At 40.7% G+C, this 144,179-nt stretch overlaps 3 protein-coding genes across 3 annotated transcripts; 2 read left to right on the forward strand and 1 right to left on the reverse strand.

Annotated features, from left to right (window-relative positions):
• Positions 1-1,547: 1,547 nt before the first annotated feature.
• On the forward strand, positions 1,548-7,365 carry dtd2 (D-tyrosyl-tRNA deacylase 2 (putative)). The gene is made up of 3 exons (XM_005814412.3): positions 1,548-1,700; positions 6,740-6,809; positions 6,907-7,365. The coding sequence occupies exons 1-3, from the start codon at positions 1,593-1,595 to the stop codon at positions 7,236-7,238; spliced, it is 510 nt and encodes a 169-aa protein (XP_005814469.1). The 5' UTR covers positions 1,548-1,592; the 3' UTR covers positions 7,239-7,365.
• A 2,252-nt stretch (positions 7,366-9,617) lies between these two features.
• Positions 9,618-41,458, reverse strand: atg14 (autophagy related 14). The gene is made up of 11 exons (XM_023352754.1): positions 40,963-41,458; positions 34,347-34,409; positions 34,207-34,249; positions 30,841-30,922; positions 30,528-30,765; positions 28,554-28,780; positions 19,462-19,579; positions 18,988-19,078; positions 16,349-16,434; positions 15,914-16,088; positions 9,618-10,131 (listed from the first exon to the last, which is right to left on the reverse strand). Exons 1-11 carry the CDS (start codon positions 41,235-41,237, stop codon positions 10,009-10,011), a joined length of 1,521 nt encoding a protein of 506 aa, XP_023208522.1. The 5' UTR covers positions 41,238-41,458; the 3' UTR covers positions 9,618-10,008.
• Positions 41,459-58,291: 16,833 nt separating this feature from the next.
• Positions 58,292-68,723, forward strand: LOC102235561 (TATA-box-binding protein-like). The gene is made up of 8 exons (XM_005800921.2): positions 58,292-58,339; positions 59,452-59,641; positions 63,348-63,591; positions 64,963-65,050; positions 65,129-65,220; positions 66,040-66,207; positions 67,004-67,098; positions 68,399-68,723. The coding sequence occupies exons 1-8, from the start codon at positions 58,292-58,294 to the stop codon at positions 68,473-68,475; spliced, it is 1,002 nt and encodes a 333-aa protein (XP_005800978.1). The 3' UTR covers positions 68,476-68,723.
• Positions 68,724-144,179: the final 75,456 nt, after the last annotated feature.

Raw genomic sequence — 144,179 nt, forward strand, 5'->3', positions numbered from 1 at the left:
TGTGTTTGAGTTGGGTTTGTTCACAAATACATCACAGCAAATAACCAATAATCAGTGATTGATTTTAAACTCTGCCAATAAACCTGGTCTCCCTCTCACAGACTTCACCTTATCTATATTTAAACATGTTATCGATTCTGAGGGTCTTAGTAGGACGGGTTCCGGAGGGGGGTTCTGTCTAAGGCCCCATATTACCTTGGGCCGGCCCTGGAGGAACAGCTGCTGCGATGCGCATCTCTGGAATCTACCTGGAATCTACCTTTAATCCCCCGGTGGCCCCTATGTCAGTCCCCCGATGCTTTGGGGACGTTTTGGTTCATTTCATTGTGGCATGTTTGGCTTTTTGCTGCGGTTCTAATTATTGCTACAATATTTTCTCTGATGTTTATTTTGTGAACTCTAAATGCTCTGGGACGAATCTTCCTTTAACACTTGAGGTTCTGCAATAACTTCTATTTACAGCCCAGAACCTCCAGCCCAGATCCCGTCAGCAGCGGCTTTAAACCGCCTGGTAGAAACGTTAAGGAGAAGCAGAGCGAACAGTCAGCAGGTGGTACAACCCGGTACCAGGTGGTACCACCTGGCTTTGAAAAAATAAACAACATTTTTGTTCTTTCTTTGTGGATAAATCTTGTGTTGGGAGAGTTTGGGGGGTGTCGATGAATGAATGAAGGGGGAAGCAGGAACGACAGCTGAGGCAGAAAGGTGAGCAAAGTAGTGGTGCAGATCAAAGCCAGGTGGCTTTGCAACGGCTTTGATCTGCGTTGCGACTCACGGTGACAGTCGGTACCATGTCTCATATCAGGATGTCTGATATAAAGACAGATATTCTTTATATCTGTCAGTGGACCGACTTAGACTGCCTGTAGTGAACCGGGCCTTTAGCAGAATGATGAAGTTAAAGTCAAAAGTTTTTTCTGCAGCCGAAACATTTCTGTGTTTAGTGGTGAGGCAAGTTTTTTCCCCACTATTGCAAGGATGATTATAAAAGTATATATAGAAACAGTTTTTCTAACGTCAGCATCAGACCTACGTTTTTATTCACAAATCAGTGTATGAAAAAATATTCTTGCCCATAATTGGATAGTTAAAGGACACAGATCCGTCCCCTCCTCCTCACCATGGACCCGGAGTCTGAACAACATGGAGGCTCTGAGAGTCATTATTAGACTGAGGGCAACCAGACTAGTTTATTTTTACTAAATTATTATATTTAGATAAATATTATTGCTGAGGGGCACAAACAGGCCTTCTGACATACAGATAAAAAAAGAAAAGAAAAAAAACTCCAAAAGGGCACTAGGGGCATCAAGGATGAAAAGGACAGGGGCTCAAGCCCCCTTCGCCCCCCCTCTGCACGTGCCTGTACACCTTTATATATATATATATATATATATATATATATATATATATATATATATATATATATATATATATATATATATATATATATAAACTATCACGAACCACACACTCCATACCAGTAAGTGGCAGTAATGCTACTAAATGTTTGTTGCCAACCGCCAGTAAATCCAAGAAGAAGAAGGAGGAGAAGAAGAAGAAGAAGAAGTAGTAGTAAAGGAAGGTGAAAAATGGCAGAAAAAGGCGGCGGACTGGCTCGGACGGTGCTGCAGCAGTGTTTACACGCCAGACTGCAGGTTCAAGAAGCGGATGAACAGCTGGAGGCTCAATACGCCCAGGTACAAATATCACGAAGCAATATTTAGATGTAAGGGAAATAAATCCTAATATTTACCTAAAGAAAACGTTTAGACGCATTTTCATTGAAATGGTAAATAATTACAGACTTTTTCCAATAGATAAAGAACTGATATCCAGTCAGGACTGTAGAAGCACTCTAAATAATGTTGAATAAATAATGTGACAGCAACAGTTATGTGAAAATATAAAAACATGATCAATAAATAGTATATATATATATATACTGCTCAAAAAAATAAAGGGAACACTTTATGTGTTAAACACCTGTTTAAGTGTTCCCTTTATTTTTTTGAGCAGTATATATATATATTTACATCATAGTATAGTACCAGTTGTAACAATCTGTGAGGATTTTACAGGAGGCAGTGCAAAATTCTTAAGCAAATATGTAAACATTAAGCCGTATTAAACCGTCTCAGCGTGTGCAATTCTATGGGTTATAGTTTCAATAATGGAAAATAAACACATTTCATTTCGTATTTATTTTAAAATAAAAACTGTTGAGCAAAATTAGACTAGCAAAATTTATGGTTCAACTTTTTATATTCAAGGTAAACAAAAAAAGTAGCCAATTGTCGTGAAACTGGATTTCTTAATCATTACCACTCCATCACCTTGGGCAAGACATTTCATCTGCCTTGCTTGCTGGTGGAGGTCAGCAAGTCAGTGGTCAGTCAGAGGCATCCCCAGCTCCAAAGAAGTTTAGCATTGGCTTATTTTGGTGGCAGGTAGACTAAACAAGCTTTTATTTTATAAACACATAAAGAAACCTTTATGTAACCTTTCAAATAAATAAACATCCTTACTGTTTACAATAAGGATGTAAACAATGACATGTATAAAATGTTCAGTAATTATGCTCAAATTTGCGTAAACATTAGCTCATACATCACAGAAATCCAATATTTCCAATCTCTGAAGAATGCAAAATTAATCCACTCAAGTAAGACTAATAATAATATTACTCAAGCGAAAGAAAAGCAGACAGGATGAGGATCAGCACCTCCAAATCTGAGGCCATTGTCTTGAGCCAGGTCAGGGGGATGTCCTGGCCCTAGTGGAAGAGTTTAAGTGTCTCGGGATCTTGTTCACTAATGAGGGAAAAATGGAGCAATATATCGACAGGCGTATCGGCGCAGTGTCTGCAGTGAAGCGGGCGCTGTACCGGTCTGTCATGGAGAAGAGAGAGCTGAGTCAAAAAACAAACCTCCTGATTTACCAGTCAATTTACGTTCTTACCGTCATCTATGGTCATGAACTTGGGTCATGACTGAATGAACGAGGTCATGGATACAAGAAGAAGAAGAAGAAGAATTACTTTATTCATCCCAGCAGGGAAATTATTTCGCAGTTACAGCAAGAATTTTTTATACACAGATTAACACACACACGACGGGAGCTGCATCTGCAGGCAGCCAGCTGAGCCGGCGCCATTTTTGAAGGAGGACATGCGGCAAAGGTCGTTGGGACCGGGAGTCGAACCCGCGACGTCCGCGGGTCTAAGGCCTCCAAATGTGGGGCGTGCTAACCCCCTGTGCCACCACAGCACGCCCCAAGCCATACAAGCAGCTGAAATAAATTTTGTCTGTAGGGTGTCTGGGCTCTCCCTTAGAGATAGGGTGAGAAGCTCAGTCATCCGGGGGAGACTCAGATTAGAGCCGCTGCTCCTCCACATCGAGAGGAGCCAGTTGAAGTGGCTCGGGCATCAGGTTAGGTGCTCATGTCCCATTGGAAGGAGACCCAGGAGACACCGGAGGGACTATGTTTCTCGGCTGGTCTGGGAATGCCTTGGGAGCTGGAACAAGTGACTGGGGAGAGGGAAGCCTGGGCCTCCCTTCTTAATCTGCTACCCCCGCAACCCAACCCTGGAAAAACAGAAGAAGGATGGATGGATGGATGGTAAAGAAAAAAGTACAGTGCAGTAAAACTGCTCTTTTTTCCAAAACGTTACTCAAGTAAATGTAACCAGTACTACCCACTTTTTAGATAACAAAATGAGTAACCTATTCTTAACAAGCTTAACGTAATATATTGACATTAGCTAGACATCATTTATCTAACATCCTGCATCCAACGGCATTAATTAACTCATTTGCTTGCTCAAAATTCCTACACTGTGTGGATTTTGTGTGGGTGATTAATCAAATTCATTTGTTAAATCAATTAAGCAATAATCCACAGACATTTCTATATGACCAGGAAAGGGCTTATAGTGCATTCACACCAAACGAGTCTCATCCACTTCATGATGTGCTGGTCGGATACAGGAGCACCTTCAGGCAGAGACTCATTTTGCCAAAGTGAACCACAGAAAATCATTTCTGCTTGTAGCCATTAGGTTTTACAATGCCCAAGTCTGAGTACGTTCAGAAGAAGAGTGTTGTTTGATCAAAAAATTCATGAAAGAGGGGAAAACATATAAAGAAGTGCAGAAAATGATAGGCTATTCAGCTGTTCAAATGCTCTAAAATGGCAGCCAAAACCAGAAAGTCGAGGAAGAAAAGAAAAAGAAAAACCTGATCCCCTCCCTCCGACAACTGGATCACAGGGCAATGTTCCAACATGATAATGACCCCAAACACAACTCTAAGACGACTGACCACTGCTTTATTGAAGAAGCTGAGGGTAAAGGTGATGGACTGAGCAAGCATGTCTCCAGACCTAAACCCTACAGAACATCTTTGGGGCGTCCTCAAGCGGAAGGTGGAGGAAGGCAAAGTCTTGAATATCTGCCAGCTCCATAATGTCATCATGGAGGAGTGGAAAAGCATTCCAATGGACCTTACCAAGCTCCGCCCACAACCGACCCACGTGACCACAAGTCTCACAAACACAGCCTCTCAGTACGTTGTTTCTATGTAAACATGACTCAATTAGTGCATCATTTCTACCGGATTTTCACAACATATCAGCTACTACAATGGACAGAGGAACTAACAAGTTCATGTCATCATCTGGGAGGAGGTTACTGGTTTCTCAGTCACAAGCTGGTTGCAAACCTGAGGCCAGCATGTGTCAGTCAGTTATGGTAGATCTGAAATTTGGTTTGATGACCTCAATATGAGAAGCTACAGACTGATAGGAGGAACCAAAGAGCTCTGTAAAGGTAAAGGCAAATCTTCTGAAGTTGGGATATAATTAATTTAATTTCACATAATTACAATAGTAGAAGCCATTTGTTTGTTAAAAGTTATTTTGAGGGAAGAATAAATTGACACTGTTATATAAGCTTCACACAGATTACTTTTCATTGTCAAAGTGTCATTTTGTCAGTGTTGTCCTATGAAAAGATATTCTTAAATATCTGCATAAATGTGAGGGGTGAGTCACTTTTGTGAGACACTATGTTATTACAACCCTCCCCCACAAGATCACTAAGGGTAAATTCTGGCACTGGGTGTAACAAAAATCAGTAACCTAAACAGTTGGTGTCAGTAGCAAAATATAGTTTATTTTACAGTTCAAGTAAAACCTCAATCACAGGAGACAAACACAGGGAAGCTTTAAGCTTCAGGGTCTCTGAGGCCAAAACAACAAACAAAACACCCCCCTTTTAATTATAAAATTTAAAAAACACCTTCTAGAAGAGAACTGAAAAAAAGTACAAAACCTGAACTCCCTGGCTAACCACAAAACAGGAGAAAACAGTTAAACAAAATGGCAGAGAACCCCTACCAGCTTCCACTGTGAATAGAAACAACTGAAGCTCTTTGTGGGGTGGCTGACGAGCTCCAACACATTGTACCTGTGGCAGCCAGGTAGAACTGAAACACAAAGAGAGAGCTCTCCCATTAAGAGAGCCCCTAGAGGTCAGTGACCATAATATATATATATATATATATATATATATATATATATATATATATATAGACACACATACAGTACAGACCAAATGTTTGGACACACCTTTTAATTAAATGAGTTTCCTTTATTTTCATGACTATTGACATTGTAGATTCACACTGAAGGCATCAAAACTATGAATAACACATGTGGAAATATGCACTAAACAAAAAAGTGTAAAACAACTGAAAATACCCCTTATATTCTAGTTTCTTCAAAGTAGCAACCTTTTGCTCTGATTACTGGTTTGCACACACTCTGCATTTTCTTGATGAGCTTCAAGAGGTCGTCACCTGAAATGGTTTTCACTTCATAGGTCAACCTGCCCTGTCAGGTTAATAAGTGGGATTTCTTGTCTTATAAATAGTCATGAAAATAAAGAAAACCCATTGAATTAGAAAGGTGTGTCCAAACGTTTGGTCTGTACTGTATATATACGTAAAAAAATAAGAATATATATTAAAAAAAAAAAAAAAAAAAATATATATATATATATATATATATATATATATATATATATATATATACATATACTGTATGTGTGTGTCTCTTATGGTTATATTTGTATCAGATGAAGCTTTAGACATATCAGTGTTATATATTCCAAACGTCGATCACAGCTTTTACAAATAAGGTTTTTTAAAGGAAAGTTGGAACACTGTCCCTGGCGTTATTCACTATGCTACCATCTTGAAGCTCAGTCACATGATCCCTCTTCCTCCATGTGCTGACTGGTGACTGGTGGTCACGGCTCGCTCGGAATAACTGAAGACCATTGATCTGGAAGGCTGAGTCTGGCATGTTGTTGTTTCTGTTAGGCAAAGAACGGCACAGTTCTTATCTCTGTGCTCATTTGTAACAAATCCGTTTCCATTTGACCACTGCTTTTCACACTCTGCTGTGCCAGTCCATTGTCCTCAGGAACCTGAAATCCTACCAAGTGTGGATTTCAGTCTCTGATATATTAACAGTGGGATTGTCTCCAATGGCAATCAGCTCGGCTGAGCTGCACTTCAGCTGAAAAATTGGCACTGAACTTGTGCCCAAAGCAGCCTCAAGTAAATTAAAGTATTGCTTAATCTTGGGAGCTCAAGATGCCGCTGCACCTTTGTGTGCCACCATAGCAACATCTGAATATTATCAAACATCTGAGATTACCCTTGCTAATTTTCAGATCAACAGAGGAATGGTGATCTACGTCTGCTTCTTTAAGGGAGCCACAGATGACATCCTGCCAAAGATGGGTTAGTTTTATTTTATCTTTTTTTTTTTAACCAAATTTGAACCATTAAGAAATGTAAGCTTCTCTATAAATCCCATGTTCTTCCTCCTCGTGTAAAGTGTCCACGCTGCTGAACCTGCGGTTGTGCGAGCTGCCTTCTGGAAAGAGGGTTTCAGTGTTGGAGCTTCCTGGTAGCCTGTTGATCGTCCCTCAGGCCACACTGGGTGGAAAAGCCAAAGGGAAAGGCATGCAGTACCACAATAACATCAGCAAAGAGGATGGACTGAAGCTTTACAGCTCCTTCATCTCGCTGTGTGAGAAAGAACTGATGACTGCTGCTGGAGAGACTGGGAGGGAAGCTGAGGTGACTGTGAGACATGGAACATATGGACAGAGACAGGTGCTTCAGCTGGACACTAACGGACCATACACACATCTCATGGACTTTTGATATGTTCTATTTTACAAGGCTGACGGAGATGGTGTTAGTCTGTGAGTTCATGGAAATGTAAATCTTGTGTGGTCATAAAAAAAATGTTAAGAATTGTTTGGCTTTTAAAATAAAAGTTTCACTTTTATTTCCCAATTAATGTTTAATATATAGATCTCTATATAGAGATATACTTGTAGTGCCAATAGCAACGATGAGAGACATCTGGTTCTGCGATGTAATGAAAATGAAGCGGACCTGTCCTGATCAGTCTGAACTGAGGATTGGGGTGAGTGTAGAGCATTTTTAGTAATGTCATAAATTTATCACCAAAGCCAAATTTTTGGAGAACCGAAAACAAATAGTCCGACTCAATTTGATCGAATGCCTGTTGAGTATCTAATGAAATAACCACAGAGGCAGGAAGGTTGGTCCGGTGCATAACATGTAGGAGTTGACGAGTGTTTGAAAAATAATACCTGTTAGGGATGAAGCCGGTCTGGTCAGAAAGAATCAGGTAAGCTATGTGTTTATTTAAACGAGTAGCTAATACTTTGGCAACTATTTTTTGGTGGCTGTTTAGTAAACTTTAAAGGACATTATGAGGCAACATAGAGCAATCCCTGCCTTTTTTCAGGAGAAGACAAATATTAGCACCATACAAACTCGGAGGATTTACTCCCTCCCTCACTGACAAGTTCATCATACGGAGAAGAAGAGGGGCAACCAGATCCAAATGACTTTTGTAGAATTCTCCTGCAAACCCATCTGGACCACAAGATTTACCAGAAGATAATGAACTTATCACAGATTTGATTTCTTAAATTGCAAAATCAGAATCCAAGTCTGCCCTGGCTGATTCATTCATTCATAAATTGTTTAGGAAGTCTTTCGTAACAGAACTGGTAGCACTAGATTTGGAAGTGTACAAATTACTGTAATAATTGAAAAAAACCCATCATTTATGAGTTTAGGGTCAGCTAACAGTTGGCCAGAGGGGGAAGAAATTTTATGAATAGCTCTCTCTGCCAGTGTGCCTTTTACTTGTCTGGAGAGCAATCTATCAAGCTTGTCCCCTAGTTAAATTTTATTTTGTTCAAGTTTGCGAATTTAATTGCCAGCTTGTTCCCCAAGCCTGTGATTGTATTCAGATTTTATCTTCAGGATCGTACTGAGTATATTTTCATTAGAATTCTGATAGCTGTTCTCCAAAACAGCCAATTTAGCCTGAATATCTGCAAGACGCTGCGATCCGGCCTTTTTGATTTTAGACTGATAAAAAATAATGTTACCCCTTAATACCACTTTAAATGACTCCCACAAAACTGAGTCAGATACTTCTCCATTGAGGGAAGGGGGGCCCCGATGATCCTCTCTGCTGTCCGCACCACTCTCCTCACTTTCTTCCAGTCGGAGGCGCTGCAGCCTCCACACCACACAGAGAGGCAGCTGGTCAGAATGCTCTCTATGGTGCTTCTGTAGAACGTCTTGAGGATGGCAGGGGCAGGTGTGCTCTTCTCATCCTCCGCAGGAAGTACAAGCTTTTCTGTGCCCTCTTGACCAGAGACGTGGTGTTCACAGTCCAGGTGAGGTCGTTAGTGATGTGCACCCCCAGGAATTTGGTACTGCTGACCACCTCCACAGCTGAGCTGTTGATGAGCAGTGGAGCGTGGCTGGGCCGGTTCTTCGTCTTGTCAACGTTCAGGATCAGACTGTTGTCTCTGCACCAGTCCACCAGCTGCTCCACCTCCTCTCTGTAGTCCAGGTCGTTGTCGTCTCTGATGAGGCCCACCACCGTTGTGTCGTCCGCGAACTTCACGATGTGGTTGGTGGCGAACCTGGGGACGCAGTCGTGTGTCATCAGAGTGAACAGCAGAGGGCTCAGGACGCAGCCCTGAGGGGAGCCTGTGCTGAGGGTGATGACATCGGAGGTGTGTTGTCCGATCCGGACTGACTGAGGTCTGTCGGTGAGGAAGTCTAGCAGCCAGTTGCGCAGGGGGGTGCTGAAGCCCAGGTGTCCCAGTTTTTCTGCCAGATGCTGTGGGATGATTGTGTTGAACGCTGAGCTGAAGTCCAGGAACAACATCCACACATGAGTGTTCTTCTCCTCCAGGTGAGCCAGGCTCAGGTGTAGGGTGGAGGAGATAGCGTCCTCAGTGGAGCGATTTCAGCGGTAGGCAAACTGGAACGGGTCGAATGTGGGGGGGAGTCTGGAGATGATGTGTTCTTTTACCGGCCTTTTGTGTTGGTAGTCTGAATGGTTAAAAAAGGATTGTTTTCATGTGCAGCTCCATGTCAAGCTTACGCAAACAAACATTAACATACAGTAATAAATAAACTTTAGATCCATTACTCTGAAGAGGTGCCATCCTGAGAGGTGCAATTCTAGAATTGCATAAAACAAAACAACCTGCATATGAACTCCGGGGAAAGTATTTTATTGAAGAAAAAAATGATGGTGATTGTTCACATGCCAAACAAATTGTTTTGAGAGTCCAGTCTGTGCATATAGCACATACACTAACAAAGAACAACCATCATACCTCACATTCATAACAAATAGAACTGAAGCATTTGAAAATATCAGTGTACAAGTTTCCGATAGCAGCTCCAACTGTCAACTCTGATCTTTCTAAAGTTGAAGTTTTTAAATTATGCAAGATCTTTCTGTTTTGTTAATGACCAACAACAAAGAAACTGAGATAAAAACAATCTAAAGTTGGTTTTTGCTGATGTTAGACCTCCTGGTCTGATTTGATCACAGCCCAGATTATCCCCTGGTGAGGTTGAATCAACGCTGGCCTGTGTAAGCACGAAACCAGGAAGTGACCGAGGCAGCAGCAGATGAAATCATTCCTCCAGAATTAGCCGGTGGCTGGGAAACCTGCAGAGTACTCTGGGAAAGATCCATTGACTGCAGAAGTAAAGGGAGAAAAGTTTGTCAACCAAAGTCCCACAGGGGTTCAAACATAACTCATTACTCTGCTTATTCTTTTTATACACTTCAAATCTTTTAAATCTTTAATTTTACTTGAGTTTTTTCTTTTTTTTCTTTCCCATATAACCACAAACAAAGTATTTTTTTGGGGAGGGGGGGTATAGGGTGTTCATGCCTTTTGAGCAACAAAAGGCAGTGCATATCTCCACTTGAGGATTATGGTGGAGGCACAATCCTGGAAGAAAACATGGTAGCTGCTGCTAAAGCTAGTTAAACCTTTATTTCACCAGGCAAAGAACAATTTATTATTTGCAGCGTTAGACATTCTATTCTAACACAAAGAGCTGTGATTCTCTGTCTTTGTGGGATGAACCAATATGCAGAAGACAGCAGGAACAGTCTCTGTCAGATCCTCAGAATGCAGCTTGAATCATGTTTCCAGATGTTGTCAAACAGTCATTTTTATAAGAATGTAAAATGCCATGTTAGAAGCTTCAACGCGCAGGGTGACACGATCAGTCGGATGGATGAAAAGTCTGACATCATGCTGCAATGAAACACATTATTAAGGTGTTTTTTTTTTCCCTTAAGAATTCTTTTATGCACTAGTTGTTTTTATGTGAAAGTACTTCAACAGGAAGGGGGTAGAGAGAATGGGGTAGGGGGCAGAGAAACATGGGGTAAAGGAACTGAAGGCAGGAGCCGAACTTAAAGACGGACTACAGCCTCTATCTGCAGGGCGGCTGCTCTAACCAGTGCACCATGTAATGCGCCTATTCCGGTAGCCTTTTTTGGACTTTGCAGTACCCATTTGGTAAATTACTGACCTTTTTATACAATTCGAACCGTCTGACTCACCTAGTTCATCTTTCATTTTGTAAGAAAAATTTGTTATGCGTGATTGCGACTAGTCCCCTTGTAAAAAGTCATTGCAGATAAAGAGTAATCTACTAGTTGACACAACCCCTAATATATATACAGTATATATATATATATATATATATAAATATATATATATATATATATCCTTTTACTATAGTAGACTTAAACCTGTGTTTTAGTGACATAGAACAACATGAGGCTAAATCCTTCTCTCAACACTGGCTTTTGACATTAGCATGTCAGTGTGGATAAATGGCAAATTCCAATCTCTTGCCGTTTGCATACAGATGACTCTAAATTACACATGCATCATCCAGTTTCCACCAAACTGGATATAAATTATCCGTATTAACCTCTAAAGAGGCAAATAGGATTATATCTAAATAAAATAATCTTTGCAATCTAGTGCACAATAAATATGCACCAGATTTGTTGTGCATCAAGTGAGCACTACGAGACACATTGATGTGGTAGTTTTATAACATCACTTAGGCCCATCCACTCAGAGAAGAAACTGAACATTATTGGTGACTTTTGCAGCTTCTCCCTGTATATGATATAGGATTGAAACCATATCCACTAAGTCTTAAAAGTCACACAGGATGTTAGAAAACCTACAGAAAGCACCCACCAGTACTTCACCAGAAAACAGTGACTCCTCTCTAGAAGGTTGGATTTCGGCTAAACCAGTGGTGCCCCAAGTCAGTCCTGGAGGTCCGGCATCCTGCATGCTTTAGTCTCTACCTGGTTTAACGCACCTGGATCCAATGATGGCTCATTAGAGGCCTAAGAAGAACACCGACCTGCTGAAAAGGTTGTTACTACCACCAAGGAGAGAACTAAAACATGCATGATGCCGGCCCTCCAGGACCAACTTTGGGCACCACTGGGCCAAACGTTTAATTTTTCCAGCTGGACTCGAACTGAGACGGACTGAAGGTGATTTGGAAGATTCTGCAAATGCGCCCCCTGGTGGACGCATGTGGGAATGCACGAGTTTTCAATGCTGCTTGCAACTTTAGCTATGTATTGTGTTTTTAACCACAATGCGTAGGAAAAAAAAACCTGAAAGTGTGCAATACTTCCACCATCTGGTCTGGAGTGTGAACTGGAGCTAATGCGTTCACTAACAGATCTTACATCATACATCTGAAAATGGATTGGGTAAAGACAGCTTCCGTGTTTTAGTTAAACAACTGAAAACAACAGATCATATTCTGAGAGATGTAAAACTGAAGATAGCTGCTGCATTTAGTGTTAAGGACAAGAGACATATTTTGAGTCATTTTTGTCTTATAAACCAACACTGAGGCAAAGACGGCAGGCAAGAAAATTATCTAACTAGTCCTATGTCAGGTCTATAAGGTTATTAGCGGGAAATAACGGAGAAATCAACGATAAAGCCCAAGAGGAAAAATGAGCGACACAAAGTCTGGATTTTGTGAGTGTGAACGCTGTGGGACGCACTTTGCATGTACAAAATGGGCGAGTAATGACTTAAATAATACCAGCTTGTGAAAATCTGCCTTCAGGAAAATGCTTAGAAATAAACAATAGTATAAAACGGTGTTTAGATTCCAATATAGCAGTTAGCCTAGACTGTTTTCATGCTGCCATAGAGCTACCGGTGGAATCTACACGCATAAAATCCAGCATAAGTAGCTTCACTTATTGATCTGGAAATGATTAGATGTTTAGCGTTGTTTTAATTTAACTGAGTTGTGTTTATTTGACACTTAGCTGTCAGCTGTGAGTCATTAGCATGGAGCTATCAGTAAGTATGTTATGACAAAAACTGGGATGTTTACTACCGGTTACCTTCCTGGTGACTAACGTGGTTCCCGTCCATCAGTTTCATTCAACGGGACGTGAGCTGGGCTGCAGTCCATGATCCATTTCTTGCGTTATTCCAGACTCCTTTTTGGTTTTGGAAATGTAATAAATTGTATTCCACCCTCTGTATGTTCTGGGTGACGGATTGCATATTACCCACTGACAACTGGGACCTTGATTATCTATTATTTTCCTCAAAATCTCTCTGACCCCAGCGTGTTTTCTATGATAGATACTGTCAATATTGTCGGAGAACTGTACTTGGAACGCTAATTGGTCAGTTGGTGACAAATGCCCTGAAATGATTGGGGGAGGATCACTCATCAATTAGTGGGGCCCTCTTGCTGCCAAGAACCTCAGCACCACTAACAGCATTTCAACTTGGATTTAGTCAATTCTGGGAGAGATGGCCTAATTTAATTGGCCAACATTTAAAGCAATCGGTGATAATTGCAGTTTACTGAGATGTATTTGTGAACAAGCAGAGCTCAAACTCAAAGATTAAACTCAACATCAGACTGTAGCCGTGGTAAAAAAAATTATATAACTATGAAGATTGTTTTTTGAACGTTTACAAAGTAAATTTGCCAGCTCCTTAAAATCTTAAATTTAAATGTTAAACAATTTAAAATCTTTTAATTGATCTATGCTGAAACTATTAAATCAACTTTAGCAGCATTGAAATTCTCAATAAACAAATGTTAAGCATTTGCATATGTGGTCTGTGTTGAAATGTTAGCATTTACAGGAGCCCTAAAGGCCTGGGGAGCCTGAAGCAGCTACTTAGTTTATTTGGATTTAACAGAAGTGCAAATACTTGATATTTATTTTAATTGTATTTTTTTTATTTGTTGTCTTTAAGACTCTATAATTGTGGGTTTATATAGCATTTCACTGACAATAGCTTCACGTAACATAATTACCCAGTAATATTTTTAAATTTACTGTCAACATCTTTTAATACAAAAACACGATGGGCCGCTGGTGGACCGCCTCAACCACCGGGCTTAGCAAGTTTTCTGGGAGAACACCCTTTATCATGTACAATTTTCTTTCTACTTCTCGATTGTATGCCACTTTGTGTTGGTCTGTCACATTAAGTTCCATTAGGGCTGAAATGATTCCTCGAGTGATTCGAGTACCTCGATTCTTAAAATTTCTCGAGGAAATTTTATCTGCCTCGAAGCTTCGTTAATTTATATTTTATTATTTAGCGTACCGTGTTCCGGCCGGGTTATCACTTGCGTTGCGCGGAGCTCTCACTTTCGCCTGAGTTGTTGACGAAACCTAAGTGTTAGCAGCATAACGTCCAGTTTTCAAGTTCAGCCTGGGAGGATTTTATTGTTTGATGATAATGTCTGGATCTTTGTCGTTTTTCGGGGGACCAATAAGCATCTTTAAAATGACTGGTGCGATGCCTGGAGTACGGCAGCTTTTCTCCTCCTGGAGCTGCTGCCTGGTGGCGGTTCAGAGCGAACAGCGGGGAAGAACGCTGCAGGTGTATTTATACAGGTGAGCGGATAAACTGTACACTGTGGGCGGCTGCGCATTAGAAGATTAACGTAAGTGTAGCTTTACGGACAAACCGGAAAATTTATTTCATATCATCCCAGTCGCCACTAATGGGTGGCGATGCACATCATGATGTTACATAGCTGGTAGATGTGTTTCTGTGTGTGACAAATGCAGGTGTCAAATCCCGTCTCTATTATTGCTGAACATGAGAGCTATAAATGTCTGGGCAAGGTGAGAGTTCATCTATTAAACTGACTTAAGATGAATACATAAACCAAAAGCTGGAGTATAGACATTTTTTATAAGCTTATTTGTAAGCCTGCCTCTTTATTATTAAATTGAATATAATTTCAGATTTTTGTATAACTTTTCTTCAGGTTAATTTAGAAAGTGAGCTATTTTTGTTACAAGTTAATTTTTTAAACTACAGAAAAGTTGTTTTTAGGGAAGCTTAAATGTGAAAAATTCAACTGAATTTTGAATTCAAACTGAATATGTGATAGTAATACTGCTGTTATGTTAGATTTACCACTGTTCTATTTGATCTTTTTTTATCTGATTACTCAATTAATCGTAAGAATAATCGACAGATTACTCGATTACTAAAATATTCATTTACAACAGCCCTAGATTCCATTGAAATATGTTTATGTTTGTCTTTATAATCTGATAAAATATGTAAACGTTCAAGGGATACTAATACTTTTGCAAGCCACTGTATGTGTTCTGTTTTACTTCCTGGTGTTAAGATATGTTCAGAAATTCAACATTTCTTTTTGTGCACAAGATGAGGACATTTTTTACGTCCTGTAACTCTACCAATTTCTATTAATGACATGATGGAAAATTCTACTTTTTGCACAACAATAAAAAAGTTGATGACAGTTTATGTTTTTGACAAAATGGGATACCAAAAAACAGGAAGACCTAGAAACACTAAAAGCTACAAGTGTTTAATAAAATGTGACATCAAACAGGTCAATCTTCACCACTTCCTCTATGAGCTACTATTGCCATCTGAAGAACTGCACCCTTCTTAACCAAAAGCAACCAATCACAGCCAGGAGGAGGTTCTTAGTACTGTCAATCAATGCTGCTTAACTTCCTAATAGCAGAAAACATCTTATCTTTACAGGAAAACTGTCACTGGTAGCTATGGTAACTAGTCTGAGCACTCATGACAGGAAGAAGCTGTCGTGGGAGGGGGAGTTGGTGATGAGCAGCGCCACATGAGATTGCGATTGAAAGCGCTAAGACCCTCCTCTTGGATCTGATTGGTTGATTCTAGGTAACACTGGGAGAAGTTTATCAACATATGATCTTTACCATACAATCATGACGTAATAACAGTTTCAACAAATGTGTAAAAAAATGTTTTATTAAAGTTGCATACTGCAGTTTTAATTTAAGTTTTTTTGTGTGTGTAAGAAATCCAAGTGGAGTAAAAATATTTCTGTGTTAACTGGAGTATTAGTCATAACAGACAGCTCTTTGCTGGCTTCAAGAGCAGTTAAACAAGTGTTCTAACCTGAGAGGGAATGTCACAGAATCGTGGACTGGGTACTGTCTCCCAGTCTGTGCCCAGGTCCGTCTCCTCATCTGTCACTGATTCATCTCCACTTTCCTCAGTCAACCCCGATGCTTCTGGCTCAACAAACTCTATGGACTCCTCCAGGTCAGAGCTCACTTCGAATGAACCAGTCCTGCAGCAAAACACATAAAACCTCAAACCTTACTGACCTTACCATGGCGCTGAACCATGTTGTCTGAATGGACAGTCTACAAATGTAAATCTCAGATAAAGACAGTGTGGCTTTGTTTCAGACAGGTGTTCCCACAGTGCACTGAATACAAAAAACAAAGAACTGGTCTTTCATTACCACAACCCTGAGAAAACCCAAAGACAAAGACGAACTTCAAACCTTTAAAGCAAACACTGACAGGCCGACTTTAGTGAACTCACCTGCCCAGGTTATTGTTGTCAAGGGAAACCAGAAACATGATGTTCCTGAGAGTGTGATGAGGATGAAGCTTTTCACTGTTGACATGCTAAACACAAAAGAAGGCCAGAAGTTATAATCAGCTGTAGAAAATTATAAGCTGCAGTCACAAGCCCTAGAAATATGATGCACCTTTTCTCATTCCCTTTCTACATATTTTTCAAATGTACATTTTACTAGACTCAACCCTAGACAAGACAAGCTTTTTATAAGCACTTTTAAAACAGCAAAATTGACCAAGATGCTGAAAAGACATTATATAAAAACATTTACATAAAAAAAGGAAAACACATAAAAGATGTTAACACAACTTGACAAATAAATTGACCTCTCATGCTGGGTCAAAAACCAATGAAAAAAGATGGGCTTTGAAAGCAGATTTAAAAATAGACATTGATGAGGCCTGCCTAATGTGAGCTAGCATTACATTCCAAATCCTTGGAGCTGCCACATATATTAGAAAAGTCTTATCAATCCTTGAGCAATTTACCAGCAGTACATAAAACTTAAAAGTGACTAACACATGGAAATTAAAGGAAAAATCAAGTACATATCCAAAACAAATCAAACATTATAAAAATAAATTGGCTATGCATTTTAGATATTTACATAAGTCAAATATTAAACTAAAGCCTGTTAGCAATGATGGATGGCTGGGTTGGTAAATAGCCTGTAGTTTATAGCGCTTAAAGTCCAGAGGGCCACAATTAATCACCCACACATTCACACACTGACAGTGACAAGCTACTGGACTGTAGCCACCATAGACATAATAAAGAATAGACTGATAGGTATGTTCTCAACCTACATAAAAAGAATCACAGACAACATTTATTAGTTTTCAACCAAGCTTTTGCAAAAGGAGAAATCACAGCGAGCTGCCCACCACGAGTTCTGAAAACCTCCTGCTGAAGCTTGCCTTTTATATTCACAGAAGGGAGAGATAAAGAGAAAACATAAGTTTTGTCTCTGCACACAGGTCATCCAGTACTTTCTCATGGGAGCGATTTCTCACAAGGGCAGGGGGAACATTCTGTTTGTTAGAGATAATCATGCTACACAGACATTCTGTAAATGTGGGTCAAAAAGCTTCAACATAGCGTTGATTCATACACAGTAAACCTAAAACCTAAAAATGAAAAGCAAGTTAGTAATGTAAACTACTAATATAAGAGTGATATATGTAAAACTACTAATGTAAGAGTGATAACAACACATAATAATTCTAACAGACTCCCTATTGGCTGTTCGGGCACAGGAAATATGGTGGCCATCTTGGAGCAATTGCCCCTCCTACTTGGCTAAACCAAAACAGCAGAAGAAGCCTAGGCACTGCCAGATATTTCTGTTCAAATCAACAAACTATTGATGTCAAGGATTGGGGCATAACTTTTTACAAGTAACATCAACATATTATTGTCTATATTTTGTGAATAGAATATTACTATGCTGTACTTATGTCCACCGGCGAAATGCTGTATGAGATACTATTTATGGAGTTGTTTTTGTGAAAGGATTCTTGGCACCTCTTTGGGTCAAACTGACCTGACACTCTCCCTTTCCTTGCGTGCGAAGCGCAAAGTTGGACCAAATATGACTTGGGAAGTTTGCTGTTTGGACAGATAAGAACAACAATTTGTGATGATTTGGGTTATTCGGCAATTCTGAAATGGAGCAGATGTTGAGGTCAAGACGTCCCAAATATTTTCAAGGAAGTCCAACACACACTCAGTCTAAGGGCTGCCAGAATCCTTACATAAACCAAGGACAGTATTGCTATTGGTCGAAACTTTCCAACTCACATCAGTAAAGATGGGAGTAAAAGAGGGTGATAAGAATACGGGGAGATTTTTGGTTTTTGTACCGATGAAGCTGTAAGACGAATCCGTGGAAGAGTGTAATAAATCTCCTAACCAGTCTTGACCAGCAGGAAGAACTGTGCGTTATGTCTTTACCTATATACTGTATTTATGAGTTAGCCACCTTTCAATTCTCCAACAATGCTACATAATATTAGCTATGATGTTTGGTATAATACCAGGGTTCAGCCCCCACTATGAAGCTAACCAAGAGTTCATAAATCTTAAAAGTTTTAATTATTCCCTAACACTCATTTAGATTATCTGACACAAGAGCCTACCTTAGAAAGAAAACATTATACATATTATTATAAATATATTATGATATACTGTATGTCTGCATTCTAATCAGGGCTTGTTAATCCTGCTTTCTGAACGGGGCCCTGGAAAAAGGACAGAAAACAAAGCAAACAGAACATGTATTATGCCATGTTGGTTATTTTGTTTTTTGGTTTATTTCATTTCTAAAACCAGTTTTAGTGATGTAATGAAGTGATGTGTGAATCACTTCAAAAATAGTGGCAGCATTGCTGCAGCTAAATGTAGGTCCTAAATAAACTAAACTAAACCAACAAACCATGACAACAAACAACATCTGCATAAATAATAATAACTGCAACAAAAGTTACACAGTACAAGTTAGCACAAGATGTATTTATTGGTGGCTACAGTCCAACAAAGAGGACATATGAAGAACTCCTATGGTGGTTATCAAATAACACTTCCAGTGTATTGGGGCTGACCTGTGAGAAACAGAGGTGGAGGATGTTGGTGTTGAGCTTGTTCAGGGATCTGGTGAAGCGATGCCGATTGAGATTCTCTCCGCAGAACTCGCTGAAGAAACAAGTTAATCACCAGTATTATGGAGAGCCATTTCAGCCAAAATTAAATAAATAGGTAAATAAATAAGTAATTGGCCACTTTATTCCGATTTATATTGATTTATTTATGCATTTATTTATTATTTCATCTAAATGAATAAGGAAAATGGAAAAAGTCTAAACAAATAAGGAAATGGAAAAATAAATAAATGCAGAAATACATAAAATAATAAATAAATAATTACATAAATAGGAATAAAGAAGCCAATTACTTACTTCTTTATTTACATATTTATTTAGTTAATTTTAGCTGAAATGGCTCTCCATACAGTACACCCTCAAGCCATCATATTAAACTGCATGGTGCAAGGCTGGAGCAACCACAAAATGTGCTACCTGTTGCAGAGCCTCTTGGGGAGGTTGACATCCAGGATGTGGGACAGAATGGTGACCAGCTGGGTGGCGTAGCACAGTGCAGCACTGATGGTGTGAGCTGGGTTAATGTGGTCGAGCTCTGCAGGAAGATACATGAATGTTCAATTGAAATATTCCGTCTCCTCAGAGATGTAAACCATTTCAAGGAAACACAATGACTTTCCATGTCCAATTTGGTGACTGTTTCAAATTTGAAGTTTAAATATTTGAGACTTCTTATGACTGTAAAATTTATTTAAGCTATAATTCATTTCATTTGAGAACAAAATACACAGGACTGTCTAAATTCTGACCTTTGACGGAGGTTTTATTTTTACAAGCCACTCCAAACATTTTCTATATCAACACCAAACATACCAGGAGCTGGGACATTTTTTTTTTTTTTTTGGAGGTTCAATTTTAAAGTACACAATTCTGAATAAAATACAAGTGCTTTTTTTCCATTCACCGAGTCTTCCAGTAATATGCTTGAATACTGCTTTCTTCTTTAATGTGTACCATCCTACAGTGTGGCATTAAGAATTGTTTGGCATTACACCTTTCTCTACATTTCTCCACGCAACATGTATATTAAACCTATGAGCGTGCTTGTTTATACAAGGTTTCTATTAGGGCTGCATCTAACAATTACACTATCAACATAGTGGGAAGTTTTCAAATACTAAATTAGTTGATGATTACTTGAATAATCAATTTAATTGTGTTAGCCCCAGTTTCTACATAAAAATGTTCAGCAGAAGGCGTTAGGAGCCACAGACCTACTCCCTGAACCTGAGGCAGTCACGGGAGAGATTGGAGCCATAGACATCCAAAAGTCCCCTGGAGTGCTGGGCCCCTGTGGGGGCCACAGTGGAAACATCTGCTGCCACTCCAAGAGATGATTTGTTATTTGTTTTGATGATGATGTCTTTTGATAACTAAAACATGACGAGATTTGTGAGTTTTCATAGACAAAAATGTTAGTGGATGGTGTGTCAGACAAGATGGCACCTGTGTGTGAGGCTTGCCATTTCTCGCTGCCAAGTGTGTGTGTGCCACTTTTGTTTATTATCATTAATGTCGGTTCACTACTTGTGTATGATTACTAAACACTGCAGGATCTTCGGCTCTCTGTCAAAGATTTGATGAAAACTGGTCAGGGTCATGGTGTGAACGTCTCAGCTGTTCCGCTTCTCTGGTTGGATACTTGCTCACCTTTGTAGCAGCCTTGCTCCACTTCCTCAGCGTAAACGCTGGCGCTGCCGGAGTAAACATAGCGGCCAACTGGTAAAATCTAGGGCTTTCTGCAAGATTTCCTGAAGCTTCTCTAAGAAATGGAGCGGTACCTGGTCTCTTTTCTGCACCCACCTTCACTGGACCCCACTAATAGTCGGCTGGTATATGTCGTTGGTTCGGATGATGCTATCCGCCTCCGTAGCCCCCGCTGCCCACCTGAGTGAAGTTGGCCCCCCAATCTTTTTCAAATCTAATGAAACTGGTGTCAAATGTTTGTGCTGGTTTTTGCTGCAAAAACCTGCACACATTTTAAAAAAATAATTTGGTGTCAATCAACTGGACTACATTTGTGCTGGTTTGTGCAGAAAAAATGTTTGTGCAGCTATCATTTTAAAGATAACAAAAACATTTCCAGGGGTCATTGTAGGTCAAACAGACCCCCACATTTACAAAATAAAAAAAGAAATTGGAGTCAATCAACTCTACTACGTTTGTGTTGCTTTTGCTTTGAACATATTACTGAAAATTTAAAGTCAAGAAGTTTCATTTATTCCACTATAACCAACTCATGACCAGAATTGTATATAAACCACTTATTTCTCTTGATTATGTCACATTATTATACATAGAACTGAATATTCAACAACATTTTATGATAAGATTGATTTGTTTAATGAACTCTACATTCAACCTTTAATTTTTGTTTCACCTACTGCTCAAAGTTGCCTTTCTGCGTGCATGAAATGTTATTCGTGGTGTCAACAGTGTTGAAAAACCTTAATCCTGCATCTTAGTAAGTTCAGAGCAACACATGGTTCATTTAGTTTACTGTGAAAGATTGTTAAACATAAACCCGAATTGAACAACATGAACTTTGTTGTTCAACAACAACAAAAAAACCAATGCTAACATTTAATATTTAAAATAAACTATGCGTTCAACTGGAGAAAAAGTTTAAAATGTTGGTTACCAAAATACAAAGCTACCAGAACATTGAAGGCAAGTTTCCTTTGAAAAAATATATTGAACTGCCTTAGCCTCTCAAATTTAATACAATAATTCAAACAGCTTCATCAACTAACTCACCAAATAAAAAACAACTTTCAGGAAATCTGGCCACATTCCTTTGTGTAGAACACAATGTGACAGCATATGCTGGTGTTTTCTGATGGTGTTGTCATTTCCTTTCTGAGGTCATTGTACATTTTCCAGGTCTGTGAATTTGGTAATAAATCCAGTCACATGCTTTCCCATTTATTGTAGAAATCAAGATAAGAGTCGTTTAATTAATATGACAAGAATGCAGAACAAGAACTTCACATGCAACCCAATAATTATTAACAGCACTTTCAGGGATTTTTATACATATCTATACACGGACGTGGCTGACCCGGAAGATATCTCCTCTTATCTGAGCAGTATATCTCTACCTTCTGTCACGAGAGAGGATCGCGCCTTCTTAGATTCTGCTATCACTCTGGAGGAAGTTTGGGCTGCAATTAAATCTATGCCAAACAAAAATGTCCCAGACCCCATGGGTTTCCATTGGAATTTTTTAAGTCATTTTGGCCAGAGATTCAACCAATATTCATGCCCGCTGTTAATGATATTTTGAGTAATGGCATCCCCCCTCGTGGAGACACGCCTCCATCAGTCTGCTTTTAAAAGAAGGCAAGTTCCCTGGATTGTTCCTCCTTTAGATGTATTAGTCTGCTTAACGCTGATTTTAGAATTGTGGCAAAAGTATTGGCCCAAAGATTGGAAAACATCTTCCCTAAAATAATAAACCCAGATCAGGTAGGATTTATAAAAATGAGATATGGCACAGACAATATATGACGTGTTTTAATGTTGTTCAATATCTTAATATTCACAAAGAGCCAGCACTAATTGTTTCCCTAGATGCAGAGATGGCTATTAACCAAGTTGAATGGTTGTTTCTTTTACAGGTGTTACATAAATTTGGTCTGGGACCAAATTTCATCCATTTCAAGCTTTTATTCAGACCCAACAGCCTAGGTTAACACAAATGGCTTGATGTCTGAGCTATTCGAGAGTCATGGGGTTTGTAGGCAGAGGTGCTCCCTTTCGCCCTTATCGTTTACGTCGTTTATTGAACCTCCGGCCAATATTATTAGGACTAATCTGGATGCATCTGGAATCAATATAGGCAGTAGAAACCATATAATTTCACTATTTGCAGATGCCGTACATTAGTATATGTGCAATCCTGAGAAATAAATTCCAGCAATCCTGGAATCTATGGCTACGTTCAGTGATTTGTCAGGATACAAAATCAACATAGGAAAGTCTGTCACACCCCTTTTACCACCCCCCCGCCCCCAGAAAGGTTCATGCAATCTCACCTTTCAAATGTCTGTGAGAGACTTCAAATATCTGGGTAGTTTTGTTACACCTGATTTGAATAACTTGAAACTAATTACTCACCTTTAATTCAGAAGATTAAAAATGATTTAATAAAATGGGCTCCCCTGCCAACCTCTTTATTAGGGAGAATTAACACCATAAAAATGAATATTCTTCTGTGACTGAACTATTTATATCAAAATCTTATCTGCTATCTATCCTCTGCAAACTTCAAATCAATAAATTCTTATTTATCTTGCTTTGTCTGGAACAACAAACACCCAAGAGTCAAGTTTTCCATATTAACTAAGCCAAAGCATGTTGTAGTTTATCTTTACCTTCTCGGCAGCTTTATTATTGGTCAGCACAACTTAAAATCATATCAAATTGATTTATGAATAGAAGGAACTCTTTATGGTTAGATCTGGAATTTCAGTCTTGTCTCCCAAGCTAACTTAATTCCCTTTTCTTTATAAGTGGCATAGACCAAATAGTTCTTCTCAGAAGTAACTTCATTGTTTGAAATACTTTGCTGGCTTGGTGAGATGTGAAGAAATACAGTGCCTTGCAAAAGTATTCGGCCTCCTTGAATTTTTCAACTTTTTGCCGCTTTTCAGGCTTCAAACATAAAACTGTAAAATTTTTATTATTTTGTGAAGAATCAACAACAAGTGGGACATAATTGTGAGATGTAACAAAATTTATTGGATATTTTAAACTTTTTTAACAAATAAAACCCTCCAAAGTGGGGCGTGCAATATTATTCAACTCCTTTGCATTAATATTTTGTTGCGCCACCTTTTGTCACGATTACAGCTGCAAGTCGCTTGGTTTTGTCTCTATTAGACAAAACCAAGAACTTTGAGAGACTGAAGTTCTTGCGCATTCTTCATTGCAAACCAGCTGGAGCTCAGTGAGGTTGGATGAAGAGCGCTTGTGAACAGCAGTTTTCAGCTCTTTCCACAGATTCTCTACTGGATTCTGGTCTGGACTTTGACTTGGCCATTCTAACACCTGAATACATTTATTTGTGAACCATTTCATTGTAGATTTTGTTTTATGTTGGAAGATAAATCTCCATCCCAGTCTCAGGTCTTTTGCAGACTCCAACAGGTTTTCTTCCAGAATGGTTCTGTATTCGGCTCCATTTATCTTCCCATCAATTTTAACCAGCTTCCCTGTCCCTGCTGAAGAAAAGCAGGCCCAAACCATGATGCTGCCACCACCATGTTTGACAGTGGGGATGGTGTGTTCAGGGTGGTGAGCTGTGTTGCTTTTACGCCAAACATATCGTTTTGCATTGTGGCCAAAATGTTTGATTTTGGTTTCATCTGACCAGAGCTCCTTCTTCCATGTTTGGTGCGTCTCCCAGGTGGCTTGTGGCAAACTTTAAATGAGACTTTTTATGGATATCTTTGAGAAATGTCTTTCTTCTTGCAGCTCTTCCATAAAGGCTAGATTTGTGCAGTGTACCACAGCTGTAGATCTCTGTAGATCCAGAGTGATCATGGGCTGCATCTCTGATCTTTCTTCTCCTTGTTCCAGATGAAAGTTTAGAGGGACGGCCAGGTCTTGGTGGATTTGCAGTGGTCTGATACTCCTTCCATTTCAATATGATCGCTTGCTCAGTGCTCCTTGTGATGTTTAAATCTTGGGAAATCTTTTTGTAATCCAATCTGACTTTAAACTTCTCCACAACAGTATCAGAGCTGCATGGTGTGTTCCTTGGTCTTCATGATGCTCTCTGCGCTTTAAACACAACCTGAGACGATCACAGAGCAGCTGCATTTATACAGGACTTGATTATACACAGGTGGGTTCTAATTATCCTCCTCAGTCATTTAGGACAACACTGGATCATTCAGAGATCCTCACTGAACTTCTGGAGTGAGTTTGCTGCACTGAAAGTAAAGGAGCTGAATAATATTGCACACCCCACTTCACAGGTTTTTATTTGTTAAAAAAAGTTTAAAATATCCAATAAATTTCATTCCACCTCAAAATTGTGTCCCACTTGTTGTTGATTCTTCACAAAATAATAAATTTTTTTAGATCTTTATGTTTGAAGCCTGAAAAGCGGCATAAGGTTGAAAAGTTCAAGGGGGCCGAATACTTTTGCAAGGCACAGTACCTAAATATCTCCTCCACCTTCTGTTCGTTGTCGCAGTTAACTTTGAACACAGATTTACCTTCACAGATTAGAAGCATTGGTTTGTCTGAGTGGTCATCTAAGGGACTGTCAATTATTATGAACATACTGGACTCTGACTCTGTTCAACCCTTTGAACAAGTTAGAGCTAATTTCAATATTTCTAACAGAGATTTCTATAAATTCCTACAGATCCGTAATTTTGTGAGTTCTCTCACAAAATGTCTAAGTTAGAAAATATAACTGTCATGGCAAAGTCTCCTATAGGACTTATCTTTAAAATACATACAGTACAGACCAAACGTTTGGACACACCTTCTAATTCAATGGATTTTATTTATTTTCATGACTATTTATAAGGCAAGAAATCCCACTTATTAACCTGACAGGGCAGGTTGACCTATGAAGTGAAAACCATTTCAGGTGACGACCTCTTGAAGCTCATCAAGAAAATGCAGAGTGTGTGCAAACCAGTAATCACAGCAAAAGGTTGCTACTTTGAAGAAACTAGAATATAAGGGGTATTTTCAGTTGTTTTACACTTTTTTGTTTAGTGCATATTTCCACATGTGTTATTCATAGTTTTGATGCCTTCAGTGTGAATCTACAATGTCAATAGTCATGAAAATAAAGGAAACTCATTTAATTAAAAGGTGTGTCCAAACTTTTGGTCTGTACTGTAGTTTGTTATCTGGTTCTGATTCCTTAAGTTATGATGCTATGAAACTGGTGTGGGAGCATGACCTAGGGCTGACGTTCAATCCAGCAAATTGGGGAGAGATCTCTTTCCCAACTGCACCTCGGTTTCTATACATGAGCAGAACTTTAAATTCTTCTACCAAACTTATTATACACCTGTTCACCTTCAGAAGATGTTCCCTGATGCTTCAGATCTTTGTCATAAATGCAAAATACATAGGGGCACATTTATTCATTTATTTTGGTCTTGCAATTGTATTCACATTTTCTAGAAAGTGGTTCATCTGATGATACAAGGGATCGTTTGTTAAACAGTCCCTACTAACCCCCTCCTTCTGTCTTTTTAATCATGCTCCAGACATTCTACTTAATCCAGATACAAAATCTTTACAGATACTAAATTTCTGCCCAAGAAATGTATACTACTGAGATGGTCAGCACCACAGGCCCTGCAGTTGATATGTGGATATCACAAATTTCTGCTGTTATCTCAGTTGAAAAACTGACTCACAATCTTCATCAAACATCAGACAAATTCTGGAGGATCTGGAACCCATTGCAATCTTTCTTACATAAACTGTGATATCAACTGGAGATGAGAACTGACCACTCCACCCTTTTTGTTACATTCAATGTGTCACTCACTCTGCTGCCCTTTGACAGTTTGGGGACTTTCTACTTTGAACCATACCCGGGAATGTCTGTATTTTGTGTATTAAGGCTGTATGTATGTTTTCATGTAGACACTGCAGTGCTCCTTGTTGATTTGGGTTGGGTTGTTTTTATTTGCTTTTGTTGATGTTTATATAAAGTTCTGAAAATCAATAAAAAAATGTTTCCAGGCATCATCAGCGATCAACCACCCCCCCACAATTACAAAATCAAATAAAATATTCCTGAGGAAGAAACTAGATGGACTGATGAAGAGGCAGCTGGTTCTAATGAAGGACTGCAATTCTATTTATTGAGCCACATTGTTCAGGAAGCAACAATGACTCCAACATTTCTGGGGAGTAAGAACATCTGTTGCCTCCAAATCACAAAATGGTAATAACAGACCTATGCATATAATAATTATTCCTCTTTAATTAAAAATAATCCAGTTACTTAAGTAACTTGTTCAAGTTCTGGTGTGTCCCAACATGTGAATGTTCTGGGCAGGTCATGAAACTAGAATAGTGTAAAATTTCACATATCGCTGTTTGGTTTCCACCAGGAAATTTTGTGAAGTTTCCACTGTCACGTCTCCCTAAAGCTTGCTGTGAAAAAAAAAAAAATTACCAATCACTTTTAGATGAAAACACTCGGGTTTATTTCTATATTGTGCACAATACACAGAGCTTAAAGATAATAATGTAGCAGCTCCGAACAAAAGCTCTGCCAGGCACAGTCAACACATGGGTTTTATTTCAAGGATATCTCTTACAATACACTACATCCGGCTGCGCGCCGCTCCGCTACAGTGCATCCTCTGCAGTAAATACCCACACCCTATTATCAATGACAGCACTTACACTGTGTCTGCACTGCTGAGAGTGGCATTGCAGTGTGCCGCCCTTCAGTAGGGTGGAGCAAAATTAGAACCAATTCTATTTTTACCAACGCCAGAGCAAGTGCCAAATCATTCTTGGAAGATAACACTGCTGTAACAGGAAGCTGCACGAGCTCAACATCCGTATTTTCTAAATAATTCATCAAGACAGACTACTTTTGCACTAAATAGTTCCTTTGTTTATGAAAATATGGGTATATTTATATATGGTGTCAGTGTGTATGAGTTATGGCTCATGCCATGCATATTTGGAGTTCATTCTGAAACAAATTAAGTTTCACTCTCAAGTCACAGCAGGAGTACCAGTCAAGGCGGAGAGAGCAGTGGGCGGCAAATATTAAATTTGGAAGTTGAGAATTTTTGTATTTTATATGACACCATTCATTATTTTTTATCACTGGCTTTATTGTGTGATCTCTCATTTCCTGCACATGCGTCTTGCAGAACCTCTCTGCGGTTCACAGCGGAGTGGAGCTCAGAAGGTCTGTAAGCAGGGAAAATTGCTCCAGAACAGCTGCAGTCTGCCTGCAAAGTGGGGATTGGTGCAGAGCAGTGTTGAGCTTATAGTTTTTTTCAGAAAAATGATTCATTCACTGTTATCTTGTAGCTTAAGTCCTATAGGAACATGAGTCTGTGTGTGTGTTTGACTACATATAAAAATGAATGAACAGTATGGCGCTAACTAGGAGTGGATGATATTTCAGAGCATTCTGACCAATGATAAAATTTGTAACAAAAACCCCCAGAAATCATAGTTACTCATTTGATAAAATTAACTCAACAGGTTTTTTGCAGTATTATATAAAACCTAAAAAAACACAAAAAACATAAGTTTATGTTCCTGCAGCCATATTTAGGAAAGAATACTTTCCTAAATATAGTAATATTTAGGAAAGTATTCAGTCTCAAAGTATTAAAAGAAAAAATTTCCTTCTGTTTCTGTTGTTTAGATTAAAAATGTCTGAACAAAATAGAACAAAAGCTATCATACTTTTTTATGGAAGTCAGCCAATAATGATCGATGGTTGATCAATCGGAACATCATCCTATTTTTTAAGCCAGCCTCCTTACCTGGGCCAGAGCTGGTGCTCTTCTCTTCCACCCAGCTGTAGTAGGCGGAGCAGTCTCCATTGCTCGGCAAAACAACTGGTGTCCCTGTGATGCTGATGCTGGTCTCTCCATTCTGGTCGTCCCAGATCCAGCGTCCAGACAGGTAGGTGGTTCTCCGGGCCTCTGCCAGCTCGGTCACTGTGCTAGAGGTTAGAGCGAGGCCGACCTCTGTGACATCAGACAGGTCTCTGCGACACAAATAAAATGAAATAATTTAATTTCAAATGTATGCAATTGTTATTTTTCCCTCTAGATGTCAGATTTGTGCTCCAATGCTTTTATCATATGCTGTATGTAGTGTTGCTATGTTAGGTATAGTTTTAAGTGCGGCAGCGTATACAGATGTATCACCACCAAAGTAAAAATAAACCTGCAAACCAGTGACCATAAAAAGAAAACATATCAACCCAAAGAAATATGAAGTGAAGCTTTGGATCAGGGGCGCAATTACATACTTTCTGAGGAGTATGTGAACACATCATCAACGCCCCCCCTCTCACAGTCCCACTACTACATGCAGCTCTCCCTTATTCATGCACTAATAAAATACTGTAATTCTTTCATGGACTTTTATTTTGTGTTACATATTACAGCAGGTGATCATCTCAATCACAAACAAAATAAAAGTTTAATAAGGTAAAAATATGTAACAGTAGTGGCCCTCGGTGTTCAACAAAATTTCTGTAGTGGAAATATGAAATCTGAACAACTTGCACAGTATGCACCCACTTGCATACAGGTTAGAAGGTACAAATATTTTAAAGACAAAAACCAGGAGAAAACTATACACGAAAAAAATTAAGTATAACCAAAAAGAACAAGGGCTGGAATAAAAGTTTCGAGAGCCAAGAACTGAAGAAGGGAAGAAAGAAATGATGGAAGAAACAAAGGACAGAATAAAACAGCAGTAACGGCGTCAGGACTGGTGCTTCTGAGTCCAGGTCCGAGGCTGAATGTTTACACTCAAGAAATATTTCAGGAACATTGCTCTTTGTACGTCACAAAAATGCAAAAATAATTAGGGCGTGCCGTGGTGGCGTAGGGGTTAGCGCAACCCATGTTTGGAGGCCTTGAGTCCTCGACGCGTCCGTCGCAGGTTCGACTCCTGGACCCAGCGATATTTGCCACAGGTCTTCCTCCTTTCCTGTCAGCCTACTTTCATATAAGGGACACTAGAGCCCACAAGAGACCCCCTGGAGGGGTAAAAAAAAAAAATTATTCAACCAAATCTACTTCTTGGTATTAAACTAATAAATGTCTTAATAAACAAAAACTTATTATATGCAGCCATACATTAGTTAGGTAGTGACTTGAATTAATCAGCTTATATTTCACAATAGTTGCAGGGTTTTCCACAGAAAACTTGCTAAGCCTGGTGGTAAGGGTGCTAGGGCAATCACCACCATGATTTTGTGTTAAAAATGTTAAGTTACAAAAATTCAGAGGTAGACGAGCTGACATAATTTGGAAAAACACCCTCACACAGTTCAGTGACTCAACAATAAACCTAGCTTAATCCATCTTTACTGTAACTGGTCAATAAAGAAACCTATTTAACATTAACAAACAATACTTAGCCTGGTGGGGAGGAAAGTAAAGCCTTATCAGGCTTATGATACACTGGGGGAAACCCTGAAGTGGGTGGATAGATAAAGACATGGACAAACACTCTTGGAATAGATAAAGTCTGAAAAGGTTTATCTGTACTTCATTTTTCTTTTGATGTACTTGTCCAGAGATGGAAAAAATCTAGAGGCACTTTAAAATACACTATATGCAAGAAATTGTGGTCTTTTTGTGTGTATACTTTAAAAAACAGGAAATAAAAGAGAAAAGTCCCTGTGAACTGTGTGAAACGATTGAATGGAATCTTACTGAAGCAGCAGAACATGCAAGATGATGCCAGTTGCTGTCTGCTGTGCTATATTTGCCAACCTGCTGCTTTGCTTCTCCTCTTGCATATGGAAAATGTGCGTGATGAGCTCCTGGATGTGGTCTCGTCTGAGAGCTGCCAGTTGACTTAGTTTGTTGTGTTGTTCTCGGCTGCGCCTTTCCAACAGCTCCACCAGACGGCGATTGTGGCGATCAATTTTGTCTCTCTTTTCCTGATGCCTTCCAGCACGCCGCTGCAGCCTCTGAGTTTCCTCTTGAGAGCGCAGAAGGAGCTCACGATCTGAAACAAAAGATGGAAAATAAGGAGATGCAAATAATTTAATCAGAATATTCAGACAAAGAACCCAACACTCACAGCTCTTCACCTCTTCATTACCCCAGGCAACCGCCTCCTTTAGTTGGTCTCTCTTTTTCTTAAAGAGCATGATCTTCCATTTCTGAAAGAAAAAAAAATCATATGCACACATATACATACAGTATATATACACTGCTCAAAAAAATAAAGGGAACACTTAAACAACACAATATAACTCCAAGTAAATCAAACTTCTGTGAAATCAAACTGTCCACTTAGGAAGCAACACTGATTGACAATCAATTTCACCTGCTGTTGTGCAAATGGAATAGACAACAGGTGGAAATTATTGGCAATTAGCAAGACACACTCAATAAAGGAGTGGTTCTGCAGTTGGGACCACAGACCTCTTCTCAGTACCTATGCTGTCTGGCTGATGTTTTGGTCAGTTTTGAATGTTGGAGGTGCTTTCACACTCGTGGTAGCATGAGACGGACTCCACAACCCACACAAGTGGCTCAGGTAGTGCAGCTCATCCAGGATGGCACATCAATGCGAGCTGTGGCAAGAAGGTTTGCTGTGTCTGTCAGCGTAGTGTCCAGAGGCTGGAGGCGCTACCAGGAGACAGGCCAGTAGACAGGAGACAGTAGACCAGGAGACAGGCGTCTCCTGGTGAGGAGACGTGGAGGAGGCCGTAGGAGGGCAACAACCCAGCAGCAGGACCGCTACCTCCGCCTTTGTGCAAGAAGGAACAGGAGGAGCACTGCCAGAGCCCTGCAAAATGACCTCCAGCAGGCCACAAATGTGCATGTGTCTGCACAAACGGTTAGAAACCGACTCCATGAGGATGGTATGAGGGCCCGACGTCCACAGATGGGGGTTGTGCTCACAGCCCAACACCGTGCAGGACGCTTGGCATTTGCCAGAGAACACCAGGATTGGCAAATTCGCCACTGGCGCCTTGTGCTCTTCACAGATGAAAGCAGGTTCACACTGAGCACATGTGACAGACGTGACAGAGTCTGGAGACGCTGTGGAGAGCGGTCTGCTGCCTGCAATGTCCTTCAGCATGACCGGTTTGGCAGGGGGTCAGTAATGGTGTGGGGTGGCATTTCTTTGGAGGGCCGCACAGCCCTCCATGTGCTCACCAGAGGTAGCCTGACTGCCATTAGGTACCGAGATGAGATCCTCAGACCCCTTGTGAGACCATATGCTGGTGCGGTTGGCCCTGGGTTCCTCCTAATGCAGGACAATGCTAGACCTCATGTGGCTGGAGTGTGTCAGCAGTTCCTGCAAGATGAAGGCATTGAAGCTATGGACTGGCCAGCCTGTTCCCCAGACCTGAATCCGATTGAGCACATCTGGGACATCATGTCTCGCTCCATCCACCAACGTCACGTTGCACCACAGACTGTCCAGGAGTTGGCGGATGCTTTAGTCCAGGTCTGGGAGGAGATCCCTCAGGAGACCATCCGCCACCTCATCAGGAGCATGCCCAGGCGTTGTAGGGAGGTCATACAGGCACGTAGAGGCCACACACAATACTGAGCCTCATTTTGACTTGTTTTAAGGACATTACATTAAAGTTGGATCAGCGTGTAGTGTTATTTCACTTTAATTTTGTGTGTGGCTCCAAATCCAGGCCTCCATTGGTTAATAAATTTGATTTCCATTGATGATTTTTGTGTGACTTTGTTGTCAGCACATTCAGCTTTGTACATAACAAAGTATTCAATGAGAATATTTCTTTCATTCAGATCTAGGATGTGTTATTTGAGTGTTCCCTTTATTTTTTTGAGCAGTGTATATACATATATACACACACACATACATATATATATATATATACATACACACGTGCGCACACGCCCACACACACATGTGTGCACCCCCATACACACACACGCCCACACATTCATATGGTTAGGGTTGTCCTAAATGACTGATGATCATAAATAGAATCCACCTGTGTGTAATCAAGTCCCTGTATAAATGCACCTGCTCTGTGATCGTCTCAGGGTTTAAAGCGCAGAGAGCATCATGAAGACCAAGGAACACACCAGGCAGGTCCCAGATACTGTTGTGGAGAAGTTTAAAGCTGGATTTGATACAAAGACAGTTCAGCTGTTAATCACCAAGGCTGAAATCGGCACTTGGGAGACAGCGGCTCCCCAGAACAACGGACTAGTGCAACAGGGTGTAAAAAGCAACAGTCAAAAGAAAACATTGTGCCCGAAAACAGAAGAGGGGAAAGCGGGCAGTGCGATGGCCCAGCTTAAGGCTAGGAAGTCACCTATTCTGACTCCGTTTCTGGCCAATGTTCGGTCACTGGATAACAAAGCGGATTTGTTACATCTGAGGCTGAGAGTTTCTGCAGAGATGAAGAATTGTGCTAATCTTTGCCTAAAGGAAACCTGGCTTAACAGCAACATGACAGACTCAGGCCTTCCAGATGAACGGTCTTCAGTTATTCAGAGCGGACCGCAACCAATGGTCAGGAAAAACACGGGGAGGAGGATTCTGTATGTACGTGAATGAAGGTTGGTGTACAAACTGTGGACTGGTTAAAAACTGCTGCTCTGAGGTGATAGAACTCATGAGAGCAAAATGTCGGCCATACTCTCTGCCTTGGCAGTTTACTGCCGTGTTCCTCACCATTGTTCACATCCCTCCGGGTGCTAACGGCAACGAAGCATCAAAGGAGCTACATGACACCATTGTCTCACTGCAAATGAAGCACCCAGAGTTGTTTAACGTGGTTGCGGGGGACTTTAACCACGTGAAACTGACGGACACTCTGCCCAGTTTTTACCACCATATCACCCTCCCCACACACGGAGACAATACTCTGGACTGTGTGTACACCAACATTCACGGTGCGTACAGAGCTCTTCCTCGCCCCCGTCTTGGCCTCTCTGACCACATCTCATTCTGGCACCAGCATATTGTCCACTGATGGGATGGATTAGATCAACGAAGAAGACAGTCACTGTGTGGCCCAGGGATGCAGCCTGTGTGCTCCAGGACTGTTTTCAGTGCACAGATTGGCAGGTCTTCAGCGAGGCAGCTACTTATGAGGGAGAGGTGGACCTGGGGGAATACACCTCCTCTGTCAGCCTCCAAGTGTGCTGATGATGTCACCACCACCAGGACTGCAACTTGTTACCCGAACCAGAAAACCTGGCTGAGTGCTGAGGTGAGAGCTTCTGACAGTCAGGGACGCTGCGTTCAGGGCAGGCAAGGCATCCACACTCCGAGAAGTGAAGAAAGAATTGGTTGAAGGGATTGTGAGGGCCAAAGCCGCATACGCCCAGAAAAATCTTAAGTTTTCTTTAATATCATCCTGTCTCATTCTTGCGTCCCCAATATCTCATTTCTTCTTGCTTTGCGCTGTTACACCCCTAATTGTAACAAATATGAACTCACCATCTCATCAGCCTGTAGCCGCTTGCCCATCACACGTAGGACACTGAGAAGTAAAATTTTCAAAATTCATTATTAATGGTTAATAGTGACATCAATCACAAACTGAACATGCATTTGTAACTTGTTCCATTATGTTTTACCTCTGCTGCAGTCTTTCCTTCTCTTCCTCAAGCTTCTGTAGCCTTCCCCATTTCTCAGAGTATCTATAGAGACAAGTATAATCATCAAGAGCTCCTGTCCAACACCAGTTTGACATATACATATATACACATGTATATACAGATACATATGTATATGTATTTATTTATTTATATATATATACATACAGTATATATATATAAAGTATATACAGTATGTACACTGCTCAAAAAAATAAAGGGAACACTTAAACAACACAATATAACTCCAAGTAAATCAAACTTCTGTGAAATCAAACTGTCCACTTAGGAAGCAACACTGATTGACAATCAATGTCACCTGCTGTTGTGCAAATGGAACTTTGTACAGAACAAAGTATTCAATGAGAATATTTCTTTCATTCAGATCTAGGATGTGTTATTTGAGTGTTCCCTTTATTTTTTTGAGAAGTGTATATGCTGTATATATATATATATATATATATATACATACACACACACACACACACAATCACGCCGGCACAAGCACCCACACATACTGTATATATACACACACAGAAACAGAAAGATAGACAGATTGATCTAGAGTTATTTGAAATCTCTGAAATGTATTGAAACGTATGAATACTTGACTGAAATATTAATGGAATTAATACTCCATTAATTCAACGCATGTTAATCCTAAAATATTAATCCCCATCTTGTAGTTTTTTTAACCCTTTCATGCATGAATTATGATCCTTTGTGTCAGAATTATTTTTCCATTTTTCAAAATTTTTTTCTTAAGGCATAAAAAAGGTAGGAAATTTTTTTTGTAAAGATTATTTTTTTATTTTTATGTGATCAATTGTAATTTTGTCCAAATACAAAGTTGTTATTTGAAAAATACATCAGTAGTATTGTTCCTTAGGGGTTATCTGATGTCACAATATTTTTTTTACTTGCAAGAGTCGTCTACAGTAGAAGGAGGGACCGGGTCGGTTCTTATGCTTTTTTGTCTGTCGGCCATATTGTATTTAACAAAAATAATTTCTTGCATTTGCAGCTGATGGCCAGTAGTTGATGGTATATTTTATGATGCCTTAGTGTCCACTTCAGTGGTCTGTGTGCATTTATAACAGAAAAATCCACAGGAAGCACAAGAAAATGGCTTTTAGATAGCTGTCCACTGTAGTGACCACTATGCATGAAAGGGTTAAAAATCAATTTAGCTTTTGTGTTGTTTTCTAAGCTTGCCTCTGCTATGCCTTCTATTGCTGGTTTGCAGACACGTGACCTGGATGACACACGAAATTCAGATGGGGGTCCAGAAGTGGATTTGTCTGGTTCAAAACAGAGAAAATTCGATCACAACAAGTAGCTAATGCCCTAAATACGCTGAAACAGACGAGGCATCTCAAAAAAATACGTGTTTATTTAGGATATGTATTATCTTGGTAAGAAAGACTTCTCATATAATCTTGAGGATTTACCCAGCATCAAGGTGATCAAAGTAACTAACTCTATGGAGCTGCAGACTGCATATTATATGATGAGCCAGAAGAAAATCTTCAAAAGCCTGGAGAATACAATCATTTAGTTTCAGGTTGGGTCAAACATTTGTGACTCGGCACTGTGTTAGCTGCTAATGTAACAACTTTAGAAAATGTGCTTTTATTTTTTATTATTATGATAATGTTTGAAATTTCACCAAATCCTGATTAATACTGAAGAATCCTATTTTTTGTTATATTTTAAGAATTTTATTATTTTACTTATTTTGATAAGCGCTAGTACCTGTACTGTCACTTTAAGAGAGCGTCTTATGACATCAGTACTGTACTACCTTCAGGTGGCGCTAGGCTGCCTGAGAATAGGTAGAAAATGTTCCTTGCTTTTGGTTAAGCTCGCGTTTTATGAAATATATAAAATAATTGTAAGAACATGCAGCTGTGAATGAAGCAACTTTATTGCTGTGAATTCCGACTCCTATGAATGGAAGAGCTGCATGTTAAAGGGCTTTTTTTTCTATTTGTGCAGCAATGTGTATTTGTTTCTTTTGTTCTACAATGTTTAAGCTGATTGTATTAAGGGCACAAAACATCTGGGATATGTGATTATTTCAGAGGGTTTTTTTTATTTTACAAGAAATCTACCCTTTTTGTTATTGTGGATTTATTTATGAGAACAATAGTACTGTACTACCTTCAGTTGGCACTAGGCTGCCTGAGAAGAGGGGACTCCAGTGATTGGAAGAGCTGCGTGTTAAAGGCAATTTTTATTTCTATCTGTACAGGCCTCTGCCAGCAACCTGCATTAAAGAACAACCAGAAACTCCTGTGGTCCGACTCCCTTCTTGAACTGAACACAACGCAGAACACATCAAGGTTAGCCGACTGTATAAGACTAGGTGATCAGTAAAGAGCACTAATAGTATACACCGGTTACACCACATATGTCAAAGTCATTAATTATCTATGGCCCCCTGGATGATATTTAATTACTATTAGAACCGGCCCACAGGCCACAGCCGCTCGCTGGCATTTTGCACGCACCAACACTACATTTCCCACAATGCAACGGTAGCCCGCGAAGTCACAGCAGCGCGCACAAGCGGCTTCATTGTTCATCAGCAATCAGAGCAGAGATCAACTTTCAGGTAACCTCCTCAAAAATGGCTAAACGTAAGGTGGATGCTGCGAACAGGGGGTTTCAAGCCAGGTGGGAGGCAGAGTACATGTTCACAGAGGTAAAAAGCAAACCTGTGTGTCTTCTGTGTGGAGAAAGGTTGGCTGTAATGAAAGAATATAATCTATGAAGGCACTATCAAACTTCTCAGAAATACACAGACAAAGACAAGAATATGGACAAGGAACAAGGGCTACAGAAGGTGAAAGAATTAAAACGAGGCCTTAAGTCCAGGCAGGCTATGTTCACATATGCCAAATCACAAAGCGAGGTTGCTGTCAAGGCTAGCTTTATTGTGGCAAAATCAGCCCAGCCCTTTATAGAAGGAGAGTTTATCAAAAACTGTATGCTTAAAGTTTGTGACGCAGTGTGCCCAGATAAAAGACAACTATTCTCAAACGTGAGCTTGAGCAGAAACACCGTTGCTGAACGTGTAGACCAGCTTTCCACCAATATAAAAGAACAACTTGTGAGAAAGGGAAAAGATTTCATCGCATATTCTCTTGCTGTGGATGAAAGCACGGACACATCTGACATTGCCCAGCTGTCAATTTTCGTTCATGGAGTAGACTCCAGCCTGAGCATAACAGAAGAGTTTTTGGCATTACGTCCTATAGATAGATAGATAGCATTTATTGTCATTGAACAGAATTCAACGAAATTTCCATTGCATGGCACATGCATGGCACAACTACAGGACAGGATCTGTATGAAGAGGTATCCAGATGTGTAAATGAGATGGGGCTGCCTTGGGAAAAACCTGTGGGATTAACCACAGACGGAGCACCCGCAATGTGTGGGCACAGGAGTGGATTGGTGGCAAGGATGCGTGAGAGGATGCGGGAGGAAAACGTCAAGGATGACCTGAAGCTTATCACTGCATCATACACCAAGTGTCGTTGTGTGGTAAAGCCTTGAAAATGGAACATGTAATGAGCACCATAACGCGAGCAGTTAACATCATCAGAGCCAAAGGTTTAAATCACTGCCAGTTCAAGGCATTTCTGGGTTAGTTAGATACAGAGTATGGTGACTTACTGTATCACACAGAGGTGCAATGGTTAAGCCAGGGAAAGGTGCTGCAAAGATGTTTCGAGCTGCGTGAGGAGATCTGTCCGTTCATGGAAAGCAAGGGGAAAGTCACAACAGAGCACAGAGATGAAACTTTCCTGTGCAAAATGGCGTTTTTCTGTGACGTCACAAGCCATATGAATGTGATGAATCTGCAGCTGCAGGGACGGGGACGTATCATCTCTGATATGTACAGTACAGTCAAGGCCTGAAAAAAAGCTGAGTCTGTGGGAGACGCAGATGAGGAAAAAAACTTAAGCCACTTTTCCACTGCCAGACCATGAAAAAGAAGCTCTTTACCGCTGTGTTCCTGAGTGCAGTTTGCTGATAAAGTCAACATACTTGCTGCCGACTTGCTGACTTTGAAGTCCAAAAAAGCAAGTTTGAACTGTTCAGCAATCCTTTTGCAGTTGGGGTAGAAAGCGCACCACCAAATATACAAATGGAGTTGATTGAGCTCCAGCACAATGACACACTGAAGGAAAAACATGAGAGTGGGTGCTGCTGAGTTCGCACGTTTCATCACCGACCCAGTTGCGCATCCAAGCTGTTCGGACGCTCTCTATATTTGGCAGCACATACCTGTGTGAACAACTTTTCTCTTTAATGAAGCTAATCTAAACATCACATCATTATCTTACTGATAATCACTTTCACTCAATCCTGAGCATTTCCTCAGCTCAGAGCCTAACCCCGAACATTGATGAACTTGTGCAAAAGATGAGACACACCAAGTATCAGGCTCAGTCTCAGACAAGTGAGCATCATAGAGCAGCAACGTATTTTTACATTTGTTTGTACAAGACGTGATTTTTCTTCTATTGTTTTGTCTGTGTGCCATAGATTTTTGTATTTTATTTTATTATATTTTATTTATTCATATTTATTTTTCAGTTGAATGGACTCAGGGAAAATTGCAGATAAGAGCCATGAGAAAGAATACAACTGATTTGATTTATTATTTTTTTTTATTTTACTATTTGAAAGCAGTGATCGGTAGGATCATAGAGCAGCACAATAATGCATTTTTAGTTTATAATGCATGCACTTTTACAGGTCCTTCTCAAAATATCAGCATATTGTGATCAAGTGCATTATTTTCCATAATGTAATGATAAAAATTGAACATTCATATATTTTAGATTCATTGTACACTAACTGAAATATTTCAGGTCTTTTATTGTCTTAATACGGATGATTTTGGCATACAGCTCATGAAAACCCAAAATTCCTATCTCACAAAATTAGCATATCATGAAAAGGGTCTCTAAACGTTTATGAACCTAATCATCTGAAACAACGAATTAACTCTAAACACCTGCAAAAGATTCCTGAGGCCTTTAAAACTCCCAGCCTGGTTCATCACTCAAAACCCCAATCATGGGTAAGACTGCCAACCTGACTGCTGTCCAGAAGGCCATCATTGACACCCTCAAGCAAGAGGGTAATGACACAGAAAGATATTTCTGAACAAATAGGCTGTTCCCAGAGTGCTGTATCAAGGCACCTCAGTGGCACCTCAGTGGGAAGTCTGTGGGAAGAAAAAAGTGTGGCAGAAAACGCTGCACAACATCATTATCATTACATTATGGAAAATAATGAACTTTATCACAATATCCTAATATTTTGAGAAGGACCTGTATTTATGTATTTATCTTGATATTAAGAAAAATATTTTGTTTTTAAAAACTATTTAATTTTTTGCTGTTTGCCTGTTGAAAATGTTTTCCCTTGAGGTTACTGACAGAGCCATAACAAAATATTGATTTATTTTTTTAACGTACAGAACATGCGATTTTTCTCTGAAGGAAGTTCGTTTTTGTCTGGTTGCCTGTTGAAAAATGGTTTCACTTGAAATTACTGAGAGATCCATAAGAAAATATGGCTTTATTCATTTAATTATTAAATAATATACACTGTGTTAGGTCTTGGTTCAATAGGCTATGTGCAATCATTTCAATGTGTTTTAATAAACATTGAAATACTTTGGGCCATCAGCTTGTAGCAAATTTGGTTTTTTGGCCCTCGGTGTATTTGACTTTGACGTCCCTGGGTTACACCAACAACATTAGCGCTCTGAGGACAACCAACCTGGGGCATAAAAATAATATAGCTTACCTTACATATGGATGCTTGTCTTTCTAAGTAACTGTCCAATAAAATATCTGAAAATACAATTTAAACGATGCAATCGTTACCTGTTAGAAAGTGGCGATGCAAACTCTGGCATTGTTAGTTTTCACACCGCCTGTTTTTACCTGTAGATTGTTGATCCACTTTTCTCCTCTTTTTTCGGTAAGTTTGTTAAAATTAACTCCCTTGTGACCAACTACCTTTGAAACACGAGAATAATGTTTATCTTTCTCTCTATTAAAACGGTTGGAACAACCATATGACTCAGACTTTAGACATTTTGATGCTGAATCAAAAGAAATAAATGGGATGCATTTACTTCTTGCTCTCCATCTGCATTGGGTGACGTCTTCTGAAACCCAGCAATTGAGTTACACTACTGTTACTTGCCTTACTTGTTTGTGTTTACTTTGACTAAATAAAGTTTCTTTTTAAATTGCTGATTGCCCCTAAGCTAACCATAATGTCTGTCACATACAAGAAGCAATTATCTTTGCAGTAAACCACTGTCCGAGTGTCGAATACCCAACTTAAAACTAACTTAACTGGGGACTGATAAATATTAAAATCATCATAGCTTTATAGTCATAGATTAATCAAAAAACAAATACTGAAATGGAAGTGGTTCTTCAAGTAACAGCCTATGGGCTCTTCTTCGCCTGCCAGTTTCTGCTCCTCGGGGAGGGATGGGGGAGTTACACAGAAAAACACAAGTATAGCAGATTTTAGTCCTCACTGATACCTTTACCTTTCACTGTTCCTCCCGTCGAAGAATACGAAGTCTCCGGCCTGAATGCACCGGGCACAAGTAAGCCTGCGGCGGGAGGTGGTGCACAGGGGACAGCGTTCCACCGCCACGTACAGACCCTCAGCTTCGTCAACCGACTCCACCATCACACTACCCGGGGAAGAGACAACAGAGTGGAGCTGCTGACGAAGAAAAGGCAGCTTTGTCTCCGCAGCTGAGAGTGAGGAAGAAGTCGGGCCGACCAGTGGGAGATCTATTGGGGACGCCATAGACATGTAAGCTAGGCTAAACTATAGTAAGCTGCTAAACTATCACAGCTACAGAATTCGTAGCTCGCCGTGGGTCACTCCCTTGTTCCTTTTACATTCTACCTCTCTACGATTATCTAGGTAACTTTTTCAAAAGACCTCGGGAACTCTGAAATGAACGTGGGGCCACAGAGCGAGTTTGGGGTTTTGTTTGTTTCTAAAGCATTTCCTGCTTCTTCTTCTTTAGTTTTTTTTTATTGGCGGATGGCAACCAACTTTACCGCCACCTACCAGACTGGAGTGTGGTCATCAATGATCTCAGAGGGAATTTAATAATACACACCTCAATGGTATGCACGAATGTGCAAATTCACATCCATACACACTCATATATATATATATATATATGTATGTGTGTATATGCAAATGAATACGCATACATACTGTACATATATACTATAAATACAATTAAATAACCCAGTGTTTTTTAAAGATCTAATTAATTGATTTCTAACAGAATTTGATTTATTTCCTAAAAGATTTATCATAGAAAATCCTATTTTCTCTCTATTTAGTATCGACTTTAAATGCTGATGTTCCTCTGAATACTTGTTACATTCTAATAAGACATGTTCCACTGTTTCCATCTGATTACAATAATTACAAGTCCCAGTTTCATGTTTCCCTATTCTGAAAAGAGAACTATTAAGTGCAGTATGACCAATTCTACATCAAGATATGACTACCTTTTCTTTCCACCTTCCATTCATGCAACCATTACCTCCCACAGTCTTTTGAAATTTATATAAATCTCTACCCGTGTCATGATTAGCCCATTGTTCCTGTCAAACCTTAAGGATTTTATTTTGAATAATAGATTTTCCCTCACTTTTGCTGAAAGAAATATTTAAGTTAATAATATCTGCTTTCGGGGCCTGTTTAGCTAATATATCTACTTCTTCATTTCCTTCTATACCTACATGAGCAGGAATCCAGACAAATCGAACAAAACATTTCTTATTATGTAGCTGAACTAATAGGTGACATACCTAATTGTTGTGGCCGTTTATGCTAAATTTTTGTAGTTTGTACTTTTTACCAATTTAGTTTTGTTCTTTGGGTAGTTGGAATATATTTAAGTTAATTTAGAATCAAAATTTGTAATTCATTTTTATATTTGGAAGTGTTTAGATTACGTTGTTAATTGTTAGACCCTCCCATTTGGAGTGACATTATTTGCAGATGACGGTTTTATTTGGAAAAGGGGGAAAAAACGTAAAATTTGTAAATAAGAAAATACAAGAGGCAATAAAAAGTGTAGAAGATTGGGCTTTAGAATGGGGATTTAGAATTTCAATATCTAAATCTAAATTCGTTACATTTACTAATAGGAAAATAAATATTAATGTAAATCTTAAATTATATGAGAATGTTATAGAAAGGATAGATCAGATAAAATATTTAGGAATTTGGTTTGATAAAAAACTTACATGGAAAATACATATTAAAAAAAATTATTGAGAAAAGTAAAAAAAAACAACTAAATATAATGAGATGTTTAAGAGGTAAAGATTGGGGAGCTGGTAGGAAAGCTTTAAAAATAATATACATCTGACTAATTAGATCAGTATTTGATTATGGATGTATTGTATATAATTCAGCTTCTAATAGTTTACTAAAAGAAATAGATAGAATACAATATCAGGCATTAAGAATTTGTTGCGGAGCAATGAAAACAACCCCAGTATCAGCTTTACAAGCTGAAATGGATGAGATGCCACTGGAGCTCAGGAGAAAACAACTAGCCATAAATTATTGGGCAAATATTGTCAAGAAAATCCGAGCTCATCCCACTTCCCCATGCTGGAGATTTTAGTTTAACAGTAATAATAAATAAAGTTATCTTTAAAATGAATCACTCAAGTGACATCAAGGCCCAACAGTAGACTTAAGTGTCAATAAAGTTAGTTTAACAGTAATAATAAATAAAGTTATCTTTAAAATGAATCACTCAAGTGATATCTAGGCCCAACAGTAGACTTAAGTGTCAATAAAATAAATCTGGTTGTGTGTGTTGTTTTTGTCTCATGCAAACTTTGCTTTAATTCTACTTTTCTCTATTTAATCATAAGAAATCATAGTCAGTCAGAGAGAGTCATTAAACAGGAAAAGCAGGTTTCCTGGAAAAAGAGGAAGTAAGTTTCCAGCCTGCAGATTTATAAAAAATAGCCGAGACTATTTCTTATTTTAAATCATGAAAGTTTTAAAGAATGAAATCTAAAACATTTTGAGTAATTTGATAAGATTCAAAGTAAAATACTTATATTAATATTGGTTTACTTGTAATAATATTTACACGAACATTTGTGGGAACACTTACAAGAAAAACAAGTAACTGTAACTTTAGTATTAAATAATTAGAATCATGGATTATTCTTGGTTTCTTTTCAGAAAAACATCTGTAATAACTCACATTAAGATTATAATAAGTATAATTAATAAGTTATGGTTATAAAATCATAAATGAATGATAAATCAGAGAAGCTGAAGAAAATAAATGTGATATAAGTTATGGTTATAAAATTATAAATGAATGCTAAATCAGAGAAGCTAAAGAAAATAAATGTGATATAAATGTGATTTTGACATTGAACTTGAAATGGTGTAAAAGGTGTAACTGCAATTAAACATCACTGATATGTTGGAGGTAGAGAGTAGGTGAAAGGTGAAAGGCAAGGAACTAACAGGAGAGCAGAGATGATCAACGCCTTATTTAGAGAGTAGGTGAAAGGTTGTGCAGGCAATGGACAGGAGGTTGAGCAACTCTGAGACATTAGCACAGACATCAGGACATAATGTCTGTAAGACAGTGATGGATATGAGATCATCTGTCTAAGCAGACAGCCAATGAAAACGCACCAAAAGGTGGATAAACCCTATAAAAGGTGGGTGCAAAAGAGGAACCGTTCGTTGGATCCTCCGGGCAGCTTCGAGCCAAGATCGAGATGGACAAAGAACTCTGCAGCTGAAGAAGAGCCGGGGCCACGGAGCCGAAGACTGTCCTGCCATGGGGACCAACCCGTCAGCCCTACAACCTGTGGCTTCAAATCGCACTTCTCTCATCGGCTGGGTTCAGACCCCAAAGACAAAGATGAAGACAAAGGCAAAGACAAAGACAAAGAAGAAGAACTGGTGCCTTTTTTCCTGCCAGCACCAAGTCCTGTGTGACCTCACCATCCACGCGGAGAGGAGGCTCATCAGACCTGCGGAGATCCTGGCCTTCATCGATCGGCGTCTTCCTCCTGCTGCAGCACCTTCTTCGTCGTCGTGCCAGGTCTGGGGTTCGAGGCGCCAGGCTCTGTCCGTCTCTCTCAAAGGTTCCCTTTTTTAGTTCTCAGTATCAGCAGTAGGGAAAGATAGACTAGATGATTGATTTTACTTATTTGATTATTTCTGCTACTGAATTAAGCTGTACTGACCCTTGCAAAACTGCCTTACTAATAAAATATTTAGCATAAAGAAAGTCTAAAAGATGTTGTGGACATTCAGTTAATGAGTCACCTTAAAGTTCTTTGATGGTTGTAAAATAGCTGTGATGTTTGATTCTGGAGAGGAAAAAGTTTAAAATGTTTTATAGGTTGCTGGTAGCCCATATTTAAAACGTCATCCTTGGGACTCGCCCGAGTCACTAAAACCTACCTGGTTCAATAACAAATGCAAGTTGTAAAATAGAGAACGAGCGACCGTTAACAGGTGTGCTCTGTGAAACTAGTTGGCTGTAGGCTGCTCAGTCTGGCTAATTCACAGGGGGAAGAAGGGTGGGACACCTGGATGTAGGCCGTCAGAAAACCAGGCGAATCGTTTCTCGAAACCAGCTTAAACAGAGTTTACTTCAGTTCTGGACAGGGTAAATCCCAGCAGATTTAGGAAACTCAATTAACCCGTTAGAAGGAGAGCTGGTAGCACATCTCCCCTCTCAGAAGAGGAAGTAGAGAGTGAGAGAGTAGAGACAGAAAGGAGGGGGGGGGTGTTGCGCAACAACAAGTTGCAGCAGGAGGAAGATGTTGATCGATGAAGGCCAGGATCTCCGCAGGTCTGATGATGAAGAAGGTGTTGCAGCAGGAGGAAGATGTTGATCGATGAAGGCAGGGATCTCCGCAGGTCTGATGAGCCTCCTCTCCGCGTGGATGGTGAGGTCACACAGGACTTGGTGCTGGCAGGAAAAAAGGCACCAGTTCTTCTTCTTTGTCTTTGTCTTTGCCTTTGTCTTCATCTTTGTCTTTGGGGTCTGAACCCAGCCGATGAGAGAAGTGCGATTTGAAGCCACAGGTTGTAGGGCTGACGGGTTGGTCCCCATGGCAGGACAGTCTTCGGCTCCGTGGCCCCGGCTCTTCTTCAGCTGCAGAGTTCTTTGTCCATCTCGATCTTGGCTCGAAGCTGCCCGGAGGATCCAACGAACGGTTCCTCTTTTGCACCCACCTTTTATAGGGTTTATCCACCTTTTGGTGCGTTTTCATTGGCTGTCTGCTTAGACAGATGATCTCATATCCATCACTGTCTTACAGACATTATGTCCTGATGTCTGTGCTAATGTCTCAGAGTTGCTCAACCTCCTGTCCATTGCCTGCACAACCTTTCACCTACTCTCTAAATAAGGCGTTGATCATCTCTGCTCTCCTGTTAGTTCCTTGCCTTTCACCTTTCACCTACTCTCTACCTCCAACATATCAGTGATGTTTAATTGCAGTTACACCTTTTACACCATTTCAAGTTCAATGTCAAAATCACATTTATATCACATTTATTTTCTTTAGCTTCTCTGATTTAGCATTCATTTATAATTTTATAACCATAACTTATATCACATTTATTTTCTTCAGCTTCTCTGATTTATCATTCATTTATGATTTTATAACCATAACTTATTAATTATACTTATTATAATCTTAATGTGAGTTATTACAGATGTTTTTCTGAAAAGAAACCAAGAATAATCCATGATTCTAATTATTTAATACTAAAGTTACAGTTACTTGTTTTTCTTGTAAGTGTTCCCACAAATGTTCGTGTAAATATTATTACAAGTAAACCAATATTAATATAAGTATTTTACTTTGAATCTTATCAAATTACTCAAAATGTTTTAGATTTCATTCTTTAAAACTTTCATGATTTAAAATAAGAAATAGTCTCAGCTATTTTTTATAAATCTGCAGGCTGGAAACTTACTTCCTCTTTTTCCAGGAAACCTGCTTTTCCTGTTTAATGACTCTCTCTGACTGACTATGATTTCTTATGATTAAATAGAGAAAAGTAGAATTAAAGCAAAGTTTGCATGAGACAAAAACAACACACACAACCAGATTTATTTTATTGACACTTAAGTCTACTGTTGGGCCTAGATATCACTTGAGTGATTCATTTTAAAGATAACTTTATTTATTATTACTGTTAAACTAACTTTATTGACACTTAAGTCTACTGTTGGGCCTTGATGTCACTTGAGTGATTCATTTTAAAGATAACTTTATTTATTATTACTGTTAAACTAAAATCTCCAGCATGGGGAAGTGGGATGAGCTCGGATTTTCTTGACACCCCCTCCACGAGGTCAGACCTTTCACATGCTGGGAGTCCATCACCCTCCTGCAGTTCGCCGTCCTCATCCCCTGGAAAGAGAAGAGGTTCGTCTGGGATGTGAAGATGCAGATTCTTCATCCTCAGTTGTCACAGAGGGCTCAGTGTAGTCATCAAAACTCCACTTCTCTTGACAATATTAAAGGACATAAGGAAAGTTTTCCTCCAAATGTTATATTACAACCATGTCAAGAAAAAGTAAAAAAAAAAAAAAGAAGATAAATAGTTTTGGATGGATTATTGATAATGAAATAAATGAGGTAGGAATAAATAATTATTTAATTAGTCCTGTGGTGAGTATTCCTGATACTCCACCTTGGTTAAGTGGAAAAGCTGAAGTTGATTTAAGTTTATTGGAAAAAGGCAGACAAATAGAAAAGAAAGAGGTGGAAAGGTATATAAAGAAAGAATATGCAGAGTATATACAAGTATATACAGATGCTTCTAAAATGTCTAATGATAAAATAGGAATAGCATTTATAATTCCAGACTTAAATATTATGAAAAATAAAAGAGTAACAGACAGGTTGACAGTATACACAGGTGAATTAATGGCTATATTAATAGCTCTAGAATGGAGTGAGGAAACGAGGAAGAAGGAGATATTGATTTATTCAGACTCAAGTAGTGCATTAATAAGTATTTTAGAGCAAAATTCAGAAACAAGACAAGATATCATATTGGATATTAATCAATCAACTTTTAGAATTAAAAAATATGGGTCCAGGGTTAAATTAGTTTGGATTCCTGCCCATATTGGAATAGTAGGAAATGAGTTGGCGGATAAATTTGCTAAAAATGCAGCAAAAAAGGATAATGTTGATCTTAATATCAAAATAAGTAAAAATGAGGTCAAACGTATAAGTAAAAAGTATATTAAGAAGAAATGGCAGGAACAATGGGATAGAGAAGACAAAGCAAGATTTTTTTATAGCATTCATAAAAAAGTTGGGGAATGTAGGAAAGGTAATAGGAATAAAAGAGAAGAGGATGTTATATCCAGATTAAGGTTTGGGCATACGGGGTTAAATAGTACTCTAAAAATGATTAACAAACATAGTACAGGTATGTGTAGATATTGTGGAGAGACAGGAACAATACAGCATATTTTTCTAGTATGTAATAAATATAATCAGGAAAGAGAGGTGTTAATCAGAGAGTTAAATAGAAACAAAAATAAATTAGATATTAGAAGCTTGTTGCAAAGATCGTCTGAGGATGTAGTGTTCAGCTGTATTTTTAGTTTTCTTAGGAGGACAGGCATTATGGGAAGATTATAGTGGGTTTACATCTGGTTCATACTCCAGTCTGGAAGGTGGCGGTAATGCACCTACAAGTTGTTTGCCAACACCATAAAACAAAAAGAAGAAGATTTTTTTGATTTTTAATAAAACATTTATTATACAATAATTTAACAATACATTACATAATCAGGTCAAGGATACTAAAAACACAATGAATAGTTACAATAACAGCTTGTTATATTTTAGTCCTCCTTGATTAGAAATGGTGCACAACACATTGTTAAAACCCCACAGTTCTAAAAAACCCTTCAAATTCCCGGTGGCTCTGTGGAAACAAAACTCCAATCTCAACCTGGCCTTGATGTTAACCTTCCACAGAGCCACCACGTCGAGTTGAGGTCCAGCCTGCATTTTGTCCCGTCGAGTCAAGTAAATAGCCATCTTGGCTTCAGCTATTAAAAAATTTAAAAGCCGGGATTTAAAACTAGTGGATTGACTGTAATGTACACCATTGATAAAAACGGAATTGGTAAAAACCACGCTAAAAAGGCTAAAAATGCTCGTTAAAAAATTTAAAAAGCCAGTTAACTGTACACAATCCATAAAAACATGAAAAACACTCTCAGACAAACTACAAAATGGACACTCGTTTAAAACCCCAGGACTGATGACCGATAAAAACGAGTTGGTGGCGATGGCACCGTGAAGAATCCGCCACTGTAAATCACCAGTCCGTTTTTTTATCGGAGGTTTGTACAGAGTCCTCCACTGAGGTTTCTGACTTTTGAGTCTGTCGCTCCACACACTGATATTTCTTTTGTGGAGAGTTCTTTTGTTCAGGATTTTTCCACAATATTTGTACAGTACTTTTGGCCCTGTTTTGCATAAGTCCAGTCCTTCGTCCGGACTTTGTAGTAGGGGACCACCGTCCTCTCCGAAATCCGGAATTATAAACACGTCTGGGAATGGGTCAGTCGGATCGGGCAGGCACTCTGTTTTTGGCGTGCAGCTGCAGGAGCCGCCTCTCCCCAGCCATCATCTGTACCTTCACCCGGTCCAGGAAGTGCTGTGTTAACCTGGCGGACCGGATCCCCAGCAGTGAGCCGACTCCCTGGATGTCCCCAAAATCCGATCCAGCCACTTGCACCAACCGTCCCAGGGTCACCGTTCCGGACCTGACCAGCGCCTCAGCAAGTCCTGGTGTGGCACCGTCACGGACATCTAGTCTCGCTCCATACACTAGTGGTTCTTCTAAAAGCCAGTGCAGAGAAATTTGCGTCCTTGATCTGTGCTGTTTAAAAAGAACACATGATTTAAAAACACTTTGATAAAACTGAGGCAACCCTTTTAACTTTAAAAGACTAAAATCGGTTAAAAACAGAGCAGCATCCAGCCCCAGACAATTAACACGTCTGAGAATGCAGCTGGCCACATCTTTCCATACAGGGGAACCTGTCAGGTACTTCTGGAGGAACTGGATATGAAAAGTAGCTGTTCTACTGGCCAGGTGGACAAGGCCCTGGCCCCCCTCCTCTCTCGATAAAAACAAAACAGACTGTGGCACCCAGTGTAGACCATTCCAAAAGAAGTTGACCATCTCTGATTGGATCTTTGCAAGTAGGCCAGATGGTGGGTTTAACACAGCAAGTTTGTGCCACAGTTGAGAAGCAACGAGGTTGTTTAAAACCAGCACTCTGCCCCGGTATGACATCTGTGAGTGCAGCCACTTCCATTTTGACACCTTGTTTTGTATTTTTTGTTCAATGTTTTCCCAGTTCTTACACACAGTAGTTTTATTGCCTAAAAATACACCCAAATACTTAAAACCATCTTTCTTCCAGAAAAGACCCTGAGGGAGAACTGGGAGCCCGTCAGACCACTCGCCGACAGCCAGTGCTTCGCTTTTCCCCCAGTTCACCCTTGCAGCGGACAAAGTGGAAAACTTTTCCGTGATCTCAGTTAAAATACTGACATCTCGCTGATCTTTAATAAAAACAACAACATCGTCGGCATAGGCAGATAAAACCACCTTGTTTTTAAAACCAGGTAAAACCAGCCCATAAACACTCGAGCGTATTTTCTGGAGGAGAGGTTCCAGGGAGAGTGCGTAGAGCATCCCCGAGAGCGCACAGCCCTGTCGAACGCCTCTACACACCCTAAAAGGAGCACACAGGCTACTGTTGATCTTCAGCACACTCTCAATGTCACTGTACAGAACCTGGATCTTGGTAATAAGAACCTCGCTGAACCCAAACCCCCTCATGGTTTTCCAGAGGAAGCCGTGTTCAACGCGGTCAAATGCCTTTTCTTGATCTAGTGAAATCAAGCCAGTCTGCAAACCAAATGAACCAGAGACCTCCAAAATGTCCCGAATTAGGTAGATAGACTTATACTTAGACTTAGACTGACTTTATTGTCATTTTGCATGCACAGGGTGTATACAGAACGAAATTCCGTTGCATACGGCTCAGGACAATGTTTTGAGCTTCCAATGTTGTGAGGTTATTCCAGAATAAAATAAAATACAGTATTAAATATGAGTATAAATCTAAATATAAAATATAAAGTGCAGGAATGACAGTAAAATATAAGTTATTTAACTCTGTACATGTGCAAGGTATAAGGTGGAGACCAGTTTTTGAGTGCAGTCCAGTTAAGAGTTCAGCAGTCTGATGGCAAGTGGGAAAAAGCTGTTTCGGAACCTGGTGGACCTGCACCGGATGCTGCGGAACCTCTTTCCAGAGGGCAGCAGGGAGAACAGTCCATGGTGGGGGTGTGAGGGGTCACTGACGATGTTTCGGCCTCGGGACACGCAGCGCTGGGATGAAATGTCCTGAATGGAGGGAAGGGGGGCCCCGATGATCCTCTCTGCTGTCCGCACCACTCTCCTCACTTTCTTCCAGTCGGAGGCGCTGCAGCCTCCACACCACACAGAGAGGCAGCTGGTCAGAATGCTCTCTATGGTGCTTCTGTAGAACGTCTTGAGGATGGGTGGGGGCAGGTGTGCTCTTCTCATCCTCCACAGGAAGTACAAGCGTTTCTGTGCCCTCTTGACCAGAGACGTGGTGTTCACAGTCCAGGTGAGGTTGTTTGTGATGTGCACCCCCAGGAATTTGGTACTGCTGACCACCTCCACAGCCGAGCTGTTGATGAGCAGTGGAGCGTGGCTGGGCCGGTTCTTCCTGAAGTCGACGATCATCTCCTTCGTCTTGTCAACGTTCAGGATCAGGCTGTTGTCTCTGCACCCGTCCACCAGCTGCTCCACCTCCTCTCTGTAGTCCAGGTCGTTGTCGTCTCTGATGAGGCCCACCACCGTTGTGTCGTCAGCGAACTTCACGATGTGGTTGGTGGCGAACCTGGGGACGCAGTCATGTGTCATCAGAGTGAACAGCAGAGGGCTCAGGACGCAGCCCTGAGGGGAGCCTGTGCTGAGGGTGATGACATCGGAGGTGTGTTGTCCGATCCGGACTGACTGAGGTCTGTCGGTGAGGAAGTCTAGCAGCCAGTTGCGCAGGGGGGTGCTGAAGCCCAGGTGTCCCAGTTTTTCTGCCAGATGCTGTGGGATGATTGTGTTGAACGCTGAGCTGAAGTCCAGGAACAACATCCACACATGAGTGTTCTTCTCCTCCAGGTGAGCCAGGCTCAGGTGTAGGGTGGAGGAGATAGCGTCCTCAGTGGAGCGGTTTCGGAGGCAAACTGGAACGGGTCGAATGTGGAGGGTAGATGTTATCTACCATGGACCTGCTGGGGACGCAATAGGTCTGATCCCGGTGGATGATCTGCTCCATAGCTCTTCCTAGCCTCGTGGCCAGGGCTTTGGAGAGGATCTTGTAGTCGGTGCAGAGGAGGGACACAGGGCTTGTTGTCCTGCAGGTTTCCCTTTTTGGGCAGCAAGGTGATAACTGCCCTGCAGCAGGACAAAGGGAGTGAACCAGTAAGCAGGCTCTCATTATAGACGTCGAGCATGTCTTGGGCCAGAAGATCCCAGTAGGCCTTGTAAAACTCCACAGTGAGCCTGTCAATGCCTGGGGACTTCTGGCCCTGCATGCTGAGGAGGGCTGTGTGGAGTTCTTGAAGCCCCAGAGGGCGCTCCAGCTCAGTGTTGGTCTCCTCGGAGACCTGAGGTAGTTCATTGCAGAACTCCTCGAACAGTTCATCGTTCTCCTCATATTCACTCTGGAACAGAGAAACGTAAAACTCCACAGCCCTCCTCCTGATCTGCCCTGGTCCACTCAGTTGCTGCCCTGTGTCCGACAGCAAAGAGTGGATCTGCTTCCTCTGCCCGTGCTTCCTCTCCAAGCTGAAGAAAAAGCCAGAGGGAGCATCCATCTCCGTGATGTTCTGGATCCGGGACCTGACCAATGCGCCTTGGACTTTATTCTCCAGCAGGTTTGCTAAAACTAGCCTTTTAGATTTGAGAGCTTCAATGTCCTCTCGATTTCCTGTGGATTCACTAAGTCGTTCTAATTCCACAATGTTCATATCCAGATCTCTGATAGATCCAGTAATGTCACGGGTGACATTAAGAGTGTGCTGCTGACTCAGCAGTTTTATCTGAACTTTCCCATGGTCCCACCACTGTCTCAGACAAGTAAAATCAGACTTTCTCTGTCTAAAACCAGTCCAAAAATAACCTAAAATCTCCTTAAAACCCTGATCATAAGTTAAAGCTGAGTTAAAATGCCAGTAAGCGCTTCTAGGTAAAATGTTTCTGATAAAAACACTACCTAAAAGAAACGAGTGATCTGTAAAAGCCACCAGTAAAATCTGGCATGTTTTAAACACGTTAAAATGGTGTTTAAAACAATAAATACGATCAAGTTGAGCTAAAGAGATTCAGTTTTCTTTAATGTGGGACCATGTGTGCTGCCTGGAGCCTCCATGCATCCTCCTCCATATGTCCACCAGGCCGTGAGACGAGACCAGCTGCCAGAGAGCATGTTGGGCCGCCGGATACGGCTCTGCATGATTACGATCTAAAAACTCGTTTTCTGTACAATTAAAATCCCCGCCTATAAAAACATAATCCTCAGACCCACAATCACCCAACCTTTCCCCAATTTTTTCAAAAAAACGCTTTTTCTCTGCATTGGTGATGGGAGCATAAATATGAATAAAAACCATGCTAAAATGATCAAACTTTGTTTGATCATTTTAGCTTGGTTTGAGGGTGTGAGTATTGGGACCAGACCTAACTGTTTACATCCATCACTGCCGTTATTTTTATTGACTCATCGTATTAACAACCTTATTCACGTGTGGTTTAAAATAAATATCTTATTTAATGGAAACACTGCAATTGCAAAATTATTATTTTTTCAACATTAGAATAATATAGACTTCTTTCTGATTTTTACTGGCAGGTGACATCTAACATTAAGATGTATTATCGCCATCTACTATGCTGGGGTGTGGACCAGAGTATCTCCCTTTAATCTAAATTCTTATATATAATCCTGTGTCCTTCAAAAATTTTATAACTGCTTTATTTATTTTATGTTTAATTAATATCTTAAGTTTTAATGTCTCTATATCATATTTCCTAATTTCTTGTTTTAGCTTCTCTCTACTTACCATATATTTTTCACAACGAATTATTATATGTTCCACTGTTTCCATATCCATACCACACTCACAACTACCTGTAGGATGTTTACCAATCAAATGTAAAGTTTTATTTAATCCAGTATGTCTGAGCCGCAATCTTGTTCTTTTCAATTTTCTCCTATTATTTCCATATTTCCTACTTTCTTTTGTATATGAAATAAATGACGACCTTTAGTTCCTTCCTCCCACAATTGTTGCCATTCGGATTTTATTTTGCTCTTAAGTGAGTTTATTTCAGATTTACAATACGCTATTTCCAGACTTCTACTTTGTTTTAAAGACACCTTAGCTAAATGATCTGCCATATCATTCCCTTCTATATCTTTATGAGCAGGTATCCACATAAACCTAATCTTTATTTGAGTTTGTGTCATTCTAAATCTAACTTCATAAATTTCATATACCAACTCCATACGACTTTCAGATTTAAAATATTTAAAATAGACATTAGTGAGGAAAATGAATCTGAACATATAAGAATTTTTTCTATTTTATTTTGCTCTACCCACTGTAAGGCCATCAGTAATATTTCCATTGTATACACAGCTAAATGATCAGATAGAATAGAATAGAATTACTTTATTCATCCCAGCAGGGAAATTATTTCGCAGTTACAACAGCATAGAGACAAGACACACACAACCACCACTGAGTAGCAATTGTAGACAAAATAAAAATAAAATATAACATGCTGTCAATATAAAAAGCAGCTTAGAGCAGTCCTTGCAAAGATTCAAAAAATGCAGATATGTATATGTAAATATATGTACAGCAAGTGTGCCACAGTGCAGTTGTGCAAAATTGGACGGATTAGTGCAGAACAATGATTTAGCTTTTATTGTACAGTGAGATGGCATGTGGCAGGAAGGATTTCCTGTATCTGTCCCTACGACAGCAGAGCTGGAGCAGCCTATGTGAGAAGGTGCTCCACTGTCTGTCCACTATGTGGTGGAGAGGGTGCTGTTTATTGTCCATAATAGACAGAACCTTCTTCAGTGTCCTCCTCTCCACCACAGTTTCCAGGGACTCCAGCCTTAGTCCCAGTACAGAGCCGGCTTTCCTGATGATTTTGTCTAGTCTATTAGAGTCGCTGGCTCTGATGCTGCTTCCCCAACACACAGCAGCAAAGAAGATGGCACCGGCAACAACACTGTGATAAAAGGTCTCCAACATCTTGCTGCACACATTGAAGGATCTCAGCTTCCTTAAAAAATAGAGTCTGCTCATCCCCTTCTTGCACACAGCATCAGTGTTAGATGCCCAGTCCAGTCTGTTGCCGATTACAACTCCCAGGTATTTGTAATCCTCCACCTCCTCCACCACTTCCCCTTTGACCTTTAGTGGCCGTGAAGGTATCTTCTTCCTTCTGAAGTCAATCACCATCTCTCTGGTCTTACTAATGTTGAGCCTCAGGTGATTCTGCTCAGACCACTCCACAAAGCTGTCCACCAGTGTCCTGTACTCCCCCTCCCCTCCATCCCCTATACACCCGACAACCGCTGAGTCATCAGAAAACTTCTGTAGGTGACATGACTCAGAGTTGTAGTGGAAATCAGTGGTGTACAAGGTGAAGAGAAAGGGAGAAAGCACAGTTCCCTGTGGAGCTCCTACGTCACTGACCACCACATCAGACAGGACACTGCCCAGACGGACAAACTGTGGCCTGCCTGTCAAGTAGTCAGTCACCCAGGAGATCACTGAGTCGTTGACACCCATCCTTCCCAGCTTCTCACCCAGCAGCAGAAGCTGGATGGTGTTGAAGGCACTGGAGAAATCAAAGAATGTGATTCTCACAGTGTCTCCTCCACCATCCAGGTGCGAAAGTGCTTGTTGCAGCAGGAAGATGACGGCATCGTCAACTCCTAAGTGGGGCTGGTAGGCAAATTGCAGGGGGTCTAGAAACGTCATCACCTGAGGCCTCAGCTGGGCCAGGACCAGTCTCTCCATGACCTTCATCACATGAGATGTGAGAGCAACTGGTCTGTAGTCCTCTGGGTCGGCTGGCCTTGGCTTCTTGGGAACAGGAACCACATGTGATGTCTTCCACCGCAGCGGGACTCTCTCCAGCCTCAAGCTCAGGTTGTACATGTGTGCCAGTACAGGGGCCAGCTGGATGGAGCAGGTCTTCAGGACCGTGGTGTAATGCCATCAGGTCCTGCAGCCTTCCCCTGGTGTAATCGCTCCAACTGTCTCTCAACCTGGCCTGTAGTCACCGTTAACTGGGGGTAGGTGTTGTTGTCTGCAGTGGAGATGGGGCAGGAGAGGGGAGGTGGGGGGCTGAAGGAGAGGTGGTGTGCTGGAGAATGCCGGTAGGTGGGTTGAACAACTTGGGGCAGTGTGGATGTGTGGGGGGATGGTGGTGGTATGGGAGTAGCAGGAGGTGAGCTGAACCTGTTGAAAAACTGGTTGAACTGGTTTGCTCTGTCCCGGCCCCCAGATATCTGTATGTCCTTCCCCTTCATTCCAGCGATGTTCTTCATTCCTTTCCACACATCTCTCACACTGTTCTGCTCGAGTTTGGACTCAAGCTTCCTCCTGTAGTTGTCCTTGCATGTCCTCAGTGTCTCTCTGAGTTCACGCTGGACTCTCCTCTGCTCCTCCTTATCTCCTGACCTGAAAGCCATCTTCTTTTTGTTTAAAAGTGCCTTCAGATCACTGGTAATCCAGGGTTTGTTGTTGGAGAAGCAGCGCACGGTCCGGGCTGGCATGACAGTGTCCTCACAGAATCTGATGTTTTCAGTGATGCAGTCAGACATGTTGTCTATGTCCTCCCCATGAGGCCCACAGAGCACATCCCAGTCTGTCTACCCGAAGCAGTCCTGCAGTGCCTCAGCTGCCTCCTGTGTCCACCTCCTCACCGTCCTGATGCGCACAGGCTGCCTGCTCACTAAGGGGACATACTTGGGAGTCATCCTTACCAAGATGTGGTCCAACCTGCCAAGGGGGGGCAGGGCTGTGGCGCTGTATGCATCTTTGGCATTAGCATACAGGAGATCCAGCATTTTGTTTTCCCTGGTGGGACAGTCAACATACTGCTGGAAGTTGTGTAGCGCTTTGTCCAATGATGCATGATTAAAGTCACCTGTGATGACCATGAAGGCGTCCGGGTGTTTAGTCTGTAGTTTGGCTGCAGTAGCGCTGATGACGTCACAGGCCACCGCTGCATCAGCTGATGGGGGAATGTAAACAGCGATCAAAATGGCGGACGTAAACTCCCTCGGTAAATAATACGGCCGCATTCCCACAGCCAGAAGTTCAATGTCCGGGCTACAAATCTGTTCCTTCATGTTAACATGACCGGGATTACACCACGTCTCACTCACATAAAGTGCAATCCCTCCGCCCTTCTTCCGACTCTTGGAAAAGTCCCTATCCCCCCGCACCAAGGAAAATCCAGGAACCTCCACGCTGTAGTCTGGAATAAGCGAGTGTAGCCAGGTTTCCATGAAGCAGAAGATACTGTACTCCCTGTATGAAACAAAGATGTTCTTTGTCCAATGAGGCATGAAACAAAGACGTTCTTTGTTTCATAAATACACCTAATTCTGGAGTAGCATAAGCAAATCCTGTTTTATTTAAGACTAAATCATTTGAACCATCTGTATATATAATTGTAAAGAATTTATACATATTTTTAATTGTCATTTACAAAACTTACCTAGTTATTATCTTTATTAACTTGTACTTCTTTATAAACCTCTAGATCAACATTCGCATATGGAAACAACCAAAAAGGTGTAATTGGATAAAGCACCGCAGCACAGTATCTCTTTTCTGGTATTCCAGGGATGTTAAACTCCAGTCCTCAAGGTCTGGTGTCCTGCAGTTTTTAGATGTGCCACAAGTACAAAACACTGGAATAAAATGGCTTAATTATCTCCTCCTTGTGTAGATCAGTTCTCCAGAGCCTTGCTAATGACCTAATTATTCTATTCAGGTGGTGCAGCAGAGACACATCTAAAAGTTGCAGGACAGTGGACCTTGAGGACTGGAGTTTTGACACCTGTGCTGTATCCCCATTTCCCTAACGCATTTTTCTGCTGCCCATGCAGAACAGTCTATTTTAGCTTTTCCACTCTCCCAGCAAAGTCTCAGGATTCTTACTGCTGGATTATTCTCCTCATTATGTCCCTGCAAACTCACACAATAATTCAGTATAATTTGTTTTTGTCTTAAATATAAAGGAATCTCCCCCATTTCCACCTGCACTGCCAAAGAGGGAGCTGTCTTCAAAGCTCCACAGCATAATCTCAAAGCTTGATTCTGAATTACTTCTAATTTACTAATCACTGTTTTTGCAGCCTGCCTGTAAACTACACATCCGTAATCCAACACTGATCTGATCAAGGCAACATAAATCTTTTTTAAATTAATTTTATATGCGCCCCAATCTAATCCTAATAATATAGACAAAATGTGCACACATTTTGTAAAGGAAACACATCTAGGGACGCACTAACAAGAAGGTGTTGCTGAGAGATGGCAGCAGCTTCTACAGTGAAAAGGTCTGAATGCATGATTGGTTACAGCTGTGCAGCTCTGCGTGTGCATAAATAGTCCTGACATCTTAGTTAGGCCATATTGTGGAGGATCATGGATGATTTGGCATTGGAACGTTACTTTGATGATTCTATCGCAAATGTGAGTATATAGCCCTGTGCTGGAAAAGTGGATTTAAGCACTTCTATGCTGGTCCTGGACCTGAACTGAGAGGGAAACTTAAGTGTTTTCACAAGCCAATCTTAAACTTAAAACTACATTTTACTCTATAAACATTTTGCAGTTTAAAATGCAAAATTAAATAAATAAACCAGCTTAAGGTTTAACTACATTGATTTATTGAAAGACTCTTTTAGTGATGTACTTTAAAAGATCTAACAGATTTTTTAAAAGAAAATAACTCCATTTTGTACTTAAAATACCTTGCAATATTAAAGAGCTTGTGATGTTATGCAGTCTGACAAGTTTTACAGCGCCCTACGATTCACTTACACAAATATAAGAACATTGAATGATTGATTAATTTCAGCAATGTATTTCAAAATGTGAAACACAGTCAAGACAAACATTGATATTTTGACCATTTATTTTTAACTTCTTGTATTTACAATAAAATAACATATGGCCTGAGCCACACTTTTTCTTCCTACTCAACACATTTATATGCTTACATTACAGTGCTTTGTGTATAGATAGCTTCTTGATATTTCTTACCTTCTTTGTGGAGGTTGTGTAAAATAGTTCAAGTTAGCAGTCCTCAACATGATTTTGTAGGTGGGAGCATAATAATTTATAATCATTTGTTTGTCTTGTATAATATTTTTGTTGTCTTTTAACCTGAATTTTGTGTTTTATTAATTTAAGTCATAACCACTGAAATAAACAGATGGCATAATATATAATGCTTTGTGGAATGAGTTTAACATATGGAATTGAAATGCTGAAACACCTTTTCAGTGATATTCAAATTAATAGAGATGCATTTCTCTACAAATTTCTGACATTCTGGGTCATAGATGGATATTTTGCTCAGACATCTAAAAGTTTGGTTTACATCAATGATAGTTTCTCATGTAGTGTTGTATAATATTAGTTACTAACTTAATCTAGACTTATTTTTTCACCACCAACAGGCTTATTTTGAAAACAATATTCTTGGCCATAATTTAATAGTGTTAGGTCTCAATTATGGTACCCTCTGCTCCCCTGCTGGCAGCCACACAGTAACCCTTCTTCACTTTGTTTTCCTGCAGGACCCGAGCTACATGGTTGAGGAGGAGCTTGATCTTCAAAACTCTCTCAAAGAGTCACATGCATCAAGCACCAACTCACAGAATTCATCCAACCTATTGGGTGAAACTGAAACAAGTGGCAGGTTGAGTAATGATCTAGACCTCAGCTTCCTACCTGATGACCTCGGCAATCAAAGCTCTACTACCACAGGTACTAAAGGGGTATGTTATTATCCAATTAGAGGTTATTCTTTTTTTTGTTCGTAAGAGCATGTTAATTCAGGAATAACTGCTACTTGTACAGTAAATTTTACAACACATCTGTGTCACAGACAAAGATGATCAAATATTAGCTCAAAAGAAATACTGTGTATCCTGATGAGTAAGGGCTACAGTCCACCTCCTATAGCATTTTTTCATGTGGTCTACAAGAATATAAATGAGCAAGGCAAAAGAAATGCAATGCAGATATGAATAACTAATAAATAAATAAAGCAACTTAAGGATACTTGTAGGTGATAATTTAATAAATAAAGAATAGATATTTAGGTTATTCAGCATATTTTATCAATAATAACTAGTAAATGTCTGAAGAAATTTAAAAGCAAACGGCCAAAGTATGCCTGTCGGTTGGAACCCAGCATTCTGGGTTCAGCCTCTTCTCATTTGTACCCAGAACAAAACTTAGGAAGTGGATTTTTTTATGAGTTTCTACAACTCAGTTTGTTGCTCAGAAAATGAGCAAAAATGCTGAGGTGAACAAAAATGTAGTCAACAGCATGTGGAGTATCATTATTGTGTTGACAAACATGGACTTGCTCCATTCAATATGCTAACATTAGTGTATAAACAAAAATTTGCCAAAATGCTAAAGTTGGCTTAAATGCTGTCAGTAGTACATGGTATCAGCCTCATGTAGATTTACATGCACTCAATCCACTCATAGCTAAAATACTTATTTTATGTACAAAGCTTATGTTGACATGAGGGCTTGTTTGTCACCAAAGTAAAGCAACCTGAACCAGCTCTTCGTTCAAAGAGTCCCAACCCCTTGACCCTAATGGGTTGGTCCCAAGCAGGTCAAAACAGACCACTTTGGCGGTCCTTTTTAGCTGGTGTTGAGGTGAATACATCAGCCTCCAACCACCTGGGATCCAAACATCAAACCCACTTCAGCTGGTGGCCTGGTCAGACTGAGTAACCTGCAGCAACCAGAATTGCACTAGGAATTGAGCTGAATTTTTTTAGAAATCTGGGAAAATAGACTTCTGGGATTTTGTTTACTTTCTTGGTCAAATGTAAACCTCTGACACTTTTGTTGAGCGCAGCAACCAGCATTTAACACCAGGAAGAACTCTTAAAGAGGACAGTCTCAATAATCAAATTTCCACAACTACCAGTAAGATTTTATTGCTTTAATTTGCAGAGCTTAGAAGGTACAGCACAAAGGAAAAACTCCAGCAGAACAGAAAAAGCACATAAGTTGCAAAAATTACTGAATTATCTTACCCTAAAACTGTGGCTGAGTGAACTTTACCGCCCCCGCCCAGCCACCGCAGAAGCTGTCACGCATTTTCCCCGCCTGTCCACCAGGCGATACACATGAATGCGTTCGGCAGCACTCCCCGATGACTCACAAAAAATCTGGTGCAGATCGGTCGATGCAGCAAGGAGGTACAGCTGATGTATTAACTTAGGGGGCGCAGTGGAGTCAAATTACATTTCAATACTGTTGGGCTCTTTAGAGGTGAACAAAGGTCTTGCATATAGAGTTTGGTGCCAATCGGATCATCCATGTGTGATTTAAAGACAATCGTATAAAAATGGGGAGGGACTGATATTTCGCCATTTGGCCACGCTCACACAGTTCAGCCAGCAGCAAGTATTGACAGAGTTCATCATATTATCATTTATGTCAGTTTGCACATGATTAAACCCACATAAATAACAGAGAAAAAGTATGTCTATACAGCAGGAAAAACAGGTGACTTCCTGTCAGAAGTGGGCGGGGCTAAGGTGATGACATGAACAGACCATGTCGATGTGTTCAGGACCGGTCTGTAGTGAGACCTACGAAGTCTGACGCAGCTTTAATCTTGCATGTGGAAGTTAATCCTTGATGTTTCTTTGCAAATTGTCAAAGTTTGACACTTGGCCACGCCCACATGCTTTGACATAGGAGAAATCCTCTGATAACTTTTGACCTTTGATCCCTCAAAAGTGTGTTGAGTAATTGTGATGTCTGTATTTGAAAAAGTGTAGGAGGAGTTCAATCAGATACGACGTCTATAAAAAAGAGAAAACGACGGCTTTGATCCAAAATGGCCGACTTCCTGTTGGGTTTAGAGCATAGCTCCAAGAGACTTATTTGTACGTCCTGACAATATACACATGTGTACCAAGTGTCGTAATTCTAGGTTAAAGCATATCTTGGGGCTGATCATTTAAAATATTCTAGGGGCGCTATAGAGAAATTAGGCCACGCCCACCAAAGTTTGTTATGGATTCCTGTCGGCGGGTGGATAAGGATCCATCCTAGTGAGTTTGGAGCAGCTCAGCCCGAAACTGTGGAATTTAGAGCCAAACGTATGGCTTATTCAAAAACTATACTCTAGTATTCATATACAATAAAACAAATACACAATTTCAACCAATCAGTAATAGAAATATTCTTATCTACAAAATAAACATACCTTGTGCCTCTATGAAGGGGGCCGTTAATAACAAGATGCATTTTAACAATGTTGTTGCAACTTTTCTGTTAAACTGCCGTTCTATAATATAAACAGCAGCAGTTGTCTTATCAAAATAAAGGCATCAAATTAAAAACTGGAAGTCAATCATACATTATACAAAATAAAGGCAATAAGTGCTTAAAGGGAATACAACAAATCAGGGGCTTAATTTGGGGTTATTTACACATAGTTAAATCCCGACATTGTGAAGCTGAGCTGTGAGACAGAAGAATGAAGAACAGCAGCTCCAGCTCTGATCCTGAGTGACCCTTCCTCACAAAAACGATCCAGCAGATTATGGGACACAACCAGTGACTGTTTTGTTCTTTCTGCAAAATTGAATGCATTTATTTGGTGCACTGGCTCAACTTACCCCACAGTCAACTCTTTAGAAAAAGTGACATGCAATATAAGCACGTCTAACTTGGTTTAATACACTGGCAAATTTTCAATGTGTTTGGTATACATATTTTAGCTTTCAGGTAGCAGTTATTAAAGCTGGAAGGTAAAACAAAGTTGTTGTTTTTTTTTAAATAGACATACTTATCACATTACCATATGCAACAAATAGAGGGACAGTAAAATAGAGGAATGTGCTGAATTTATGATATCATAACAATTGTATGCAATTGCCTAAATAAAGGGGGAGGGTCATCATATCACTGGTTCAACTTACCCCATTCTCTCTTATAATATTTTACACTTTGTCTATTGAGGTATGGGTATACTACTTTGTTCATCGCACAAAATACAACCAAAAATATCTGAAAACAGTTAGATAATAAAAAACTCAAATTACTTTCAAGCCTTAAAAATATTTGTTGACTCAAATCATACCATAGAAGCACAGCAAAAAAGTCCCTAACCATGAATTTGAAGCCATGTCTTCAATCAGTTGCAACAAAGTTTGATCTGTAGTAAATGCATCTCAATTATCTCCCATTTTTTCTGAAAAATTCTGACAATGACCTGAAAATAACTGCAATATACAGTCAGAGATTACACACTTCAAACTTACTGAAATAACTCCAACATTCTAATTTTTAGGGCACATGCCACACATTGTAAAAATAACTAAACAATTAACAATTAAATAATTTCCCTGCTGGGATGAATAAAGTAATTCTTCTAAACTTCACAGTTTTTTTTCTCTCTTTCTAAGGTCTTTTATTTTTCATTTAGTCCTAGCTACAGCAGCCACAAATCAAAATGCTGAGCTTGATGTTTTGGAGGACAGTGGCATAAATCTGGATGATAATTTGCATGATATGGCTGCAGTGAAATGTCAAGTGACAGTCAATTTGGGATCAGAGAGCAATGCTTCCCCGTTCTGTCCTATGACTCCAATGACCCCGATGACTCCAATGACCCCGATGACTCCAATGACCCCTGTGACAGAGAAATCGGGAATCATTCCACAGCTACAGTAAGTTTAGAAATGCCACTGAAATATATTCTAAGTACTTTGTTAGGGTTTGTACAGTTGGGGATCATATATTTAGAGTTTGCTGACCCAGGCTGGATATTACATTTATAGTGCAAAGAAAATGTAGATTAATAGGAGGTAAAAATAAGTTTGTTGGGAACATCAGCTGGTGCACATATGAGGATCAGAACAAGAAATATTTTTTAATATTATGTATATAAATATTATAGAGTATGACACAGGCTTTTGGAATTAAAGCAGAGCCAATTACCTCACATCACAAGGTGTCCTTAGGTGTGTTATGGCTAAACATTTATATCTTTCACAATGTGTTTTTGGTTTATATCATAAACTAAAATAATCTCTGAGTAGAGGACTTTTCAGTTGATTTTCTAATTATTGCTCATAAGAAAAAAGGAGCAAAATAATGTAAAATGGACTTTTCTGAGCTTTACATTTTTTTTAATGTTATCTTCCCATCAAAAACATATCTGGAGTATTGCTTTGGCTCTTTCATGTGTATTTGAGAAATCCTTTAATCTCCCATGGCAACCTTTTCGTTGCAGAAACAAGAGGGACCTTGTTAAGGTTGTTAAGAAAAACGGCAAGTGACTGAGGGTCATTGCGCATAACGGAAACCCTGTAAATTCTAGACACTAACGGGTACCATAGAATTGCACAAAAATCTGTGAGGGACGACGGAGTCCCTGCTCGAAAATCCGTGAAAGAGGTGTACGGAGCCTCGTGCCAGAAGCCCATTAAAATGCTGTCTACATCGTTTTAAACTGTGTGATTGTGAGCGTGAGTGGGAATAAAAATAGCAACAGGTATTTTGTTCCATATAACACAGTAGGAGTGTAACAGGTAAACCTTTTATGGATGCAAACTCGACTAAAAACCCTCCTGTTTATGATTGTATTAGAAACACAATGCAACATAGAATCAACAATCAAAACACGACATTAAGTCAGGTTCCATCAATAAATTTGTAATTTATTATGTTTCAGTGTTTGATATGATGTAAAGCACTTTGAAATGCCTTGCTGCTGAAATGTGCTATACAAATAAAATTTGATTGATTTGATTGACCTGAAAATGACCCCACAGCTGATCCCACTGGATCACAGTCGCTCATATTGTTTGATATTAAATTATATAATCACATATAGGATATCAGCTTAAAAGAGTAACTCTTTGCTTACATTTTTTTTAAATGTATCAAAGAAAAAAAGCAATGGATTAAAAAATTGTAGTAGTATCCCATTAAAAATATATTGACATTTTTGGTTGTATAAAGAGTTTAAGCAGTAATTATTTAACTGAATACTTTTCTATTTGCAAGGCACTGTTATCTTTTTTTTCTTTGCCCAGAAACATTGTCTCCACTGTAAACCTTGGCTGTCCGTTGGATCTAAAATTCATTGCACTGCAAGCCAGAAATGCAGAGTACAATCCAAAGGTGGTATACTCCACTGTTTACTTTCTCATTTTCAGTCTTTATGCATTTAATTTATTAATTTTCACCCATTTTTACCAGCGCTTTGCAGCTGTAATCATGAGGATCCGTGAGCCTCGAACAACAGCACTGATCTTCAGCTCAGGGAAGATGGTCTGTACAGGAGCCAAAAGGTCAGTCTCTTCTATTCAAATGGATTAGGCTGTTGAATTTTTATCTTAGAACTGGATTTAAAAGTCTTTGACTTTTTTTATGTTCTATTTTAAGAGAATTTAAGAAAACGTTTTATTCTTTTTAGAATATGACCAATTAAAAAGCTGTAAATGTTCCAGGAGATTCTATGAGATGCTGGAGGAATTACCCAATAGTTCTCAGTATTTTCTCTGAGTGGGTGGGGCTAAAGTCAAAATCAAGTCAAATCAAAGTACCACACCAACATGTGTACGGAATGATGCATGTGTAATTTAGAGCCAACCTTATGCAAATGTCAAGGAATTGGAATTTGCCATTCTGCTGTGCTCCAACCACCAGGCATCAAATCAAAAATCGGAAGTCAACCATACATTATACAAAATAAAACAAAAATAATGGCAATAAGCACAAAAAAGGGGATACAATAAATAAGGAGCTTAATTTGGGGTTATTTACACCTACATCTCCAGGTTTCAAGTAGTTAATGGAATCGTTCTGCCATGTTAGCACAGCAATGGATGGCATGTAAAAGAATAGTCTTTTCCCTCCAGCGTTGTGCACATGCTCCCAATGTCCAGATCTGAACAGTAATCTGCCGGGGAGCCATAAAGCAGTTTGGCTTCGCCCACTATTGACTATATAAAAATCTGGAAATTTCATGTGGGGGACAATTTTTGGTGAAGTTTTGGTTTTTGAATATGCTAAGACCTCCAAATAGTTCCATGTAGTACTGCAACTTTTAAAAAAGGCTTCAAAAGCTGTGTTTAGCCTTGGTCTCTTGTGTGTTTGAGCGGCTGCAGTGAGGAGGAGTCCCGTCTGGCAGCAAGGAAATATGCCCGGGTGGTCCAGAAACTTGGCTTCCCTGCCCGGTTTCTCGACTTTAAGATTCAGAACATGGTGGCCAGCTGTGACGTCTGCTTCCCCATAAGACTGGAAGGACTGGTTCTCACCCACCAACAATTCAGCAGGTACATTTATGAGCTTCCTGTTGTAAATCATCACCAGACATTTACAGGTTCATTCATACATAATTGGTTCTTTTGAAAATATAAACATTTATTAAACAATTGAGACCCTGTAAGAGTCCAGCTAAAATCACACTATCAATCAGTTGAGCAGACTGACTGCTATTAAAGAAAGGCAGATATGTTAAAATTGTTGAAGTAGAAGAGTGGACAGCAGAAAGTTTATTTCTCAGACAAATAATCAGGTGATCACCAAGCAAGATGAAGTACTGTGTTACAAGAAATACATAAATACATGATTCAATGTGTCAATGAGAAGCAAAACACAAAAAACTACAGTTGGCTTTAATATGCACTAAGAGAATGAATAAAGGCTTACCATTGTTCAGGATTTCTTTCTCAAGTTTATATCCAGCATGTTGGAGAGAATCCCCACTGATAAGAAAAGACTGAATATGAACTCTGCACATTCTTATCTACGTAGGAGGACAGTAAAAACATGTCTGCACATGCTGTTGTTTATGCATAGAGTTGTTATTGTAGACAGAGAGTAGGAGGGTCATTTGCTTGAAGGACGTTTCAGGAACAAGAAGTGAAGTGATTTTATCGCAGCAAAAAGAATTTCTCACTGAATAAATTTTCTTTTTCTCATTAATTGTATTTTCATAAAATATTTTCCTATGAGTTGCTCATTAGCAAACCTGAAATGTGGTGTTGGTTATTTCAGGTTTGGTGTTGGTAAGACCAATCTTACTCATTGGTCTTACTCTAATAGTCTGTGTGAATGATGTCTTCCCAGTTATGAGCCTGAGTTATTCCCAGGACTTATCTACAGGATGGTGAAACCTCGTATTGTCCTGCTCATCTTCGTATCTGGGAAGGTGGTTTTGACTGGTAATTAAATCTACATACATTGTTACAATATTTTCGCTAAAATTTATGTGATATTTTGTGAGCTCCAAATGCTATTAGCACATTTGGAGCTCCAATAGTTCCAAATGTCAATAGCATTTGGAACTATTACTGCTGTGAAGGTTCTGCAGTAACTTCTATTCACAGCTGCTCACCTCCAGCCCAGATCCCATCAGCAGCGTTGTGAACCGCCTGGTAGTAACATTAGGTTAAGGTGAAGCACAGAGCGAACAGGTGGTACCGGTGTGTCGCGTTTTCTTTATATGAGGATATCTCATTCTGACCAACAGCAGTGGGACTGACTCAGGCTGCCTGTAGTGAACTGGGCATTTAATCCAGCACTGGGCAGCCCGTCAGAAGTTTTCTCTGCAGCCGAACCATGTCTGTGTTTGGGGGTGAGAGGCTTTTTTTCCTGCTTTTGTGAGGACAGTTACAAAAATAAATAGAAACGGTTTTTCTAACTTCTACATCACACCTATGGTTTTATTCACAAACAAGTGTGTGTTGGAAAAATGATATATTGTAATTTTGTGTGACCCCTTCCCATCCGGGCTCCGCCCCTGCATATTTGGTGTTTGTACCCCAATGTCATGACAGTTGCTAGCTCAGTTGTTAGTGTCCTTTGGTTACTATGACTACATAAATAAGCCAGAAGCTTAGAGCCGACTCTTTCCTCGCTTTATAAATCTTTTACACAATATAAATACATTGCTCAAGACAGAATAAGAGTCGCTAAATGTATTATTAGTTGTTTTGGGAAACAAAAAGTCACTAGAGGAGTCTGAAAATTCGATCAACATAGCAACAAAGTGAATAAGTCAGTTAATTTTTATACACGCCAACTTGTGTGTAAAATATGGCACCACATTTTTTTCCAAGATGTGCAAATTATTCAAGATTGACTTCTGGTATGGTTAGACTTTATTAAAATTCAGCTCATATGACCAAAGGAAATGGAAGAGAAAGAAGGTGCTGGAAGGTGATCGGTGCATGTACTAAAATACATTTTCAAATTTGATTTCAGACGGAATATGATGAACAGCAACTATTTCAAGATAAACTTAGTTCAGAATACTTAGTTTGTGATCTATAAGCAAAATTAATTTGTTTTAACCTGATTGTTTTGAAGGTAAAACTAGTTCTTGCTAAGGTTAAGGATGTTCTGACACAACCCTGCTGTGAACTAGACATCAAGCATTGACATACAAAATTTTTAAAAAGTTGATCTGACTTTGTTACAGAATCTTATTTATATATTTTTATTTGTGAATTTAATTTTCAGGAGCTAAAGAACGTGCAGAGATCTACGAAGCCTTTGAGAACATTTATCCCATCCTGAAAGGCTTTAGAAAGCAGTGACAGCATTTTTGTTCTTGTGTAATTAAAATATGTGTTTAATGGTTAAATTCAGTGTCACACCATTCCTTTGGTTGAAAAACAGGGAAATTTGTTTTAGAGCTTGTTGACTTCCCTTGAACAAAATAAATATTTTTTTTAAATGTTGACCTACATAATTTTTTTGGGTTAATGTCAAGTTACAACAGACATTTTAAACGTCAACTTTGCATTAAAAGTGTCCTTATTTATCGAATGACGCTTAATGACGACAGTCCAAATATTCATGAAAACGTCTTCATGGTGTAATGTCAGTCTTGTACACACCCAGTCAAATAAAGTGTTACCCATTTTTGTTCAAGAAATGTTATTAAATATTTATTCATGTCATGGTACATTTAATTAATGATTTGATTATGGATTTATTTAATTTTGTCCATTTTATTCTTCCATACAATAAAAAAACCAACTTCTTTCTTAAGGTCTCATGGGGCCCTGGCTGATGCAGCAATCTAACAAACATGTAACCCATATGCAAATTTTGCTTAGAATTCAAGCCGTTCTGCCAAAAGAAATGCTAAATAAAAATAACAATTTTTCGCATTTTTCATTTGTCATATAGCTGTATTAAAGTAGCATTATAATGATTAGTTAATTTTTAACATGAGCGCTAATTTTATTCACCGTAAAATAAATGTTTTAAAGCAGCATTAAGAAAAGGGATCTCGGTTTATTTTGAAAGAATGGTCCGGAAGCCCGGTTTGTTGCCTGCTGCCCTGATTTAAAGCCTAGTGACGTCTTCATGTCATTGGCAGCTATCCAGCGACTCATTTCCCCGGTATGACTCCCTTCCTCTCGGCCGTCCTCGCTGACAGTAGCGGCATCACGCTCTCTCAGGGAGGGAGTCACCTCCCTACCTCTTCGGCCTAAAGGGCCCTGGCTAGCCGCCGGTACCCGGAGCTCAACCGGACCCGGCTTTTCATCTCGACGTATCAGGAATGGATGGAAAGAACCAGCGAACCACAAGTGGGGATTTCTGAGAATCCCGGTGCTCAGGATTCAGGATTTGAATATCGCTTTTTCTCTCATTGTAGTAATCATCCACTACAATGTCACGACCAAGGAGACACAACTGAAGGATATTAATATTAATATTAATTCCAGGGTGAACTGAGCCGGACTTTCTATTTCCATTTAAACGATACTGGGTGCGGATGCTAGGGAATGGGAGTTGAAGAGGTGATCAGAAAATATTTATGATTTGTGGATGAGAACCGGTCACTGGATCGGATTCCTTGCGGAAAGACCCCGTCAGGGAAGGAGGAAGCAAGGGCAACTGCGGCAACCGAACCGACAACCGGGGGGAGGGGTGGGGGAGGGAGAGGGGGGAATCGAGACTGAAGAGGATGAGAAGATGGGTTTACTTTTTGGACTCTTGTGGCTGTTTACCAGCTTTCTGCAGGGCGTGCACAGCCAGGGCGTGTATGGTAAGGACGTCATTGATATTTGTAGCGGTCCATATTGCTCCAGCACTGCAAACACCGCACAATATTACCGACTGCAGCAGAACACCAACGCTTCTCTTAAAATACCACCAACACCAGCATGACCTTGTGAGGGATTTGCGTGGTTGTATTGAAGGGGTGTGTGCGCATGTGTGAAGGTCTGCACACACACATTTTCTCAAGCCATCCTATGTCTTTATTTATATTAAAATCTCTGGTATTGTCTCAGTTAGGTATAAATTCATCTTTTTTGTGGACCAAGAATTGACGACTACTTAAAAACTGGTTACGGTAAATTCCCAGATAGGCCTGTATTGTGATAAAGTTTCAGGTTTTCTAATTAGCGTCTTTGTTTCAAACAATATTTTAATCAGATTTTTAAAAAATTGGATTTAAAAATCATATTCCTCTACAAAGTATGTCATGGGTAATACTAGACCTTCTGATTCAATTTCTTTCCATATTGGAATGCCATTCTTTACAAAATTATGTTGTATGGATTTCGGTTGTACCACCCAATAATACTTAGTTATGTTTGGGCGGTACATCATAACTAAGTATTATTGGGCGGTTTTACCGCCCCTTACGATATGGGAAGTATAACAAAGATAGTTGAATTCTAGTCCCTCTTTTTCTCCATATAAATTCTAAAAGTAGCCTCCGTGTTTAGAAAATAAAAACAAGTCATCAGGTTGTGTGAGAGGGAGTACTGTCAATTTAATGGCATTGATTCTGCTCATAAGTCACAACAGCAGGTACATCCACCTCTGAATCCACTCTGTAATTTCATACATTAAAGATTCATAATTTGACCTGGCAATGCTGAATTAGATGTACTGTAATTTGTAATTCATTTTTTCAACTTCATTAAACTGAAATACACAACATTGCCAAAAGTATTCGCTCCCCTTCCTTGACTCGCATATGAGCTTAAGTGACATCCCATTCCTGACGTTGGTCCACCCTTTGCAGCTAGAACAGCTTCAATTCTTCTGGGAAGGCTGTCCACAAGGTTTAGGAGTGTGTTTATGGGGATGTTTGACCAATCTTCCAGAAGCACATTTGTGAGGCCACACACTGATGTTGGACGTGAAGGCCTGGCTGTCAGTCACTGCTCTAATTCATCGGGTTGAGGTGCACTTTGTGCACTAGTGCACGGACATGTTGGAAGAGGAAGAGGCCAGCTCCAAACTGTTCCCACAAAGTTGGGAACATGGAATTATCCAAAATATATTGGTTTGCTGAAACATTTAGAGTTCCTTTCACTGGAACTAAGGGGCCAAGCCAATCCATTAATTCCATCCATTTATTTACATCCTTATCCCATTGGGGTCAGGAGGGGTCCTGGTGCCTATCTCCAGCTGTCAACGGGCGAGAGGCTGGACAGTTTGCCAGACCATCGCAGGGCAACATAAAGACCGACGGGACAAACAATCATGCACACACACACTCACACCTAAGGAGAATTAATAAGTGTTTAACAGATTATCTCTCATGCTATACTCATGTTAAAACATAATGACAGTTTTAACAAATATGTAAAAAAAAATTTTTTTATAAAAGTTACAGACTGCAGCTTTAATTTCACTTAGGAGGGGACGGGTCAGGAGGGACGTGGGTTAGAGCTGCTGATGAGTGACCGACTCATCTGTTAAGTGGAAAAGATACAGGTACAAGTTAAATATATGAATATGTTGGTAATTTCTTTCCTTAATTCATTAAATGTTAGTGAAATGGAGGCAAGCAGTATTCTGTAGCTAAGCTAACTATGCTGAATGGTTGATAATCTCACACAGAGGTCTACACACCTCTCGGGGGGGGGGGGGGACTGGGTTACAAATTGACACATTTATCGTTTTCTCTCTCTGTCTCTCTATTTTTTTGAAAACCTAATGTAACCCGGGTATAAATTTTAACTTCCATTCCCCCATTATCTGGTTTCTCCACTCCCTGTCCCCTTTATCTCAAATCTCACGATATCTTTAATGTAATGTCAGCGATTCTCGCGAGATTTCTACATCCAATCGCTGTTGGGAATCAGTGTTACATGTACCATCGCAGCCTATCTGCTAGGTATATTAGCAGGAGCCGGGAGGTATGAAACATTAGGACGCGTTGGGAGGAGCAGAGCTGCAGGTTAGTTGAGCGTTGTGTCAATCATCATTCACCTTAAATCTGTATGATGCTTACATAATGTGCTGAACTGTAGGAGCCAACTACTAGAGCCAAGAAGGAGGGGAAAAAAAATCTGTTTGTGCGAGATAAAACTGCGGAATTGGTGAGTGTTTCCGTGTGTGATGACTGACTGTTAACCCATTTGATGGACAATAAGGTGCCTTAAATATTTATTGAGCACTTGTTTAGATTTGGGTTTTTTTTACATTTCATGTTAACTAATTTATATGGTGCATATTTATTGGATTTTTCATGGATGTAATTTATATTGAATTTATAATTATTGAAAATGCATATTGACTGAAATTGACTGTTTTAGAATTATTTATAGTGCAAAGAGTGCCATTTAATGAATTTGCACACTAGAATGTTTTGATTATTTAGATATATATACTGTATATATACTGAGAAAATGGTCCTGTTTTATTATTTAGGCCAGGTTCGATGGTGAGCTAGAGCCCAAGGAAAGATTGCACTTTTGATGCTGGAAGACTTCTGCTTCTCCTGCCAGGCTGGTAGGAGGCTCCTTGCAGCTAATGAACAATTTTGTCCCCACTCTGATCTGACTTTGGTCAGCTGATGACCTGCACTGCACCAAGCACTTTAATTGTAATCTGCTTGGGACCTCTAATCAACCCCAGCTTGGGGTAGATGAACTGAAGGGTGTGGGTCCATTTATGTTGGAACTGAGGGATTTTAATAATTTTGTTTTTTGTTTTGTTTTTCTTTCTTTTTTTGCGCATTTTTATATGGCCATTTGGATGTTTCCGCTGTTGTAAATATGTATATAATTTTTTCACACTATAAATACAAGGCACTTGCAACTGCAACTTCTAGTCTGTCTGCTCTTTCATGAGTCACACTTACCTTCTATGAAAACTAGCCCATTGATCTTATTGGTCACAATCCATTTACATTTATTGAAAATATAGTATATTGTCTTTACAAATATGCTACATTAACTTTATTATTTTTCTTAGCAGCATAGTAGTAGCCACAGTCGTTCTTGTTTTCTGCTGTCTGCTGCTGAACACGTCACAGTCAAGCGCTCCAAGCAGGAACGAACCATTTCATGCAGATCCAGGGGGGTTCAGGGCAAATGTGAGCTTTTTGGTCTGGAATGGGCAACATTTGATTTTTACTGCTAAAAACAAGTTTAGAAAATACAGTATAATTAAGTTTGTAATTGACAGGTCCCCATTTTTTAAAAATTCCTATGAACAAAAAATAAATAATTTGTGGATGGCCCCCTGTTGGTCAGAGGCCCTTAGAATTGTCAGAACTTTTGCCCCCTATACGGCGCCCCTGTCTGTGATGTATGTAATTCAGAAGTTCAACTCTATGAAGCTTACCAGAAATCGTCTGCGCTATAAACAAACAGTTTTCACTGCGAAGAGAAAAGAGCCGATCAGAAGGAGATGGGTGTTGATGTTAATTCAGTATTTTGAAGCATGGCCAACACGGACTGAACGGCTTTGTTCACTTCCTCTGCTGCCATTGCTAAAATTTCAGGCAGAATACAATTCTAGAACAGCGCAAAAAATCGACGTCACCATTAACAACGTTTCCTTCTGTTTGTTGATTGGCCAGCAGAAATTATACCAGAGGAATCCAAGTCAGTAGGAGTCCAAAGGTTGTCCTGCAAAATGGTATTTTACAGTCATGATTTGTGGTGCTTCTAGTGACTCTATTGATATTCTGTCTCTCAACAAATGTGTGTCATGGTTCAGGGACTGATTGGTGCATTTATGAAACAGTTCAAGGAAACAAAAATTAATAAAGCTGTTAAAGCTCATTGGATTAAAGTATATTTCTTAGCAATACAGTGATAGTGCATTGGGAACAACGTATTCCATTACAATATATCCATTGCTTCGATTTTCCCTTGACCCAGTGCACGTAGTTTGTGACGGATGGATTCTGGTTAAAATTACATTACTGATGGACAATGTTTCCCTCTCCAAGCATGAAACTGTTGTTGAACTGGAGAGCTTCTGACTGCTGAATAAGCGCTAGAGGCGATCATTCCTCCCAGCAGCTGTTCAATTCTATAAGCATCACTTCTCCCAATAAACTCAATAAGTGTTTATATCTGGATGTTACTATTGCACAGTTTTTTACAGTACTAATTGTAAAATTAATGCTCAAAGAATAATGCATATTGTGTATATTTTTAAATTAACCAACTCAGTTGCACACTCCTCTAGAGTGGAGAATTTTCTTATACCTGCAAAGTATTGAAATTTAAATTTTAAATACTTTGTAGGTATAAAAAATACCTGTTTGTATATAATTTTTCATAATCTATTTGTATGAGTTTATCTTCTGCTATTGCATGTCGCTTTGCTGATGTTGCACATGTTCCCTCTGTAGGACTAAAGGATATTTATATTCTGTTCTATTAAAATTCCTCACTTGGGTGACATTGGAGAGGAATTAATTATGTTAAGTGAAAAGCAAACTATATCAGAGCATGGTCATGGATAGAACCTTTTAAATCAGCTGGGCACATTTGATTTCCAGATTTTAAAAAACAAAAACGGTGTATGCAAGGAGTTTTTTAAAAAATGATCTGGTCCAAGGATGGCAACCTCTTTCTTGTTTAAATGTATTTATTTCTTCAAGACATCCATCCATCCATCCATTATCTAACACACTTATTAATTGTGGGGTGACGAGGGGTACTAGCCTGTCCCAGTGGTGAAGTAGTGAGAGGTGGGATACATTTTTGTTGAATTATTTCCTATTAGATCAGGGGTCCCAAACTCCAGGCCTCGAGGGCCACAGTCCTGCAGTTTTTAGATGTGCCACAGGTACTAAACACTGGAATGAAATGACTTGATGACCTCCTCCTTGTGTAGATCAGTTTTCCAGAGCCTTAATGACCTAATTATTCTGTTCAGGTGTGGTGCAGCAGAGGCACATCTAAAAGTTGCAGGACTGCGGCCCTCGAGGACTGGAGTTTGAGACACCTGTATTAGATTCAGTGAATATCCTAGGTTTCATAGTAATTATACACCTTGTTCCAAATTATTATGCAAATGACATTTTCTCAGGTTTTCTTAAATGTTCAATGCAAATGATGTCAGTATAGTTTTCAAGTCATGAACTATTACAGTATAAATCAAATTTTACTGAACAAAGCTCCCATGAGAACAGTATTTTTTTCAAAAATAAAAAACTCAAAATGCACTGTTCCAAATTATTATGCACAGCAGATTTTCTAAACATTTTATGGATTATAAAGAACTGTAAACGGCCATTCTTTGAATGTGCAGCATCAAGCGGTCACCTGTACTAAAATCAAAAGCCATTTCAATCAAAAACATCTGAACAGACCAAGTTCCATGTTAACATTGGACCCCTTCTTTGATATCACCTGCACAATTTTTGTATCCATTGAACTTGTGAGTTTGTGGAGAGTTTCTGCTTGAATTTCTTTGCAGGATGTCAGAATATCTTCCCAGAGCTGCTGTTTTGATATGAACTGCATTCCACCCTCAGATCTTCTGCTTGAAGAAACTCCAAAGGTTCTCAATAGGGTTGAGGTCAGAGGAGGATGGTGACCACACCATGAGTTTCTCTCCTTTTATGCTTATAGCAGCCAATGACACAGTGGTATTCCTTGCAGCATTCATTGTCATGCATTAAGATGATTTTGCTACAGAAGGTACGGCTCTTCTTTTTGAACCATGAAAGAAAGTGGTCAGTCAGAAAGTCCATATACTTTGCTGAGGTCATTTTCACACCTTCAGGGACTCTGAAGGGGCCGACCAGCTCTCTCTCTCTCTTCCCATGATTTCAGCCCAAAGCATGACTCCACCACCTCCTTGCTGACGTCACAGCTGTGTTGGGATGTGGTGACCATCCACCACCAGTCCACTACTTTGTCCATCTGGACCATCCAGGGTTGCACAGCAGTCATCAGTGAACAAGTCTGTTTGAAAATGAATCTTCATGTACGGTTGGGCCCACTGTGACCGTTTCTGCTTGTGAGCTCTGGTCAGAGGCCCAATAGTAGGTTCATGCACCACAAGCCTCTGGAGGATCCTCCACCTTGACGTTCTAGAAGCACCAGCAGCTTCAAATAACTGTTTGCTGCTTTGTAAGGACATTTTAACAGCTGCTCTCTTAATCCGATCAATTTGTCTAACAGAACCCTTCCTCATTCTGCCTTTATCTGTCCAACCCATCTTTGTTCTGAATCAGCCACAAATCTCTTCACGGTATGATAACGCTTCAGTTTTTGCTAAATATCTAATGTTTTCATACATTACATATTTGTATGAATACACTATCTGATGATTTTCCTCAGCAGAGATCCTTTCTCTTTCCCATATTGCTTGAAACCTGTGGCCTGCGTAATAATGTGGAACATCCTTCTTAAGTAGATTTCCTTTAATTGAGCTCACCAGACAAACTAATCAACCAGCTCTCTGAAATTAATTATAGTGATTCAAAGATCCCTGACACACAATACCATCTATAAATTTAATATCACAACAAAAAATGTAATCTTTATGACACTTGGATCCAATTTGCATAATAATTTGGATCATGGTGACGACTGAATTTTAGCCGCGTGTCAAGGCAGGATGCACTCGTGTTCATTTGTACAGTGGCCCTTTGCCATATGATTAGGACAGTTCCTCCCGCTGTTGCTAGCTGGAAGCTAAAGCTAGTTCTGTTTGTTTAAATTCACGTTGATCGTGAGTGAGCAGAGCATCACATTACTTTTCTGTGACTTTAGCCGTTTTCTTTCTCTTTGAATCGTTCTGTTGGTTTTTTCCACTCACAGAAACCCGTTTCAAAGCTTCACTGACAAAACCCAGCTGCGGTGGATGGAGGAGAACTCATCATGTGATTGGATGTACTCATCACTTGCGATCTGGATCTTTCAAAACGCGATCTGGAGAAGAATTGTTTCTGATGTTTGTAAAGATGTTCCGATCCTTTAAAATTAACATCCATATTCTCTGCTTCTTGCTCAGCCTAGTAAACTCACACAAACTCATCAGTTTTTACCCAAAGCTCAGGATCAGTACTGTACGGATTATCCGTGGTCATCGCTGTACCTGGCGAAGAAGTTTGCCCTTCCGCCGCCTCTGGGCGGCACCGGATCAGTCAGAAATCCAGGTTCTGGCGGACCATAGAACCGCTGTTAGCAAGGCTAACGTCTTGAGAAGCGGAGAGGGACGATGGTTCTGTTCCATGTCCAATATGAGTTTTAAAAAACCCTGTTAGCTTGGATATTTTCTTCATCACCTCGGTCGCGCTCTTCTTTTCCTTTGGTTCCTGCGCTCTGCTGTCATTTATTCTGTTGTCCGCCATCATGAGAAATCCCTCCCTGATGCTCCGCCCCAAAGCGTAAGAAGCGCCCAACTTGGACCAATAATAATCAAGCTTTCATAATGGACGTTTGCCAGAACAAATTAGACATTTTTTCAACAACACTGTCAAAATCCTGTTAGCCAGTGATATAATTAAGACATTCTGACCTTATTCATTCTCAAAAATACAAAGCATCTTCAGGGCCCCCGAAGCGCCCGGGCCCATGTAAGCCCATGCTAAAATCTGGGCTTGCCTACCACCCTTTTGGAGGATTTTCCCCCCCAATTTTTAAGGTTTTTTTTAATCTATGCGTCAGGAGGCCTACTTGTGCCCCTCAACAATAACGTCCCTACCAGGCGGTTTGGTAATATAATAATTTAGCAAAATAAATTAGTCTGGCTTACCTCAATCCAATAATCACAGGATTCTCAGTTTCTGCCTCCATGTTGTGCAGACTCCATGGTTGTTCAGACCATGGTTCATGGTGAGGAGGAGGAGGAGGCGGATCTATACCCTCTAACTATCAAATTATGGGCAAGAATATTTTTTCATAAACTGGTCTGTGAATATAAACGTATGTCTGATGTTGACATTAGAAAAACTGTTTCTATTTATATTTTCATAATCGTCCTCACTCTAGCAGGACAAAACTCGCCTCGCCCCTAAACACAGAAATGCTTCGGCTGCAGAGAAAACTTCTGACTTTAACTTCATCATTCTGCTAAAGGCCCGGTTCACTACAGGCAGTCTAAGTCGGTCCACCGACAGACATAAAGAATATCTGTCTTTATATCAGACATCCTGATATGAGACACAGTACCGACTGTCACCGCGAGTCGCGATGCACCTCGAAGCCCCGGTACCACCTGGTACCACCTGGTACCGGGTTGTACCACCTGCTGACTGTTCGCTCTGCTTCTCCTTAACGTTTCTACCAGGCAGGTTAAAGCCTCTGCTGACGGGATCTGGGCTGGAGGTTCGCGGCTGTAAATAGAAGTTATTGCAGAACCTCAAGTGTTAAAGGAAGATTCGGCCCAGAGCATTTAGAGTTCACAAAATAAACATCAGAGAAAACTCGTCAAGATGGCGCCGGCGCAGCTGACTACCTGCAGACGCAGCTCCTGTCGTGTGTGTTTGTCTGTGTATATTTGCTGTAACCAATTAATGATCCATGCTTGAAGAACCCATGGATCATCAGTTGGGCTTTCCACAATGGCTGGATGTGGTTCTGTCGATGTTCTCCGCGTTCGTCTGCTACTTTTTATACTCTTGGCTGCGGAGAACCTCGCCGAGCGGAGTAGCGGCATTGTTTGCTCACGTGAACGGCTGATTGCGCTGTGTGGGCCTCTGCTGCTGCCCGGAGACGGGCCTGTGGTTCCGGAGGAGTTATGGAGGAGACGACGGGGCTGTGGGTCTGGAGTTAAACGGAGGTAGAAGAAGAGACGGCGCAGGCCAGCGTTACCGGCGATTATTGTGGGGAACATGAGGTCTTTGGTAAATTGGACAGACGAACTCATGGCGCTGGTAAGGACCCAGAAGGAGTACTGGAAGTGCAGTATCTTCTGCTTCACGGAAACCTGGCTACAATCGCTTATTCCGGACTACAGCGTGGAGGTTCCTGGATTTTCCTTGGTGCGGGGGACAGGGACTTTTCCAAGAGTCGGAAGAAGAGGGGCGGTGGGATTGCACTTATGTGAGTGAGAGGTGGTGTAATCCCGGCCATGTTAACGTGAAGGAACAGATTTGTAGCCCGGATATTGAACTTCTGGCTGTGGGAATGCGGCCGTGTTATTTTACCGAGGGAGTTTACGTCCGCCATTTTGATCGCTGTTTACATTCCCCCATCAGCTGATGCAGCGGTGGCCTGTGAAGTCATCAGCTCTGACACAGCCAAACTCCAGACTAAACACCCGGACGTTGTTATTGTGTCTTGTCTCTTGTCTTGTCTTGTCTCTATGCTGTAACTGTGAAGTAATTTCCCTGCTGGGATGAATAAAGTACTTCTATTCTATTCTATTGTAGCAATAATTAGAACCGCAGCATAAAGCCAAACATGCCACAATGAAATGAATCAAAACGTCCCCAAAGCATCGGGGGACTGACATAGGGGCCACCGGGGGATTCCAGGTAGATTCCAGCACAGAGATTGCTGGCTCGCTCTTCATGCAGGGCCTGCCCAAGGTAATATGGGGCTTTAGGCAGAATCTGATTTAACCCTCTGTCCCCCTTCCTAATAACAACATCAGCATCACTAACATGTTTAAATATAGATTTAGTGAAGTCTGTGAGAGGGAGCCCAGGTTACTTGGCCAAGTTTAAAACCAATCACTGATGATTGGTTATTATTTGCTATGCTGTATTTATGAACAAACCCAGCTCAAATACAAAGATATTGTAGCCATGGTAACACAACAATCAATCTATCAAGATTATTCTTGAAAAACGAAGAAATCATTCCATGGGTGATGCCACAATAGAGTGTGTTCAATTTATAGAGTTAACACTAATGTGTTAACACTAGTGCTGTATGTGGTCCGGGATGCAACGGTGGTACCAGGACTTTTAAATCTCACTTATCAGTATACCGGGATTTTTCTGTTGTAACAGGTTAACGTCAGTCTGCCTTTCCTCACCGTGACGCTCCCCGACAGGAACTTGCCTTAGGAGGTAAAAAAAAAAAAAAGACATGCAAGTTGAGCAAAGTTCAGAAACAGGAAAACCAGGACATAGAATGGAGCAACGAACTAGATGAGAATTAGTATATTAGTATAGTATATGAAAACAGAGAATCCGACGCTGATTGACACTGAACAGTGCAAAGTCAAGAGCTTATGATTGGAAGATCAGGTGAAACACATGATGATCTTCCACCATAGTCCCCATACCCAAGAAACCTCACATCTCCTGCCTCAATGACTACTGGCCAGTGGCACTAACCCCTGTGGTGATGAAGTGTTTTGAAAAACTGGTCCGGGGTCACATCACAGCACTTCTCCCTCCTGGCTTTGACCACCACCAGTTCGCCTACAGAGCCAACAGATCCACAGAGGACGCTGTGATCACGGCCCTCCATGCTGCTCTGTCACATCTGGAGCAGCAGGGGAGCTATGTGCGGATGCTCTTTGTAGACTACAGCTCTGCTTTTAATACCATCCTCCCTCACAGACTGGTGGACAAATTGGGGGACCTGGGCCTCCCTCACTCCACCTGCATGTGGATTCTGAGCTTACTGACCAACCGACAGCAGAGAGTTAGGGTGGGAAAACATACATCCACTGCCCTCAGCCTTAGTACTGGCTCTCCACAGGGCTGTGTGCTGAGCCCCCTGCTCTATTGTCTGTACACATACGACTGCACCTCTGCCCACCACAGCAACACCATCATCAAGTTTGCTGATGACACCACAGTGGTGGGGCTCATCTCAGGAGACGACGAGTCCCCCTACAGGGGTGAGGTGGAGCGGCTGTTGCAGTGGTGCAGGGAGAACAATCTGCTCCTCAACAACTCAATGTGTGGAGAGGGTAGCTGATTTCCGTTTCCTGGGGGTCCACATTGAGCAGGGCCTCACATGGAACATGAACACCTTCAAGCTGATAAAAAAGGCCCAGCAAAGACTGAACTTCCTGAGGGTTCTCAGGAGGAACAACATCAAGGAGAAGCTGCTGGTGTCCTTCTACAAGTGCTCCATAGAGAGCATACTGACTTACTGTATCTGCGTATGGTATAACAGCAGCACTACGGCTCAAAGGAAAGCTCTCCAAAGGGTTGTGAATACAGCCCAAAAACTCATTGGCTGCCCTCTCCCCTCACTGGAGGACCTGCACAGCGACCGCTGTCTAAGAAAAGCACAACACATCACAAAGGACACTTCTCACCCCGGACATTCTCTGTTCACACTGCTGCCTTCAGGCAGAAGATACAGAGCAACCAGAACAAGAACCAACCGTCTCAGAGACAGTTTCTACCCGACAGCAATAACAAAACTAAATGCAATCAAAAACAACCATTAATCATCATAAATGATGTATGTGAGAATGTGGCTGTTCTTATTTATTTATTTATTTATTTATTTTTTTGCCAGTTGTTTGTTGATTCTTGCATTGTGTGTGAATTGTGAGACAGTTATTTTTTGTTTTTGGGCATGTGTACCGACTGATGGCACCCTTGAAATTTCGTTGTCCTTGTAACAATGACAATAAAGATTTATCTTATCTTGTATTATCTATCTCGATAAGGCGGAGTGCCAGGCGAATGGCATGATGAGTCAAGATGGTGAGCGTAAAAAAACAATAAAATTAAGCTAATGACAGGAGAGAAACTAAAGAGGACATAACAAATCAAGAGAGGATAATACTAATCAAAGGAAATGAAAATACACAAAGAACAAAAGGCAAGAATAAACTATGAAACTAAAGCAAATACAGAGGAATAAACTTGTATGGCAAGACCTTTTGAGCAATAATTCATACAGGGAACTGTATGGCAAGGACAAACGGACACTATTTTCAGATAAAAGGTAAAATAATATTGTGCCATGGGTTTGTTGGGACCATATCTAGTACTGAGAAGAATTATATTTTACAGACCATAACAGTGAGGAACTTATCACTTATTTATGTTTTTAATTAGATTTTATTTTATATATTTATTTCTTCCTTCAATGTTATTTTTCATGTCAGTGTTAATGTCATGATGGTGTTAATGTCACTTTCAGTTTGACTCATTAGGACTTGATTAAAAACCAGCTTTGTTCTTTGTCATTTCTGTCCAGTAAAACTATTAATTTATAAATCAATAGACAGCTCTACCTAAAATAAATCCTCCAGCTGCAGCTGATGCAGAACACTGCTGCTGGCTTTCTGACTAAAACTATAAAGATAGAGCACATCACCCAGTTCTAAAGACCTTCCACTGGCTCCCTGTCTCAGACAATAGACTATAAAATACTGTTGCTAGTTTATAAATCACTGAACAACTTAGCACCACAATACATTAAAGATCTGCTGCTGTTGTATCAACCTTCCAGACCCCTCAGGTCTTCTGGTTCTGGTCTGCTCTGCATCCCCAGAACCAGAACCAAACGTGGGGAAGCAGCATTCAACTTCTATGCACCAAAAATCTGGAACAAACTTCTGGAAAATTGTGCAAAAACCAAAACACTGAGTTTCTTTAAATCAAGGCTAAAACCCCACCTGCTTTTGTACTTTCTGCATGGAGTTTGCATGTTCTCCGTGTGCATGGTGGGTTCTCTCCCAGTTCTCCGGCTTCTTCCCACAGTCCAAAAACACTGTGAGGTTAATTGGTCTCTCTAAATTGTCCGTAGGTGTGAGTCTGTGTGCATGGCTGTTTGTCCTGTCTGTCTCTGTGTTGTACCCCGGCTCTCTCCCGAAATGTCTCGTTGGAGATAGGCACCAGCGTGGGGTCAGGAGGGGTTGGTGTAAAAAAATGGATGGAAGAGAATGTGTAGGTCCTCACCAACTGGGCTGGGTAGATGCCATCATGCCGGTTTCCTTGTGGGTGCCATGTTTGTGTGAAGGAAACATATATTTCCTAAACCACTATCAACAAAGGAAATTTTGTCAACAGGGGCACCTGCAGGATATTATCGAAGAGTGCACACACTGCACCTGATCCACCAGAACTGTGCACACAATAAGGTGGGGTTCCCTCCACCTCTCTTAGAACTAACTAAAAGGAGAATCAAAGTCCACTTATTTATTTTTAGCTAGCTTCTCAACATTTGGCTTACAGAAAGAGCACCAATATGCCAAAGAAACAAAAGTAAACTGACCAATAGCATTTATGTGTAGGAGATACAGTACATGTGCCCACCCTCACAGAGATCTGGGCTACGTACAAGACATTTTAACACAAAATACCTTCTTTTCTCTCCACAATTTTATTAGCAATAAAGAAGGTTAAAAAAACAATAATTATATGTCATTTTTTACTTAAAATAAAATTTCAAGGTATGTACATTGCGAACAGCTGTTACTGTTTGTCAATATCTGTTTTTAGAATTCCCATCTATGACTGCAATTCATTCTTACAATGTGTATTATTTAAATGTAAATAAGAAAATTGGTACAAATTAAATGTTTTTAAGGTTTTGTTTACAGTATAGTATGTTGGAAATAGCAAAGAACATGTATGGAAGACCACTGCAATCCCCACTTGCTGACAGTTATAGTTAAATAAATGATTGTGCTGCTGTCACTGAGTGTCCATCTGTCAGCAGCATCCCAGCTGCCAGCAGCACAATAAGCTCTACTCTCCTGTGACGTGGAGGCCTGTGTACGTCACAGATGACCTCTGGGGAAAGGTCATCATGTAAGACTAAATCACAAACATCATATAGAGTAAGTGGAAAAAAGTGTGTGGAAATCTTTTTTTGACGTTCTGCAGAAGTGGGTTGGAAATTAGAGGTTACAACAGTTTATACCTCCAACTCGTTTTCCTGTGCCTTCTCTCCAATATTATCTACTTTGGAGCAAGAGGAGGTGCATTATGCAATATTCAGTATCTGTTATGTTCATTTAGCTTACCGCACTGACATGCCTGCTGAGTCACTGAAACAAACTAGGCTTTTCACAGAGCTCTGTGTTTCTGTCTGTTCCACTGAGTTTTCCAATGGAGCCCAGTTGAAGAAAAAAGAAAAAAGGAAGCTTGGGAAAGGGATTAGGATGCAACATCTGAGCTTTTGTTATATATTTAGAAAGTGAATTCCAGTTGTTCTGTTTCACAATATATATCAGGGGGAAAAAAGCATGAAACCATGCTGTTTTCTGTGTGATTTTGCTAAAGAAAGTTAGTGTGGCACTGAACACACTAAGGTGAGAAACATTAATGAAAATTATATATTTCATGATTCATCCCACTGCTTTGATGAGCTGTGTATTATTCTTTCAGAGTCACCAAATTCTGGCTGCCTCTCCTGTAATGGGATCTCAATTTATGAACTGGCAGACAAAAATTATGATAATAATTACCGAGTACCATGGACAGGCAATTTAGGTCAGCAGCATTCACCACTATTTCCTGACCATATACCGTGAGATGTACAGTGTAATCCATTTTTATTTCAGAGCAATGTGTAAGTGATAAAATAATCTCAAATTTTACTGCTGCAGCCAAAAAGTCGAGTTTTAAAGGAGACTTATGCAAAATCCATCCTTTAGTCCCTAAGAGGGATCAATCAAATCAATCAAAATTTATTTGTATGGCACAATTCAGCAACAAAGCATTTCAAAATGCTTTACATCACAAAAACACAGTCATGCAACATAGAATTAATTGAAATGTTACATTTAATCAAGTGCCATTTTTAAATTCTTAATTGATTATGTTTCAAAAGCAACTCCAAAAAGGTGGTTTTTAGTCTAGATTTAAGTGTTTCAGCAGTTTTGTAATATTCTAGAAGTTTGTTCCAGATTTGTGGTTCTTAGAAGCTGAATGCTTTTTCTCCATGTTTGGTTTTGGTTCTGAGGATGCAGAGCAGACCAGAACCAGAAGACCTGAGGGGTCTGGAAGGTTGATACAACAGCAGCAGATCTTTAATGTATTGTGGTGCTAAGTTGTTCAGTGATTTATAAACTAGCAACAGTATTTTATAGTCTATTGTCTGAGACAGGGAGCCAGTGGAAGGTCTTTAGAACTGGGTGATGTGCTCTATCTTTATAGTTTTAGTCAGAAAGCCAGCAGCAGTGTTCTGCATCAGCTGCAGCTGTTTGATTTGTTGATCATTCAATGATTATTAAATGAGATAATCATTAAATCTACACAGCTCAGCTCTATAAGAAATCTGCCCATTTGTTCTCTCTTGGTGAAAACCCCCTGATCCAATTCTTTAAGACTCTATATTGTCGTGAAAACTGGCATACGGTTGTGAGATCTTTCCAGGTACACGCAGAAAACAGAGCATAAAGGCCTGAGGGAAATAAGTAATCTTGCAGTTTGATTTAAGTATAATTAAAAATAAATATATATACGTATGTGCACATGTAAACACTGAATGATTTTCTGTAATGTATTTTTGTATCTTAATCTGTAATGATTATAAAAAGATCATGATTATGATTGATAGTTATGTATGTGATTTACAGTCGTGGTTGATAATTAATAATGGATTATAGAAATGTGTTGATTTAAAAACATACTAAAAGTTATGATAAATGTAAATGATAAAATGATTGTGTTAATGATTTATAATGAATTAACAGAAATGTGATGAAGATGGAATTAATGTAATGGGTGAGGTCTTGTACTCAGGCTGTGTCGCAATAGGCAAACTGAGTGGAGCGAGGGAGTAGGGGAGTGTCAGGGAGTATGATTGCGAAAGATGTCATCTGCCTCGCAAAAAGAGGAAGTTCACATGATGTCTAACGCTGTAAGTCACGCAGGGGCTGATGGTTGGGAAAGGTTGGGACTTTCCATAGACTCATCGAACGTTCGAGAAGTCACGTACACCGCCTCCCCATACACAACCATGGGCTGAGATAGTATAAAAGATGGCAGAAAGAGGAACAAACTGTTCTTAGTCCGCGGTGCTGAAGACAAGTCAACAGGAGGACGCAGAGGAAAGACCAGCGGAGGACAGCACTTTGGAGCTACGGGGAAGTTGAGACTTCGCACCGCCAAGAAGGGACAAGATCCTTCAGCCCCCAGCCCTGGCTCCTGATTCTACTGCCGACTCTGCCTCAACCCAATGATCTCAAACTCACTGCAACAGACTTGGAGAAAAGACAAAGATCCCTGGAGGGATAAAGAATTGGGCGTTCGAAGGACAAGGACCAGTTCTGCTTTGCTTCTATTCTAAAGAGGATTTTTCCACAAAGACAAAGATTCTGACCAAGGAATTGAAGATTTCTGTTGCCAAGATCAACTGCCATCTGGGTATGAGTTGAACTGCTCCCCAAAAGCCTGTCTCAGTTTATTAGTGACACAGGTCAGGGAAGGGAGTTAGGATAAAATGATTGGTTTATGTTAATTTTATTATTTTAAATTAGTACTGTAATCTCTAATAATTAATCTGTATGTCACTTATCCCTGCTAAAGCTTGCTTAATAAATATATCTTTTTAAAATTTTGTAGAGGTTGGTGGACATTGAAATTAATTGAGTCATTGATTATTTTAGTTTCTCCGATTAAAGTAAAATTAGTGTACATCAGGGGTTTTCAAAGTATGAAAGGGTGAGCCCCCCTCCAAGGAGCACAATGCCTGCTGCGCCCCATCCCCCAATAATCAACCCACACACAAAAAATGCCACTACAAAACACCTTCTAATTGCTTTTATTTTAGAACCATCTCATCTTTTAAAATGACACTTTATCTGAATGAAATTTAACACATGAACATTTTAAAACATTTCCTCCCATTTTAATTATTTTATCAGTGCCTTTGTATGGCAAATATGCCCTTTTTTCATTTTTCTAATGATAAGAACAACCTGTTGAGGAAAAATGATTATATATAGTGCTTGATACAGTTAATCTTAAAAGATATATGGAACACTCTTATTTTGAACAGGTTTATGTTAAGCATTTAAAACTAAACCAGATGGGTAAGCATTCAGAGACACAGGAACCAAATGCAGATTAAGGGAGATCACTCAATGGAGCCTCCCCACTGTGAGGCCGGGCTATAGGAGGCCATAAAATTAGCATTTTCCTTGGGAGACAGAGACTTTAGATTTCTCAGGTATCTGTGAGATCTTATCTCAGGATCGTTCTGTACTCAGAAGGACCGTGGGAGCCACGGGGGGTCAGAGCGCAGCGGTTTGCTTCTTTGTCTCGGTAGAAGGCAGATGGTCCTTTGATCTTTGCGTAGATCAGGGGGAGTTTCCAAGTTTCTCTGAGTGCTTAAGGGAGTTTCCAGTTGGTCAACAAGAGGAACGCCTAGAATGCATAAATTAAATAGAAAAACACCCACTCAGTATAAAATTTAGTGTCACCACTAGATTTTCAGAGAGTTGCCACTATTTTGCTTTTTTGCAGCAGCTCTCTCCAAAGACGTCTTTGTTTTTTGTTTTGTCTTTGTTTTGTGTTTGTCTGTCTTCCCCTTGTCTGTCTTTATTTTTATGAGAAAAAGTGGGCGGGGCTGACTATTGCATAGTAACGAACAATATGCACCTTGCTTTTAACATAAGACCATGATGGAAACATTTATGGTGCATTTGTACAGTGAGTCCATGTTGTGCAATGATAGGGTTATCAAACCTACACATTTTCCTTCCTTTTTCATTAATTAGATTTCCTCTATACAAACACAGAACAGTGGACAAGATGCCTCTCAGACCTGTGAAGATGCTGTTGCAGTAATCAATGCGACTAAAGGTAAACACATGGATGAGTTTCACTAGATCTGGCTGAGACATTAGTCATTTAACCCTGGAAATGTTCTTTAGGTGATAGAAGGCCGACTTTGTAACTGTCTTCATGTGGCTCTGAAGGTTCAGGTCAGAGTCCATCACTACTCCCAGATTTCATGCCTGATCACTAGTTTCTAGCTGTAATAACTGAAGCTGTGCACTGACTCTAGATCCCTTTAGGTCCAAAGATAATAACTGCAGTTATTGTTTCTGTTCAGGTGAAGAAAGTTTTGGTACATCCACACATTTATCTGTTCTAAGCATCTGTTGAGTGCTTTAATGGGTTCTGAGTCACATGGTGACATTGTAATGCAGAGCTCTGTATCATCTACGTAGCTAATCTTATTTTCTGCTATAACTTGAGCTAGTGGGAGCATCTAAAGATTTAATAAGAGGTATGTGCGCTATGGCATAAAATTTAGATCATGATATATATCGAGATGGGTGGCGGTAACAATATCACAATATGCTTTGTATAAAACTTACAATAGAAACAAAATTACATTCTAATTGAGTGAAATATATGTATTTGTATGTGTTAAAGCTTGTTTACACTCATTTGTTACTTGTATGTAATGTTTAACAGTTTTTTATGTTGCTACCTATTATTAGCAACGATAGGCAGCAGTTTAATGTCAATGGTTAAATCAATCTATATATATACAGTACAGACCAAAAGTTTGGACAAACTTTCTCATTGAATTCAATGAGAAGGTGTGTCCAAACTTTTGGTCTGAACCAAATCCGATGGCGACAGCTAATTCAGCAGTGCTTCGCTTTCACAGACGTCTAACTTTTTTCGTCACTTAGAAAAGAAGCTCAAAAAATGGTAAGCTCCGTTGACGTGATGTTAGCAAAGCTAGCCGTACAGAGACACATAAGCATTTGTGATGAAAAAAAGTCACTCACTGCGCTGAATTACTGTGCGGAGGTGTTGACTAACGTGTTGCATATATGGGACAACACTGTGTCTAAAAGTCTGCAACATGACATTCACGAACGATCCGAGTCTTCTGAACTTCTCTTTACTAGAAGATAGGACTGGAGCCTCACTGAGAGCCATTCTTTGCTCTACGTACACTACAGTAGCTATCATTATTTTATCTAATTATATACATTGATATTTATTTAATCAGCAAATAAATAAAACACAAGAATGAAAGAGCACACAGAGCATGCGCATTGCTCATTGATTGTTTTCGTTCAAAGTGGCAGCTATAATCTCTGCCATGATGGTAGACATTACAGCATTGTACTGCCTGGCTTCATGCAGTGGGAGGGAGGGTGAGAACAGTCAAGGTGAGCACCTTGTGCTTGGTTACTTCTTGCTTGTTGCTCTTTGGTCAGTGTTCATAGTTGAGCGTTGTTTACCATCAGGGCATTGCCTCAATTGCTATGTTTAATGGTGCAGACAGTGGTGATTTCTGACATGAATGATTTGGGCAAATGCCCAGGGTATTATCTTTTTAGATAAGCAGAACAAACTCTTTGTTCTGCTTTTAATATTGGTTAAATTTATTTCAGCTCTAGGTGTTTTTCATATCTAGGTGTTTTTATGGGAATGTGAATCTTTCAGATCAATTTGATTAGCAAATTAGATAATTTTTTACATTTTATTGTGTCATAGAGGTGTGTTGGTCTTGGTCTTGCCTCGGTCTCGGGTTAGGTGGTCTTGACTACAATACTGTGAGGAGGGAATATATATGGTAAAATACAGGAGCATGGTGGGTAAAGGGTAGAAAACCATAGTTTCTCTTAGAATACACCCTCCATCCTGTGATGGAACTGGACCCAGTTCATCAATATGATGGGGACAGAGATAAACTCTTGTCCCTGAGCTCAGGTCCAGAACCTGCTTTCTGATACAGACCCCCGCTCACTGTCCACCGGCAATCCTGAGCTAACACCCTGCACATTAATGTTGATGCGTTGGAAGCACCGGATTTATACAGCATGACTAAACATAGCATACAAGTGAAAGCTAAGCGGTGACTTTTTGCCTGAATACGGAATAAAACACAGAACTGCATTTTGACATTTTTGATCTTTTTGGACTGAGTAAGCCAGAATCCACGGTGCATCAGGTGACTATTTGAGTTAAATTCACCTTTTGTTTTGATCACCTTTAAGTCTAAAGTTTTTTGATCTTTGAATTTGAGTTTTGGACAAATACAGTAGTCACTACAGACCTATTCCAGATTTGGTTGAATATATTATAAATTAATAAAGGATTATAGGAAGGCATAGCCAATACCCCGATAGACCACTAGGAAAAGTTATTGTTGATATTTAGAAATTTATTTAACAAAAACTGTGCCTATATCGAGAATAAAGCATGTTTAAATTACCTGTTTTAGGGCAGCGGTCCAAAACCTTTTTAGTCGCGCGGAGCGGTCAGCCCTTTGCATTTTTGCTGCGGACGGGGGTGGGGGGGCGTTGTAAGTATTGAGTCCAATGCCGTTGTTGTGGGGGGTGGGGGTACTCAGTACTCCGATGTTGTTTTGTTACTCATTCTGCTGCAAGTTGGCTCAATTTTGACGCGCAAGACGTAACCGGTAAAATCCGCTTTAGGATTTTCAAAAAAAAAGATCCGGAAGTAGTTCATTATTTCTTCCTCAGCCTGGTACCAATTGGTTCGCGGACCGGTACCAGTCCGTGGCCCGGTGGTTGGGGACCACTGTTTTAGGGGACTCCCAGAGAACTGGGAGACCTCTCTATTTTGGAATGCCCTACAAAACATTACATTGCACTCTCAGTGAATCACATAAATCTTCTGCATGTGATCAGGTTTAAAAGAACCCAGCTGAATTTTGTTTGGTATGTCTGTGTTTACTGAACCAATGGGTGGTACTGAATATTTTGGCATGTATACATGTACCATTCCACCCCTACTTGTCATTGTCTAATTGTCTTCAAAGACTCATGACTATAGAAGTCAGATTGAAACAATCTGTTGAAACAGAACATACTGAATTATACAGATAGTAATAAAACATGTAACAGATTTTTAAAATAAGATGTTCATGTTTAACCTGCTACTCTATTTGTTTTGTGTTTCACAGCATCCCCTACAGTGCGGATTGTCCATGCAGGCCAGGCCTGTAATGTGGAGGAAGAGCAATATAGCGAGAGGGTTTACATCATCCGAGAGGGAGAAACTCTGGAACTCCAGTGTCTTGTCACTGGACATCCTCGACCACAGGTAATTATGTTGTTGATGTAAAATGTTGCTTTAAGTTAACTAAAACTAAAGGCAACAAATGAAGCACTAGTTAGGTTGTTTTGTTACCACAGAAACAATCTGATGCTATGAGTTTAATCTTTGAGTTTGAGCTCTGTTTGTTCACAAATACAAATTAATAAACTGTAATTATAACTGATTGCATTTTATGTTGGCCAGTAAAACTACTCCCCCTCTCCCAGATTAAATCCAACACAGAAGTTGTTAGAGGTGCTGATGTTTTTAGCAGCATGAGGGGCCCCTATGTTCCATTTGACTATAATATATTGTTCAGTTTATAAAGTTTAAAAAGCATTTATGAATAAGTGAATTTTTATCCTTGATTTAAATAAACTCTGGGTTTTCAGCTGTTTTACAGTTTTCTGGAAGTTTGTTCCAGATTTGTGATGCATAGAAGCTGAATTTGTTAGGATCTGGGGAAGGCTGGTTGGGGGGTCTCTAGTTTCTCCACCAGGGGGCATCCTGGGACCTTCCGGAGGGCGTGAACCTGGAGCGGCACACCTGCTGCCACTTACCATTGTTTGGAGGGGTTTATCAGGATGGAGCCGCCGACACTCCAGTGCCAGAGTGTTAGCCTGTGATGGTACTATCATTGTTGCTCACCTCCGACCACCTATTCTCCAAGTAACCTCCTCTTGTGCTGCCTTTCCTAGATTGTTTCCGTGAAGCCCTGAGTATCTCCGAACTTCTACGAACCGGATCCCTTCCGGCACCTGTCAGAGATCTCCCTCCATCCACCTGTCCGCCCTCTAGAGAAACTCACGCCCTCGTTCCAGCTTGCAGCTCCGGATCCTAGCGGTTCACCTCTCCGTGCTCTGACGAGCTCACCGGCAAGTAGGTCTCTGGCTGGACTGCATTCCCACGATCTCTGAAACCCCTCTTACCTGTCTTATTTCCACCCAGAAATCCAGAACCACACAGACGAGCACCAGTTCCGGATCACCTTTGTACATTCCTGTTTGCACAGTATTTAATAAATCACCTTTACCGTTACCCGTCTCCAGAGTGTGTTCTGCGCATGTGGGTTCGAAAGATTGACCTCAACATGACAGAACACTCTGGCCAACAACAGACCCCAGCAGATGCACTCCGAAGAAGCTTAGCGGAACAACATTCCCTAATTCAAAGCCACGATGCTGCTTTACGAGAACTAAATAAACGCCAGATCGAGGCAAATAACCGTCTTGATGAAATCGCAGGTTTTTTACAGTCATCCCGTCAGCAGTCTCCAGAACCTGTACCAGTTCCCCCACCCAGTCCCAGTACCGCAGCAGCCGTAGTCCATTCCACGTCTTCAGAGTGTCGGCCACCTAACCCGGAAAGATTCTCAGGTGACGGGAGTAAGTTCAGAGGATTTCTTTTCCAGTGCACTATATTATTTAATCACTCCCCGCACTGTTTCTCCCATGACGGAGCCAAGATCTCATTCATAATTTCCCACTTATCAGGCCAGGCGTTAGACTGGGCAGAGTCGAGGTTTTCTTCATCCACAACTTATGATTGCACCTTTGAGGAGTTCTTGAAAGAATTTAAACAAGCGTTTAACCAAGACTCAGACAAGACTTTAAGTTCCCGAGATCTGCTAGAAATTAAACAGGGTCAGCGAACCGTAGCTGAGTTTGCCATTGACTTCCGCATTAAAGCGGCGGCGTCTGGGTGGAACCCTCCGGCACTTAAAAGTGCTTTCTACAACGCCCTCCAAGATAACATAAAGGACTTACTAGCAACTTTAGACGAGCCCAAGACCCTGGAGGAGTTGATTAGTTTGGCTATCCGTTTGGATAACAGAACCCGCGCTCGGGCTAGAGGTAAAAGAAATCCATCTGTGAGAGTGGCTGTGGAGGGCTTGTCACCAAACCTTTCTACTGCAGTCGTTCCGCCGGCAGCAGAAGCAGAGCCCATGCAGATAGGGCACACTCGCCTCTCCCCCGAAGAAAGGCAGAGACGAATGAATGCCAAACTCTGTTTGTATTGCGGCGCAGCGGGCCATTTCATCGCTTCCTGTCCAACAAAGGTAAAAGCCAGGGTCCGCTGGTAGATGCGAGGAGGCTGGCGGACTATCAAATTAAAGAAAAATCTCCTCGTTTACTATTACCCATCACTCTTTCTGTTCACGATCAATCTATAACGCTTTCAGCCCTGGTTGATTCCGGTTGTGAGCGCAATTTAATGGATTCCAGCCTCGCGCAACAACTGTCCATTGAAACTGTTCCTTTAAAGGTCCCCTTGAAGGTTTCAGCTCTGGACGGCAGAGCACTCCATCAGATAACCCACCAAACTGTTCCGCTGAATCTTCTGATCTCTGGTAATCACCATGAAAAGATTTCATTTTTTATTTTTCCCGCAGCCAGTTCCGCTATCATCCTGGGCTTCGACTGGTTAGAATGTCATAATCCCCACATCGACTGGTCTGAACGACACATAATTTCCTGGTCCATTAACTGTCACTCGTCTTGTCTCCGCTCAGCCTTGCCGCCAGGTCCGTCACCGGAGGGCCAGCAGGAGGCAGACCCACCTGATCTCTCAGCTGTTCCGGTGGAGTATTACGATTTAGCCGCGGTTTTCAGCAAGGTAAAAGCACTGTCACTCCCTCCGCACCGGCCGTACGATTGTGTGATAGATCTGTTACCCGGAGCTCCCCTGCCTAACAGTCGCTTGTACAATATTTCCCGGACAGAGAGAGAAACCATGGAAAAATACATTAAGGAGTCCCTTGATGCAGGAATAATCCGCACCTCGTCTTCCCCGTTAGGGGCGGGGTTTTTCTTTGTTGAAAAGAAAGATGGGACTCTCAGACCATGCATTGATTACCGAGGTCTCAATCAAATCACAGTTAAAAATAAATATCCATTACCCCTCCTCTCATCTGCGTTCGAGCCTGTTCAAGGAGCCACCATCTTTACTAAGCTGGATTTAAGAAATGCTTATCACCTCCTACGCATACGGGATGGGGATGAGTGGAAAACTGCATTTAAGACCCCATTAGGCCATTTCGAGTATTTAGTCATGCCTTTTGGTTTATCTAATGCCCCAGCCTGTTTTCAAGCCCTGATAAACGATGTCCTGAGGGATTTTCTGAACGTTTTCGTGTTTGTCTACCTTGACGACATTCTGATTTATTCTAAAAGTCTTCCAGAACACCAGAAACATGTCCGTCTTGTTCTCCAGCGGTTACTGGAGAACCGGCTGTTCGTCAAAGCTGAGAAATGTGAGTTTCATCAACCATCTGTTACATTTCTCGGTTATGTCTTAGAGGGTGGACAGGTCAGACCATCAGAGGACAAGATCAGAGCAGTTCTAGAGTGGCCGGTTCCGGAAACCAGGAAACAGCTCCAAAGGTTCCTCGGGTTTGCAAATTTCTATAGGCGGTTTATTAGAAATTACAGTCAAACCGCCCTGCCGTTAACTGCTCTAACTTCACTCAAGACCACCTTCTCCTGGACTCCCGAAGCAGACGCCGCCTTTTCGAAGCTAAAATCGTTATTTGCTAATGCACCCATACTCGTCCAACCTGACCCCACCAAACAGTTTGTCCTTGAGGTGGACGCCTCAGATTCTGGTGTAGGAGCCGTCCTTTCACAGTTTTCAGACTCTGACCATAAGACTCATCCCTGTGCCTTTTACTCCCGCAGATTGTCTCCAGCTGAAAGAAACTATGATGTGGGAGACCGTGAGCTGCTCGCCATCAAACTGGCTCTTGAAGAGTGGAGACATTGGCTGGAGGGCACAACGCACCCTGTACTGGTTTGGACCGATCACAAAAATCTTGCCTATTTGAAAACTGCTAGGCGCCTTAACCCCCGACAGTCACGATGGTCGTTATTTTTCTCCCGGTTTAACCTATCCATTTCTTATCGCCCTGGCTCTAGAAATACTAAACCAGACGCGCTTTCCCGGTTGTACTCCCCTGACGATTCTGACAGGTCTCCGGCCCCCATCCTGCCCCCCAATTGTTCCATCGCGTCAGTCACTTGGGAGGTTGAAGATCTGATAAAACAAGCCCAATTATCTGAACCCGATCCTGGTACCGGTCCTCCCAACAAGGTTTATGTACCCGCTTCTGTCAGACCGAGACTCATCAATTGGATGCACTCCACCAAGTTCTCTGCCCACCCAGGGGTCAGTAGAACCATTTCGCTCATATCCCGTCGATTCTGGTGGCCGTCGAGCTACAAGGACATTAAGGAGTATGTGTTAGCCTGCTCCGTCTGTGCTCGTAATAAACCGTCCCATCAACTTCCGGCTGGTCAGCTCCAACCGCTTCCTACCCCTAAACGACCCTGGTCTCACGTTGCTCTGGATTTTGTTACAGGACTACCCGTCTCGGGGGGTATGTCCACCATCCTCACAGTTATTGACCGGTTCTCCAAGGCTTGCCACCTGATCTCTTTAAAGAAACTCCCCTCTGCCTTTCAGACGGCTCAGCTCCTGGTCAGGCACGTTTTTCGACTACATGGCATCCCGCAGGAGATACTGTCTGACCGGGGACCTCAATTCGTAGCGCGGGTATGGAAACATTTTTGTGCAGCTTTGGGGGCTAAGGTTTCCTTGTCCTCTGGTTATCATCCACAGAGTAATGGCCAAACTGAACGCATGAACCAGGAGCTGGAAGCTATGCTCAGATGCCTCACATCGACCAACCCCACCGACTGGAACAAGTACCTTTCGTGGGTCGAGTATGCTCACAATTCTCACGTCTCCTCCGCTACTGGTCTCTCCCCTTTTGAAATCTCATTAGGTTACCAACCTCCGTTGTTTCCTTCAGATGAGAAGGTCATTGCTGTCACCTCAGTGCAACACCACATCCGCCGCTGCAGGGCCATCTGGAAGACTGCGGTGTCCGCCCTTAATCGCACCCTGGAACAGAACCGCCGGTTTGCTGACCGCAGACGGAAACCTGCACCTGTCTATACTCCCGGTCAACAGGTTTGGCTCTCGACCAAGGATATACCGCTAAAATCTATGTCTAAGAAGCTGTCCCCCCGCTTTATTGGGCCGTACAAAGTCGAATCGGTTATCAGTCCATCAGCGGTCCGTCTGCAGCTACCCTCTTCACTCAGAGTTCATCCTACCTTTCATGTTTCCCAAATCAAGCCCGTTGTTTCCAGTTCCTTGCACCCGCCACCAGAACCCCCTCCGCCTGCCCGAGAGTTTGAAGGGGGCCCCGTTTACTCTGTCCGCCAGATTGTCGATTCCCGTAGGCGGGGTAGGGGTTGGCAATATTTAGTGGACTGGGAGGGTTATGGCCCTGAGCACCGTCAATGGGTTCCCTCCTCTTATATTGTTGACCCGTCTCTGATTTCGGACTACCGTTCCTCTCTCCCTTCTGGGTCTGCTGGACCGCCGGGTGGCGGTCATTGAGGGGGGGGTACTGTTAGGATCTGGGGAAGGCTGGTTGGGGGGTCTCTAGTTTCTCCACCAGGGGGCATCCTGGGACCTTCCGGAGGGCGTGAACCTGGAGCGGCACACCTGCTGCCACTTACCATTGTTTGGAGGGGTTTATCAGGATGGAGCCGCCGACACTCCAGTGCCAGAGTGTTAGCCTGTGATGGTACTATCATTGTTGCTCACCTCCGACCACCTATTCTCCAAGTAACCTCCTCTTGTGCTGCCTTTCCTAGATTGTTTCCGTGAAGCCCTGAGTATCTCCGAACTTCTACGAACCGGATCCCTTCCGGCACCTGTCAGAGATCTCCCTCCATCCACCTGTCCGCCCTCTAGAGAAACTCACGCCCTCGTTCCAGCTTGCAGCTCCGGATCCTAGCGGTTCACCTCTCCGTGCTCTGACGAGCTCACCGGCAAGTAGGTCTCTGGCTGGACTGCATTCCCACGATCTCTGAAACCCCTCTTACCTGTCTTATTTCCACCCAGAAATCCAGAACCACACAGACGAGCACCAGTTCCGGATCACCTTTGTACATTCCTGTTTGCACAGTATTTAATAAATCACCTTTACCGTTACCCGTCTCCAGAGTGTGTTCTGCGCATGTGGGTTCGAAAGATTGACCTCAACATGACAGAATTCTGTTTCTCCATGTTTGGTTCTGGTTCTGGGGATGCAGAGCAGACCAGAACCAGAACCAGAAACCTGAGGGGTCTGGAAGGTTGATACAACAGCAGCAGATCTTTAATGTATTGTAGGTTAAGTTGTTCAGTGATTTATAAACTAGGAACAGTATTTTGTCAAGATCTGTGTTTTTATTTCGAGTTTTCTGTGTCTGAGTCTCCGTGTTGTCCTGTCTCCCTTTGATTGTTCCCAGGTGTGTCTCTTTCCCTGATTACCTCTTGTGTATTTAATGCCACCTGTGTCTCCGTGTCTCTGTCGGGTCCTTGTCGTTGTTTGTTTAGTTGTGTGCGGTCTATTCTGTCTTTCGTATGTCCAGTGTTACCAGTATTGAGCCCTGGTTTCTGCTTAGCTGTGCTGCCTGGATTGTGGACCATTTTTGGATTCATTTGCACTACTATTTCACCATTAAAACCATCATTTTCACTGCAACCTGGATCTGCTGCGTTTCCCTCACCGCTATCTACAGTACACCACTTCATGACAATTTTATAGTCTATTGTCTGAGACAGGGAGTCAGTGGAAGGTCTTTAGAACTGGGTGATGTGCTCTATCTTTATAGTTTTAGTCAGAAAGCCAGCAGCAGTGTTCTGCATCAGCTGCAGCTGGAGGATTTATTTTAGGTAGAGCTGTAAAGATACTGTTGCCGTAATCAAAGCAATTAAGGATAAACACATGGATTAGTTTCTCTAGATCAGGGGTCACCAACACGGGCACTCAGTCGCCTGAGGGGACATTGCCAGTCACCAGTGGAGCTAAAAATAGCCATTGTCATTAGGGAGCACTGCCAAAAAAAAAAAATTTAATTAAATGTTTTTACCTTGAAGTAATAACATTTGTTTATTTTTTTAAATAAAAAAAGTAAACTATAATGACGTTTAAAATAAATTGCTTTTGTATAAAACTCTTTTCTAGGGTTAAAGTTCAGAATTATGCAGAGACGCCTGCAGGATATTATTAGGATATTAGGAGGGCAGCAGTGCCTGCAGCTGTTCGACTGTTCCCACTCTGTACCTTAAGATTTTCCTTTAAGTGAAGAAAGAAAAAAAATAATTTCAGAAATTTGTATTATTTAACCCTCTTTACTATTAATAAAATTGTGGGGAAAAAAATTCACTTTTGTGTGAACAGATCTTGTACATAGCGCACATCTGTGTGCGCTGTGGGGGTCAAAGGGCACGCCAAAGCCTAAATTTTATTGGTCAGTTTGCTTTTGTTTATTTGGCGGCTTTAGGCTTTTTCTGTGAGCTAAAAATTAATGAGCAGTTTGAACCTTTTGTAGTTCTAGGAGTGGTCAGAAAGAGACATAGGCACCCTTCTGTCAAATTCTAATCGGAGTTTGATTGATGAGTGATTAATCATTAATTGATTTTAATTTCCGGTCACATGATGCCCCCCCCCGCCCCCCCAAACCCCATCCGATATTCCTTCACCTTCAGACCTCTGTGTTTTAAAAATAATACAATTAAAGAATGAATAAACATTATGAGTTTTAAGAGTAATACAAAAGGTGTTAAATAATTGAGAATAATTTTGGAAAACAAATTTTCAGTACAACTTAAAACATCAGCTCACAGACCTCAACCTTCTGGATGTGCTGTGGTCACCATGCTTATTGATTATCAGCTCACAGACCTCAACCATCTGGATGGGTTTTGGTCACCATGCTTATTGATTATCAGCCATCAGCTCTCAGGATTTGCAGCACTCCATCTGTGTGCCAGTGGCACATGTGACCACTTGTGAGCAAATTAAAACACAGTACAATTAGAGCACAAAAAATAATAAGTGATCATCAGTATCAAGATTAATACACAGATTGTCACCTTTCCTAGATAAGTTTAGATTTATCCATGCCATCTGTGTATGTGTATGTGTGTGTCGGGTGTGTGCGTCCAGGCGCAATAGTAAACACATACCGCTAAAGAAAAACTACAGTTTAACTGTTTTACTGTATTATTTATGGTAGCACGACTAGTCAGTGCTAACTATAAGTTTGTGATTTCCTTCATCACTTAAATTTTAAACTCTTATAGATTTTTTTTTCTGTAACACTTGCTAGTGTGATACATGTCAGTAAAAGTTCCTCATCTGTACATGTACTTCTTAAGAACATGTGACAGACAGTAAAGAGGCCTATGTGAGGCTACTAAAATTTAACTTTTATCTTTCCGCAGTTAAAGAATTTGTCCAGACTTTTCCAGAATTTGGCCTGGCATCATTGTGAATGATTTCGTTCAGTTGTTTTTTTCTTGCTGTTGAATCAACACTGATCTTCCCACTGCTTCATGCTTTCTCCAAAATAGTAAATCTTGATTTAAATACATTTGAAACTCTTTTTTTCTGTAACACTTGCTAGTGTGAAACATGTTAGTAAAAGTTCCTCATCTGTAAATTTATTTCTGAAGAATATCTGACAGGGACAAAACAGGCCTCGGTGAGGATACTTACTTAGGATACTTATACTCTTTCAGCTTTCCCTACAGTTGAAATTGTTTTATTACTAAAACTTTTAAATGATCAATGTGAACCATCAGTCTGTATTAAAATAGTTAATGTAATTCATATTATTTATTTAGATTTGATGTTTTAATGTGTGCCCTTGGATTTCTATTGATTTATTGAATGTGTAAATATTTATCAAACTGAATGGCCATTCAGTTTTATATAGTTTTTTTTCTTTTGGTGTTTGTTGCACAAATTCAAATATATGCTGGCTATCAGCCAACAATTTAATCAGTGAATTTGTTTTTTCTTAAATACTCCCTCTCACCGAGACTTACTTACATCTTCTGACAACTAGCCCCACTTATAATAACATTGACTAAGTTTGCTATTACCTAAAAATAAAAATTAAACATACTCACTACACAACCATGCTCCAAGAGTTGCTCACAACATGGTGAATTGTTCTGTTACCTTAAAAATGATCTGCAGCTTTTGTTCCTTGGTCCTAATGATGCTGTTCACTAACAGACAGTACAACACCTCTTGTAATTGATAAGCTTATAAATGATCAATGCGAAGCATCAGTATGCGCTAAAGAAGATCATATCAGTCAGATTAAGTAAAATATCATTATACTCAAAGCAATCAAAATTATATTTCTCTGAAAGGTAATCTCTCCTTTTCAGTGAACTTAGACTGTATGAAAGGAATCAGTGAAATATACTATGAAATCTTTAATCTGCAGAACATTTTAACATACCCAGACACTACGCCATTTCTGCTCAAGCAAACCAAAAGGTTTTGAACAGAACAACCATGTCAAATAATGACACCATGTATCTTTAATCTATGTAGCAAATATATTGCTGCTGCTGCTGTAAGCAGAAAATAAAAGAAGTTTTACGGAGAATAATATTTTGGATGAGTTTAAGAATATTGTTTGCCAAAATCACATGGTGTAACTGTGTAAATGTTCAACTTTTACCACCCAAAATCCTCACTACTTTCAAATAGTTCACTTTTTATTTTATCGTAGTTGTTGCATGGACTCAACTTAAATAGATTAACTTATAAAGCTTTTTTTTTTTTTAATATCCAAATGTTCCTGCCACTTGCTTAAGATGAGTACAAATAACAAGTCGATGATAATTAAGTGATGTTCACTTGAACTTTTTTAAGTCTAATGTTTTATTTTACAGTGAGGAAGGCCGGAGTCTAGCTTTAGCAGATGGCTGAAGGCATCTGATCCGCTTCAAACACAGTACCTGTTTGCTCCAAGGCAAAACTTTGGTAAGGTTAAATTTAGTCGGCTAAAGAAAGTCAGACGGTTCGTTCTCTAATGTGAGAAAATCCCTTGAGGTAGTCAAGTTTCTTGTTTGTTCAGATTTACATAGTATGTTTACTAATTAACGGTTGATTCTTTTGTGTCTAGATGCAATGTAATCATTCAATTCATAATTGAAGTTTTATTATCGGGATTCTGCAGATTAAAGATTTCATAGTATATTTCACTGATTCCTTTCATACAGTCTAAGTTCCCTGAAAAGGAGAGATTACCTTTCAGAGAAATATAATTTTGATTGCTTTGAGTATAATGATATTTTACTTAATCTGACTGATATGATCTTCTTTAGCGCATACTGATGCTTCGCATTGATCATTTATAAGCTTATCAATTACAAGAGGTGTTGTACTGTCTGTTAGTGAACAGCATCATTAGGACCAAGGAACAAAAGCTGCAGATCATTTTTAAGGTAACAGAACAATTCACCATGTTGTGAGCAACTCTTGGAGCATGGTTGTGTAGTGAGTATGTTTAATTTTTATTTTTAGGTAATAGCAAACTTAGTCAATGTTATTATAAGTGGGGCTAGTTGTCAGAAGATGTAAGTAAGTCTCGGTGAGAGGGAGTATTTAAGAAAAAACAAATTCACTGATTAAATTGTTGGCTGATAGCCAGCATATATTTGAATTTGTGCAACAAACACCAAAAGAAAAAAAACTATATAAAACTGAATGGCCATTCAGTTTGATAAATATTTACACATTCAATAAATCAATAGAAATCCAAGGGCACACATTAAAACATCAAATCTAAATAAATAATATGAATTACATTAACTATTTTAATACAGACTGATGGTTCACATTGATCATTTAAAAGTTTTAGTAATAAAACAATTTCAACTGTAGGGAAAGCTGAAAGAGTATAAGTATCCTAAGTAAGTATCCTCACCGAGGCCTGTTTTGTCCCTGTCAGATATTCTTCAGAAATAAATTTACAGATGAGGAACTTTTACTAACATGTTTCACACTAGCAAGTGTTACAGAAAAAAAGAGTTTCAAATGTATTTAAATCAAGATTTACTATTTTGGAGAAAGCATGAAGCAGTGGGAAGATCAGTGTTGATTCAACAGCAAGAAAAAAACAACTGAACGAAATCATTCACAATGATGCCAGGCCAAATTCTGGAAAAGTCTGGACAAATTCTTTAACTGCGGAAAGATAAAAGTTAAATTTTAGTAGCCTCACATAGGCCTCTTTACTGTCTGTCACATGTTCTTAAGAAGTACATGTACAGATGAGGAACTTTTACTGACATGTATCACACTAGCAAGTGTTACAGAAAAAAAAATCTATAAGAGTTTAAAATTTAAGTGATGAAGGAAATCACAAACTTATAGTTAGCACTGACTAGTCGTGCTACCATAAATAATACAGTAAAACAGTTAAACTGTAGTTTTTCTTTAGCGGTATGTGTTTACTATTGCGCCTGGACGCACACACCCGACACACACATACACATACACAGATGGCATGGATAAATCTAAACTTATCTAGGAAAGGTGACAATCTGTGTATTAATCTTGATACTGATGATCACTTATTATTTTTTGTGCTCTAATTGTACTGTGTTTTAATTTGCTCACAAGTGGTCACATGTGCCACTGGCACACAGATGGAGTGCTGCAAATCCTGAGAGCTGATGGCTGATAATCAATAAGCATGGTGACCAAAACCCATCCAGATGGTTGAGGTCTGTGAGCTGATAATCAATAAGCATGGTGACCACAGCACATCCAGAAGGTTGAGGTCTGTGAGCTGATGTTTTAAGTTGTACTGAAAATTTGTTTTCCAAAATTATTCTCAATTATTTAACACCTTTTGTATTACTCTTAAAACTCATAATGTTTATTCATTCTTTAATTGTATTATTTTTAAAACACAGAGGTCTGAAGGTGAAGGAATATCGGATGGGGTTTGGGGGGGAGAAAGATGACAGGATGGGGGGTGGGGCATCATGTGACCGGAAATTAAAATCAATTAATGATTAATCACTCATAAATCAAACTCCGATTAAAATTTGACAGAAGGGTGCCTATGTCTCTCTCTGTGGTCGTTTGGATCCTGGCTGAGCTTTTTACCGCGTGCGGTTCTGACCATATGTATTATTGTTCTAAAGGTTGAGCCAAGAACATTTATGTCTGTATCAAACTAGTAGCCCTTTGTGTTACTCTGTACCCATCAAGTAGCTCCCAGTCTCAAAAAGGTTGGTGACCCCTCCTCTAGAGTTTGTTAAAGGACATTAGTCCTTTAACAATGGAAATGTTCTTCAGGTGATAGAAGGCCGACTTTGTTTTTATATGACTCTGAAGGTTTAAGTCTGAGTTCATCTCTACACAAAGATTTTGGGCCTGATCACCAATTTTTAGTTGTAATAGCCGATGCTGTGCACTCTCTCTAGTATTTATCCATTTTCTTACACCCTTGTCCCTAGTGGGGTCGGGAGGTGCTGGTGCCTATTTCCAGCTAACGTTCCGGGCGAGAGGCGGGGTCACCCTGGACAGATCGCCAGTCTGTCAAAGGGCAACACAGAAACAGGACAAACAACCATGCACACACACACTCACACCTAGGGAGAATTTAGAGAAACCAATTAACCTCTCTCTAGTATTTATGTAGTAAATATATATGTCCCAAAATATATTTATTAAATAACCACCATAAAGTATTATGATTTATATGGGAAAATTTATTGATAATATACAGTATGTTATATTACATGTATGTTCAATATATGTTAAATGTATATAGAAAATTCTATGGAAATGTGTAACATATGCACACACACCCCAGCCTGTGCCCACACACACCGACACACATATCACAAACACAAATATATATATTTTAAATGAAACATTAATATAAGGCTTCAATTTTTGACTGTGTGTTCTATGACTTTAATTTTGTCTTCACAAAATTAAAGTGTGAAGACACACACTTTAATTTTGTGAAAAAATTGTGTAAAGCATTTCGAACTGCATTGTGCTGAAATTTGCTGTACATATAAACTTGATTAATTATATATTCAAGTTTACATATACTATATATATATTCTAAATGAATATGCATTTGTTTTCTTTGCATTATTTGATATCTGAAAGCACTGCATCTTTTTTGTTATTTTGAACGTTTCTCATTTTATACAAATAAATACAAAATATTGGAATTTTGTCAGTAGTTCATAGAATAACAATGTTAATTTTACTCAAACATATACCTATAAAAAGTAAGATCAGAGAAACTAATCATTTTAAGCGGTCTCTTCATTTTTCCCAAAGCTGTCATATATATGTGTGTGTGTGTGTGTGTGTGTGTGTGTGTGTGTGTGTGTGTGCGTGATCACTCTGCTTTGTTCTGCAGATGCGTTGGACTAAGACAGCAGGTGGTGGCTCGGATAGTCAAGGAAAGTTGTCGTTGGAAGGTGGAACTCTAAAAATTGAGAACATCAGTCGCCACCAGGGAGGGCGCTACTACTGCAAGGCTGAGAATGGACTGGGATTCCCGGCAATACGCTCCATACGAGTGGATGTCTACTGTAAGCACTCAAACCGAAAAAAGCCTATCTAGTTCTGAATAAATGTAACGTTTACTTTTAAACAAACATTTTCGTCAAAATATTCTTAAGACTTCAGATAACTGAGCGTCATACAGTGCCTATAAAAATCCCTGAATGTCTAACATTTTTATTGATCTTAGAATCAATTATAATCAAGAAACAGTGGCTCTTATTTTTTTTACAGATATTTACAAACAATATTTGGTCAAAGTGAAAACTGATTTCTTAGTTGTTTCCCAAACATTGATTGAAATGTTTTGTTCTTTATACACATACATAAAGGCACATACAGAAACAGACTTAACTAAAAATCAAAATCAAAATAAATAAACAAAAAATTTCAGGGAACAGTTGATGATCATTTCTGACCCCCCACATGGATATCATAAAGTAACACATCTATTCATTAAACTACAAATAATAAAAATAAATTAATAATAACAACAACAATAATAATAATAATAATAAATCAATAGAATAATTAATAGTCATTATAATTATAGTCAAATAAATAAATAAAAATAATGATAATAAAAAGAAGAAAGGAAAGAAGGTTGGGGGCAGTTAATTTTTCATACACCATCATTCCTACAGCCATTTATTTCAACACTGCTGCAGATACTCCAGATCTTCCAAAATTTGTCTACCTGTATTTTGTTGTGTAACCTGTCTTCTCCAAGGTCAAATACAAACACATTCCATTGTGACATGGTACATATTGTTTCAGTTTTCCACAAATGGAGTAGACACCATGTAGCCTCCAGAAACATTTTCTAGAGGCCCTGTGCTTTTAGATGGGTTGAACTGTCTCAAATATATATGCAATAAACATATTTTTGGGTTAAGTGGCACCTCTTCTCCAATTAATTGACAAACAATTATAACACTTTCTTCTAAACAGCTAGTTTTTTTAAGAGTATTCTCACATTCAGTGGAATAAAGATCATTTCTAATGCTTGCATTTAAAATATGTGTAAAGGATATTAGAGTTAAAATGGTGCAATCTGGCTGAGGTACTATACCATCTTGTTAGCCATTTGTATTGTAGTAGTTTTCAGATGTGTTTTGGTTTGTGTTTGAGCTAAACTATGTGTTTCTGACCACTCTTCCAGGCTTCTAAGATATGTGATGGTTCTTTTGAATTACTTTATTCAAAATCAAAATAAATTATATAATAAAATAAATAAATTATAAAATAAATTATATATAATATAATTAGATTATATAATAAAGAAACCTGCCCCTTTTAGAGTGCAAGAGTTCAATGTGAACTCTTGCAGGTAGTTTCAGACTTTGACCCTGACTGCTCAGAATACAGAGTTTTTTATTAGAATCCCAGATTGTTGAGTTGTTTTGGTAGTTAGATTTCCTTCTGGTTATATTATTATGTGTGTTACTTTCTTATTTTGGTTAGATCTGTCTGATTCTTCTTAGTGTTTCTAGTTGTTTATTTTTTAGGGTTATTCACTGTCTCTCTAGTTTAATTATGTTTCTTTAGGGTTTCCTTGTGTACTCTTCCTCAGTGCCTGTGCCAACTCCTGTCCTGTCTCTCTCCTCAGTCTTCCTCCTGTTCCCTCCACTCAAATCTACAATCATTTAGCTCATCAGCCTTGGTCTTTTGTTCTTCATTCAACCTCCCCAGTATTTTGCCTTTCTTTTACTCACCTGATCCTCTCATATACTTTTGTAATTCTTCCTATCTGCTCTCTGTCTTCATCTTCCGCCCGGATTTTATGGTTATGTTCCTTTATCCCGTTTGGATTTTTATGCAAGTTTGTTTCATCATTTCATCACTACTCAACATTCCTTGCCTGCTGCATTTTTGACCATTCAACAACATAGCAAAGCTTCTCAAATGTAGCTATTTTAAAAAATTCTTTGAGGGTATTATATATTTTGGGTTGTTTAAGTTGGTTTTGCTAATTTATGTTCCTTAATTCCTTTTTTCAATTCGATCAGCCGTGTTTCTAGTTATGTTATTTATTGTTTCTAGTTATTATTGTCACTCTGATTTAATTATGTTTCTAAGGTGGGCGTGCTGTGGTGGGTTAGGGGATAGCATGACCCACGTTTGGAGGCATTGAGTCCTCGATGCGGCCGTCGCGGGTTTAATTCCTGGACCCGCCGATATTTGCCGCATGTCTTCTCCCTTCTCCTTCCCCCTTTCCTGTCAGCCTACTTTCATATAAGGGACACTAGAGCCCACAAAAGACCCCCTGCAGGGGAGAAAAGAAAAAAAAAATTTTCTAAGGTGTATTTATTTATTTATTTTTCCAAAATATGTTTATTGGAATTTTAGCAGTTTAGACAAACAGCTTGGACATTCTGCAAAGTATGACAGCAGAAGAAGTAGTACTGTTCAGGCCAAAATAAAACACAAACAGAAATCAACAAAATGCCTGTCACAATTCTGATTCTATTGCAGCCCATCACATATTCCACATATCATCTTTTTATTGAGATATTAAATTCAACAGTGTATGTCCTCTAATAGAATTGCCTTTGGGAACTGCAGTTAACATGTTCTTCAGTCACTTGTACCTGCATCCGAGATGTTCAAATCCTTGACATACTTAATGAAGGGATTCAGATGAACTCAAACAAATCCTGTTTGCCCTTTAATACATGTGTAATCTTTTCCAGAGGGAAGGCAGATAACATCTGTTGCAGCCATTAGTTTACAGTCGGTCCATGAGTCTTTTTCCAAAAGAATGAAATACATCTTTTCGCATTGAGCAAACTTAAGTTAATAAATATTCGTTCGTTTTTAGTATAATTATGTTTTTCAGGGTACAGTCCAAACACAAACAGCTTTGGATCCAAAATTATTTGTTTGGAAATTATTTTCTCAGTTACCTCTTTCCAAAACAGTATAATTGTCCTACAATACCACATATAGTGAACCAGAGTTCCTCTGTCCTCTGTGCATTTTGGACATACATCAAGTATCTCCCTGTTATACCTATTGAGGTTCACTGGTGTTATGTAAACCCTCATTAACCATTTGAATTGGATCATTTTAAGAGCTGTGTTGATAGAACTGGCGTGGGCCAGTTTGTATGCTGTTTGCCAATCTTCCTCAGATAACTCTAGCAGTAAGTCTTCCTTCCAAGCCTTAAGTCTATCATGAGATCCTTCAGATAGATGTAACAGCATTGAGTGATACAACTCTGATATGATATCTTTCTTCAAACTGTCCTTTGTTAACACTTTTTTCTAAAGTTGACTTGGCAGGTTTTGTCAGCTCATTATTTTTGACTCGTTCCTATGAAGTCTCTGAGTTGAAGAAATTTAAAGAAGTGTTTCTTATCTAGGTGGAATTTATGTTGCAGATCCTGAAAGCTCATTAGAATGCCTGAGTCTGGTACATAAAGATTCTGAATCATTTGGAGTCCTTTGTCTTTCCATACTTTAAATGTTGAGTCAGCTCTACCAGGTACAAAAAATTGGTTACCCCACACTGAACAGAGACAAACAATTTGGCTCATTAATTTTTTTTTACACCTCTCCACACTCTTATTATATTTTTAAGAAATTAATTTTTAGTATGTTTCAGAAACTAGAATTTGAATATAAATATGAAGGGAGAGTCAATTTTAAATCCTGAGTCTCCATGTCAGTCCAATGTGGAGAATGATTACTGTAATAAAACATCATAGACCTCAACTGCACAGCATAAGTGAAAATTTGGGCACTTCAAGCCTCCACAGTCATAAGAGAGGTACAGTAAAGACAAATAGAGTCTGGACTTCCTGTTGTTCTATAAGAAACGTAACATCTTCTTCTTTATTTGTGAAAAGAATTCAGGAGGAGGCGGAAGAGCAACATTCTAAAATATACAGAGTAACTTTGGTAATATAGTCATTTTTATTGTATTTATTCTTCCAATCATAGATATTGGTAGTGGTATCCATCTTTCAAATGAATTATCTAACTCATTTAGTATGAGTCTGTAATTGGTCACAGCTACCTGTTCAAGATCTGAAGAAATGTGTACCCCTAAATATTCAAATTCAGTAACTATCTTAAATTGTAATACATCTGAAGTTGGGCTAATTCTTTCAAATAACAGAATTGAAGATTTGGTTTTGTTTATTTTGTATATCTCACTAAATAATTTAATTATTTCCAAAATAGTTTGTATTGATCGACTTAATTTTGATATGAATAAGATCACATCGTCTGCGAACAAGGAAATCCTGTGTTCTGTAGGTCCAACAGTGATTCCAGTGAGATGAGGGTGTGAGCGAATCGCAATAGCAAAAGGCTCTATTGCCAGAGTGAACAGTAAAGGCTACACTGGGCAGCCCTGTCTGCAGCCTCATTTGATCTTTATTGGCTTAGATACAGTATATTTCTGTTAGTTATTATTTCAGCTGAGGGATTACTGTATAATATTTTAACCCATTTTACAAAATTATTTCCACAGTCAAATTTTTCCATAACCTGAAAATGATATTCCCAGTGAACCCAATCAACACCTTTTCAGCATCTAATGATAAAAGAGCAGAGTCTGAGGTACCTTTATTATAATGAGTTATGTTTAATACTCGCCTCATGTTATGAAAGCCTTGCCTCCCCAAAATAAACCTGTTTTGATCTCGGTCAATTGTATTTGATAAGACCTTTTGTAAATGTCATGCTAGCAGCTTGGAGATTATTTTCAGATCAGAATTTAGTAAACTAGTCGGCCAAAAGTTCCCACATTTATTTGGAGATCTGCCTGGCTTTGGCAAAAGAATAATTATGGCAGTATTCATTGAGAGAGGGAAATAATTAAAATGGAAAATTTCTTTAAACATATCTAATAATGGGGTCAAAAGTTTGTCTTTGAAGGTCTTCTATATATCTATTGGAAGGCCATCTGGTGCTGCTCTTTTCCCTGATTTCATATTGTCAATGGCTAGCCCTAACTCTTCTTTCGTAATTTCTAGATTCAAGTTGTCCTCGTCTTCCTCTGAGAATTTAGGTATATTTAATTTTTTTTTTTAATTATTTATGTTTTCTAATTTTATGCTTATTTGTGCTTTATACAATTCTTCATAGTAGTTCTTAAAGGCTGCATTAATTTCTTGGGGATCTTGCAAAATTTGTTCATTAGATATAATAGATGTGATTGGTTGTTTAGTTTCTAACTGTTTTATTTGCCATGCCAGTAACTTGCCTGCTTTGTTGCCTTGTTCATAGAATGTTTGCCTGAGTTGCAAAAGACTTGATTCAGCTTTTGAAGCTGAATATTTATCATATTCTGCTCTCAAAATCAATAGTTCCTTTTCTAGTTGTGGATCATTTTCCTTATTTACTTTAACTTGGATTACTTTTATTTTATCTTCCAATTCTAGTTTTTCCGTTTGTTTTATAACTAATATGTCCTCTAAGGAAGGCCTTAAATGGTTCCCATTTTGTACATGCTGTTGTTTCTGTAGTATTAATTTATTAATTAATTTGTCAATTTGTTTCCCTAAATATTTCACAAAGTTTTCGTCTTGTAACCATTTATGTTGGAACTGCCATCTCGGCGGGTCTCTCTTTAATTTATCATTTTTATAATCCAAACATGGAGTGTGATCTGAAATTACAATATTGTCACAGGAGAGATCTTGAATTATAAACTGTAACTCTGTAAAAATAAAAAATAAAAGTCTATTCTAGAGTGGGTTTTGAAAGTACTTGAATAACAGGAGTATGCTTTGCTAGCTGGGTTTCTCTCTCTCCATGCATCCAGCAACTTAAGCTCCATCATTCTATGAATTGCAGATCTACAGTTGTTATGTAACTGATCTATTCCGGTTGATCTGTCCATGTTTGGTTTTAATGTGCAATTAAAGTCCCCCCCATTATGTGTGATCCTGTAAGCGTTGAAAGGGTGAGAAATAAATCATTGTAAAAATTACTGTCATCCACATTAGTGCCATATATATTAGATAAAATTAGAGTTTCTGACATTAGGATCACTTGTAGTGATCTCAGAAAACTCAGCGAGCTGACTCAGAGGGGCATAGAGTACCATAACTGGCAAACACTTAGGCATTGAAGTGCTGGCAGCCCACTCCTCATATAGTCCTAAATGATGAGGTGATTGCAGGAGTGCTGACTCAGTCAGAAGGCATGCTCTTCAGGTAGTGCAGCCTCTAGGCAACATCTAGTGGATGATGAGGGAAGCAACAGAAAACAGAAAATCCCCACAAAGAGCCAAAACTCTGGTTCCCAACAGTATCCCCCCCCTCAATGGCCAACACCTGGCAGCTCAGAACAGCATGAAGGAAGAGAAGAACAGTAGTCAGTGATGAGCGAAGGGTCAACAATGATTGATCCAGGGATCCAAGAACGCTCCTCCAGGCCGCAGCCCTCCCTATCATCGAGATACCAACCATGACTTCGCCGACTAGAGTCCACGACCCAGTGGAGGGAGAAAGCTGGATGCCCATCAGTATCTCGGACGGGACGAGGGGGCTTGGAGGAGGGCACAACGTCCTGGTCTGAAGAGGTTTCACTGGATACGGAGAGATGATGGGAAGTGGAGACGGACTGCTGGTGGACTTATTATTCTTTCAATTTCATAGGGACCGATAAAACTGGGGGAGAGTTTGTTGGACAAGTATTTGAGAGGGATATCACGTGCAGAAAACCAAACCTGTCCGGATGAATACTGTGAGGCAGGTGTTCTCTTGCGGTCAGCACAGCATCAGTTTTGTTCTGCAGTGTGAGTGAGAGCGGTGATGGTCCGCCACTGCAGACATTTCTGCAGTGGCGGATGCAATGTTGTACTGAAGTCACGGAGATCTCCTTTTTGTCTGATGGAAAAAGTGGTGTTTGATAGCCTAGGGAACTTTGAAAGGAGAAAAACCAGTAGCTGCAGAAATGTGAGTTATGTAACGGTTTGGCTTATTAATTCTTCCAGTGTTTCAGGTTTGTCTAACATGGCCGCCAGTTCATCTTTGAATGACTCATTGAGGGCATGAAAATGGGCGCTTTTTAAAGGGGAACCGTTCCAGCTAGAAGTTCCAGGTTTGATCCTAAAATCAATAGCAAAATCCGCCACAGACCTCTGCCCTTATTTAACCCTCCATAATTCTCGGGAGTTGGACGTCTTATCTGAATCTTGGCTAAAAACTTGCTTAAATTCCCTCAAAAATTCATCGAGCATGCAGCCAAAATCTGCTAGCATAGGAAACCTTGCTTCTGCCCAGTCTAAGGCTTGCCCAGTCAACAGAGAAATGTTTTAGCACCATTGCAGGGAAAAATATCTAGGGGAATGATTGAACACAAGAGATCATTGTAAAAGAAAACCTTTACATCGGTTTATATCTCCTGAGAATTTTTCAAGAGTAGGTGGATGGATCTCGGAAAACGTGGAATAGACCGGTGACACCGACCTGGGAATGGAGGCTGGAGCGGAGGTTTGTTGGAGAGAATTCTGTAAAAATTTAGACAATTCTTCGAGACGGCAATTTGTTTCAGCTTGGCAGGCACCCAGGTCGTGTAAAGCGATATGAGTTTGAATTAGTGAATGTTGTTCTGCCATGGTTCTCCTGAGAGCATCTGTTGGGTTTGACCGTTGGCCTGAGTGTTCCGTCGTGTTTTGTTCAAGTCTTTTTACGCACATACAGAAAACCATCAGGAGAATAGGAAATCAGATACATAAAGTTTATTTTAACAAAGATGAAATATGAGAGTGTGTGGTTCCTGTCCTGTGGATGGAAGTCTGGGTCATCGGCACTCTAAAGACAATGGGAGAAAGATGGTGAGTTGATGGTGAATAAGACAAAGGGACTTCAGGGGGAAATGATCTTACTTGGTTTGAAGATTTGTTTCCACCAGGGGGAATTACTGGGGTCACCGAGGTAGTGGTCTCTTTGCAGGGGTTCTTGAGATGATCCAGGTTCCAGTGTGAGGTCCAGACAGAGAGTTATTTGGAGGTAAATCCTGCGGTCTAGGGTGGACAAGTAAGTTCTTGAAAGGAGAGGCAAAGAGCGATCCGACTGCCAGCTGTGAAACCAGGAACTGTCAACGATTCTTCAGCAGAGGCGGAGGGGGACTTGGGCAACTAGTGGGTAAAATCCACGGCATCACGAGGGGTATACCAGAAAGCCAGGAACTCGGGCTACACAGTGAGTGAAGCAAAGGTGCCACGAGGAAACACCTGAGAGAGAGGCAACAGGAAAATATTGTTGGAGAATTGAAAGGTGGCTAAACTCTTAAATATAAGTAAATAAATGACACACGGAGACGTAATTTCTCACTGCTAGCCATGATGGGATTAGGAGATTTAATACACTCTTCCACGGATTCGTCTTATAGCTTCATTAGTACAAAAACCAAAAATCTCCCCGTATTCTTAACATCACCCTTTTTTATACAATCTCATTTTTACTGATGTGAGTTGGAAAGTTTTGAACAACAGCAATACTACCCTTGATTTACGTAAGGATTCTGGCAGCCCCTAGACTGAGTGTGTGCTGGACTTCCTTGAAAATATTCGGACCTCTTGACCTCAACATCTGCTCCATTTCAGAATTGCCAAATAACCCAAATCATCACAAATTGTTGTTTTTTTCTGTCCAAACAGCATCCTTCCCAAGTCATAATTGGTCCAACGTTTTGTGCTTCGCACGCAAGGAAAGGGAGAGTGTCAGGTCAGTTTGACCCAAAGAGGTGCCAAGAATCCTCTTGCAAAAACAACTCCATAAATAGTATTTCTTCTCTTACATAATCCCCCCATTCTGCTGTCAAGTGGAATCTTAAGTGGTTTTTAGCAGTGGTTTTTGTTTATTGCTATACTCAGTTTCATGGCTACGTGTGAATATAGTTCTCATATATAAACCTTTTTAGATATATATAAAAGTCACCTAAAAGCAGATACAATTTAAAAGGGGACAATAAACATAGTTTCTATGAGTAAATTAACTCATAGAATTATTAATTATTAATATAATAATTCCAATACATTGTTTATACACAATTGTCCATTGCTTCCATGATTGTTCTTCCATTTGTATAAGATCGAAAAATACTGTTGGCCTTTTGTTGATTTGTATTATTTCAGGGAAAGAACTACCTTATGGTCCTTGCCCGCCTTAGGCGACTGCCAGTATCAGATTAAATTGGCATAAATGTGATACAATCATGGATCCACAGTGAACCAATTCATAGATATTCATGACAATGGCTAATACATCAGCATTGATACATAATCTTGATGACAATTTATCAAGGAATGTCCATAACGCACATACACTGCCTGGCCTAAAAAAAAGTCGCCACCAAAAAATGGTCACACTCTAATATTTTGTTGGACCGCCTTTAGTTTTGATTACAGCCCGCATTCGCTGTGGCATTGTTTCAATAAGCTTCTGCAGTGTCACAAGATTTATTTCCATCCAGTGTTGCATTAATCTTTCACCAAGATCTTGTATTGATGATGGGAGAGTCTGACCACTGCGCAAAGCCTTCTCCAGCACATCCCAAAGATTCTCAATGGGGTTAAGGTCTGGACTCTGTGGTGGCCAATCCATGTGTGAAAAAGATGTCTCATGCTCCCTGAACCACTCTTTCACAATGTGAGCCCGATGAATCCTGGCATTGTCATCTTGGAATATGCCCGTTCCATTTGGGAAGACAAAATCCATATATGGAATAACCTGGTCATTCAGTATATTCAGGTAGTCAGCTGACCTCATTCTTTGGGCACACAATGTTGCTGAACCTTGACCTGACCAACTGCAGCAACCCCAGATCATAGCACTGCCCCCACAGGCTTGTACAGTAGGCACTAGGCATGATGGGTGCATCACTTCACCTGCCTCTATTCTTACCCTGATGCGCCCATCACTCTGGAACAGAGTAAATCTGGACTTATCAGACCACATGACCCTCTTCCATTCCTCCAGAGTCCAATCTTTATGCTCCCTAGCAAACTGAAGCCTTTTTTCCTGGTTAGCCTTACTGATTAGAGGTTTTCTTATGGCTACACAGCTGTTCAATCCCAACCCCTTGAGTTCCCTTCGCATTGTGCGTGTGGAAATGCTTTTGTGTTCACAATTAAACATACTCCTGAGTTCTGCTGTTGTTTTTCTTCGATTTGATTTGACCAAACATTTAAGTAATCGCCGATCACAATTATTCAGGATTTTTTTCCGACCACATTTCTTCCTGGAAGACGATGGTTCCCCACCATCCTTCCAGTTTTTAATGATGCGTTGGACAGTTCTTAACCCAATTCTAGTAGTTTCTGCAATCTCCTTAGATGTTTTCTCTGCTTGATGCATGCCAATGATTTGACCCTTCTTAAACAGACTAACGTCTTTTCCACGACCACAGGATGTGTCTTTTGCCATGGTTGTTTAAGAAATGAGGAGTTACTCATTGCATCAGCTAGAGTTAAATAACTTGTTGCCAGCTGAAAGATAATCACCTATGCAGTACTTATCCAATAGGAGGCTTGTACCTATTTGCTTAGTTAAATCCAGGTGGTGACTTTTTTTTTGGCCAGGCAGTGTATAATTCAGAGTGGTTGAATAACTGAAGTACTGAATCATAATAACCAAAGTCTTCATAGGAATAACATTGTTGCTTAATGCTTGTGCTCATCCACGCACTCTCTTATGTTCACATACTCATCCATACTCACATTCATCCTCACACATTCTCACTCACCCCGTCTCACATATTCATGCTCACTTGCACTCACATTTGTGTTCCTAGTGTATTAACTATGTGCAGGCCACCTGTGTTGTATTGTATATAAATTGTATAACAAATATGTGGAGCGGTGTGTATGAACAGTGTCTTTCCCATGAGTCCATTTTATTCCACCCCCATTTCTGTTTCAGTTCCTTGAACTCTTTAGACCATTGAACAAATTATAAATGCTTTTAGTTCAGGCATCAAAATGTCTTTGAGCTTAGCAGTCCATTGAATTGGTCATGGGTCCATCGGTCCAGGCGGCCTTGTGCATTAGTCCGTCTGATGTTCACTGTCCTTGGTCATCCATCTGTATACAGTCATCAAGATCCATTTCCTCATGATAGGGAGCACACAACACACAAACAGAAAAATAACAATTTGTACTACTACTAGAGCTATTCCTATGCTAAGGCTCCCCATTCACCTAAAATTTCCTCCAGACTTTTCCATGGCCAGGTACTCTTTCCTGCATTTTCTTTAAATTCATCTTTCAGTTTACTCAGCTTAGTCATTACTGCTCTAAATGTACCCTTTGGTGAGGTGTGCATTGGGATGTACGTGCAGCATTCATTTGCAAACATATGACAGTCTCCTCCCATATTGGCCAAGATCCAGTCTAATGCTTCTCTTTTTGTCTTGTCATTCTACTTGTTTCATGAAGTTGATCTCCTAGGGCCATAAATCCTTCAACGGTAAAGTTGATCATTCTCTGTTGGTTGTAATAAATAGAATAGAATTCAACTTTATTATCTTTGCACTGTCACAAGTACAAGCAACGAGATGTAGTTTGCATCTATCCAGAAGTGCTCTACGAGATATAAATATTTATTTACAGATGTACAAGACTATGTATGTATGGACTATAAGGGGTTATAGCAAAGAGATATAGATATTGTGTATAAATATAAATATGGGAGCTGTATGCACAGATTATACAGATTATACAGAATATACAGATTATATAAGAATGTTAGGGAATGGATTATATATGTATGTAATATAATACAAGATAAATAATGGCAGATAAAATTTACAGGTTGTATGTGCGTGTGAAGAAAACAGTCCGTGATGTGTGTGTGTGTGTGTGAGGATAGTCCATGTGTTATTGTTGTATGAGAGGATAGGGGAGTACAGTCCTTATAGTTTATGTTTTATGTCAGGAGGCGTTCAAAAGCGTGACAGCTGTGGGAAGAAGCTGTTCCGGTGCCTGGTGGTTCTGGTCCGTAGGCTTCTGTAATGCCTCCCAGAGGGCAGGAGGGAAAAGAGTGTGTGTGCTGGGTGAGTGGAGTCCTTTGTGATTTTCCCGGCCCTTTTCAAACACTGCTTCCTGTATCCCGTTTCATTGGCAATGTGTTGATTAAAACGTCATCACCACACATCCAGTAGCTGTCTGCCACCGGATGTGTCTGATCACCTAGAAAAAATAGTCCTAGTCAAATTTTCACCATTTTGTTCTTTAAATTCTGAATTTTGATACCATACAGGTGTTGCAACAAATACTGGTGTTATTTTAGCATGTTTAAACCCATATAAAACCCAAGTAATATTACATTGAACTGTAGTATTACCTATGTGTATTCCTCCATCATTTTCAAATCCTCCATTTGCAAAACATTCATATTCTGCATCATAATCTACCTCATAATTCACTGGAGGACCAGTCTGTGTAGTGGTAATATTAAATTCTGCACAAACAGATTCAAACTTGTAACCTGCCATTTATCTAAATAATGGTGTGAATTACGTGAACCGTATAGTAATCTGCAAATCATACCACACATTGGCAGTTTAAAGAATGAAACTATATCAACATCTGGAATAAATGTACCTTCCTTGCATTTTTGTTGTTGTCTAAGTGCACACTCTTTAGATGTGTATTTTTCTGGAATAACAATTGGTGCTGCTCTAGGAGCAACAGTACAAATAATGCAGTCATTTTGTGTTAATTCTTTTGCAGTATACCAGGACAAAGTATATCATGTATTCTGAATTGCTCTTTGCCAAAGTGGATCTCCTCTTGGTCGTAAAGAGGTCCATTTAACGTTTTGTAGTTTAATCATGGCTCTTGGAGTTACTTTGTTGTCCTGTCTTTCATTATAGAATTTATCTAGACCTCCATGGTATTCATGACAACCTTCTTTTTCATAACATCCATATTTATTTGAAATGGACATATTAGCAACTAGGTTTTGTGCAGGTGTTTGAATAAAATCCAAATCTTCACTGCTATCGATCAATTCATGTGCTTTGATTACTTTATTAACTTTTGTTGGTGCTGTAGTGTGTTTTAGTGTCTTAGGTGTCACAATTTGGTCATTTAGTAATTGTGTTTTTATCTGAATCTTTTGGTGTTGTAATATCTTTTGAGGGTGTGTCATTTTAATTAAGGTTATTGATTTAGTGACTAATTTTCCAATTGGGGTGGGTTTTGAAGGTGCCTCGGTGGGCAAGACTTTTGTTGTTAAAATAACGTCGGGGTAGTGATGGCATAGTTACATTGAAAAAGTAACTTTAATCGAATTACTGATTACTCCTTGAAAAAGTAACTTAGTTAGATTACTGACTACTTGATTTGGAAAGTAACTAAGTTACATCAAAAGTAACTTTTTTAGTTACTTTCAGCAGCTGCTAACAACAACGTTGTGAAAATTACATTGATCTTTGCCAATGCTTAATTGTAAGCTATTGTACAATGGTAACATCAACAATGTGTCTCCACTTATAAGGTTGAACTGAAGGGGAGATTTTTTTAATGGTTACAGTACAAAAAAATGTTAGTAATTTGTGCATGTTTTTGTGTGGTCCACTATTGTCTGGAAAACTCTAGGAAGGATTTTACCCCCCGCCCCCCAGCCTCCAGGTTGTGCGTTACGGCCGTGCATTTGGTGTCAGCGCGCAGCGCACAGCACTCCTCCTGCGGCTCCACAATTCAGATGGCTGCTGCACAGATTTGTGACAAACTCAAAATAGTTCCTGTTTTTCTACCAACAAAATGCACATCTCCCTCTTCCCTCCATTGTTTACATTTCTGTTGCTGCTGATACTGTCGCATAAAAACGGCAATCACTCGACAAGACGAGGAAATAAAATTAAATTCCAAAGGAAAATAGTAACGCAAAATGATTTTGATAAGTAACTGTAGTCTGACTACTGGGTATGAAATAGCAACGCGTTAGATTACTTGTTACTGAAAAAAGTAGTCTGACATCAGTAACGCGTTACTAAGTACTGACATCACTGCATCGGGGTCACCATTTTGTTGGAGAATTGAAAGGTAGCTAAACTCTTAAATATAAGTAAATAAATGACACACGGAGACATAATTTCTCACTGCTAGCAACGACGGGTTTGGGTGATTTATTACACTCTTCCACGGATTTGTCTTACAGCTTAAGCAGTACAAAAACCAAAAATCTCTTCATATTCTTAACATCACCCTTTTTTATACAATTTCATCTTTAATGATGTGAGTTGGAAAGTTTCGACCAATAGCAATACTGCCCTTGGTTTACATAAGGATTCTGGCAGCCCCTAGACCAGGGGTGTCAAACTCCAGTCCTCGAGGGCCACAGTCCTGCAACTTTTAGATGTGACTCTGCTGCACCACAGCTGAATAGAATAATTAGGTCATTAAGGCTCTGGAGAACTGATCTACACAAGGAGGAGGTCATTAAGCCATTTCATTCCACTGTTTTGTACCTGTGGCACATCTGAAAACTGCAGGACAGCAGCCCTTGAGGACTGGAGTTTGACACCTGTGCCCTAGACTGTCATGAGGTGGGGTGTAGAGGTGGTGAGGCAGACCCAGGATGCGATAAATAAATGATTTTTTAATAATGAATGTCCAGAACAACACAGTCCAACATGGTCCAAAACAACGGGCAGCACGGCCGAGCAGAAGCCAGGGCTCGACACTGGTAGCAACCGTTAACAAACGGACGAGACGACGGACTGGGTACACAGACGACAGACTAACAGCCAAATGAGACGAGGACCCGAAAAAGACACAGACACACAGGTGACACTAAATACACAGGAGGTAATCAGGGAACTAGAAACACCTGGGAGTAATCGAGGGGAGACAGGACAACGAAGAGACTCAAGGACACAGAAACTCGAAATAAATATACAGAAAAACACAGATCATGACATAGACTGAGTGTGTGTTGGACTTTCTTGAAAATATTCGGACCTCTTGACCTCAACATCCGCTCCATTTCAGAATTGCCGAATAAGCCAAATCATCACAAATTGTTGTTCTTATCTGTCCAAACAGCAAACTTCCCAAGTCATATTTGGTCCAACTTTTTGAGCTTCGCACGCAAGGAAAGGGAGAGTGTCAGGTCAGTGGCGGTGAGCTGTTCAATAGTTGGAATATTCAAATTAGCAAAGAAATTGTCAAGTTCTGCAACTGAGGGTGTAAATTCAGATGAATAAATTGATTTATAAAATTTCTCGAAAGCGAGGTTGATTTGAAGTGGGTCCATTGTCATGCCTGTGTCTGTTTGAACCTGAGGAACTTGCCTTAAGGCCGATGTCTGTTGAAGTTGATGTGCCAGTAATTAGCTGGCTTTATCACCACATTCAAAAAATTGTACACTCGATTGTAGCATGGTTTCTGTAGTATGGGGAATCATAAGTATATTCCCGCCTGTTATTAAGTAGTGTGTTGTTAGAGCTGGCAAAGGGGAGAAAAAGCTTTCATAAAATCCCTCATCACAGTTGGGTGCGCAAATTCCAGCTAGCACTACAGATTGACCCTGAATTGGCCCAGTAACAATGATGTACCTGCCATTTTGGTTCGAGATAAATTGATCAGAAAGGAAAGGGACTGACTTGTGTAGAACAATGGCTATACCTCTGGCCTTACCAGCGAAAGAAGAATGGAAGACATGGCCCAACCCCTCCTCAGTTTCAAGTGTTCCATATTTTCTAAATGAGCTTCCTGTAAAAATAACTTTTGCTCCTAGCTGATGAAGGTGGTGTAGAACTTTGCCAAGTTGACAGGGCTGTTCAGCCCTTTACAATTAAAACTGATAAACTGGAGATCCCTCCTGTTACATGCAGTGGTGGCTGCATGTAGGATCCCCCCCCCATTTCAGATTGCTGCTGAGCTCCAGCAGTTAAGCAGGCCCAGCTGGTTTCACTCTGCCTCGTGATTAGCAGAGTATAAGGCTATCTGGGAAACTGATTTTTAGGGCCTCTTGGCCAATTGGGCAGCATGAGGATTTGTTGTTTGCTAGAAACCATGGTTTTTGTTCTTACTCTCCCCTTTCTTTTCTTTTAGGTTCTCCTTTTTGCCTTTGAGATTTCTTCAGATTATTCTTAAACAATAAAACTTTAACTTTACTCTCCTGGTTTTGTCTCTTCCTTTTTCCCTAGTTTATCTATTGTTACAACCCCCCCTCCAATACCTCTAGATTGCCTTGGGGATGTAACACCTCCTATCAAAGATGAAAACCTAACAGAATGTTAAATAGCTAAAGAGTGTACCAAGCAATCTAAATCTTTGGCTGACAAAAAAAGCACAAAACGGAGGCGCTTGAATATGAAAAGCATAACAAACATGAAGAACATCGAAAACACACTGAACAAATTGCAAAAGTATCCCCCCAAATGGGATGTGCGAAACCCACCACCCAAAACGACAAAACCCATAGCCTGACCGTCAAAAGTCCTTGGAGAAGTCTGTTGAGAAAAAAAAATTATCAAAAAGTAAATAAATAAAATAGATGATTTTAAAAAATATAAAATAAAATATACAAAAAATAATTTTGAAAAAGTAATCAAAGAGTTTCCATGTCTTGAAATAATAATTATGGTTACCCCTCTTCTAACATTTTAAAGATGCTGTAGTATTATTGCAGAGCCTCTGGGGATACAGATCAAGCCATAGAAACATTATGGAGCCAATTTTTAAACATAGTTTGGGGCCACCACATTTTTCAGGGTCCTGTCTATGAAGTCCATGGCACAGGAAGCTTCTTCGAACCGTTGAACCTGTCCATTTGGAGTGCACTCGGATCGCTCAGGGGTACCAATCACACGTATATTGTTCAGTCTACAGCACCCTTCTAGGTCTTCACATTTTTTTGACAAAGTTCACCATATCAAAGAGACCTTCATTTCCAAACTAATTGGCTTGTCACTGTGGTGCTCAGAGAGTACTCAAAAGGCTGTCCTAATGTAACAATAAAGTATATTAAAAATCTTTTTTGTCAACCGGCCCTTTGGGTGATTTATTTTATTTTTTTATGGACATTGGGCTTGTCCAATGAACTCCCTCAGTCCTCATTGGCCCACCCCTCACCCCTTTCTCGGGCTTTAAATTGTCCCATTTCAGCCAGTAGCCTGAGTTGGACAAAAGTAAGCAGAGACATGATGGGGCAGGTCAGAAAAATTGCGAGAACAAAAACTAAAAATCACCTAAACCCATTCAGAAAAATGTGTCTAATTAACCGTTATGTTTACCACACAATCTTTGACCACTGGAGCAGACTCAGGAGTGGAGAAGGAGGGAGAATTTGTCAGGATTGGGTTTTCTCTGTGTTGATTTGAGTTTTTCTGTGTGTTTATTTTGGGTTTCTATGTATCGAGTCTCCATGTTGTCCTGTCTACCCCTTGATTGTTCCCAGGTGTGTCTCGTTCCGTGATTGCCCTCTGTGTATTTAATGCCAACAGTGTCTCTGTCTTTGTCGGGTCCTTGTTTTAGGGTTAGGGTTAGTCTGTCGATTCTGTTGTGTCGCATCTGAGGTTAACCCTAACCCCCAGTCACTATCAGTTTTAAACCTTAGCTTTCTGCTCATCTGTGCTGCCTAGACTTTTGACTTATTTGTGTTTTTTCACCATTAAATCAGTATTGCAGAAGAATCTTCTGCAATACTTATTATTGTAGTGGCTTCTTCCTTGCCAAATGCTTCTGGCTCAATTTCCCCATCAACCCTAGTTACTGTTGTAGTGGAAAATTTTAAGGTTACTATGATTATTAACTGAATCAATGCATAACAGTATTATGATTCTTGTGTGATGCGTGAGATCATGAAAAAGGCTTCTGAAGCAAGTTCTCTGGCCTTAGTGTTACAATTAAGTTACAATGAAGCTTTTGAATTGTTCCTTTCTCTCACATGATGAGCTTGACTCCCCTAGTGAAAGAAGGGGATCTGCTATCCTGTCAACAAGTAGATTATCAAACTATGTGAATGGAATGAAAACCTCCCTATAAAACTGTAAGTTGTGTTCTGTTCAAGGCTCTTTCTCCTGATTGTGTTCTGTGAGCAGAAACTTCGAACGCTGTATGGGCTTCGAATAAAGCCTCTACAGCTTTATAAATATATTCTTTCTCTGGGTTTTTGGGTCTTGAAACAGTTTTCCCTCACTCTTCGTTAAAAAAAAAATTTCCACAACACCCTCCCTTTTGTAGTCTTGTCTCTGGTCACTCTTATCAGTTTGATATTCCTATTGCGTTTCTTCAGCAACTTGGCTATTGATCATTGTCAGCATATTCATCCTATGTCCATCTTGACTTCTCCACTATCCTTGGCACCCATCATTCTCTATATACCTAGGTGAGTTTATGCAACAAGTAACTGGCGGTGAAGTGCATTCTTCTTTCTGTTGTGGTTTACTACTCTCACAAAGTTTCTCCTATCAATGTTGTTGTAGGCACCTCTCAATGCCTTGCTAGGCATTCTTGTTCTCTTTCCATGCCTTCCCAGGCTCTCAACTCCCACACAGATCATGCATGCTTTGGCAGGCCTTCTTTGTCAATGTTTTCAACCAACTCCTACCTGAAGCCTTCACAGGCCCTCACAACACTATGCAAACATCCTCAGTTTTTACCAACACCTTGACAGGCACCCTCAAGCCTTTCTTTCAAATACTTTGAAAGTATTCTCCTTACTACCTCTCAGCACCTCCCTGGTGTCCTCTAACCTTTTCTGGCATTTCTTCTCTTCCCCTTTGCAATCTCACAATTTTTACTTTCCTTCACAGACTCTCGCAGTCCATTTCTCCTCTTCTATTTTAACCATGCAGTTTATACCAGCTCTTCGCATCAGCAGGCATGCTCGATCTCCCTTTTCTCTTTCTCTAGTTTTCTTTGTTTATTTGGCTTCAGCTCTGTCCCTGTCATTACTTTATTTTTTGGGGAAAGATGTCTCTAATCTTCAAACACAGTGGCTCATTCTCTCTGGCATTCTTTGGATTTTTGTAATAATAATGATAATAATAATTGTGAACTTAAATAGAAAACCTTTAAAGTAAGTGGACAATAGAACAGTTAGAAAACACCTGTTTATACCATCTAAAAATATTTAAAAATGACTGGAGATGCATCTTCACTAAATACTATCTGGGGGGGGTTGTTGCCAAAATATAGAAATGTTCAACATAGGAAATGATTGCAAGAAAGTCAGGGTTGTGTAGTTAAAATCTGCTGTTAGTAACTATTTAAAATGATGCTGGACAACATCGAAAATCTGTTCACTGAGATCAAAACTAATTTGGATAATTGGAGCAAGCTGCATTTGACATTTTATGGGGTAATAAAGGTGAATGTAGCTCATTTGATTAATTATTATACTGAAATGAAACTAATGTATTCCCTCATATTGATATTATTCCAAACATTTTCTTCGGAAAGGTGGTAGGTGTCATATTAGCATTATTAGGTTGTGTCAACCAATAAAGGAAGGAGAACTAGCCCTACTAACATAGAACATTATACTGTGTAAGCTATGCAAACATTGGGAAGAGACAAAAACGGGCTTAGACTGAATTTTAATTGTGCAAGAACTTACCTCTACATTCATCTCTTTTGAGAATTTTTTTTCCAAAAATTAGAACGCTATAGGAAAAATCTGGGTAACCATAAGATAGAAGATATGACAAGAGGTACACAAGAAATGTAATATCTCCCCTCATTTCCAAAAATATTCCTCTCTGTGGCACAACCCAAAAATCTAAATTGGCAAAGAATTTATTAGCCACAATGGTTAAGAAAAAATAGAAGAATAATTAGTGATCTATATGAAGAGGACATATTTATGTCATATAATGGTTTAACTGAAAACCAAAGCTGGGGAGAAGCAGTCATTTTTGGAGATATTTATAAATTAGAAATTGCATAAAAGTCAAAATGGACAAAAAAATAGTTTTCTGGGATTAACACCTTTACTTAGCAAGACATGAAAGATGGCATAATGTGTGCACATGGGTTAAAAACAGTATTTGTATAACTCTAAAAAAATATGGGAAACAGATCTTGATTGTACTTTTGATGTAGGAACCTCGGACTCAAGTATTTCTGATAATAGTCTATGTATCAAGAAGGCCAAAGCATATTTATTCAGTTATAGTAACTGTTGAAAATTAGACTTCATAAAATGCGCTTAGGTAAAATTGAACTTTGTTGAACATGTCAAGAAGCCAAGAGTTCTCTCTTGCATTTTTTGTGGGAGTGTCCAAAAGTCTCACCAACAGGATTGTGTGATATATACAGTACACAGTAATGACGATAGAAATGTGGCAAGGTAAATGTAACGGTTGTACAGCAAGAAAGCACCATGGGTGACGGTCTGACGATCTTTCCGAAACCACAAAAAGAAAACCTTGTAAAACACACAATGCAACCCCGCAGGACAGCGCACAAAATAAAAAACTTGTGCGGTTTGAGTGACCCCGTTTCTTAAGACTACAGGAGGGTTAAACAGTCTGACCAGGAGCAGAAAAAGATAGGAAATGCAAGCAATTTATTTTACCACCTTAAAACAAAGCATGTTTCTTAGCTAAATACTAGCAATGCAGCTGACTACAAGTTTCAGTTACAACACTGACAAGTAAAAGTAGGATTCAACGCAGATACCCATTACCTTTAAAGTTATTTTGTTTCTATATAGACATATATTTTTAATTTATTTATTTAATTTTGATTTGACCAGTTAGTCATCGTTGAAATTATGCTGCTGCCTGTCATGTTGGAATCCAGTTTCTTTACCCACATGCAGAACAACCACAGTTAAACGATGTTTATTTAAACAATATGACAAGATGGGTTGGGAGAGAATGATCCCAGGGACAGGCTCACAAAGTCGTCTGCACACTAAGGGACAGGAAAAGGAGATGGTGAGTTTGAGGTAGTCGGAAAAGGGAACTGCGAGATAAATTAGACTGATCTTACTTGTAGAAAAGGTAATCTCTGTCTGGGAGAGGGTAGACTGTGGGTTCAGGGCTTTGGTCACTTTGTGTGTGTCTTTGAGGAGATCCAGGTTCCAGAGGGGAGGCTCGGTTGAGCGTGTTCCAGGTGAAGATGTGGAGGCTGCAGTGGAGGGCGGACAGGTAAATTCAGGCGTGGAGGGAGACAGAGGAGCGATCCAACTGCCAGCTGGAGAATCCAGGAACTGCTTGTGATCAAACTGAGGAGGTGATGGTGGGACTTGGGCAACCAGTGGGTAACGATCCACAGCGTCATGAGAGGAGAGAATCCAGAAAGTCAGAACAAGGTCTTGACAAAGAGGATCCACAGTATCACGAGGAAACACCCGAGAGAGGGAGGCAACAAGAGAAATTACTCAGAGTCACTTCTTGGGAGAAGCACAGAGAGTTAACTCAAGGGGGCTCAGAGTACCATTACTGGCAAACACTCAGGCGACGAAGTGCTGGCAGTCTGCTCCTCTTGAGCTCCAGGAATGACGAGATGATAAAGCACAGGTGCGTTGAACCGTGGGCACGCCCCTCCAAGACGGCAGCCTCGGACACCATCTGGTGAATGAAGGGTGAAGCAGCAGGCGAACAGGAACAAACAAAAAACCCACAAAGAAGACCAAAACCCTGGTTCCCAACAGCTGCCTATCAGTGCCAGCTGTCCCTTAAAGTCTGATTTTTTAAGGGAAGCCTGGCAATAACAGCCAGCAACATAAAGCAAAAGCTACAAACATTACATACAAATAACAAAACCCACGCAAACGAAATGAGTATTGGCACATAATGCATACATCCCACTCAATTAGCATGCGTTTTCCCTATTCTATTGTAAGTTTTATACAAATCATGATATATTTTGTTAGTGCTACCGATCACAATATATATTGTGATATACATTTTATGTCATATTGCACATCGCTGCTCCCTAGTATGGAAGAGTGTATCACCATTTATGAGGGGTTTCCATGTTGAAATCTAGTTTTCTTGCCTACATGCAGAACACCACAGGAGAATTAATAATCAGTAAAAGTAAGTTTATTGAAGTAACGAGGATGGAGAGAATCAGTTCCTGGGGAGCGGCTCTTGGAGATGACGGTTCACTATGAAAACAGCAGAGTGGTGGTGAGTTTAAGGGAGTCAGAAAAAGGAGATGTGAATAAACAAATGGACTGATCTTACTTGCGGAGCTGTTGCTCATGGTCTGGGAGGGTTTGTCTGCTGGGTCGGGCTTTGGTCTCCCTGAGGGTGTCTCTGTGGGTCCAGGTTCCGGGGGGGAACAGACTCAGTTGAGCAGATACGGGTGGAGAGATAGAGGCTGCGGCGGAGGGCGGACAGGTAAGCTCTGGCGGGGTGGAGACGGAGGAGCTGTCCGACTGACAACTTGATCCAACTGAAGGAGCAGGGAGGGAGCTCGGGCAACCAGTTTGTACTTTCCACGGCGTCATGATGAGGCAGGTTTCAGAAACCTGGGGGAAAAACCTCTCACGGAGGAAACTCGGCGTCTCGAGGAAGGCACCATTGCTGGCAAACACTCAGGCGTCAGAGAACTGGCAGTCAGCTCCTCTTGAGCTCCAGAAATGATGAGGAGATGTGGAACAGGTGTGCAGGACACCGGCACGCTCCTCCAGGAAGGGCAGCCTCTGGCGCTATCTGGTGGATGGATTATGGAACAGCAGGAGAAAAAGAACCCACACAAAAAAACAAAAACCCAGGTTGCCAATAGTACCCCCCTCAACGGTCGCCACCTGGCAGCCGAAAGGAACTAAAAGGGAGTGAGCAACGATAGTCTTCAATAAGAGACGGATCCAAAATAAAAGAGCTGGGGACCCAAGAACGATCCTCCGGATCGTAGCCTTCCCAATCGATGAGGTACTGCCAACCACGACCTCGCCAACGGGAGTCCATGATCCGGCGGACCGAATAAGCTGGATGGCCATCTACATCACGGGCGGGAGGAGGGGGCTCGGAAGGATTGCTGGTCTGGACGGGCTTGATCTGTGAAACGTGGAAGGTAGGATGGATATGCATGGAGGCAGAGACGTACTGCAGATGGGTTGATGATGGATTAAATTTCAAATGGACCCTGGGGGACAGTTTTTTGGACATGAATTTCAATGGAATGTCACGTGAGGACAACCAAACCTTTTGACCAGGGGTGTAGATGGGAGCAGGGATCCTCCTGCAGTCTGCTTGGCGTTTGTTCTGTTCGGCTGTGTGGTTTAGGGCGTGGACAGTGTTTCTCCAGATCTTTTGGCAGCGATGGATGTGGTGTTGTACTGAGGTTACTGCAATGTCTCTTTCTTCTGAGGAGAGGAGCGGTGGTTAATAGCCTATAGAAATTTCAAACGGGGACAAACCTGTGACGGCAGACACATGACTGTTCTGGGCATACTCCACCCATGGAAGGAATTGACTCCAGTCGGATGGGTTTGTGGACATGAGGCAGCGGAGGGTTGATTCTAGTTCCTGGTTCATTCTTTCAGTCTGGCCGTTTGTCTGTGGGTGGAATCCAGAGGTTAGAGAAACTTTAGCATTAAGTGCTGAACAGAAACTTCTCCAAACCTGTGAGGTGAACTGGGGTCCTCGGTCAGATAGGATTTCCTGTGGGATTCCATGCAATCGAAAAACTTGTTTAATGAGTAGCTGGGCAGTCTGAAATGCAATAGGTAACTTTGACGGGAACTAAATGGCAGACCTTAGAAAAGCGGTCAAAAATGGTGAGGATGGTTGTCATACCTTTTGATGGGGGTAAGCCGGAGATAAAATAAATGGAGACGTGGGACCACGGACGTTTGGGGATGTGTAAAGGTTGGAGAAGGCCCGAGGGAGGTCGATGGGATGACTTATTTCTAGAACAGACCAAGCAGGCTAAAATGTATTCTTTAACATCCTTGTGTACTGAGGGCCACCAAAATCTACGGTTAATGAGGGCAATTGTGCGACTTATGCCAGGGTGTGCGGAAAACTTGGATGCGTGAATCCAATGAGTAAACCGGGCTCTGACTGTCAAAGGAACGTAAGTCTTGTTAGATGGACAGAAGTCAGGGGTAGGTTCGGATTGTTGTGCTTGTCTGATTAAATCCTCGATCTCCCAGGTAACTGTAGCTACGGTACAACTGGGGGGAAGAATGGTTGCTGGGACTTTTTCAGCATCGTCTGGAGAGTGGATGCGGGACAGGGCATCAGGCTTAACGTTATGGGAACCGGGATGAAAGGAAATGGCTAAATTAAATCTGGAGAAGAAAAGTGACCAGCGGGACTGGCGGGGATTAAGCCTTTTAGCAGATTGGAGATGGGATAAAATTTTATGATCAGTCCAAACCAGCCCAGGATGTTCAGCACCCTCCAACCAATGCCGCCACTCCTCCAGAGCCAGCTTGATGGCCAGCAGCTCCCGATCACCCACATCATAGTTGCACTTGGGGGGGGGGGGGGGACAGAGACAGTCTACGGGAGAAAAAGGGACACGGATGAGTCTGATCCAGAAACTTGAGTTAGTACAGCCCCCACCCCTGTATCAGATGCGTCGACCTCGACTATCAACTGTTTTGTGGGATCCGATTGAATAAGTACGAGTGCACTGGCAAAAAGGGTTTTGAGTCTTTTAAAAGCTGCATCTGCTTCTGGGGTCCAACTGAAATTGATCTTGGTAGATGTTAGGGCCGTCAGTGGTTACACATAAACCATATTCCTCCCATTTCTTGATGATGGATTCAACTGAACGCCAGCAGATGTTTAGTGCATTAGATATTTTTGTATCCATCTTCTGACTAATACTTTACAGATACCTTAAACTGCTTTAAGTGTTCTTTTGTGGTCATGCAACAATGGCAGCTAGGAATACCAATTAACCAGTGAGTGGACCTTGCAGACACAAGTGCCTAATAACTGAGCCTAATATACAATCACTCCAGACATATTCAGTGATCTCAGGTGATCTCCAGTACACTGACTGTACTGGAGATCACCTGAGCTCTGCAGGTGATGGATGACAAGTTATGTCATTGTGCACTCATTTGTACAATCACCTGTTGAATTAGATTTGTCAATTTAAAGAGGGCATTTTTTTTACACAATTGCTTATTTGATGCTAAATAATTGTATGTTTTCGTTATTTTGTAGAAATCAGCTTTTGACATTAGTTTTTTGTAAATATTTTTTTGTCAAAAAGCTAAAGTCTGTTGATCATAATACATTTGTAAAAACAATAAAAAGCTCAAATCATTCAGGTACTGAGTAACTGAAACAACTGAAAAATAAAGTTTTCCCTCTTCATCTTTAACTAGATGAAGTAACTTCCATTTTACTGTCAGTCCTGCACTTTATATTTTATATTCATATTTATATTCATATTTTATACTGTATCTTATTTTATTCTGGAGTAACCTCACAACATTGGAACCTCAAAACACTGTCCTGAGCCGTATGCAACGAAATTTCGTATACACCCTGTGCATGCAAAATGACAATAAAGTCAGTCTAAGTCTAACTATTCACCACATCTCTCTATCCAACATCCTGTCCCCTCAGACTTGGATAAACCAGTTATCACTGTTCACCAAAGTGATGACGAAGCAAAGGAGCAATTCTACTTTGAACGTACCGTCTTTCTTCGTTGTGCTGCCAACTCGAACCCTCCTGTCCACTACACCTGGACAAGAGACAGAGAGGTGCTGGCAGAGGGCTCTGACTCAGGGGTGGAGATATACAAGCCATTTTTCACACAGGTAAGGAGCCAAGATTACATATCATCTGAACTCCAAGCCAATATCAAAATTAACATTTAACATATCAAAATTTTAAAAATTTTTAAAAAATAAATATATATATATATATATATATATATATATATATATATATATATATATATATATGTAATTTTATTGTGCTTTTTCCTAAAATATTTTATATCACATTACTCTGAATAAGATCCCAAGATAGTTAAGCTCCTCCAATTGGGAAAAGACGTCTTCCCTGACCCAGAAAAGGTACTCTGCTGTTTTCCTGCTCAAGACCATGGCTTTGGATTTGGAGGCACTGATCCTCATCCTGGCCACTTCACACCTGCGAACCTCTCACAGCTCTCACTGATCTACAGTACAGTGCTGATGATGTGATCTACAGGACCACATCATCAGCAAAATGCAGACTTGATCCTAAGGCCAGCAAAACGGATCTCCTCAACACCTTCGCTGTGCCCAGAAATTATGTCCATAAATGTTATAAACAGAATCAGTGCGGTTTCCCTGCTTGAATAGGGGGCCACCACCATGATCTGTCAATCCAGGGAAACTCTTCCCGGTGTCCATGTAATATTGCCTAGTGATGTCAACCAATACAACCCTACAACATCCAGAGCCTTAAGGAATCTCATCCTCCCCCGGAGTCACCAAGGTGTCATGAGGTGTAGGTTTTTGGTTGGACCAAAAAACAGACTTCAGCTGGGAGTGTAGATCATCTTTGGGTACTTAATGAAAAAATGCAGAAAAAACAAGAAGTACAAAGAATCAGAGAAGCATGAAGATGGAGGCATGGAACATGACCCACTTGGACTCAGTTGCCCCTTTTCCACTGACACTGATGACTCTACTCGGCATGCTTTGCAAGCATTTGTTCTAGTATTTTTTCTAGCCCAGTACCTGCCCTTTTGGTCCCTTCTCTGGAGCATGGTCGGTCAGGGCCGAGTAGGTACTTTAATATGATGTAAACATACTGCTGTTCACTGATTGGCTGTGGGTGTGGTCAGACATACAATCAAAGAGAAAAGAAAAACAAACGCCACCAGATTGCAAACTCACTGCATGAGGGAATTGATGGTGTCCTCAAAGGTTACAAAAGCAAGCTGTGAACAATGAGATGCTGGCTTTTCTGTGGATCGGACTTCAATATTCATCAGCAATGAGGAATGAGCTGTGTAAGTCAACGTAGTGGAGAGAATGGAAAGCCTGGTTAGCCGTACCAGAGCCCTGACCCAGCCTTTGGTGCACCCCGACTCAGATTCATGCTTACACCGCTGCTGTCCATCCAGCACATTCAGGTAAGCAGTGTGCAGATATATCTGTCTGGTTTTTAGTATATGTTATGATTGCTTACATGCATGCATCAAAAATACGACGCTGTTGTATTTTTATTGTTCAAACATGCACGTTTTGTGCATTTCTGAAGCTCAATTGCACATTCCTTAAGATTAATTTGTGCTGTTTATAATTACTCCACAAGATTTTTTATACTTTGTCCTTACTTTCTCTTTATTGTACAGCATATTACCCTTAATTTGGTTTTTATATGTTTTATCTTTCAATGAATATACATGCTTTGATTGTTTATTTTGCTGGCGTTGCACCAGAAGTGTCTCATTGTGGGACAATAAGGATCTACATATGTGCTGTAACATCTGATTACTTTCCCCAGGGAACAGAAGAAAAGGGAACATGGCTGACATGATGGTGAACGATGAGGAGAACCGTCGGAACAAGTGGATCTTCTTCAGGAGGAAGCAGCTACCAGCACTGCCACAAGCAGAGAGATGGTACACTGCCCAAGAGAAGAGTTGAGGCAAACTAAAGAAGAAAAATAAATGCTTTTGTGCTCTCAAACAAAGTAGTATCTTTTTCATACCCACTCCACACCTTATACATATGCAGTAGTTTGTATAGTATTGTAATCCTAGTATAATCCTCCCCAAAATGTGAGGAACTTTAGACACTGTGGAAAAACATAATATATGTATTTCATTGACACCTACCATTGTAGATTTCCATTGAAGTCATCCAAAAGTGAACACATTATTCAGCAAACCAAACATTTTGACAAATGTTAGAGTTGGTAGCAGAGGTCATGCTAGACTTATTTGTTCTCTGTAATTTTGACCGACAGGATTAAAAAAAAATTGGTCATGCACTATTTTTACCCGTCAAATTATAATCACATTAGCATCAGCTATTTAGCCGCATTTTTATGCGGTTTAGTTAATATCCACCTAGTTGAATCCAGATCCCATTACACATAAAGCAGATGAACACATCTAACTTTTTCTTCGTAGACAAAAACCAGGAGGGTAACGTCTTCAGCTCTGTTTAAGACCGCAGGATGAGTTAAGTTTAAATCTTTGCAGCGCGCTGCGCATGTTACGTTCTAATTAACTTCTGCATCTTTATTTCCTCAAGATAAACTGCCAGCTCCTCTGTTTAGACTATAAATGGATTAATACAACATTGCATTTTCTTTAGTTTTCTCTGGTCTGTATTGGAGACTGAAATTAAATGCGCCATTTCAACCAAAGGTTTTGAATCCTCTTCTGAACCAGACGCTCCAAAGCGTCCAGTCCATAACTCTTCAACATGCTGTCAGCTCCCGGTCAGCAAGACGCATTTTGTTCAGTGTCCATATTCAGAAAGGATTTTTTTATTGACTGATTTTAGTTGCCTCTGCGATGAACTCTTTGCATAAAGTCTATAATATCTGCCCATGTGCACCAGTCAAGGGTGTGAATTATAACTTGTCAAATGACCGACGGGCTTCAAATTTTCCTGTTGTTTAAAAAAGTAACCGTAACCGTAAGTAAAAAAGTACTACCTCTGGTTGGTAGTAACAAGAACCCAAAATAGTCATGTTTGGACATTTCTTCTTTGTACAAAGTAGAAATGTCTTTCTACTTTGCAAGAAGTAGAAAGTACTTCTTACAAAGTACAAGTACTTTCTCTCTTAAGGTAGCCAAATGCCTCATCATCTAATTAGTGACGCGCATGAATGGATGAACGAGATTCCCACTGTCCCTAACATCCATCCAGCGAAACCACAGCCAAGGGAACGGGCTTGGCAGAATCAGCGGGGAAAGAAGACCCTGTTGAGGGTCAACAGTACTTTGTAAGAAGTAGTTCTTACAAAGTACTTCTACTTCGATATTGCTAATCGAAGTAGAAGTACTTTGTAAGAACTACTTTGTACAATGTAAGAAAGTGAGAAAATGTGTCAAAAACTTGTAATCCATACTGGTTTGTTATGTTGTTTGAAGATTATGAGTTTAAACTGTTAAGTCCACAATCAATTCTTAGTGACCAATATGTGAAAACATGGAAAGTTTGATCAAAACTAAGACTACTCAGATAAAGGAACAGCTTTATTCGTTTTCAGTATAACGTGGATATCAGATTAATTATAACCAACCAGTCAATAAACATATTTAGTAGTTAAAAAACCAGATTGTTAATGCACTTAAACTCTGTAAAAAACATCGGCCACATTTTTTTAGCAAAAATTTCACCAGTGGATCCAGCACATGTGTTCTGTGCTCCAGAAAGGTGAAAGTTTTTGGACATCTTGAAGGTAAGCACCCACATACCTTCAAGGACACCCGGAGACCATGAAGATAGACACTGAGACAACCCACAACTCATATTACTACAGGAATGTCCACAATGAAATATATTAATGTAAGGCGCCAACATGTAACAATTCCGACACTAAAGTTATTCATAACACTGGCTAAAATTAGTGCATTTATTTTGCTGGAATACAAAAATCAGTGTTAGCTTACCCTGCAACGTCTGGGCCACCTCCAGCAGTGAGGCCAAAAATCTCCTGCGGAAATCAACTGTATTTCTCCTCGTCACATTTGGAGGATCCGCAGCTTTCTTCACACTCTGCTTCTTCTTGAAATGTCAGAAAAATCACAATCAGGCTATAAAAATCAGATCAATTCTCTCTTTTTTGTCTCAGAAAAATTACAATTCACTGTTGTTGTACAGTTCTATTTCATCCCTACTGACCGCCATAGGCGGTGCTTTAAGCACTGAATGATGCGCATGCACAGGTTGAGAATCTTATACCAACATGGTCACGTGCGACCCCCGGTGACACCGGTAAGTCTATATAATCACGTGACAATGACAGCTCAGTCCCTTTTCATCTTCTCGCATGCAGGTTGAACAGGTGGTAAGACATTGATTATTTGCTTGTCGCTGGTAACCTCGAGTCTACAGATGGAGCTGCGAGGATCATCTCGCCCTCCAGATGCTGCGCAAGCTCCTTTTGATACAACTTTGTTCTTCGATTGGTAAGTTGTTGTTTACTTTGATCAGCGTTTGCTTCCCGCATTGATTTCCCTATTGCTGGTGGTAAGGTATTAGCCGATTCCAACCAGCTTGTTTGCTAATTGGCTTGTAGTTGTATTGCATCCGTTTTCGTGATTGCTTTTTCTTCATATTGTGCGCCATATCTGGCTTGTCTTTATTTATTATCATTGCCGCTTCGGGCCTGCTTTTGTTACATTGTGCAGCCGTGTTCGGCGTGCCTATATTTTGTTAATCACAGCCGTTTTCGGGCTTGCCTTTTTCATTCATTGTGCAGCCATGTTCGGCTACCTATATTTTGGTACATAGCAGCCGTTTTCGGGCTTGCTTTTGTTGGCATCGTGCAGTCGTGTTCGGCTTGCCTATATTTTGGTATATAGCAGCGGTTTTTGGACTTGCTTTTGTTTACATTGTGCAGCCGTGTTCGGCTTGCCTCAGTGAGTGTTGTAACCGTGCTGGGTTTGCACTTTTTTGGTAGCTACAGTGGTCGTACTGCTCCTTGCAGCTTTTACGCTTGTGGGGATCCCCTGGTGGCGTTTTCTGTTTGACCGGGTTCCTGGCCTATTCGCTCGTCTGCTTAGGTGTCAAGAGTGGCGATTTCAGCTCGACCTGACATAGTCCTGTGAGATGCTGGACATGCCGTGCTGCAGAGCTTGTTTGCCCCTCTCCAGTTGGAGGATGGGCATGATCTGTGTCCCTCTTGTTTGGGGCAAGATCATCTAACGGAGGCCTTGACTGATACGGTCTGCCCTAATTGTTCTGTTCTGCCCTTGTCCCTGCGTACTGCTCGTTTGGCTGACTTTCAAGGCGCCAGCCAGCCTGTGACGCGTATGGTTCCTGAGGCTATTGGGCCTCAGTGGAAGAGGACCAGGAAGAGCTCCAGGGATTCAGATGGCCTATCTGGACAGATGGCCATCTCACTTCTGAGCTGGAGGAGATGAAAGCGCTGCTCGAGGCCCTTAGGGACCGCCGTGGCGCTGGCCTGACTGGAGACCCTGACCCAGGGCAGAGCATGGGTTCAGGACTCTCTGCTTTAGAAGACGATGCTATATCCCTGGCAGCATCTGGCACTGATTTTCAAGATCAGTTTGACTCTGGCTTGCATCTGTCAGCAGCCAGTTCGCGTATGTCTTCAGGCTCTCAGTCGAGAGAGGTTGGTTTGATAGTGGGCGCTTTGAGAACTGCTTTTGCTCGGTTGCAGATGGCTGCTCCACAGAACCAGTCTGCGGCTTCCAGTGCTTTCTTTCAACATCCTACTTCTAGGTTGTCCTTTATGGTTCCCCATCTGCTGAATATGTGAAGGAGGTTCATTCCTGTTGGGCATGAAAAAAGGCACTAAGGCCTTTTTCATGGCCAACCTCTGATGGCAGGGCCCTGGCGGCCATGCAAGATGCGCCCAAGTTTGTCTTGGGCTATATGCCTTCTGTCGAACCTGCCATAGCATCCCTCATTGTGGCACCAGATGAGGCTTTGAGAGCTAATGCCAGGTGTCCTTGTCCTCAGTGTTGTGTGACTGATGATCTTCTCTGTAGAGCCTATGACTCGGGGTCTCGTTTGGGGTGACTTGGTAATTCATTGTTGCATTTATTACTGGGTCTCTCAGCTTCTTTGGAGGGCTTTGCGATTGATGCGCCTACTCAGGCGTTGATGGATGCATCTCTTCAAGCATTTGCTCTTTTATCGAGGGAAATTGGCAGTGTCCTGTCTACCCTTGTCCAGGTATGCCGCCAGGATTGGCTGGCACAGTCTCCTCTAACCAAAGCCTGTAGAATGACCCTGATGAGCCTTCCAGTGGTTCCTGGGGAGTTGTTTGGCTCTGCTGCGCTTGCAGCCTTGGAGCAATCGGCCCAGGCTTCTCATACCAGGCAGCAGTTGGCCGGCCTTCATTGCAGACGATTGCAGCGTCCTGCTGGGAGTGCCTCTGCGTCTCTTTCGCGCACTTATCCAGCCCCACTACACCCTCTGGGGGGGAGCCACGGCCTGCTGCAGGGCCTGCTGCAATACCTGCTCATGGCCAGTGGGATCTACCCAGGGGTCAGGCTCACATCGCTTCTCAAACAAGGCAGTTTACTCGGCAACTCTCCCGCACTCTTAAGGGCAGGGAGGCTCGGAAATGACATCGCCTAGCTGGCGGTGGGACACTATACCCTGGACAAGCTCAGTTGCTGGACCGCTCTCGTTTCCGATCCATGGGTGGTGTCTACAATTACCCAGGGTTACACGCTACAGTTCTGCTGCTGCCCTCCTGTTCCTGGTCGAATCAGGATGACGGTGATTCACGACCAGGTAAAGGCTCAGACTTTGAGCCACGAGATAGACGCCTTGCTGGCCAAGGGCGCTATAGTGCTTGTCGACCCCCTGCAGGATCCAGGGGACTTTTACTCAAAGTATTTTTTGGTCCCAAAAAAGACTGGTGGACTCCGCCCAATTTTGGACCTGAGAGGTCTGAATGTTTTTTTGAAGACCATCCCTTTCCACATGTTGAGCATCAGGGATGTGCTTCAGACAATCTCCCCAGGCAACCTTGGTCGACTTGAGGGACACATACTTTCATGTCCCTATTGCACCACATCATTGGCAGTTTCTCTGCTTTGCATTTCAGGGCAAGCATTTTCAGTTCAGAGTTCTTCCATTTGGTCTCTCTCTGTCCCCGTGTGTGGCTGCGGCCCTGTGTCCTCTGCAGACCAAAGGGTTGAAGATCCTGCCCTACTTGGATGATTGGCTCATCTGTGCACCCACAGAAGCTCAAGCAGCTGCAGATACACACACATTATTCAATCACATAGACCTATTGGGTCTTCGTGTGAACTGGCAGAAGAGCAACTCTCAGGAGGTCACGTTTCTTGGGATCACGATGGACTCCCTCACTATGACTGCTCGCCCTTTGCCTCAGTGTGTTGAGGGCATTCTGCAAATGCTGCCCGCCTTTCTGCCCGACCGTGCACCCCCCTTTGTTGCTTATCTTCGTCTGTTGGGCAAGCTGACTGCTGCCTCTACAGTAGACTCATCTCGTACACTGCACCGTTGCTGGAAACTGCTGGTGTTTCCAGCATGCCTCACATCGCTGGCTCAGTGGCGAGATGCAGTGTTTATGATAAAGGGGGTTCCACTGGGCTTGCTGCCGTCTTGATGAGAGGTTGTCTCTACCAACGCATCCACCACAGGATGGGGGGTGTCGTGGCAGTGACTGATCGCCCTGGGGACATGGTCTCCTCGGGAAAAACTGCAGCACATCAGTGCCTTGGAGTTGGAGGCTGTGCAGAGGGCGTCGCAACACTTCCTCCCAGACCTGCGTGAAAAGCATGTCCTGGTGTGGTTGGACAATACTTCAGTGGTTTTTCATATCAACCATCAAGGGGAAACACGGTCAATAACATTGTTGAGGCTGACCCAGAAGCTCCTGACCTGGGCAGCCTCTCTGTTTGCCCACCTAAGGGCAGCCCAAATTCCAGGGTGCAGAATGTTCCGGCCGATGTTCTGTCTCGGGGACGCCCACCACCGGGGGAGTGGAGGCTCCACCCGGAGGTAGTGGGGGTCATTTTGGAGAGGTACGGCAAAGCAGCTGTGGACCTATTTGCGTCTGAAGAGACAACACATTGCCCACTTTTTTTCTCCCTGGCAGACAATGCCAGTCCCCTGGGTCAGGATGCAATGGCACACGACTGGCCGAGAGTGCTGCTCTATGCTTTTCTGCCGCTTCCCCTGATAGGCCCAACACTCCTGAGGGCCCTTCAGGAGGGGCATCGGATTCTTCTAGTGGCTCCCCGGTGGCCTGGGAGAACCTGGTTTCCACTACTGCACAGGCTCTATTGCAGCTCTCCAATGCCTCTTCCCCACAGGCAGGACCTTCTGTCACAGCTGAGGGGTCAGATCCTGCATCCCAATCCCAGTCGCCTCCAACTCTGGGTTTGGCTGCTACAGGGCGCGGTGTTTCCTTCTCAGAGTATGACGGAGACATCAGACATACAATGACTAATGCCAGGGCCCCTTCCACACGACTGGTGTACACCCATAAGTGGAAGGTTTTTAGCAGCTGGTGTCATGCAAGACATGAGGACCCTATACACTGTCCTGTTTCTGTTGTTTTAACCTTCCTTCAAGCACTGCTTTCTCAAGGTCGGTCTCCATCCACTTTGAAAGTTTATGTTGCTGCCATCTCTTGCTGAGATACTGTGGTGAGTGGAGACAATAGGCCGTAACAGGTATGTTTCTTTGTTTCTGAGAGGTGCCCTGTCGGGCCTGTGTGGGAGGTTGATATGTACCTCTCTCGTCCTCGCTGCCCTGTGATCTCCTCCATTTGAACCGTTGGCAGAGGTGAGCCTTGAGTGTGTGTCAAAAAAGACAGCTTTTCTCCTCGCCATGGCTTCGGCGAAGCGGGTGTGTGAACTACATGCGATGTCTGTTCATGAGTCCTGTTGCCGTTGGAACCCAGCTGGTTCTGGCGTTACTCTTTGGCCTGATGTTGCATTTCTCCCTAAGGTGGCCTCATCTGCGAGCCACTCTGTGCCCCTCCAGCTTGCTCGCCTTGATGCAGGTGGGCCTGATGAGCCTCTCTGCCCTGTTTGGGCACTGGAAGCATATGTCAGACTCACAGCTTCTCTTCGGCTGTCTGATAGTCTGTTTGTTTGCTATGCAGAGCCCTGCAAGGGGCATACCCTTTCTAAACAGTGTCTTGCACGTTGGATTGTGGACTTGGTGGAACAAGCGTACGTTCTACAGGGCCACCAACCCCCTGCTGGTGTACGGTGCCATTCCACCAGGAGCATTAGTGTATCATGGGCTGCTATGACTGGGGTCACTCTGGAGGCTATATGTGCAGCAGCCTCTTGGTCATCCCCAAATACTTTTGCTAGGTTTTACAGGGTTAACTTGGCTGCCTTTCACCCATTGGAGGGGATCCTATCCCGGTGCGCATCGTCATCATCCCAGTGAGGTGGGCATGTTTTTGGGGTTGTTTCTTTTCTGTGTGTGATTCCTCAGGACTCTGTTGGTAATCGTCATCCAGTGCTTTAAGCATCGCCTCTGGCGGTCAGTAGGGATGAAATAGAATGAAAATTACGACTGTAACTACGGTTCTATGAATCCTGGATGACCACCAAAGCGCTCGGTCCCTCGGAATCATTGTGTTTCGCGAGAAGATTAAGGGACTGAGCTGTCATTGTCACGTGATTATATAGACTTACCGGTGTCACCGGGGGTCACACGTGACCATGTTGGTATAAGATTCTTGACCTGTGCATGCACAAGAGTGATCATTCAGTGCTTTAAGCAACACCTCTGGCGGTCATCCGGGATTCATAGAACCATAGTTACAGTCGTAACTTTTGTTATGAAACACAACACATGTTGTAGGACACTTGCAGGCAGCGCGCAATACCCCTCACCACTAGGAGATGTCTCCCTGCTACAGGCCTAGATAGGTCTGTCGAAACATAATTTCTTCAGCTGACAAGAGCAGACTGGGGCTGCTGAAGTAGAGCCAGAGGGAAAGGGGCAAATGTACTCCACCTGCACTGTAACATGTTCAAAGTTCTCCTGGAGGTGAGAGTTAAAGCTCTGACTCACAGGGGACTCTGCCAGGCGTTCCCAGCAGACCCTCACAAAATATTTGGGCCTGCTAGATTATGGCATCCTCCCCCACCATTGGAGCCAACTCACCACCACATAGTGGTCAATGCACCACTCTCCTATCTCTTCATCCAAGTGTCCAAGACATGTGACCACAGATTACATGAGACCATAACAAAGTCAATCATCAAACTGTGGCCTAGGTGTGTTGAGGTGAGTCTTATTATTTCAGACTCACCTCTGAAATAATCAGAAATAATCAGCTAGGTTCTAGCCAGAACCTCTCCACCTCATAAACCAGCTCAGGCTCCTGACCTGAGAGGTGACATCCCATGTCCCGAGACCCAGCTTCTGTAGCCAAGGACCACCAAGGTCCCTACCCATCACACATTGCACAAACTCCTTTGGCCCTTGTCACAGGGGGTGAGAGAAGGGGGACCCACATCTCCTCTTCATGCTATACTTAGCTGTGCTCCATGTGTGAAAGCCTGGCCACCAGACAGTTGCCAGTGTGCCCCACCTTCAGGCCTGGGTCCAGAGTGGGGCCCCAGTGACACTCATCCGATAAAAGAACAATGATTCCATTGATTTTACTCATTGAAAGGGGTCTTTGGACTGGACTTTGTCTGCTCCCTCTTCAAAGAACCTGTCTGCCTTGGGTGACAGGTTGCACAACAGAGCCAACAGATCCACAGAAGACGCTGTGATCACGGCCCTCCATGCTGCTCTGTCACATCTGGACCGGCAGGGGAGCTATGTGCGGATGCTCTTTGTAGACTACAGCTCTGCTTTTAATACCATCCTCCCTCACAGACTGGTGGATAAATTGGGGGACCTGGGCCTCCCTCACTCCACCTGCATGTGGATTCTGAGCTTACTGACCAACCGACAGCAGAGAGTTAGGGTGGGAAAACATACATCCACTGCCCTCAGCCTTAGTACTGGCTCTCCACAGGGCTGTGTGCTGAGCCCCCTGCTCTATTGTCTGTACACATACGACTGCACCTCTGCCCACCACAGCAACACCATCATCAAGTTTGCTGATGACACCACAGTGGTGGGGCTCATCTCAGAAGGCGACGAGTCCGCCTACAGGGGTGAGGTGGAGCGGCTGTTGCAGTGGTGCAGGGAGAACAATCTGCTCCTCAACAACTCAAAGACAAAAGAACTCATAATAGATTACAGGAGGAATAAAACGGACATTACACCACTAACCATTGGGGGAAAATGTGTGGAGAGGGTAGCTGATTTCCGTTTCCTGGGGGTCCACATTGAGCAGGGCCTCACATGGAACATGAACACCTTCGAGCTGATAAAAAAGGCCCAGCAAAGACTGTACTTCCTGAGGGTTCTCAGGAGGAACAACATCAAGGAGAAGCTGCTAGTGTCCTTCTACAAGTGCTCCATAGAGAGCATACTTACTGTATCTGCGTATGGTTTAACAGCAGCACTACGGCTCAAAGGAAAGCTCTCCAAAGGGTTGTGAATACAGCCCAAAAAATCATTGGCTGCCCTCTCCCCTCACTGGAGGACTTGCACAGCGACTGCTGTCTAAGAAAAGCACAACACATCACAAAGGATGTGATGTGTTGTATCTGCAGAAGATACAGAGCAATCAGAACAAGAACCAACTGTCTCAGAGACAGTTTTTACCCGATAGCAATAACAAAACTAAATGCAATCGAAAACAACCATTAATCATCATAAATGATGTATGTGAGAATGTGGCTGTTCTTATTTATTAGTTAGTTGTTGTTTTTTTTACCAGTTATTTGTTAATTCTTACATTGTGTGTGAATTGTGAGAGTTATTTTTTGTTTTTAAGCATATGCACTGACTGATGGCACCTTTTAAATTTCGTTGTCCTTGTGACAATAAAGATTTATCTTATCTTATCTAACTATACTGCCTGATGCCTCAAGCAGTATAGTTCCTTGGATCATTGGGTCACTGAAACCCCTCCACTAGGTGGCAGTCCAGGGAGCATGCAGATTGGTGCAGAGTCTGCAGTGAAGTGGAGGATGTACCAGTCTGTCATGGTGAAGAGTGCTGAGAGGGTTAAAATTAGTTTTCTCTGCAGGGTGTCTGGGCTCTCCTTTAGAGCTAAGGTGAGAAGCTTGGTCATCTGGGAGGGACTCAGAGTAAAGCCACTGCTTCTGCATGTTGTGAGGAGACAGTTGATGTGGTTAGGAGCCTTAATAAGGTATTCCAGGCATGTTCCACAGCGAGGAGACCCACAGGAAAACCCAGGACAAGATGGAGTAACTTCCCAGCTGACCTGGGAATGTCTTGGGATTCTCCCTAAGGAACGGTACCAAGTGGCTGGGGAGAAGGAAATCTGAATCCCCCCACTTAGGTCCACAAACAATTGGCTTCTTCATAGACTGCCTGACAGTTGCTAACGTCAACATCAACATTGTGAAGTTAACTGTAGATTCTGAATAGAACACTAAGGCACTTAAAGAAGCATTTATGCAAGCACTCAGTGAGAATCTCAAAGATACATTAGGCTATTTAGTAGCATCTAAAAGTTTGGAGGATCTCATTCATCCTAACAACTCTATTAAAGAGAGAGACAGATCTTCTTTTCAGCCTCTTGTGACGTCTTTATGTTTTGATTACTTTTTTCAGTGAAGTTAAGAATTACATTACATTAATTTAGATTTAGTGAATTACAACTGCAGCCTATAACATTTCTGCATCTGGACGATAACTGTACTATTTGCACAGGGTATGTGATGAAATTTCAATCTTGAGACGACACATACAGTGCAGGAAAATGATTTTGTGATTATGAAACAGTTTCCATCTTTTTCCAACATTGTACCACTAACATAGCAGTGCACATCAGTTGGTGTTAGCTAAACGGTGAGGACGTCCCCCGATCAGAACAACCGATTCACCTTTCTCTCACTGAAGTAAAAGTTATTGACACGCCAATCATATTGGTCACTATATCTGTAACATAGACTCTGCTATAAATTTTCCTTGGAAAACTTTCAACTAAACAAACAATAAAATAAAATGAAACAACCGAATCAGGTATAATTCCAGCATACAACAGCTGTTTACAACCTTTATTAAACGTGTGTGATGTAACATTGTGAGACACGTTAATTCCTCCGTCAATGTAAGCTTAAAACATGCTAACAGCTAGCTATAGCCATTACACTACACATTAAACTATCCATCTTGTTTTACTCACCTTTTGTTCTTTAATTAAAGAAATGCCATCTTCAAAGACCCCTCGGACACGGAAAAGCTGACTTAAATCCAATCCAAACCATGTTCCTCCAGATAGTTCATTGTCCTCCTGCACAACTAGCATCTTGGTCATTAAAAGCTGGTTCCCACCAGTGCCCATAAATCATAAAGTCAGAATTCTGAGATGAAAGTCAAAATTCTGAGATTAAAGTCAGAACTTTGTTTTTTTTTGTTGTTTTTTTTTCAGTGGCCCTAATCCTCTTCATCTGGATGTTCTGGGTCTAAAGCCAAAATAGGACTCAGAATATATTTGTCTGCATATTTGTGTGGGCGAAAGATTTCTGAGTGGGACAGATAATCTGCCAGACTACTGACAATATTTTTGCAATAAAAACGATATAAAAAACACCATGATTAAACTTTAATTTTCTGCAAACAAAAACCAATTTCAATAGTCAGCAAACACCTGACAACAATAAGTAGCCATCGATTTTGAAGATAAAACAAATAAAAAGAACCAATTTTTACAGAAATTAATTTCTGTGACTTCCTGAATTTGAGTCATTTGAAATATTTTTCCCTATCTTGCCTTCTTTGCACAGCTTGTTTTTGGATGAGCAAAAAGAAAAAAACCTACTATTTGTGCAATTATTTTTTGACTTGACAGCAAAAGTTTTCTGCTCTTGGCAAAATATAGGTGAGCATTTGTTCGGTACCGGTAAACAGACTTGGGTCCCGATGTTTTTTACATTTTCATCCCAACGGCCCATTGGAAAGAAAACGTCGAGACAGTTCTATAAATATGCCATTCTCCAGCTGTGGCACATATATATTTCATTTTTAAGCAGATTTGGTCCAAACCAAAAGCCTGACCCGGAGTTGGGGCATGTGCGTAAACCTTTGGGTGAGTTTTATTCGATCTGGAGCCTTAAGGATTTAGGCTACCCTAACCCTAACCCAGATCTCA

Source organism: Xiphophorus maculatus, chromosome 19 (genome assembly GCF_002775205.1).
Source record: "Xiphophorus maculatus strain JP 163 A chromosome 19, X_maculatus-5.0-male, whole genome shotgun sequence".
NCBI classification, from domain to species: Eukaryota; Metazoa; Chordata; class Actinopteri; order Cyprinodontiformes; family Poeciliidae; genus Xiphophorus; species Xiphophorus maculatus.

What these genes read in the sequence shown, in the direction of transcription:
- dtd2 (XM_005814412.3), top strand. Translation starts at nt 1,593, where the DNA reads ATGGCAGAAAAAGGCGGCGGACTGGCTCGGACGGTGCTGCAGCAGTGT. An exon ending in TGGAGGCTCAATACGCCCAG is followed by an intron (nt 1,701 to 6,739) that starts GTACAAATATCA and finishes GCTAATTTTCAG; the next exon opens with ATCAACAGAGGAATGGTGAT. An exon ending in TGACATCCTGCCAAAGATGG is followed by an intron (nt 6,810 to 6,906) that starts GTTAGTTTTATT and finishes CCTCGTGTAAAG; the next exon opens with TGTCCACGCTGCTGAACCTG.
- atg14 (XM_023352754.1), bottom strand. Translation starts at nt 41,237, where the DNA reads ATGTCTATGGCGTCCCCAATAGATCTCCCACTGGTCGGCCCGACTTCT. An exon ending in GACGGGAGGAACAGTGAAAG is followed by an intron (nt 34,410 to 40,962) that starts GTAAAGGTATCA and finishes TTGTCTCTATAG; the next exon opens with ATACTCTGAGAAATGGGGAA. An exon ending in TCCACCTCTGTTTCTCACAG is followed by an intron (nt 16,435 to 18,987) that starts GTCAGCCCCAAT and finishes TTTTGTGTTTAG; the next exon opens with CATGTCAACAGTGAAAAGCT.
- LOC102235561 (XM_005800921.2), top strand. Translation starts at nt 58,292, where the DNA reads ATGGATGATTTGGCATTGGAACGTTACTTTGATGATTCTATCGCAAAT. An exon ending in TCAAAGCTCTACTACCACAG is followed by an intron (nt 59,642 to 63,347) that starts GTACTAAAGGGG and finishes TTTTTCATTTAG; the next exon opens with TCCTAGCTACAGCAGCCACA. An exon ending in ATGCAGAGTACAATCCAAAG is followed by an intron (nt 65,051 to 65,128) that starts GTGGTATACTCC and finishes CATTTTTACCAG; the next exon opens with CGCTTTGCAGCTGTAATCAT.